Genomic DNA, 110,847 nt, shown 5'->3' with positions numbered 1-110,847 from the left:
TTCTAAGTGGTGCATTGAAATGCATTTATCAACAGCAAGTAAAAATAAAAAAAGAAGGGACTGAGGGAGTTTGTTAGTGTTGGAAAACTGAGTTTGACAGATGCACAAGTTAGACTGAGAATAAGCACAGTGTCATCTGCAGTATCTACATTCTTTATTTATTGTATCATGTGCGTACAAGTGTCAAGCCCACATTAACTTATTAGACACCAAAAATAACGTGGTGAAAACCATATGACCAGGTAATTTGTTCCTACCGTTAAATGTGACCCACAAGAGCACCCTTAAAATAAGCATCCCTGCTGCTGGCAGGAGATCAAACCGCTCTAATGTCTGAGTGTAATAGTTGCAGATTTAAAATACATTGTTATTATTATAGTTTGCTTCAGTTTAGGCAACAAAACAACTTGTTTAAGGTTAGGAGAGGAGTACATGGTTATAGATAGTTATAGATAGTTAAAAAAGTAAAATAAAGGGATGTAACTACCAGAAGTGAGGTAGATATAGGTGATGTAAAGCACTACATAAAGGTGATATATCTGTGCACAGGCTTCACAGGGAAGATAAATAATGTAAGATCTTCAGGTGAAAGTCCTGTGTTTGCATGACGCACCAACCTTAGTGGATCTTGTCATTCTTCAGTTTTTGCTTTTAAACTCTACACTCTTACAATCCTCCATCGTTTTTTGGGGGAGGACAGTTCAGTGAAACATAACTTCTTACATATGAAATTACACTCTAAACAAAGACCTCCCTCTTTTCTCCCAAGTTCAACAAATAAAATCGGCCACATGAAAAGGGTCCCTTACTGTCTTTTATGTGATCTATTTGTCTCTCCAGAGGAACTCATCATTAACGATACTTAAAGCCCTTAAATAATCATAAAGAGACCTTATTTTTAGCTAATACTAATCTCAGCAAACAAAAATATTTGACTTTTTGTCTCATTCTGCTTCTTTACATAAGGCTCCATGAGTTGTTTTTCTATTAAACAATTTGTTCCTAATTTTGGTTTGTAACCAAACATCAACACTCATCATGAGCATCATGAATATGACACTATTATTGTTACAAATGATAACAAAAAAAAAGATTTCGACTCAGTTATCCAAAATATCCCTGGGCAAAATGTTTCAGTTGAAGATCTTAATAATGAGTATCGCTTCAGACATATTAACAAATCTCTTCCAAATTAAAATCACGTCACATTAATGTCTGATTATATGTTTTACTTTGTGCTGAAATGTAAATAATGTTGACATTATGCAAGAGAAAAATAATGATAATGTTCTACTGTTGATTACACTTTGTGTAGGGAAGTGGCTGTTAAAAAAAGCTTCAGTTGAATAATATCTCTACATTTCTGTAAGTCAGCAAAAGCAACATATAATATCAGTCTGTAGCAGCACTTCAGCACTTGATGCTCTCCTCAAAGGCACTGACTGAGTCACAGATGCTCGGATTAAGATTCCTCACAGAGATGAGTCCGTCTGCCCGACATTTGATTGATCTGAGCGTCCAGTGAGTGCGCCATGAGCAGAGCTTCTTTTGTCTCTCACTTTATCAGCTCTCTCAAGGTCATAAAAGATTCATGTGCTGTGGCTTCCAGTGTTTTTTATTTACTTTAAGTAGAGCATTGCAGACAGACACCAAGAGAGGACAGTGGTGTGTTGATTTTTATAAATATTTTCTAAGCACCCAAAGAAAGTTCTGTTTAACCAGAGAACACAATGAAAGAAAGCTGGCTGATGAGCGAAGAAAACAAACACTTTAAAACCAAAGCATCCGAGAAGCAGTCTCTCTTTCTTTAAATGTTTAAACGTAAATATACTTCCACATCTTCTGCTCTTACTGCAAACAAGCTCACTAGTTGTGAAGTTGACTGTATTCCTCAGCATCTCTCGGGCTCGTACCTGTGCAAGTCAGCATAGACATTCTTCTACAGTCTGTGGCCTAGATGTTAGGAATCGGGCTTGTAACTGGAGAGTCTCCAGTTCGAATCCCAGTACTGACAGGTCAAGGACTGAAGTGCCCTTGAGCAAGGCACATAACCCCCTTTGCTAAAAGCTGAGATTCAAATGTACACCACTACATTACTACTTCGAACAGCCAATCAAAAGCCGTGAAAGAAACAGGGTCAGCCAGTAACAACACAACAAGCTAAAGATGCTAACTACACTTTCATGTACCATTCTGATATTACTGCTGGTCCCTTTTTTGGTGTGAACTAGATTCCTCCTCTCAGTCTGGGTCAGAGATTTTTCCTTTAATGGTGAAAATACACCAAACAGTACCACTCAGCAGGCAACTTGCACTGCTCTTTCACCAGTCAACCTAGCATGTGACCAGCAGTGAGGGGCAGAAAGACGTGTCATTTGCACAGCAGCTAATTACCACCCACGTTTATGTTTGAAGTTAGCTGCGCCCTCTAGTGGACGTAGTGATTATGAATGGCAGCAAGGAGAACGTTTGTGAAGGCAAAAGCAGGAAGCGAGGAAAAGGAGTACAAGGCACAAAAAGGTCTACTTATGGAGGGTCAGAGGGGTGATACTTTACTTACCTAAGCTAAGAAACTACCGCACTTCTGTCAGTTAAATACATTTATTTTACTTTTTATATATATATATATATATATATAATTTTCACCAACATTGGAGAAGTAGTTTCATTGCCTAAAGCTAATGAAAAAGCAACCGGTATGTTAACGTGGATGTGTTGATAACCTTTATAAGGTAAGGGCGCTAAATTTGGAAACGTCCCTCTGGGTGGTATTTTACGGTAGGAACAAACAACATATGAGGTTGTGTGGTTTGGAGGACTTGTTGGCCGGATCCAGAAATCCTTACTTAAGCTAACATTAATATGAATTCTTGCTTTTGTGTTGAAAACATGAAGACTTTACCCAAAAAACAACTTCTGTTATTTGTTACTTTGATATTTCTGTGGCAATTACCATAGAGCTGCTCATTTTTAAAGAGGTTATAGAACTGCTGAAGCAGGCAGCTCCTCCTGACAGCCAAATGAAAGCTCAGCTTTTTCAGTTGCAATCCATCACGGAGCAAAAGCGTGCTTTGACAAATTTGAGTCTGTGCACTTTTCACCGGATGCATAAGTTGTATCATCCTCATTTTCACCGAAAAGGAAACCTGTCGTGACTTGTTATGAGAGCTGATCTCAAGTCAGCAACGGCAACCTGTGTCGTCTTACCTCAGCACTAAATCAAAATATATAATAATCTGAGGAGCAGAGTGGGGGGGTCTGCACATTGACACAGCTGCAGTTCTGCTGATAATCCCAAGGTGATACTTTGGTAATGGAGGTAGGTGGTGCAGCTGGTTGGTAGGAGGATAACTACAGCCCATGGCTCATTGTCACCAGGCACCACCCTCCCACACACACCAGTCGATACACACCAGGGACCTGGGCGATTAACTGCATTTTCATGGTAAACAGAGCCAAAGACTCACACAGCTACTTCAATCAGTCATATATATAGAACTTTTTTCCTCTAGTGCGTCTAGAGCAGAAGGGAAAAGGTAGCTATTCATGGAAAAGGTTTTCCTTCCCAGTTTAAAGGGGAACCTCACCAATTAAAATAAAATAAAAAAAACCTACTAAATACATTACATAAAGCCCTCTGTGGCTCCAGAGGGAGTTCTGTAAAGCCTGATAAATTGCCTCAAGTGATGTCATGTCAGCTTCAGTTAAGGATGAAGTCTACAAGTCTGAAAATGAAAAGAAATCTGTTGCATGGAGTTAAAAAGAAGTGACTTTACCTGACCTCTGTAGCTTGCTCCTCATCTCTGCTGGAGGCTACTAACGCCGCTAGCATAACTCACCCGAATCACAGACAGAACTCTCTGATTGAGTTGCAATGTGCAGCATACTGACCTTTTTTTTTTAACTGTCTGTTGTGAGTCTGATGATGGTACAGTGGTGCAATGCCACATTTGTTTTGATTGTTCTAAAGTATTTATATCTGGTTCAACACTTTGGGCAAAAATCTCACAGTGCAAATTTGACATATTTAGACCACATTGAAAAATCATGCTTTTATCAATAGTCAAAGAAACATTCTGTCATGATGTTTATTTAATGTTAAAGCGGGCTGTTGCCTAGGTAACTTTTGGGGTCTGATATATGTTTAAGATAAAATAATTGTAACTTTTTTTTCAAACTTTTACTATAAGTGAACAAAACACTGCCACTCACTCCCACAGACTGCTGTGATGCTATTTAACATCAAGTATTCAGTTTCTCATAAAACTCCGGGCCAAATAATAAAGACAGCTGATTAATTTATAATTGCACTATTTTTCTGGCACAGGTACCAATTCTCTAGCAGTGAGCAAACAGTCAGTGCTCACATATTTCTCTACCAATGGCTGCCCGTGTCTTTACCTCCTACAGACGAGAGGTCAAAAGACAGTGAAAGGTAAGGAGGAGTCAAAATACATTGGAGAGAATAGCAGAGTACTGAGGAGAGCACTGCCATTGTTACAGCTATGCACACATTGAGGAAGATATATTAAAGAATTTAAATAGAAATGGTTTCAGGACAGAATAAGCTTTTCAGACGGCTGACATTAAAAATCTACAGTTCCCACATTGTGCTCATATTCGGTGCACTGTATCTTTCTGGTGTCTCAAATGGCCCTTTACAGTTATTTACTGTTAAATTCTTGGAAATGGGAATTTTCAACAGAGAATCATTTGGGAGAAAATTAAACAGCTTGTTGAAAACAAAGCAAAAGGAGACGAACACATCACATTCATCGTGGTATATTACATCACATGTCATTTAGCTGACGCTTTTGTCCAAAGAGACTTACAATAAGTACATTAAACCTGAAGGTACTAGCCTTAGACCACACACTGCAAAAAAGCCAACTTGTATTATTTGGCCTAAAACAGTGATTTAATTTGGTAAAACTTGGAAATATAAATTACTGACATTTAGGGCAATAATGTAAGTTAGCACAACAAAGGAAGCCAGTTATATGCTCAAAAACAAGTTTGTGAGTTGTTGTTACTCAAATCTTTAAGTTGGGGTTCAAAACAAGGGACAATAGTTCTGCTAACTCTTATTTCTTTGTTGTGAAATTCGGTCATTAGCGAAAGCTAGTGGCTAACTGATGCTAGCCGTTAACTGATGCTAGCGGCGCTGCTTGTTACAGCTACAAGAGTAGCCATTAGCGTATCAATGCTAACTCAAAATTGTGGTCACAACATTAGCTGACATTTCATAGCGGCGTTACAATCGTGCCAGAGAAATTCAGAGTTGAGCAAACTCAAAAACAAAACTTAAAATATTTAGTTTAATTGTCCAACCTAAAATTTTATCGAAGTTTGTTACCTTGAAATTTTGAGTTCACCCAACTTTTCTTTTTTTGCAGTGCAGGAATCAAGTAAGTACATAGCCATCTGTAGTCGCTACAGGAGTGCTTCACGTTGAAGAAGAAGAAGAAGAAGATTTTTTTTTTTTAAGGTTATTCAACCGAGGTATTGTTGGAAGAGGTCCTTCTTCAGCCTGTGGCGGAAGGTGTACAGGCTGTCTGAGGTCCTGATGTCGGTGGGGAGCTCGTTCCACCATTTGGGTGCCAGGACAGAGAAAAGTCTGGAGGTGGATTTGAGGAGAGTTGACCCACGCAGGGTGGGAGTCGCCAGCTGTTTGGCTGATGTAGAGCAGAGAGGACGGGCAGGGGTGTAGGGTTCGACAAGGTCCTGGATGTCCTGATGTTTGGCAGACCTGCCAAATTCCCATGTAAATGTCTTAGAGGGGTGTAAAATATGACCAATATGCCTTTCCCCTCCATTATCTTTGTCTTTCCTTTTAAAACTTAGTGAGAAGACCATTTCCTATAATATGAGAGTAGGAACGGATGAATTTGAGTGAAAAAGAAGAGCAGCTTTATGGAGCTTCTTATGGGATAATAGAAATTATGCAAATGAGGCCCAGACATTAAAAACATTAACACAGGGAGAAGTCGTGAAAATTACAAAAGTTCTTGATACCAGATAAATTATAGTTTAATTTATCTCCACAGCTTTTCTCTTTTACTGCAGTGATTTTTTTTTGGAGTAGCTCAACTGAAACTTTTTCACAGGAGACTGAGGACATGGTGCTTCTTTTCTGAGAGGAACAAGTGGTTGCCTTCATGAATGTCAATCACGTTACTATGGCTGCTGCTGCTGCTGCTGTGGCAATACTTTGACAAAGAAATAAGAGTGAAGGCCATGACAATGGAGGATAAGGACCCAAAAGACAGCCTTTCAAGTGAAAGATGTTTTTGTGGAGACGCAGATAATTTTATTCTATTAATTAAGACAGTGATGATGGTGATTTATTGTTTTGTTTTTCTCCTCTTGAAGCAGACATAAAAATGGACCAAGTTACATAGAAGAAGCCATCCCAAGCTGCTCTTACTTTAAGTATTTTTAATTGTTAATGCTAAGAGAAGGCAGCATTGCACTGGTGGCAATGAATGTGAACATGCTGATGTTTACCGGTTATATTGTTTACTGTGTTCACCGTCTTAGTTTAGAGTGTCAGCATGCTAATAATTGCTAATTAGCAGCACGGGGCAGCAGAGGGCGACACCAGTGGTGACAAAAAGAAGTCAGATTGTAAAGAAAGCTATGTGAAAATGACCCTACTTCTTACTTGATTTATTACCTCAGCAAACATTTTTCTTTTTTTTTTCTTATTGTCTTCATTACTAGTTCCAAGTCTTCTTTAATACAGCATGATGTTCATTTCGTAAATTATGGTCCCATTTTGAGTAAAATGATAAAGCAGGGTATGCTTTAGGGCTTTTGATAGGTTTAACACGTTTGTCACCTAAAATTGTTTTGCTAAGCATTGTTCATTGTTCATGTTGTTCCTTTTGAAAAATATATCCTACCTGCTAATTAAGGTAGCTGCTGTAGCTCACACTAGCGTGAGCTGGTAACTTGGTGCCCTCCTCTCCAGCTTCACCCTTTGTATGGCTGTTTCTGGTTACAAAAAGGTGAAGAAGGCCAAAATGCCAGACTCCAGGATTCAATAGCAGTCTACCAACCATAGGGGTATGTCACAGTGGCTCAATCCACTTCTTTCACACAGTATGATAAACACTTACCATGAAGTACAGATGAGGCTGATAGGAATAAAATTCGTTTTTCAGTATATGGTCAAAATAGCGGAAATAATGAAACTTTGACCTGTTGGTGACACTTGAATCATTACAGTTCAAACTGAGGTGAACATGTGAGTGTCAGTAAATTCCATAGTTGTCCGATGAGATGAGACTGATGGTGATAGAGTAAAGCGGATCACATATTATCACTAGTTAATGAGTGGATAAGTGGTTGGTGGAGCTTAAAGAAAAGTCAGAGGATCAGAAAAGTAATTAGGAATCATCCATCTAGTAGAAATTTTCTGATACACCATCCAACAGTTGTTGAGATATAACATAAACCTTGTGGTGGCGCTAATGGAAAAGAAAGAAAGAAATCGGCTTCAGCTTTTCTTTTCTTTTCTTTTCTTTTTTTTTTAATACAAAATTTCATGGCAATCCATTAAATAAATAATGAGACATCTCAGTCTGAACCAAAGAGGTGGACCGACTGATCCACTGACATTCATAGCGCCTTGGTGTAACTTACAGAAGCTGCAGAAACCACTTGCTCTGTGAAAATATGCTCCATCGGTTGCAACTGAGACTCTTTGCCTAATTCCAGCATACTGTACAGATTATCAGATCTGTGTCAAATGCTCCTCCACCTCATTATAAACATGAGGACACTGCTGCAGATTAGCACTTGGCAAATATGTAATTATACATCATCCACCGTGTTGAAATATGATTAGGCACAAACAGGGACGTTCTGTGTGAATGTGTGTGAGAGAGATGGATCTAGTGAGAGCGTGTAAGTGTGTTCAGTCTGTATGTATGACTGTATGTGGAAACTAAATACCAGGAAAGATGTTCTTTCTCTGATCAACACTCCTAATGTTCTCATATATCTCAGCTGCAGCAAACTAAGAAGATTTGGATCTGAAAGTATCCCTTGTTATGTGAACTAGATCTCACATTGATAATATAAAGGAATCTCATGCTCCGGCAGATGAAACAGAAGCACTGACTCCAAAGATAGAGATCAATCTGAGCTTCTTTTTATTTATTTTTTTAAGCCTGAATATTATTTTTCATGCGGTTTGTATTGAAATTTGAATGCCGGGGGGGGAAAAATAGAGCTAGCAGGTGACAGGAAGGGAGAGGCTGAAGAGCAGAGAGTCTGCACAGTAACATCTGACTGCTCTAGTTGAGCAGAATGGAGAGGCCTCATTAAATTTTAATTGCAGCGCGATGCTGAGTGCATTGCCATCTACATCAAGATGCATGTGACCTTCTTTTTTCCCTCTTTTTTACTTCCACCAAATGCGAGTGTGTACAGTCTCGCCTGTCCTCTTGTCAGCTTAACAGCCTTGAGATTAAATAAAAGGATGTTGGGGAAAACACGGACTCAGTTAATTTCCACCATTTAGATTTTTTAAATGATAAACAGAAGACCACTCAAAGCTATTCAGTATCCAACAAGAATAATTTGCATTTGTGGAAGAGGGCTTCTTTTGCATGATGGTGGTAACTGTTACACGTTAGGCTTGAGATAAATCTGCTTAAAGCATTGCAGAAAGCTAGAAAATTTAACAAAATACCTGCTTGAGATATAAAAAAGAAGTCACGTAACTCGATTAATATGTGAAACTCTTCATCCAAAAGCCTCATAAAGGGGTTAATAGGTTTAATAGAGTTAAAGACACACAATAAACACAATGAGGCTATAACAATACAAATCACACTCCAGCATTCAAAACCTGAGTCACACCGATCTTCACAGGTTGATGTGAGAAGACGGAGTCACGTGAGCAGGAAGCAGCCTGTTCACTTTGCGTGCTGGAGGAGATTAGTGTGTGTTTATCGTCTTCCTGTCCTGGATGGGTGTTGCATTACAAGGTATTGTCTCCAAACTGCCAGAATCAATTAATATGAATAATGAATGCAGACTGACGCTGCTGGTTGTGAGTGCTCATTTTGTTCCACCTCCCATTGTTCTCACACATGCAGAGCGGTTTAATTTTGCAGGAGGTACAAGTAGATAATTCTTTAGCGGATAAAAGTAAAATGTTCTTTATCAAGTTAAAGGCACCGCATGTGTTCAACGAGCCTCACAAGTCATGCTCTCCACAGCACCACCATGGCAAAATATGAACTATTCTGCCTCTTAAAAAGGTGAAGGAAAGGCAATCTCATCCTCATGTATGAACTGACACCACTGAGTGAAATCAAGGGCCATCGATGGCATTACTCACCCTACTCAGATCACTTTACACACTTCAGCAGCCACAGCTGGAGGAGTCACACATATTAGCTGGGTCAACAGGCACCAAGCAGTGGTCACTGAGCACCAGCAGACACTTTGTACAGCTCGCTTCAAAATGCGGATTTCCTGCTCAGTGTACACTAAGACCACAAATATAAAATATCTAAAATGCTTTTCCAATCTATTATTTACAATGATTCAGTAAGTAATCAAAGTAACTAAATTAAACTAGTTTAAGGTGTAAGTAGAAAAATAACTGCATCAAAAGATTCCAAGGTTTTCACAGAAAATTATTTTATGTAAAAGTTAAGAAAAAAAAGAAAATAATATATAACCTCCCAGTCTGACAATTTTCAGCCAATATGGAAGTGTCTTAAACCTGCATTCCTCCTCATGACCAGCAGGGGACAACTCCACCGGCTGCAAAAAGAAGTCAGATTGTACAGTTTATGCAAAAATCACCCTTATTCTCACTTGGTTTATTACCTCAGTAAACATTTTCCTAATGTGTTTATGGTCTCAGTCACTAGTTTCAAGTCTTCTTTACTACAGCATGATGTTCATTTTGTAAATGATGGTCCCACTTCAAATAGACAGAAAAGCAGGTTATGCTTTAGGGTGGAGCTACCTTGAAGTTGCTAACACGGCGTATTTTCGACCAAGAAAGAGACATAGCAATGTATAATCATGGCATTCCTAAATATCTGTGAAATAGTTTTTGGCTTGCTAACTTTGTTAGCAGCGACTTTGCAGAGTGTAGCCAGGAGCCAGGGGCAGTCAGGTTGCAGGTATTGGTGGGGTCCTTGAACTTTCTTTGCACAGTGTTTTATTCAGTTTATTAAATTTAATTTTAACACTTTGGTTGACTAACAATGTCTTATTTGGGGATCAGCTCGGCTAAAATACACTCAAAGGAGTCAGCTGTCATGTTGAATCGTGGATACACCTTGCTAACCATGCTAGCTAGCCAGCGTTAGCTGGTAATTTAGCGTCCTCCTCTTCAGCTCCAACGCCTCATCCACATACGGTCACATCTGGTTCCAAAACAGGGTACAAAACAGATGTCCACAAACTGATGGGTGATATCACGCCAATTTCACCACTTCCTTATATACAGTCTATGGGCACATGCTGCTTTGAGCTAATTGCTAATGTCAGAATACTAACATGCTCACAACGACAATAATATTTGTATAATATAATATATATAATATTTGCTGTGTAAGCTTGGTGTGTTAGCATGCTAACATTTGCTAAATATCACCAAATACAAAGTACAGCTGAGGCTGTTTTGATCATTAATTTTTCAGGTCATTAACCAAAGTATTTGACATGTAAAATCTTTGACCTGATGATGTCACTGGAGGAAAAGTCAGGAGAGAATCAAAGTCTTGAGGATTTATTACCTGGAAACCACCAAATTGTGGTTTTCTGACTATATATTTTATATTAAAATGTTATTGTATTTTATTATCTATGTTTGACTTTTCGAATATTCTTGTGTGTTTTGCTGTAGGCTGTTTGTTTGTATAATACATTTTCTTTAGGATAGTATATCTATCTATAGTGATCACCTAAGTAACAGGGAAGCATCAATGTTGTATGTATCGCACTCTCCTGAAGTCGAGGAAGAGGTTATAAAGAATTCATAGTGACTGATATTAGCTGCCAGTGTTATTGTTCTGTTGTGAATAATTGATAGTAAAGGTGTCGAACCCTGACCCTGTGAGGAATCTGAAAAGTAAGAGGGCATGTTTGATTTTAGCAAAAGCATTTTGGAGGGAAATGCAATAAAATCTTGACAGCAATTATTCTCATCAAATGTTTCTATATTTTCAAACAAAGAGAAAATGTGCAACACATTCTTAAAACACAGATTTTCAGATGCAAATAAATGACAGAAAGAAAAATATGTAATGTTTGCCCTTTGACTAAAAAGGGTTGATATGGATTTTTTTCCTCCAAATTAAAGTGTGTATAAAATGTGACCTGCACTGTTACATTTGAATTCATTAGTTGGGGTTTCGTTTATGCAGCTCTGCAGGTTATTGCTAAATCGATCTGTTAGCATTTCCATTATTGACTTTTATCTCAATGAGCAATTAACAAGTTGGTGATTAATTGTACCCTACAGCGGGCTAAAACAGGAGCTCCAGATAGTATATTTATATTTATAAGTGCATAAAATGTTATCATCGAGATGGTAATGCTCTCAGAACATCTAAAAAGAAAAAGAAGCTCACCTAAAGATCAAAGCCAGATCTAAAAGCCAAACAAATCTTCTCTTATGTAAGAAAACATCTGAATTAAATTTGACTAAATGGGAAACAATCTGTTTTTGTATATGGAACATTTTCCACAGCAAAAGTACATTTTTCTCTCATTATTGCAACATCAATGCGTTGTTTTCCTATCTCTATGTCCTGGTGCAGTGTTGTTTGAGCACTATAAGGATTTCTTGTGCTTCATTTATGTAAGTTTGTCGCTACAGTGCAGCTGCTGTTTTAATTGTGCACAGTATATAAGCACACCTGCCTGAATTCTGCATCTTAAAACCTGGTTGCTGCCCAGGAAAGCTGCCAAATTATTCCAAACTCCAACAGAGGAAAACCGTTACTCTAATCAAGTCTGTTCAAGGTTTTTTTCTTTTTAATTTTCAGGCAGCTGCTGGTGGGAGATGAGTTAATTAGAACTGACAACTAAGTAACATTATGAGAAAGATTTAATGCAAAGTGTGCCGTGTGCGAGCACTTAGGTTGGGGGGTTACCACAGGCATAAAGTGCTGCCATGTGGAGAAAAGTGGAACAGCTTGATTATTTCTGCAGTAACTGTTCCTCCCTGCCATCACTGTGCCATGAAAACAATGTGTTCACTTTTAACCTGCCTTGTTAAATCATTAAGTAATGCATTTTTAAAAAGCTGTGAAGTTTTTGTGGTTATGCAAAGATTACTGAGGGCGTTGAAAAGCTCTTAACGGTGAAATAAAAATAGATTTTAATACATAATTTTCTTTAAACATGTGCTTTAGCTTTTTAGGTTTTTTTATCAGCAGGTTTTGTTAAAGTTGAATGCACAATGTTAAACATATTAACAACAAATATAATCTGTCTCTATTGTTTCCAAAAGCTGCTCAACAAGGCTGTTGATTCCATCTCTTCTTATCAAACATCTCCCTCTGGTGGTGCATTAACTCCTTCACAAGCACTTTTTCAACAAGCCTTCAGTGCTGTTTTCTTCAGATCACCCTTCATTTCTGTCACATATGATACACACAATTTACTATTGTTGGCCTTATTATATTTCTGTGTAACAGAGCCAAACACATTGTAAGAATAAGAACTTTCATCAATATAATACAACCATTGTAAATTCTCTGGGACCGCAGATTGTAAAAATTAAGCAAAGTAAGTTAAAAAAAAAACTTTTGCTTGACAATCAACTTTTGGTCCGTTATTTTTATCTCTAAATGGTTGCAATTACGTAGCGTCTTACCACATGCGTGCACTTGTGTCTGAATGTGAGGGGTGGTGCTTTTTGTATTTGTTTATTGCTGTTGTTGTATCTCTTCTCCATGTGTTTACCTAAATTGTCCTTGTTTAATAACCTAACACATAAGAGTAAACATGATCTGTACTATCCACACAGCAGACACATGCAGCATGATCCAAACCTCAGTATCAAACATCAAATCTCTGGAAACACAAAAAAATCCTAATTGAAAATTTTCATCTAAATCACAGGCTTTTTTCACCAGTTATCATGCCATAAGTGTGGGTGAGTAGGGGCCTCCTCCACCTTCTAGTAGGTACAGCAGGTCGTTATCAGCTCATTCAACAGGCTGCTGTATTAACATGTATTGTTTAAGGCTGTGGTGACACCACAGTAATCATGAATGACACCACTTCGGAAGTGACAAGTCTGAAAACAAAGGTGGATTTTATTATAAAGAATGAAAAGGTGCTCTCAGGGCAGAGGAGGGTAGGAGATCCGGGTTTGTGTCCTGTATGAAACCAAGCGGAAAGTCACCTGAAGTAATGCCACATACAGGTGCATCTCAAAAAATTACAATATCATAGAAAAGTTTATTCATTTCAATGTTATTACCAGAGTAAAATTAAGAGACTTAAGTTCCTTTTGCAACCAGCAAATCCTCCGTAAAGCTGAGTGCATTTTAGCCTCCCCGAGCCATGCCCTTGCGGGTGAATTCTCTCTGTTACCTTCAGGGCGCCGTTATGCCCTTCTTAGGTGTAAAACAAATCGCTTCTCCAAATCATTCGTCCCCCTTGCACTAAGACTTTTTAATTCTTCATAGGGTTTTTATTTTATTTTTATCTATTTATTTATTTTCCAATGTGTCCATTCTAAGCTCCATGTTGTCTGATGTGTGTTGTGTCGACTGTTTATGTATTGACTATTTGTTGCTGGCCATGTGGGCCGTATGAACCACGACAACCTGCTGCTCAAAATGAATTGCCCCTTGTGGGATTAATAAAGTTGTTTTGAATTTGAATTAATTCAATTCAAAAAGTGGAAATAGCACATTATATAGATCCATTAAACACAGAATGAAACATTTCATGTCTTAATTTATTTAATTTCTTCTAATTATAATCATTATGGCTTACATTTAATGAAAAAACGAAAATTCGGTGTCTCAAAAAAAAAAAATGTTTACAAAAGACCAATTTTGAAAAGTATGTTTAATATTAACATAGGCCTCTAAAAAGTATGTCCATCTATATGCACTCAATACTTGGTTGGGGCTATTTGATTTGAACTACTGGAAATGGACTTTTCCATGATATTCTAATGTATTGAGATGCACCTGTAAGTGTGTCATATTTTAACATATCCAACATAACTATGTAACCTCCAGTATTAACGTTGTCCTTGTAACCACTATACTTTTGGCATCAATGTGTATTTATTAAACTTTTAAGCTATCTTTTACAACATCTAAAGAGGAACCTTTTAGCCCTGACCTTAGAGAAGAAGTTTCTAGCCTAAAATGAAAGAAACTGCCGCATTTTTTTTGTGCCTAAACCTAATAAAACTGAAAGTAAAATGTAACGAAACAATGAGCGGCAACTGAATGGCCTGAAAACAACCTACTAGGTATAACCTAACCTACTAAGGCTGAGTGGGCCCCTACTTAAGGGATGATAAGCAGTGATAAACACCAATTCAATAGTGTGACAATGTCCGGATTTGGTGAATAAAGTTAATATCAGAGGGCCACGAGTAGAAACAGCCACTGTGGCAGGTTTAAAAACATGATTGGATAAAGCAGATGCCACAGTAGAATTTGCTCGAAAGTTTTAAGAGAAATTATTTCCTATGCCAGCATTTCCTGAAAATACTCATTGACATAGTCTCAAGATTCTGCTTTAAACAAGTTGTTTTGATACATGAAGATCTAAATTCAAAGTGTCAGCTGAGAATCTTTGAGGGAGACCGCCTGCTTAGAAAATCAGAAGATTCCTCTCAAAGAGAATTATAAAAACATGAAGACTGTATGTGCAGCGTTACTTTGAGTGTCATTCGTTGAATACTTTTGGGATTATTTGGATTCAGATGAGCCACATATTTTGCAAACAGTGAGCTCCTGTGACAATGAACAGCTCTAGGCAAATTAAACCATTTTTGAAAAAATATTTCACAAACCCATCCAATACAAACACAGAAATCTGACATCAGTAGATTTCTGTTATGTGTCCAGGAGTAACGAGGTTAAAGAAGCATTTCTAATGTTCCAGTATTCAAGATAAGTGACTTAGTTTAAACCAGACCACCCTAATGTGTGTCTTAACTCTGGGCAGCATGATGAGGAAATACACATAAAAGACATCTCATATCATGGTTATATTTCTGGCAAGTTAACCAAGATTGATACAAACAATCCTGTGTTTGTTTTTCATCCAATTGAGTGAACAAACTCTAGCCAGAAAACTCTGCAGCTCTCTGCCAAGTGAAACAAGCAACTGATCTCAAAAGTTATTCACACCATCTCCTCATTAAACAGGGCAGGGAAACAAACAGCAATCACACACATGTCTGTCTTTTACTCAAGGTGCAAATGAGCACACCTGGTTGACAAGCAGCACCGGCGATTATTAAACAACTTGTTCAGACGGCTGGTTTCTTCTTCATCTACGTCCAAAACTATCTCAGCTGTTATGATGCTGGAAGATAATTAATTAATGTGAGTTAAGGTTCAGTGAAAGTTCAGTGTTGGGAGGATTACTTAAAACTAATTCCAACATAGATTACTGAATATGTGCCTTAAAATGCAATTTCTACCATATTCACAGTAAATAACTCAAATTAAATTCTGTTTTCTAAATACTGTATACTAAATAGTCTTTGGGTCTTATATTTCCACGCTTAACAACCACAAACTGTATATAAAGATGCTCCCTAAAAGTGAAGCCAAAACATCCTGATCGCCCCCTGGCTGCAGTAAAGGTCATAAACCCACTCCATGTAAGCGGATGAGACACGAGTCAAACATAACACTCAAAGTAGAGGTCAAATAAATGTTTCTCAAAGATAGTTCCTGTAATTTTAGGTAGTTCTTATCACGCTGATGTTTGTTCAAGTGTTCATTTTACGGATAAATATGGTTTTAATTTGTTATTTGATGCTGTAAAACGGGGATGTGACGTTAATGCAGGACTCAAAGCAAACCCATGGCACATACTCATGTTGTTTTCTAACTAGATCTTTGCTTTGGTTTGTATGAACCCTCAAATATACATTGCTTTGGAAAAAAAGTGTCCGCTAAATGGAATTGTACCATTATAACACTGTTGTAACAATTAAAGGTATAAAAGTAGAAGACCCCCTAAACATAGATTAAAACAACTGAGATAAAGTTATTGTTGCTAAATGGCTGCACAATGCAATAGAGGGATAACTTCTTTGTTTGTTTTTAATTAATTTCAGTAATTTCAATAAGGTGCCTTAAATCTGTCACTAATGCACTGACAGATGCTGGACTACAGGTAGTTTTTGTCTCCTCTGCATTTACCCTCGCTGAAGAAAAGTATTGCCAAGCAGCACAATCAACCAGAAGGATTAGTTTAACTCTGAACTTGAAGCTTTCATTTTCCAAGGAGGTTCTTCAGTGACTGAATTAAAGAAGCAGCTTGAACTGGTGGAAACAGGAACACAGAGATGCCATCATTTTACAGCTAAATCCTTCATGTATTATGGTCATGTATTGTGGATTTCAACATGAAATCCACAACAACTGACTGAGAATCAACACTGATCTGGCACTACTTTTTGTTTGTGGAAACATTATACAAAATTTGTTTCAGGGATAATGTAAGCTTACAAATACATCATACTGCTTCACTTTATGCCTCATTTAGTACTGACAATGCCTACAGTTTAAAGCTATTCATGAGGTTCTGGAAATTCAAGAGGCTCAGAGTCATGTTTGGCTCAGTCAATTTCTAAAGTGCTTGAAATCTTTATTTATTTTTTTATTTTTTTTATTTGACCTTTTTTAATACTTTATTGCAAGGCTTCTTACTTTCACAAACATAATCAGTCATTTCGTTTTCTTTACAATATTGTACCTTGCATTTTCCCCCCTTTTTTTTCAAGGTATATATGAAGTATAAGTATAAGTAAATAACAAAACATAGGGTAAACAGACAAACATATATACAAGGCAAACTGGTATTCCCCAAATGAGGATCTCCAAGAAAAGGAATAAACAACAAACTAATGACACAAAAAAAAGGAATAAAAAATACTAAGATATACTAAAATAGACTAATGACAAAATAAGGGGTGGTGCATGTTTGCGTGTTCATGAATCTGTGTGTGTGTGTGTGTATGCATGTGAGTGTTCGTGTTGGGGAGGGGACCATTTAGTTCATCTCCTTAATTTGATTAAATATTTCCACTGTTTTTACCAGCCTTTCTTTACAGTATAACTTATTCCAAATATGTATTTGTTCCCTATTTCTAAAAGTTAGTGGTTGAAAATCTTGATGGTGTAAAGCACAGTGTCTCCCTCTGGTGGTCGTGTTCCTACCCTAACCTCTTCATCCCAACTATCCTCAATGGTGTGCCAGTTAGTTAAAAAAATGTATGCTGAGCAGCCAGACTCGGTTCAACTCCACAGAGATTACTTTTAAATCCTTTGCAGTTGCAAAAACACAAAAAAAAGTATGTTAAAAAATAATGCACAAGACATCCAGAATATTAAAATTTGTCTCTGTGATATTGGTGATGACACAGACACAGACTGCTACATTAATCAAATTCTCATTGAGGCAAAAGGCTAATTTATAAAGCTCCTGCTCCTTTAATATCAGTCAGAATGTTCTGATAATAGAAATGACAATACTAAAACACATTTGGAAGGGGGGAAAAGTTTATCAAGGCTAATTTTAATTAAAAAGTCCATTAAGTGCATAATTTGATATGATTATTTCTGTAATTACCCCATGAGACGGTCAATGTTTTTCTGTATATTAATAAAAATATATCATATCCACCCTCCCTTTAAAAAAGGGGGACATTTTTTAATAAATGGGTGGCATTTATTTAAAAAAAATCTCCCTTTTTTAAACTATTATTTTCAATGTTGCTTTTATTTATTTTGTTTGTTAGACCTGCTGATGTTTGTTGTTTGTGTATTAATCAGAATGCACCTGTTGGATATTGAATTTTGGTCTGTTTTAGTGTGGATATATTGTTGTGTTTTGGGTTAAATGCTTGTTTTTTGGTGACTTATGTCATGTTCCTTCATTACATGTAGGACAAAAAAACAAAAATAAATAAAAACATGGCAACTTTGAATGAGGAGACCTTTTATTTATGAGGCTGTCAAAACGACTGAAAACACAACATTTACAGCCTTAATGCTATTGTAAAAAGTAATTGATTTTTTAGAGAAATGGTTTGAATTCTCTGTCTTGGTCTGAATTCAGTATTCAAAACTTATATTCTAATATAATTTATTGTCTTGGTGAAACAGACATTTAGCAGTTCTTCTGTATTTATTATCAATCAACAATGATTTGTTTTGTTTTTTTTCAATTTTAAATGGAAAAGTCAGCCTCATTAAGCTTGATGCATGTGTGCTGTCTTTATAAAGCGGCCTGTTTGACACTAATGGAGTAAAGCAGGGAGTTGATGTGTAGAATAAGCTGCTGTGTGAAGCGAAGGGAACTGATTGGCAGATTGCCTCGCAGGCTGGTGAGAACGACGTAGGCAGCAACGCCGTTATTGGCAGTTTGTCTCCTTATCATGCACATTCACATTATTTATCACACTAATAAAGTTACATGCACAAGAAGAGACACTCCTCCCTCTTGATAACCATTGGCATGTGTTTATTTTCTTGTGGCTTCATTAGAGAAGTCAATGTGCTATTCAATATTAGAACCCCTTGGAGCTTTATTTATGCTTTTTTTCTACTTGTATCAAGAGTTCAAGTGTCAATATGAATTTAAACACCCTACTTATCTGGTATGATGGTGACTGGCTCCAGACTAGTTGCTCTGCTTCCCCCTTGTGGAGAAACTCTTTATAGCCTCAGACTGAGCTCTGCTGCCTGCTGATACTGGAGGAGAGAAACTGGCAGTTTACATTATGAGGAGGCCCCTCAGAGTAGGAATCACTGACTGTCTGAAAAAAAAGTTATTTTACTTTTCAGCATACATAAAGGCTTTAGAAGCTATAGATTTATTATTCAAATAAACCCAAATGCATATAACAATCAAATTAAAACACACACATTTGAACATGTAATTTACCATTTTATTGCATTTCAATATTTAATTTAAAAAAAATGATTTTTGCTTGCCCCCAGCTCCCAACCAGAAGTCCCCCAAATGGATTAAAAAATCAATAATGTTTTATGTTATTGGTTGTAATGTTCAAATGTCTTGGTTTAACCAAATATTTACCCAATGTGACAGTTAATTTTTGTGTGTGTGTGTGTGTGTGTGTGTATAAAATTGGGTATATGAAAAAAAAAAAAAAAGAATAAAATTTGTATATGTAATGGCTTCAAAAATGTAATGTACTTATTACACAATTGACATGATTTTCATTAAAGCTATGTTATGTTTGGATATGTTGGTGTTGAAAGCTTGAACCATTGTAAACATATGCCACTACTACTATCTAGAGTCTAGAGTAAATTAAATGTCTTTAGTTATTAAATACAATATATCATAATTGATTTTGATTCTATAGTGTTAAATGCTACACAGCTACCAACCTTTCTCCACAAAAATAAAAAAAAGCTAAATCTGTATTTTATTATTTTCCTGTGTTATGCTTTTGTAGACACATTGTTTTGTTACATACTTAAAAAAATATTTTTTTCCTATTGCTGTCTATGTTTCATGTGGGATTTAAAATCTCTCTCTCTTTGTTTCTGTCAAACGCTATATCGTTTGTTTTTTGTATGTTGGGACAACTATATCGTGGATTTACTATTATAATAATTAACTTGATATAGCACCTTTCATAACCTTCAAAGGAAGCTGAGGGGCTTTACAATGGGAAATAAAAAACAATAAGTATTAAAAAAGGGGCAGTAAATATGTAATAATAGAAACTTAATAAAATAAAATAATAATAAAATAAAAAAAACAAGCTGATAATGGTAAAAAAAATATATATCTAAACCATTTAATAAGTATGCAAGATATGAAAAAAATCTACAAGTATTATATTTAAAGCAAGATTTAAAAAAATAAGTTTTGGGCTTTTCCTAAAATAAAATAAAATGAATAAAAAAAGAATAAAATCAAACAAAACACATGATCTCCCCATATTTGGGCCAGCTTTAAACAAGGCTTCACGTGTGCTTGACGTTTACTGTTGACCAATATGTGCTGACAAACATGTGGCATCTCTCTCCGGTGGCGTGTATTCAGTGTAAAACATTAAAGCACCACATTATCCATGTAAACTTAAGTTAACAAACAACCAAACTTCGACAACAAAACCCCACCCAGTTTTATAAGGGGGTCCTCATTGGCCCGCGCGTCTGTAAATCCGTTCCCTCTCTATTTGGCTCCTGCCATTGGTCGGCGGTGACGACAATCGCGAGACGTGCACCCGCCCACCGAGCGGATCAAGTTTGAATGAACAACAGCAGTCTGTTCTGGAGGTGGTAGTTGCATTTGCAGTAATTATTTAAAAAAAAGTGTGTTATCATATCGCGGGCGCGCTGATCCGAGGATGGACATGAAGAAAAGAATTCATCTAGAGTTGCGGAACCGCACTCCGTCAGATGTAAGTCGGCCTCAACATCTCGCTGGTTTAAAATGTTTCACTCTCAGCTTAATGGAGAATCTTTTCGTGTGATGTCTTGGCGTGGGGATACAAAGTTTCCTGCAAGTTAAAAAAGATGATGGAGGCGTCGGGTCACATTGTTGCTTTTGCAGAACATGTTTACAGTCGGCAGGTGCTGCAGGGACGCTGGTTGAACTTTTGTGCACGTCTTTGATGTGCAGTTTGAGAATGCAGCACAGCTTTTTTTTATGCCAGCGGTATAAACAAGGCAAGCAGTATGAGGAGCCATATTTGTAACTTTTGATCTACGAACGCGCCCCTTTCTTTCTTTCTAAACCTCCCCCGTGTTGTTGCATTTGCTTTGATGTGCTATCTGCATGCTTTGCATTCACATAAACATTTTTAAGCTGTGCACTTGGCGCGTTAAGGATGCGGATACTCAAAGTCATGACATTATCAATGATGCATAAAGATCACAGCCTCGTATTATCGCCTTACAACTGCATCCTGCACCTCAAACAGTCCACTTGAACTCGTTTATTCTTGCCGGAAAGCAGTGCAGCGGTACGGTGGAGAGAGCCTGCAGCCCACCGTGCATGCAGCCGACAACCGGAGACTCAGTGCGCACAGATGGCCGAGAGAAAGCGCTGTTAGCCCGGACTGTTATGAGCCAGCAGGCTGGATGAAAACACGGCAGAGATGCGCACATTATAAACACGCCCGCACTGTTATTAACTACCAGGCGCTCAATCAGCTGTTTGGTGTTTTTTCGAGCAGCCACAATGAAAACAAATGGTCGAGCCGCGTTGTTGCTCTAGTTTTCCAGAACTAGGACAAGCCGCCATTTTACCGAGAAACAAAGGCAATCCGAAATACACCGAATATCCCGTTCACTCGACACAAACGACGGACGGTTCATCATACCTTCTTATTAACAGAAGTACATAACACGCCTTCAATCCAATCGGCAAACTGTTTAGCACAAGCAACAATGAAACGTTTTGCCTGGCAGCTATCTAATCTGCCTCAGCTGCCCCTCCTACTCACAAATGACCCTGTGCACGACTCGTAGGTCTGTTTCTGCCTCCGACTTGTTTTCGCTCTGAACCATTCATCTCTTATTGCGTTTTCACTCGGTTTTTAACGTAGATAAACGCCTCGCGGTGTCTGTTTCTGGTGGAAAAGTATTAAAATGTGATATTTACGTAATGCACGGAGAGCCAATGCATCGCGATAACTATGAAATGTATCTACGGATTATTGATGGACTGTATTTTTTTATTTATTTTTTTATAGTTCCGCTCCTCAGTGCTGATTGGCTGAGTCACGTTCATGGCCGCGGTAAAATATCCGATAACAGCACACCTGTGACCGCATATCGGTCTATTTAAATATCAATGCGCAGAGCCAAAACCAACTCACACTGTACAGTAGTATATAATATAGGTCTGTTTGTCAAGGACACGTTGTTATCTGTTAGGCCTGCATGATTTGGATTATATTATTAGTTAAAATGATATTCGAGGGAATTGTCATTTTTGCGTTATTTATATATTATTATAACAATTATTTATTATTTAAAAAAATATTAAATTTTTTAAATTTGTTTTGAGAGGATCTACATCAAAGAATAGGGTTTGTGGGTTACATCTTGCAACATTTAATCAGATTAAAATTTGACTGATATTGCAATATATGATGTTGGAGGGAATGATCATTTGCCTTATGTTTCAAATTCTTATTGGAAAATATTAAAACAATCATGTTGTGAATTGATTTAAATTAAAAAAAATGTTTATTATTATTATTATTATTATTTTTTTGCAAGGTACTATACCAAAGAGTATGGTTTGTAGGTTTGGGCGTCTTGCAGAACCACAATAATTAATACAGCACGGTTTTTTTACACATATTTTGCCTCCGATGATTTGAATATTGCACTAGTCCATGTAGCAATTTTAATGAAATTTTGATTACTTGTTCATCCTGATTATCTGTTTAACAGTACTTTGCTTTTGTTTTTAATTATTTCTATTTAACGTGGGATGTAATCAGTTAAAGCTTCAATTATTACTATTAAAATGTACAAAAAGTAAAAATATATACAGAAAAGGCCACTTCAGGAAAATATATAATTTGCTTATATTTATTGATGTATTAATGTGTAGGTTATAAAGGTGAAGCTTCTGCTGGGTGACATAACCTAAAATATTGCATCATAATTTATTAGATGATCATTTATTAGAGGATTATATTCTGTTGAATATTTGCCTCCCAAATGTTGTGAATTCAGATATAAAGTAACCTTTTTATTGTAAATGTTTTAACCTTGAAATATCTTAAACTTAATATTCAACTTCTGTCCAGACAGAAAGCAAATGCATACTTAACACATTTTCTGCACTCTGTATTTGACCTTTTTATAAATATTGAAAGAAATTAAATAAATGCTGACCGGATGTTTTTGTTTGTTCTCAAGGTCAAAGAACTGGTTCTAGACAACTGTCGCTCGAACGAAGGAAAGATCGAGGGTCTAACAGACGAGTTTGAGGAGCTGGAGTTTCTAAGCACAATCAACGTTGGACTGACGACGGTTGCCCACTTGCCGAAGCTAAATAAACTCAAAAAGGTGGGTGTTTTTCCTGCACAAAACAAGTCTGTGACGTAAGGCTTTTTAGAGGTTTCATATTTTGATGTGTTTCATTTTTCAACAGCTTGAACTCAGCGATAACAGGATCTCAGGAGGGTTGGAAGTTCTGGCAGCGAAATGCCCCAACCTCACACATCTCAACCTCAGTGGCAACAAGATTAAAGACCTCAGCACAATAGAACCGTTGGTAAGTGAGGCACGGGATAAAAAAATATAGAGAAAAAAAGAGCTCATTATACAAATCAGTATTGATATACAAACTTTTGATTTTTCTTTTGACAGAAAGAATTGGGGACCCTGAAAAGTCTAGATCTGTTCAACTGTGAAGTGACAAACCTGAACGAATACAGAGACAACGTGTTCAAGCTACTACCCCAGCTCACGTACCTGGACGGCTACGACAAAGACGACAAAGAGGCGCCGGATTCTGACGCCGAGGTCTACGCAGAGGGCCTGGATGATGACGAGGAAGATGAAGACGGTGAGTTTGTCACCTCATGTGCCCTTTTATAGCATCTGTTAAAGTTTGAACATTTGGCTAATAAGTGGTTTTATCCAGATGTAGACGAAGAAGAGTACGATGAAGATGCAGCGCCAGGAGACGAGGAGGAGGAAGAAGGAGAGGAAGATGAAGAGGAGAATGAAGAAGAGGAAGAGGAGGACCTCAGTGGAGAGGTGAGAATAAATAAGATGTTATAATGGTTAAAAATACTCTGCCTGACTTAATTTTGACTAACTTTGTCTTTTCTGCTATTTCTTAAAAAGGAGGAAGAGGAGGAAGATTTGAATGACAGGGAGGTCGACGATGAGGATGATGAAGGTGAGTAACATAGTCGCTGACTGACTTATAAAGTAACCGTTTAGATGCTCGTTATGTTTATCCAAAGAATACATATTCATACATTTGAACCAATGTTTTTGAGGCTGTGATGAGCTGCTGGTTGACATAGAAATGGCACGCATTGACGGGTAGAAAGGGGCTAAAAGCTCTAAACTTAAAAACCAGAAGAATAAATACAGTGGTATTAAAACCGCAGGAGGAAAAAACAGGCAGAGCAGCATTATGTGAATAATGAACAGAAATTATACCGACAACGTGCGCCGTGCAGAGGCGACTTGAGATTGACACGTTTATGTTAAACTTAAAACAGCATTTTGTTTTTTCGTCTTCTGAAATGTTCTGAAGCAGCACTGAAGCTCTTCTATTCCCTTTATCGGTGCTTTTTGGTAGAAAAGAATCTTTGGATACTCAAACATTCAAGTTGTCAAGTTAAGATATCACTTAATTTAGTCAGTTTTCCACACTTCATGCACAAAACCTGCTTAGAGTTGGTACATAGTATATATATATTTAGGACTCGGGTGATTCAGAAAACTTTATTGTTCGTCACAAAGGGATGTAAATGTGTCACGTTGCGTACAGTTTGAGCCAGCATCGCTGTCGTCATGTCGCAAAAAACCTGAAAGAGAAGTTTTTAAGAGGAAACAATGATTTGCTTCATGTGTCTTTTAAATGTTATTTTGTAGAAGAAGAGCGAGGCCAGAAGAGAAAAAGGGAACTTGACGAAGAAGGGGAGGAGGATGAAGACGATTGAGAGTCCTCTTGAAGCTAAGTCGTGAACTGTTTTAAACTTGTATCTCCCAGTCACTTCCCAACAACCCCATGTATTATTCCCCCAGTTTCATATTGCAGTAGGAGTGGTTTTTGTTATTGGCCAGTCAGGTAGACGGGGTTGTCTGGAGAAATAAGTTAAATTTATGTACCTTTGATGCTCCCGTGTTCCAGTCTTACGGTCCACTTTTAACTGCTCTGTGGACACCGATTTTGTAATATCGAATAATAGCAAAGATAAACCTTTTTAAGAAATGTTTTTTCTTTTCTCACTGTTTGTGTAAGACCAGTTTCTGATGACTTATGTATTTTAAGACCTTCCCCCCCCTTCAAAAGAAAAAAAAACAAAATGATACAAAAAAAGAGTGCATGTCTAATACATTTTAAAGTCAACTACTGGATTTCATGTATGGCTGTCTTCTCCTCGTCTTATTTTTGCATTGTACTTTTTCTTTTCTTTCTTTTTTTTTTAATGTAAGTTATGTATTTGTAGTGTCACCAGTATGCCAATACTCTCTGCTGTCCTGGTGTGAAACTTGTGTCTGAACATGCACAGTGTGACCCTCACAGGGCATATTTTTAAATCATAGCAAAATAATGTCTGCCCTTGTCAAAGCCGCTCCTCCTCCTTAAACCCTCAGCTTTGATAGTTCGGAAATTACGTGTTCTTGTAAATAATGACCAAATCTATTTTTTTGTATTCTCTTTGATGACGGCAGACATTGAACAGACATCTGAGGTGAAACTATGAATTGTAATAAGATATTAAATATGTATGCTGCTTTATCTAAAATACGCAGTGTGAAATTTCTTGAATTTGAACATAACTTTGTATGCATAATCTTTCCATGAAGAGAAATGTTCAACATCAGAACTCATTTATCGCTTTTATCCATGTTCTTTTCTGTGACACACAGGTGGCAATGTTTGAATTTGTGGTGGTAGAGTAGAGAAGTACTTGATATAAAATGGAGGGTACAACCGCAACTTATGTGCATTGAAAATTTATTGTTTCAAAGTGTAAACTCTGGAAAACGGTCAGTTATTTGGACTTTGTTTTCACTATTATACGTACTGGTCAAATTGGCCTACCTCAGTGAGTTTTCACTCTATGTTAAATCCACTGTCATCAGCCAAATTGTTTTCTTTTTCCCTCCCATTCACTTCAATAAATCCCTTTTATATATGTTTTGAAGTTTGTGGTCCTTGTGCAACACATTTAAACCAAATAGTGACAGGATTCCTGATCTAGATCATCAAGTATCGATGATGGAAAACTGATCTAGGATGCTTTTTTTCTCCAGACTGAGATGTAATACTGTTTACTCTATACTGAACAAGACTTACAGAACCCTCAAAAGACCAAACTCTCAACTTTAAACCGGGTTTACTTGTTGAAAAGGTCAGTGCCAAGCAAATTCAGAGAAACTTGTCCGAGCCAAAATGCCCTTCAACAACTGTACACACGAAGAACATTTGTCACATTAAAAACCTTTCTGTCCTGCTAGCCTACGTTTTCAAAGATTGACCACTTAAAGGCACAGTTCACCCCCAAATCAAATATGTTTCCTCTTAGCCACAGTGCTTTTTATCAGCCTAGATTGTGTTTGTGCGAGTTGTAGAGTGTTGGAGACATCAGCTGTAGAGATGTCTGCCTTCCCTTGAACATAAGGGAACGATACAGCACTTTACTTGTGGTGTCAAAACCCCCAAAAAACTAAAGCAATGCCTCTTCCCAAAAATCATGAACTGGTTTCTCAAGACAACCCACGGAGCTTGCACTAAAGTTTCATGTAGGAACTCTATCTGAAATAAAATAGTTCCTACATGAAACTGTTCAATACACATTTTGTGGATTATCTTGAGTAACCAGGTCAAGATTTCTGGAAAGAGACATTGCTGTTGAGTTAAATTAAATGTATTTCCCTGCACTTTGAGCATCAAGTGAAGCGTCATCTAGTTCCCTTATATTCACGTGAAGGCAGACATCTCTACTGCTGATATCTCCAATCATCTTCAACTCATCACTACAGGTATGAGAAATAATGTGTATTTTTGATTTTGGGGTTGAACTGTCCTACTAAGTCCTTAGTGCACCTACACAAGAAACCCTGAAACAACACAACTCCAGCCCAACTTCACCTGTCTCCACTGTAGCTGATTCATCTCTGGCAGATCTTTTTCCCACTGTCTACTTTCACTGTTATTTTTCCTGCAAGAAACATTCACATTTACTATCAACATGTCAACAGTTCAAGTCTACATAAAAGTGGTTCTCTCTCTTTTTTGATTGTTTTAACTGAAGCTATAAAGCTTTGGACCCTTTATGTCCCCACTACAATGTGATCAGTACAAGACTTACATTTTATTCATTCTGTGTATAAAGTCCATTCAAATGCATTCAGCCAAACTTGTTTTTTCTTTTCTCAGTCCATAAGGAGCAGAATCAGTAATAAGGTGAGGCTGAATGTGATTGTTTATCAGAATCTTTTGTAACTGCTTGAACCTCATTGGTCTAATTGAGCCAATCGACTGTTATTCATGTGCCCACTTCTCTTCAGGGTGTTTTTGACACTTAAAATTACAGTTTGTATATTAATTACACACGGAGCTCCCTTCAATTCTTCAACTGAAACATTGACGAATACATAAACAGAGAAAATTCTTGATGAATTAAAGAAATTTGAGGCCACATTTAACAACAGCAAAATTACACCAAAGCATCCATTTCTAACTCTCACACAACTTGTCTCGTATATCCAGTCCTATGCTCACTACTTTGCATATTTTTAACACTTGTCTATGGCTTGCAAAGGCGCACTGCGAGTCCTTGACAGTCCAGGTGAGTATATGTGTTTTAAATGTTAAGATTTAAGTGAAAATAGGTTTTTCGGAAGTACTGAGCCTATGACTGGAAAACAAGACTTGGATTATTCTGCACGAGCTGTGTTGGAGATTATAAATGGATGTTTTAACAATGTTTTGCTGCTGTTAAAGCTGGCCTCTGCTTACTTCAACTCATTAAGGATTTACTAAATTTTCAGCTGTTTTGGGAGTCTCCATTCACCATGATGGCATGTAAGAAAACATGTTTTTTAAGAATTCAAGGTAAAATGTGATGAGTAATTGATACGCAAATGGACATTTTAAGGGCAAATTATTCCTTAAAATTTTCCGGATAAATGTTATAATTGAGGCATTTAAACTGCGTATGTTGATGGTACAAGTGGAGGAGAGGCAGATGACCGGGAGTCTCTGGAGCAAAAGTACATATCTACAGTTAAACACATCTCACTAATAGTGATATACATAGTTTAGATGTAAAAGGATGGTTACTATTACAGTTCTCTGCACTGTTAGGAAGATTATATTTTTTCTACCTTATCTGAAGTTATGTTGTTGGAGTCAAAGAACTAATACCATATAATGTACAGTTTCACACTTGCACCATTTCAACCGGAAACATTCAGCAAAATCTATCAAGCATCACAATCATTACTTGCGCAGCCACATCGTACAAAAACAATGGGATTAACAAATATACATGTTATTAGCCTAAAAGGTAAAATGTGACAAATAAATAGAAGCAAATATACATTACCCCCCTCATCCTCTAAATTAGCCCTAAAAACCAAAAACAGCCAGCAAAGCTTCCCTTGAGACTATATTTGAGTTATGCAAGTCCACCACCTCTGGATCCATGTCCCCCTGCTGCTTTCCCACTATTTATATAAAGAATAAAATACTAAAAGTGAGTGAAGTATCCACTCTCCTTGAGAAGAAAGACTGCATGTGGGAAGATATTTGTGATGTCAACTTATAGCCAGCAACATCTGTGGGTGAGAAAAGAAGTTACGGGGTAAGCAGCTCTGTGAAAAACATGATCCATGTCTGCAAAAAGCTCGTCTCATCTGTCAGGTGCAAAAGTACTTCACATGTCAGCCATTTTGAGATGATGCTGCAGCTCGCTGCAAACCGTTTCTGCAGCAGGGTGTAAGGCCTTGAGGAAAGGAAAACAGGAGCCTGTGACAGTCTTTTTATCCTCCAGTTTTGCCTCGGCAAATAACAGAATTAGATGGTGGTTTGGTCATTACAGGAGGACGAGTGTGGGGGCTTTGTTCAAGGTTTTGCCACGTGAATGATAGGGTAGGCACAGTGAGACAAACACTCAGGAGGTCTGGCAGAAAATATGCAATAACTGATCAGACACTTGAGTGTGCTAGATCATTAATAAGTTGTAAAAACAGATAATACCTTAACGGATTGGGTCTCAAACCTTTCCTATCACCAATTTCATGTTAAGGTGGCAATCCATGAACACTTCCATTACTTATCATTGTTACCATATTCCAGTAATTGCACCAGTTAAGATATTATCCAACACTTATATTATTGTGCACTAAGCAGGGCAGCAGGAATGAAGTTAATATATCAAAAAAGAGGCGTAGGAGGGCTCAGAAGCTTGTCGGAGGTCAGAATATTTGGGGGCAAAGGGAGCAGCTTTGCCAGTCCAGGAGGCAGAGAGGTCAAACGTTGTTGGGGCTAACGTTCTTCAGGTTGTTGAGCTCCAGCTCCAGCTGGCGTATCCGCACGTCTTTTGTGGTCAGCTCCTCTTTCAGCCGCCGCAGCTCATCCTGCTGCCGGAAGAACATCCGCAGGAGCTACGTAAAGAAAAACAATAGCTAATGTATGTGAAAACGACGCTGTTACATACAAGTATGAAAAACTGATGCTAGTACAGGAAATTGGGGGAATTTACAGTGATGGGAAACATTTTGAAGTCACTTACTTAAGTTATTTTACTTCACACATTATTCATACATCATAACAGCCCCACACCCACTGAAGAGGTAAATTTATTCTGTATTTTTAAAAAAACATAATCTTTTATTTATTATTATTATTATTATTGTTATTATTATTAACAATTTATTTGTGATATAATCCAAAGCTTCTCCATGGACCCCGAGGTGAGACTGTTTGTCAATTACTGTTTCAAAGGTACAAAATAATTTTGAATCAAGTTCAACTCATTCGATTTTTCCACGACTCATTTATTCTTTCATACTTATGCTCAATCAGTCTTTATGCATTTCCCTGTCAAATGAATAGGCAACATCAACCAATCTGTTTATTATTTAATTTGGATCCCTCTAATCTGTAAAAGCTCCTCTCTGTTGGGGCCATGGGTAAAAAAACAACAGACCAAGAAACAGAACAAATATATACAAATATGCACTACACTCAGAAAGAATCAAAGAAACACTCAAAAACAAGAACTACATCACTAAATTTGAAGCTGGAGTTTGTTCGCTGCACAATAGGTTTTAATGACCTGAGTCTTTAAAAATGTTTCTATTTCTCTTTTCTAATAGAGGAACAGCAGAGTAGTGATACCTCGTTCTCTGTCCTGGGTGGTACGTTCTCCAGCAGGTCGATCCCATTCACCACCACGCTCTTCTTTTCCTTCACTGGGGCCTTGAACACTAACTGGTTTGGCCGATGATAACCGTCCTTCAAGGACATCAAGACCGGGTCTGTTTGCACAAAGTGAGAAAAAATGTGAAAACCAACACACAAATGGTGGCAGATAATCTATTATGGCTCTGTGTTGGATTCAGCTCAGGGTGTGTCTAACTGACACCCCTATGTGACAGTTATCTTCTAACTGGTCTCTATAATCTGTATTTTTTCTCATCACATGCTTCCTCTTCAGAAGTTTTATAAGAGTTAAATGATTTCTCCACAGGTCACATAAGACAAGGCTGTTGGCCTTTCTTATGATGTTTACCAATGTTGAGAGCAGACAGACCATCAAGAATAGAGGAGATGAAAAGGAAAAAACAAGCCAGAATTTGCGATACGTGTCACCATGTATGTGTGCATGCGTCAATGCGTTCATGCATTCGTAACCAAAAACCAACACTTCCATGCTGAGTCTCAGCCTCCTAGGGCTAAGGTGGCAACATATTTGAGAAATGACCAACAGAGCAAATACATAAATGTTTGTATTTGATTAAGATCTTTGCCTTTTACATTTAAAAGGTTGGTCCGTATATGACCAAGGAGCATCAACTGATACCGAGTGTGTGTTTAGGTGCTGTTTACCTCTATTAATGCCGCTCAGCCATTCACTGGCGGACAGTGCAGGTTCTGTTCCTGCTGTCATGGGGTAGATGTCCTCCTGGTATGTGTCTGACTGTAAACCAGAAAACACCACATTCATTCTGATTTTACTGTTTAGATTTGATTAGATCTGCAAAAAAGGTCATGTTAAGGTCTCTTGAACAGGATTTCTTTGTCTCAAACCATAAAATGTAACCTCTCTGCATGGTCTTGCAAGGATTCTTTATCCACACTAATGCCTAGGCGAGCACTTACTGGCCTCTTCTCTCTGCTCTGCTACTAACCATCAACACATTTGTTCTCACGTCAAAAGAAAAATGATCCTTTTGCATTCAGATCAATTACCTCTGTCCTTGTTTGCTCTCAGCTCTGATTAGCTTACTCGCTGTGTGTTTCTGCTCATTATTTGCCTTGAATACTTTACTTCTAATAGAGGTTGATTAAAGTCAAATAACAACGTAATGGCTCTTTAACCCATTATGTGCTGGATACATGTGACACATTGCAGAAAATTATTACTAATGAGAGAACAGGGTAGACTCAGTTCATTCCCACTCACCCTTCTTGGCACAATCATTGAAATGGGCTCGATCAAACCCTTTAGGGTGACGAGTTTGTAGAAGCGGAACACCTCACAGGCTCCCACATCCAGCCCGTGCTTTGGCATCACACCTGCAGACAAGAACAAGAAGCGCATTACACAATCGCTTTCACCTCAATTCCCAGAATTCCTGGCCAATTAAGAGTAACAGCAACAAGAAAAAGGTAAACCTGCTGCAAAAGGACAGCAAGTTAGTGAAGCACACAAAGCTCCACCTAAATTAATCTGTTTCTTTTTTCCTTCAATGAATTCCATCCTGTTAGCTATGCATCACCACTTTTAGCACAGTAAATCCCTCCTCCCATCCCTAAAGACTGCTAATGAAGTGGGTAGCCTTTCTGCTCTCAGCAGGAGAGATCATACATTTCTGTGCAACAAATGACTTACCGAGTCCTTTCTGCGGGGCAGGAGACCGGAACTCCATTAGGTATTGTAAGTACGGCTTCTCTGTGGTGATCTCAAAGTAACGGATGTTGCCATCCCCCTGTCAGGGCACCAGAATGTGGTTATTACACTACAGTTCAAGAAGCAGCTCCTCAATGTTTCGACCGTGTCACGTTTCTTACATTTGGCTTCCTAATGTTTGAAATACAGCCTCATTATATGGTGCTATGCTCTGATTCCAAGAAATAACTGTGCTGTTAAGATTTAAATGTACCTAAAATGTTTTGCATACAATTTAAAATCACTGTGAAGATTATGTAAAAAAATGTATCTATTGTAGAGCAACCATCTAACTACAACAAGTTCATGTGTAAATAAACAGAAATCTGTCGTATTTGTCATTACGACAGGTATCATTTGCTTTAAACCTTCCTGTTGTCCTCCCGGTTCCATTTTTTTTTTTATGTCAGACATTTTGGTGTTTTTCACCACAACATAATGTGGATGAAATTCAAATGGAACTGTATAACATATTTAACAACATGTATTGTACGTTTTTGTTTATTGTTTATTTGTGTCGTTTTCTTGAATTTCAGTTTATTCTGTGTTTAACTGTTTGTCTTTTTTCTATTTAAGTACCTCTGTTTAACTGGAGTAAAATTCCTGGTATGTCGCACACATAATTTACTCCTGTTCCTATACAGTTTTTGTTAATGGTTTGCAACATGGCCACATTTTTAATGATTTATTACTGCAAATAATATATGTATGTTCTTATAACTTAAAAAGGGCATCATTAACCATTGTAGCTTAATAATGTGTATAATATGTATGTATATATGTAATAAAGTTTGTTTTTTGCAATATGAAATTTAGTGAAATAATGAAGTGTCTCTCCTCGACCTCTCCAACATACTTGCTATCATCAGAACAAATAATGGGTTAAATCTGACATATATTACAGCCGGAAAAAATTATTAATTTGTTGTGATCCGTAGAGGACGATCGCTGACCTTGCCTGCCAGGTACAACATGTGTGTGTCAGGATCATAGAAGGGAAACAACAGTCCCGAGAGGCCGTCTATGTCCTCTTCCACAATTGGCATGGACAAATCCTCCTGGGAGAAGAAACACACACAGGGAATTAAAAACACACACACACACACTCGTTTGCTCCACCCACTCTGGCATCACATGCATGAGCCATATGCAGGCGTTGTCTGACCTGATCCCAGAGAGCGATCTGCCGGGTGTTCCAGCGTGAAACCCCTGTGGTGAGAAGCCGCTTCATGTTGCCCAGGAACACCACTCGGTTTACGCGGTGGTTCTTACAACTGGCTTGCTGGTAAAGCCAAACACAAAGATGAAGATTTAATGACATAAGCACCTGCTATGAAAGCTCCTTCTCTTATACATTACTCAGTTGCTACTTTTTGTGAGCATAATTTGACAATGCAGAGAAAGGATAGAAATACATTTAAATGATTATTTTGAGCAGGAGACTTTATAAAGGGGAACCCTTTTATGCTGTTTTTTTTTTTACAGTTATTCTACAAGTTATGCATACCAGAATGTGTAAATCTGTATCTGTGAGAGTAAATCTGTAATTTAGGTACAGAATATTTTCATAATTTGCCCTGTTTCTCTTCTCTATTCCTGCCTGTTCTACTCCTGCTGCTGCCTGGCCTTGATCACCTCTTCCTGGTGCAGTAGGGGTCCAATCAGAAACAATTTCATGGTCATCAGGCTGCAAGATCACCAAGGTCAAACATTATGTAGTTGAGAAGTGGTGTGGACAAGTAGAAGCATTTTTTTAATGCAAATAATATTTTTAAAGTAAACTTCTGGTCCTACACATTAATTAAAAGGTATAACATGCAACATATTCCTATAATTTGCTTTAGACTGTGAAGGCAAAAAAAGTTTGATTGCTCGGATTCACTGCTTTGTTCTCACTAACGTTGTTCCCTCTCTTCATTCACCGTCTAGCTTGCTCGACCACCGGTGCTCTTTTTCTCTCTCGGAGGGGTCAACTTTGAATGTGTTTATAAACACCAACTGACAACTGTTTCAAAAATACAATGGCTTCAAAAATAGGAGAGAATAAGAATAAGGACAGTAGCATCAGTCGTAGTAAAGTAACATAAACAGCTGTTCCCTCAGTAAAAAGGATCTGACCTGAAGGACCGCCCCCGAGCGCGGCTCAATGATACGCATCTTCTTGTCTTTGCAGCTGGTGGCCAGCAGGCTGCCGTCTGTGTTGAAGGACATGCTGATGATGACATCAGTGTGGCAGTCGATCATTTTCACCGGCTCTCCGATCTCCAGGTTCCAGATCAGGATCTGACACAGTGGGGAGGGATTGTTTGAGTGGAGCTGTTAAGGGGCTGTGGTTCTTAAATCAGTGATGTGATTATGTCCCATCACTAACATATCAGACAGAAGTTTCTGCTGATATTAAAAGTGACTAAAGAAGTCTCACGGTTACAGCAAATTACTAAATTAGTTGTACAGGCATGTTACATAGGGCTGCAGAAAATTATTAATAAATTACATTTTATCAACTTACAAATTGTTTTTATTAATTTTCGAACAAATCCAACACAATTCCATCAATTCCTGAAATTAGCTAAATAACACAAATTGCCAATATTGAACAGTATTTGAGTATTTAAAGGAGCAGTGTGTAGGATTTAGTGGCATCAAGTAGTGCTCCTTTAAGAGGGGATATTTACTTTAATCTGTGTTTAATGTTAAATGCTGTCTGTGTACACTGTTGGTGGTTACTTGACAACTTGTGGTACCTTGTAGTCGTAGCCAGCGCTAAAAAGAATGGCGCTGCTGGTGGGGTGCCATTCGATCACACCCACCCGCCTGCTGTGGCCGTAAAGCTCCAGCACCGCCTCCGTCATGTTGCGCCTCAGACCGCCCTCTGGGATCTCCCATACTCGCACCTGCCACGTTCACATACACACAGCAAATATGAAAGAATATACTGTGCATCATCACAAAGCACACAAACACCTACAAACACAGTATTATGTTATGTATCTTCATATTGTTCCACTATGACATCACCTATTGGTTTGTGGACTATTGTTTAGAAGCCTTGAGAGACATTTTGGAGCCAGAACTGGCCATATTTAGACAAGAGGGTGGATCTGACTGAGAACCTGAAGACATAACCACCTATAGCTACAACATGACTGCACCTGGCCTCTGGAGATGCTGTGTAAAGTCGCTGCTAGCAAAGTTAGCTTACATAATCTGAGATAAACTAGAAAACAAATTCACAGATATTTAAATGTACACAGTGCCATGAATACACACAGCCTCCATACCTAATGCCCCCTCTATCCTGATTGTCAGGTCGCTGTGGTAGGGACTCATCACATGGTAGCCACGCCCTAAAAGCGTACCCTGCGTTATCGTCGATTTTACTTTAAATGAGACCATGATTTACAAAATGAACACCATACTGTATTAAAGAGGACTTTAAATAAGAGATCTTAAACTCCGGTTATAAATAAAGTGGGAAGTAGGATAATTTTCTCATAAATTTATATACAATCAGACTTCTGTTTGCAGCCAGTGGAGTCGCCCTCTGCTGGCCATTCGAAAGAATGCAGGCTTCGTATTTGTCATACACGGAGGTTATGTCCCCCTTTTTTTATACATTCTATTCATTTTTTTCAGATGAGCACTAATCTACAATCAGTGTATGACAGCCAGAGATCCGTCTGATCAAAAATAGCACACAGTATCAATGCAGGGCATTGCATTAGGATTAGAGTGGATTACAGCAATGGCTCGAGGCTCTGTGTTTGATGAGAGGAGATTATCTTTCAACAAGTGAGAGTACTATACAGGACAGAGTGCTGCCATGGCTTTACCGTGTTCAGTACAGTACTGTAACAGGTGCATTTACTCTAAGAACCTGTTGGCCTTTTTTCCCCCGACATAACGGATGTAACATCTGAGACAACAACCAGACCAGCTGCTGGCTACAACCCGATCACAAACCGGCATCCAGTAGATACTCTCTGAATCACCCTCTGGCCATAATGACTAGCTGACCTCTTTGCCTTCAGAGCCATTGGCTGTCAATCTCAGCATCTAACAAACTCATGATACCACAGATAGAGTCGTATGTTTTTCACATCTTCAGAGGCTTACAGTTATACAGTACTATTACCCTCTATAATAATAATAATAATACCACGTTCTTCAAAAGAAAAACATACAAATGATAAAGCAAAGATAATGAAAAACGTGTTGGACAATAAAAGCAAAAAGACAGTCAGGAAAGGACCCAAAAGAAACACAGAAGAAATAAGCACAAAACTGATAATCATCCTGAGCCAACTTCTTTGGTAAAAAGCATGCATTAAAAGGGAAAGAATGTGCATCACTTACTGAGGTGTCCTCCGAACACGATGCTATGATGTTTTCAAAGAAGGGATTCCACTTGATATCCAGCACATTGCCTTGGTGGCCACACACTTTTGGCTGATGAGAGTCCAGACGGCCAGACTGAAACAGAAGAACAGAAGCACGTCATTTTTCAATTTCAGTTTGTAGGTGACAGGAATGAAATTATGAGCATATAATAGAGAAGTTCTGAATTGTTCTTCAGCATTACAAAAATATACTGGGGACGCCCTTTGCAATAATTTGACGTAGCCTATTTTTAAACTGCTATTGTCTTAGTTATTTAAAAGAACAACATAAGAGAAGTGCATTAGAAAGATATCAGACATATATTAAAATATGTGCTCCATCTCAACACAAAATACCAATAAAACAATGCAACTGACATCAATTCAATTAGCTGCAAGTAATATTTTACCTAAACAAAAAATATTAAAGGCAAATCAAGAGAAAGGGGCTAATTCGAAGTGTATGTACAATGTGTTACAATATGATCTCTGGACTATTTTAGAAAAAAGTTGTTGAACAACCTTTTGTTAAAAAAAAGGGAAATGAGTCACTTTGATAATCACCGACATTGTACATTGCCATGCTACAAACAGAAGATTATAAAATAGTGTTAGTGGGAGTTCAACTGAGTTAAACGCATGATGATGCATACAGAGATATATGTTAGCATGTTTTTCCAAGAACAACTTAATATTAATACAAATGACAAGAAAAACAAATACATTTAATTAAATTTGCTTCTGGACACAAGTAATGAATCTGTATTCATCTATTAATAAAATTACAGACCAGAACTATTCTTCTCTGTTATTGATGTGAACATGAAAGAGTCACATAATGTAATAAAAGTGAAATCACATCAGTGAGATGATTTGATAAAGCCTGAGCAAAAACAAAACAGACCTGGTTATTGTACGGGGACGTCTGAGGCACTTTTCATTGTTATTGCAATAACGCGCAGAGTCCACAGAGGGGCAGTGGCTCATAACAACCGACCACAGAGTCACTCTTAATGTCGGTCATGTTGTCATGAATGTTTGATGTCACTTCAATCCACTGACCTCTTTTTTTATTTCCTCAGAGATTTGTTTAGGAGCGTCGGGTCATGCCTCAGTGAAATCCTGTGTGTGTGTGTGTGTGTGTGTGTGTGTGTGTATTCACTGTCCTCATTGAACCCTGGAGATTCACTACAGATGCGTTAAAAAAAATATTATTTGGAACTATAATAGCACTACAATAAAAAAGGTTTTTAGCAGCATATCTGTACCATAACCCTAAAATAGAGAAGAAAAAATATGCATTACAGATAAAAACCCATTTTATTTTATGACAGTAGAAGGTAAAATGATGAAATACAATAATGGTGAAATACAATAATATGATGCTATATGATATCTATTTTTTAAAATAAATTATATTTTTAATTGATAAACAATTATTTAATTACTTATTTTTTAAATTCAATTAATTAAATAAAATGAAAATTATATTATAATTATAATATAATTATAATTATAAAATATAAAATGATTTAATATTACTGAAACTGGTTTTGCTTTTATCCATTTTAAGAATTTCTTTTATCTGATATATCTCAGTATAGTGTATTTATACCTCATTTTGAAGGTATAAGTACACTTTCAGAAAGAAAGCAGATAAAGAAATACTTTTTGAATTCCACATTCAGTTTACCCACTAAAAAGCAGCAGGCAGGAAGTCTGCCCACAGAAAAATGCTTCAGATTTGCCAAAGACACTGAATTATCCGCTAACACGATAAGGAACACATGCCAAAACCAATAGAGACCAGCGTCTGCCAAAACTTGACAACAGCGAAGTAGGACATCAATTCAGTCAATAAAAGAGGACAGGAGGAAATGAGAGAGTGTGACTAAGCATAGAGAAAGATTCATAAACATAAGTAACTCAAGTTAGCATTGAAGGACACAAGACTCTCTCTACACTCATGCTGACTCTAATCTGCTCCTATGTGTTCATGTAAAGATGTAAATTTCAGGAAAGTCAGAAAAAGGGAAAAATGTTAAAAAAAAAAAAAAAAAAAAAGACAAGCAATGACAAGCATTTCTATAAATGTTACAGTGACTGGGAGGTTTTAACATGGCCTCAAAATAATTAATAAAGTTGGGATCTAAGGGACTTCTTATTAGGGTGGAACTAATTAACTGCAAAGAAATAATGTCCGTTGGGATCCATAAGGTTCAGGAGGTTCATGAGGTAAAATGAGGAAATCAGAAATTATAATGGAACATGATATAAATAAAAGAGTGCTCTCTACCTTTCTCTAACACAATAATGAATAAAAATTAAATATATTGATGAAAATAGTGCTGCTAATGTTTATCTGACAGGAAAAAGACAGATCTACATTAGCCTTTATTGTCTTTCTGCAGCTCATTTCCCCTGCTGGTGACGTCCAGCTGTGCAGACCAGGTACCAACAGCTCCAGCACACCAGAGGCTCCACACTGTGATCGCTAACAACTCTTATTGATCTGTAATTCCCAATAAATCCTTATTAACGAGGTGTACCACTGCTGTTCTGTGGTTACAGTGTGAGTACAGTGCATCCTGTTCTCACAGCAGTAGTTTATGACTTCTCCGGCTATAATATGCAATAACGTGAATGAATGAGTTACAGAGCAGCAGGCAATTAACAGCTAATGTGGATTCAACAACACAAGGTTACGATTATTAGCTGTTTCTATTCTATCCGGCTGTCCTCGTCAATTCACTGTTGCTGCAGTTGCACATCAGTGTTGCTGCATGCAGACTATAAATCTGAGCGGAGGAAAACGAACCTGCTGAGTCATGCTTATGAAGTTGAATTGATATTCTGATGCTGTGGTTTATCACATGTTTATGGTCCAGAGCACGCTATTGGTGCTTTCATACTGTAGCACCAGCAGTCTGCAGTGTGGTCACTGGATCACTGGTGGCCAGTGTTGAAAGTACATTTACACAAGTACTATACTAAAGTCCATATCTGAGGTACTTTTTACTTGAATATTTTCTTCTCACGCCACTTTATACTTCTACTCCACTACATTTCAGAGGGAAATACCTTAGTTTTTACTCAACAACATTTATCTGACAGCTTTACTTACTTTCTAAAAATGTACAAAAGCAGCTAAGACAACTATTTTTGTTGTTGTTTTACATGCAAAATGCCATATATTTGAGGGGTCCAGGGGCCTTTTCCATAAAGCAAATTTATCAAATAAGCCAGGCTTATTTCCAGGCAAATTTTCCATTGATCCTCTTCCATACAGAAAATGATAAGTATGCATTTCCATGTTAACTGAGCTTGAACTATATGGAATTTGCTTTATGGAACCGGCTTATTTGGTAAACTCGATTAATGGAACAGCTATCCGGCTTCTTTTATTTGCAGCTTTCCATTTTTAATTATCTTAATTTAATGAATTAATAATATTGAGGTTTGGACAGTTTGTTGCATAACAAACATTACAAAGGTGTCACTTTAGGCTCTGGGTTATTGTGACACGATTTCTTACAATTTTCTTGACAAACAAATCAATAAATAGAAAAAATAATCATTAGTCAAAAGCTCAAAATTAGCTGCAAAAGTAGTAAAATCCAGTAAAATCATCTTTAACATTAATTAAAACCCTCCTTTTTCATTAAGTGAGTGAGTAAGCACTTAAGGATAATGAATGAATAATAATAGATATGATAGATGATATGACAGCATAACAGTCAGAGCAGACATTTTTCTGCTTTGAGTACTTTTAATACTAATGACTTTACTCACATACTTTTACTAAAGTAACATGTTCAACAGGTCTTTTACTTGTAAAAGAGTATTTTTACAGTGTGGTATTAGTACTATTATCCAAGTAAATGATCTAAATACGTCCTTCAAGACATTATCATGAGTTTGACTCATGATAGTTATTTATAATGACTTCTGTAAAGTAGAGTTGTTTATGATGACCTCACAGTGATAATCTAATTTAATGGTCATTATTTACTGTAGCAAAACAACATATTTAATCATGAATATGTGCATTATGCTTTTTTTTTTAGAAATCCCCTTTCCTATAAATGCCATTAAAACATGTATACAGGAAATTCCTCTTCAAAGATGACGTTACAGCATGCATTAATAAATATGTCAAAAAATAAATTACATTAAGTCAAACCAAACATGCCGCTACAATAAACTGCAGTTGGTTTATTGATGGTAAAAGACATTAGCTGGCAGCTGCCAATTTTCATTGTTGATGAATCTGATGATTTAAAAAAGGATTGGTTGTTTGGTCTATAAAATGTCAGAGCATAGTGAAAAATGCTCATCACAATATTATAGAACCCAAGGTGACATCTACACATTACTATTATTCATTATATTATTTAATTATTATATTGGTATTAGCTATATTATCATACATCATTTTTCTTACCAGGAGTTCAAAATATAAAGATACACAAGACAAAAAAGCAGGAAATCCTCACATTTGAGAAACTGGAACCAAATATATCTTGGCATTTTAAGTGGAAAGATTACTTTAATAATTATCATATATCAAAAACTGTATCATCCATGATAATAGTGGCAGTTATAGTAGTAGTACTATAGTGTGAGGTGGAACAGTGGTTGTAGTAGTGGCCACACCCACTGCACTCTTTCTTTGTCTGAGGTGATGAAGAGGTGTTTGTGACCTTATGCGTCAATTTCTGTGTGTATGTGCGTGTGTGTGTGCCAGGTGGTGCCAGCGGTAGTCGTTACACACGCTCATGGTGTTGTCTGGGTGCGACCATATGGCTGTCTCGCCGGCTGTCATCGTAATATGTCTGCTGTGCTCGCACCTCGTCATTAGCCAAACCCACCACTGATGAGTTTGTTTTTCTAATGGAGGAGGTAACGGTGTAACGGTTCCTTGTGTAAAGGGTTATGATAACGTTAAGTGCTTTTGTTTGAAAATCTGCAAATCCTACACTTTTTTTGGTCATTTTTACACCTGTTGTGAGTGAGTTCATATACATGGACTCCACAGACCGCTCCTTTTGACGACATCTGCTACACTGGGGGGACAGCTATTGATTCTGATTAGGTGTGACTGATAAATATCATACCTCCTAAATGACCCGTTTGATGATTCTGCGCTTACTACTACTTTTCACTCCACATCTGTAGTCACACGTGTTGCATTTAACAGAATGAGCATGTTATTCAGTACATGAACAAATCAGCTCTAATTGTATGCCATTATATTTCCGTGCATTTGCAGGTGAATAAAAGAAGTGGTCACTTCGCAATAAAGATGACCAAACAATCATCTTTAACACAAACAGTAACACACCTCCTCTTCTGTATTCTGATATAAACGATGCAACCTGCAACCCGAGCATGCTGCATGAAACAACAGCCATCATCCCACAGATGCTATCTGTGCTGCTGCTGCGGCTAAATATGAGAAACGCCATTTCTGAACACACCAACTCAGCAGAAACCAGAGGAAACGCTTAAGTGCAGTACTCTGACGAGGAGGAAATCAATCAAGTTATGGTCTTGAGATGGGTCATGGATGGAGTCATTGCACAGCATGTAAAATATGGGTTTCACTCCAAAAAATTACAAGTTACTATAGGTATTATTTTACTTTATAATCAAAATATGCCATAAACACATGTGAGGACCACTTGAAAATAAGATTGACCACTTATTTAGTGCAAATTAGTTCGCCTGCACCAGCATGAGAAGTTAGTGGCTGGAGTGTATTAAATGATAAGATTTTAGCAAAATGCATGTGTTTGGGATGTACTGAGCATCCAACTGGATAGACTAGACTTGGATTATACTGCATGAGTCGTGTGAGGGATTGTAAACGGATGTTTTGATGTAGTTTGCTGTTGTTAAACACACCCCCCACTTACTTTAATTCATCAAGGTTTTACTCCATTTTTGGCTTCTTGGTTCATCATGGAGGCAAATGAGAAAAAGGTTTTCTTTAAGAATTAAGAAAGAAGTATCACAGGGTGACTAATTAAAATGCAAAGGGTCATTTAAGGGGGAAGTATTCTTTTAATTGCTCATAAAGTTGAAATAAATTTGTTTTCAGACTCAATCCTTTTAATTGTGGTTTCATTTTAATGGTGATATATTTGGAAGAGATTTATTAATAGATTTGTATTAGAAGATACACACTTTATCGGTCAAGAATAAATCACATTGTCTCAATGGAAAAGAGGGAAAAAAAAATTATATTCCAACTTTATGGGTGACCGTGTATCAACAAATAATGGCATAAATAAAACTACTAATATCAGCCCTTTTCTTGATTTTCACTGGATGTGAATTTTCTGACTCATAAGACTTTCTAAGACTGAATTGAATGAAATCACCTCTGTTCCTCTGGACATCTTGTCCTTGACTCATACCATCTAATATCATGTGTGTCTCAGTGAATCCTGTATATTTAACTTATATAACACTTAAACAATATTATATTGGAGTTACAAGTCAGTCACCTACAAGTCCCATGTAAAACCAGCCAATATAACCTTCTCTTTCCAACTTCGCAAATGAAGCATTACTTGGATTATGTGACACGATGCAGCTCCTCTTGTTATTCAAAATCTTAAAACAAAGTGAATTTCATGAACAACAAGCTCTGCATCTAAACTAGAGATGTCTGAGTATTACCTGCAGCCTCTCCAATTTTAAAATCCACTAAGTGAAGTAAGCAGTGAAGGTGACACATGCAAGTCAACAGTGGACAGAGTTTGCTGATGTGACACTGTTAGTTTATGACTTCTGATCTAAAGAAAATAATAAAAAAGCCACCATCTTTGCAGCACTTCAAACCAACCATATAATCACCTAAATGCAGAGCCAGTCGGCTGTCTGTTTCCCTGACTGAACACCATATAGCTCATGATGATGTAAAGTTAAATGTAGCTGAGGTCTCCCTCCTCGCCACAGCAGAACTGCTCTGCTTACTGAATACTTCTTCTGCCTGAAACAGCTTGACTCGACCCTGCTTGGCAGCCGAGAGCTTTTCAAGTACCTTGGCAGAGTCACTCTTAAAGAGACAAAGCAGTTTCTCAGACCTACACTGAGAAGTGAGTGTGAGGCAAACTACATCACAGCCTTGTGGAAAAATAACACTTATATCTGTACTGCACGGTTCATAAAACAGTGATACAACACCTACATTTAAAATTATCCTACATATATCTCTCCATATCAAACCAAATATCACCAACACATAAAACCATCTGCATTTCTTGTAATAAAATACTTCACAGTTAATACTTCCAACAATTCAACACTTTACTATTAGCATAATCCCTCTAAAATGTGTGAATGTAAAGCTTATCTTTCATATCATAATCTGAAATACTGTTGTGTAATAAATAATCCAGCAAAGGCAGAACAGCACAGTGTATTTGCTGGATGTGAAGAGAATTCTCAGTAAAAAAAGAAACTAATTCCCTTTTCCTATAATAAGAAAAAGAATTTCACTCAGTCCATCACAACAGTGCCCTTTTGTCTTGTTTATGGGAAACCAGAATACCAGAATGCCTTTACGTGATCCAATCAGCAACTCTACGTTGTTACAACTTTGGCTTTCAATTCTGGCCTGAGAATTAAAGGCTGGCATGCTCCGCAACAGCAAGAAGGGAGTAACTGTGTGAGTTACTGTGCTGAATTAGTTTGAGAACTTGAGATCGTACATTGCTGGAAAGTAACTGAAACCAAAGTAATCTGATATATCTAGAGAGTAGAGATGTAACGATATGAAAATTTCATATCACGGTTATTATGACCAAAATTATCATGGTTATCAATATTATCACATTATTGTTAAATGTGTTCAAAATGTAAAAATCTTTTAACCAAGTTTATTTAAAATAGGAATACTTTTCATTACATTCACTGCTCAAGACTAGATCTGGTCTTACAGATTGAAAAACTGGTACAGAGAGAAAACTCACTGTTTTATGTACCTTAAGTAGAAATCAAATGTGCATATGAAAGCAAAACTACCATTTTAAACAAAGCAATGTGGCAGAAACAATTATAATAATACCATAAATAAATAAAAAATAAATGTGAAAATTGTGCAAGATTGCACCTTGTGCCCATAAGAGGTAACAGTTGTTGTGCAGCTGCTGAACAGTGAGGAAATGAAACAGAGAAACTCAGAGTTTGTTGAAGAAAACCTACTCGCGACCAGGTTGTGTTCTCCGAGTCAGTTACCGCGGCAATTCAGCCAGAGCTGAAGTTACCTATCTTTCTGGAACGGGAAACTCAGTGATTCCCTCATTTCAGCATTAACATACTCAGATTTTTCAGATCTGGAACAGGCCCAAGCGCTGGTACCTTCAGCTATGTTTTCATAGGACAGACGAGTGCTGTTCAGATGCTGCTGCTTCTCCAGGAAAATGAGCAGTATCATCGTGAGTTTTGGGTAATCGGTTGTGGAAATCGATCACGGTTTTAACGATAATTAAAATTTGAAACGGTCGCACTAACCTTCAGGAATATTACCGCGGTTTATCATCATACCAGTAATCGTTACATCCCTATTAGAGAGTCTAAACCCTAAACACATATAAAGTTTGATGCGTCTCAACATCATTCACTGTTCGTAGTTATACTTAGGAAAAATAATGCACTAGTATTTGTCAATAAAAATCATGTAATTGTGAGCCAGCTAGTGCAGCTTATTATGAGCAGTATGTTTGTCGTCAGACGGTACCGGTAGTAGCTTTGCGTATTGATGGGAGGAAAAGAGGAAGTGAGGTAACGTATTATAAAGACCAAGAGAGGCCGTATAGGGCGGCTGGGAGGGATGGTGAAAGGACCAAACAAACAGGACTTTAATCTGGGAGACCAGTGTTCATGTCCCATTAACTTTGTTTTTTTAATTTAACTTGTAAGCTTCTGTACATAATTATGTCACATTGTACGTCACATCTACATCACCTATTTAGTAAAGCAAGGAAGTAGCTAGCTACTTCTAGTAGTAGCTAGCTAGCTAGCTTTAAACCTAAACCCTGGCATTTTTACCTAACCTTTACAGAGGAGTGTTGTTCCAGTGGTTCCATCCATGGCTCTGGCATTCCACATGTCCAAGTATCTCTGGACAAGATACTGAATCCCAAATTGCTCCTGATGCTGTGTGTGCACTGTGTATGTGAATGTATAATATGTCTATGTTTATGCCTCGGCCAGCAGTGTAAGAAAGTGTATGTAAATGGGTGAATGCTAAATTTAATTAAAAATTGGTTGTTGCCAAGACTAGAAAACTGTCATTCAAGTCCGTTTACCATTTCACAAAATCAAATAGAACGGTCATATTTGGTGAGATATGACAACAAACAGCAAGAGATGAGTGTGGCAGTGCCAGTTACCTGGGATACAGGTATAACAATGAAAGATCCCCCGCCAGAACTCTCGGTGACAACCGCCAGGAACTTGGAGTTGACGGCACAGAAGTGGTTGTCATGGACATTCTTGGTGATGGGGATACCGTCGAAGCAGTGCTCCCGGTTGCCAACTTTTCCGTATACATTTCGAAACTTGGAGCTTCGGTAGGTTGGACGCCATGACATCTGAGGAGAACAAATACATACACACATTAGTTTTGTTATGCAACATCTTTCAGAAGCCCTGAAAGAACAACAACACACAATCCATTTTCTAATCTGATCTATATTGTTTTCTCTCCTGTTTTTCCTGACTTAATAAGAAGTGAAAAAAGGTTTTGCTGGGATGATCTTTCTAAATTCCTAAAAAAATTGTTAATCTGTGAGATAGGTAGGTCTGGATCAGGTGGTTGTTGTAATATTAATTTCAACAAGATCCTTGACTGGGTCGATGGATTTTTAAGGTCATAATTAAATTCAAACTTTTTCTTCCACTGCTGACAGCCAAGCCATTGTTTTGACCTGGAACTTTTTAGGATTAAACATTTTGAACATTTAATTTACTGTGGTTCTTATTAGTCTGTGTGTCCAGTGAAACAAATATAGTGGCACTTTTAGCTTTGTGTGTAAAAGATTATTTAGCCACTGTGGTACTATAACATTATAAAAATAAAATACACTGTAAGGAAAAGTTATCTTTATCCTTTCAGCATCGTTTTGAACTTGACAAGATGATAATAATGGAATCAGCATCATTTAACCTAATGTCAAATTTCTATCTACTAAACCCACAGTTGCAGGGTGTGCTGTCCCATCTGTGCAGACGTGATAACTGTCACACATACAGTTGTGGGAAATTGTCCAGATTGGTCATGGCTGTGAGACTCTGAGGGGGGAAAGCTGTTTTGACACCATTTCATGTTGCCTTAGAGCAGGTGAAAAAATGTGTAAAGAGGGAAAAGCAATGGTAAAGACGTTTCTTCCAAATAACTTAATCATCAAAAAAGACATATTACAGTCAGTCCTGTTGTTCATCACTCTATTTTGACTTGCATAGCTCTTATACAGCAGAAAAGCAGCCTTTGTTTGCAGCCACTACACACACAAGAAAAGACAAGAGGCTACGTTTGACTCAAGATGCTTCTTTTGTTTGTTGCTCCACCACAAGAACACACTGATGAGCTCTTGATTTTTTTGGTGTGCGCTGACTCTGCATCAGGACTCAAAGGTTGTCCCAGTCACAGGAAGTGGAAGGCAAATGCCCTTTGTCTCAAAAGGAAAAAAGTTGGTGTTATTTATTGCTAATTAATGTGACAAATCTTCTGAAGCCTGATCTGTTTTTATGAGAATGCATTTTGGTGCAATGCTACTGACGGGCTGCGAACGGTTCAGAACAGGAACTGGCGTGAGAGGGATTACGACTGTTGTCAGATCAGTAGCAGAAATGTTGGATGACATCAGGCAATCCTCTATTCAGCATTGTTCTTGGGATGTGGAGGGGAACTGGTGGGAGTGGTGTACACATGCAAATAGAAACATGCTCAGACCGTGCGGCTGCCATTGTCTCTGCCCGTCCCTTTCTGTCTTAAACCAGACTGGAGAAATGGCATCCAGTAGGCTACAATAGTGTGGGTGATCACTTTGTCCTCACTTCAGCTCTGAGATGTAGCGGCTTTAGAGAGCCTGCAGCTGAATTATAGTGCTATTACAGTGTATGTAGACGAATATTACAACAGCTTTTTGAATTTTATAATTAACAATTTTCTGCTATTTCAAATATAGATGCTTTACTTTAACTCTGTATTTCTGACAGCTACTTAAGACTTACCTTTTCAGATTAAGATTTCATATGGATTTATAAAATGTCATGCATTCTAATAGATTTAACTCTCTGTAGTGGCTATATGTCCACAATCAAAATCAAACAAACTTTAAACCAACGGACGAGTGATGCACCATATGAATAAAATGCATGCATAAAAAGATGTCTATTGGTAATACAGATGTTTCTGTTTTCTTGTGGTTTGTTTATCCTTAGCAAGTAAACAAAGAAATCATGGCTCCTCCTGCCTCCCTCGCTCTGGTAAAAAACCATAGACCCTCCAAGGTGCTGGTCCAATACCTGCCAATCTGTATTGTCCTGAGGTGTCTGTAGAGCTGCCAAATTCTTGGAAAATAATGTAAAAATGTCAATGTCAGTTATTTGTATAATTAGTCATTTTGGTCTTAGTCAATTTCTCTAGTCTATTAGTAATTTTATTGTTGTTTTGTTTACCGCTGAAAGATTTATTTCCAAGAAAGTTATGAGCAATTCTCTGCTAAACACAAGATATAAAGTGGTGCTTTTGTATGATTCATTGTGGAGGAACTCATTTTTATAGATCTGTCGAGTAAATCAACTAATCAAATAGTATGCAAAATCTTAAGTGTTCAGAAAGAAAAAATAAAGGTGTGTTAGTTGACTAAGACTTTCTTTAATGGCGGACAGTCACAAAGCATTGTAAGTGTAACTTGTTCATATCACCATACAAATGATTGTAAAAAAAAGTATTAGTGTAAGAATTAACCAATTATATAACAACACAAATAGCCATTCTGTAAAACAATTTTACTTTTACATTTAAGTATTTCTACTTATAAGTGAACTAAGTACTTTTTCCACCAGTGCTTAAATATGACAAATTCCTGCTTAACTCTGTTGTACAGGTCATACAAACAAGTCAAGTTACAGCCGATCATACACAATCCTACTGTGAGCTCGTCATATCCATTGTAAACATCTCACCCTCATCCCATCCGTCTGCTCTGACGCCATGTCTGCATGAGTAGCATAATAACAGCTTGTTAAAGAATTAATGTCGAACAGAGGAGCGGCAGAAAGTGGCCTGAGGGACAGTTGGAGGACAGGGAAAGAGAGGAGACTCGCCTGCTTTGAGCTCTCTTTACAAGGATGCTCATTCATTGGTCACCGGGGTATGGCACAGAGAGGATATCTGTGTGTGTTTGTGTCTTTCTTATCTCACGAGGGGTTTGCAGCAGAAGAACACATGCACACACACACACAAACTGAACCATGTGCTGAGAGAAGACAACTCAGAGAAGAAAGTGACTTTGTATCCATCAATGCCGATCACAAGACTTGAGCGATGTGAGCGTGATTCCCTCTCGGGCCTTCTTAACTTTGCAGACAGTTGTTTTTGCATATTTTTACTATCAAAATGTTTTTCTGCAAAGTTGGATTTAAGTAAACCCCCACTGTATCTTACACTCATTCTCATAAAGACACAGAAAATGCCACCTTACCTTACCAGTGTCCATACAGTGGCACTTCAGTCACAGTGCTGCTGTGGCCTTCTCACACTGCAAACATCCACCCTTCTGTCTAAGCGAGCCGCCAGGATCTCCTCTCTTCCTTCCTTTCCCTTCAAATCCAAGCAGGCAGCCTGTGTCTGCTCTACCTCCTTCTCTCTCATGTTTTTCCTCCCCCCCTCCCCTTTAAACTCTCTCTCCTCCTCCTCCTACTGGTACTGATAGCTGGAGGGCGAGCACTCCCCCCTTTCCTCCTCTTACCCGTCTCTCCCATCCTGCCACTCAGTCAGCCCTCTGTCTCTGTCGGTCTCCAGCACAGTTCAAGCTCCAGCCCAGCCAGTAGTAGCCATTCATCGTCTTTCCTCTCCCACCCACTGCTTGTTTGGAATCACAAGGCCCATCTGGGCCGATTACCAGCAGCTTTTCAATCCTTCCATCCTTCACTCTTTTAATCTCCTATTTCTACTGTAATCTTTTACTCCACAGGTATGAAACCTGCCCAATTTCTGGAAAGACAGGTAGACCCCAGAAGGAACGTCTGCAACTGTGGATCTTGTTAGTAACTGCAGGAGTGCCAAAGGCAACGTGATAACATTTTTGGAAACAGTACAACACAATAAGACTGTATGACTGTTTCTTATTGAAAACTTAAAACATTTAAAGAGATAGAAAATAGAGGACATCTTACTGATAGGGAGGTGTAATATCTTGTCTTTGAGAAAAGAGTTTTTTCATTTTTGGTGCTATGTAACTGAAATAGTGAGTTACTATGAAAATGTATGAATCCTCCGATCCTGTGAACAATAGTATAAAAGTAGGCAGGTAACACTTTCTATATTGTATATAGTCACATCTCAAGTTAGCTAGTGTTAGCAAAATGCTAGCTAACTAGCTAGCTAATGTCGGCCTAAAGTCAGCTCACCAACCTCAGCCAAGTTTGCGTCCTCTTTATTTCTGTGATAATGTGATATAAGAGATTTGGTAAAGGAAAGACAGGTTGGTTGCCAATATATTTTATGATGATATTAATTATGTTTAATTTAGAGAAGATCACAGTGTAGTGGTTAGCACTTTCGCCTCACAGCAAGAGGAACCTGGGTTTGAATCCGGACCGTGGAGTTTGAATGTTCTGGGGCTAACCCCGGGTCCTCCAGCTTCCCCCCACAGTGAATATCTTGTCTGTCTCTATGTGTCAGCCCTGTGAGTCTGGTGACATGTCCAGGGTGTACCCCGCCTCTCGCCCAATGTCAAAGCTGGGAACGGTTCCAGCTGTACACAACCCAAATGAGGACAAGCAGATAGATAGTATGATAGATCAAGGCTAAAATTCCTTTGTTTATACAGTAAATCTCTATCAAAACTTTGTGCCATCCCACAGTCAAGTATTCCAGTGGGAGAAGTACTGTAGCCTTGCTGTCTGCTTCTTGAAGCTATATATAAGCTAACAAACTAATACACACTGTGGCACCCGGCTAAATGGATCTGGCATCACCACCTCGCACAGTCAACCTTGTCCGACTTAGCAACAGTAACTAAGGGGGCGGAACCTTGGATCATAACCTTCATACAAGGTGATTTGATACTTGCATTCATAGGGAGGGCAAGGGTTTTATATTCTGTGTTTTGTTTTTAAACCTTTACATTTTGCTCAAAAAAGATTTTTTTTTTCATTAAATAAAAAAAACAAAAAACAGCTGTGATTTCATGTGTAACCATTACTAATAACGCTTTTCAACCATGTATAAAAATGTTAAATTGATCATTACAAGTATGTGAAAGTCTTTATGAATGAGTCATTCAGTGTCAAAGTCTGCTTTAGCTACTTGTATTGTTATAGTTATTATAACATGTTGGTAATACGTGAGTCAAAGATCTTATTTATTACTTTAAATACATAGTACATTGGTCACATAGCTCCATCATTATGTTACCATGATCTGACATTCATCAACAAGGTGGAAGCAACACTCGAAATAACTGAAGTTAATTTGAGCATCAGTGTTTGTTCCTATTTGACTACATGACTACATAGGAACAATAATTACATTTTATTAAAAGAACACTGACTAAACCGCTTTGCCAGGAATATGTGATTTTCTTTCCAGCGACAAAATAAAATTATGGAACTTATCCTAAAATTCTCTCTTGCATCCTATTCAAATGCATATTTATAGCTTAACTAGAACTGGTGCTTAGTGACTCCTGCTCCTAAATCACTGTCTGTTTATCACTGACGAACCCTGAAGTCTCTTTGTGCTCTTTCACTACAAACTGCTTGTGAAACAACCCCTGGTCAGATCGATACACTGAGGCAGGTGTTACAGTGAAAATTGCATCCCTTGATGGTTGTCTGTGTGTTTTAAATGTGGGTGGAGCCCTGCAGGTTCACTGTGAAGGAGCTTTGCCTTTGGCCTCTTGATTTAGTGTGTGTGTGTGTGTGTGGTTGTGTGTGGTTGTGTGTGTGTGTGTGTGTGTGTGTGTGTGTGTGTTATACTTGTCTTTATTATATGTTGTACATGTGTGTTCGTTTATGTGCCTGCGTCCACCTCTGACCATGTGTTGTCTGTTTGCAGCAGTATACATTTACTGTAGTGCTCGTGGCTGCAAGGCAGACCACTCCAGAGAGTAGAGTGGGTTTATTGAGTTTTTTTATGTCTTGCTTCAAAACACTGCTGCTGCTGCTCTGTGCACACTCAATCTTCCCCTTTCCTCCTCGCTCTTTCAGGTTTTAACCCTTTTTTCCAATATCCTAACAGCAGCAAATACTTTTGTCTACGTTAAAACGATCATCAAACTATAAAACTAGCTGTCGGTTTGTAACAACCACAAAATAAAATAGTTATTTTCATAAGAGTAGCAGCATAATTTGGCTGTGCTTTTCCGTCATCCCAGCTGCAGTCCAACATCCACTCTCTTCTCGAACTATACACAGTCAATGGCCCATACTGACTCATTATGAGCCATAAAAGGCCATTCAAACACCACCAAATCAAATTAAACTATTCCAATAGAGATTTTCTCAATGCTGGTGCCAAATAAGGAAGTAGGGCCATCTGAGCTCACATTGAATAGATACAAAAGGGAAATCCACAGGGCTACTGCATGTCTCGTCACTCAGACACAGTGAAATCCTGTCAAGCCACCATGTCATGTTCTGTCTTCTGCTCCTCTCACTTGGCAGCGACACTGTACAGTCATTTACGCTGACTTCCCATCTCTGCGAGGAATAAATATCACAAAAAGCGAGACATCCTATTGGTTCTTTTGACCAAATTTTCTCTCGGCGTGAAGTGGGATCTTACACAGGAAGTGTCACAGCTTGGCCGAAAGGGCTGGAATATTTTCTGCACTGCTATGGCAATGCCTGACAGAACTACTGTGGTCATACAAAGGCTTTTGTGTGTTGTGAAGCTGCAGATTATATGAACAAAGTACTTGCATTTTAATATCCATCATTGGTCGGTGTTAATCATCTTCAAAGCAACATTATCTGATGCAGATAAGTCACACTTTCATTTTATAAGTGGAGTTTATTAGCCTGGTGAAAGCATCCTATCATGTGAGCTCAACATTTCTGTTGGCTCTACGTGAAAGTCTGGCCTTTCCTCCATTCCACATCATTTCAAGAAATGAAAGCGTATCCAGGCCGATCAGGGGCTGCGCCAGAGGCTGCAATGTAACTGGGCAATCAGTTACACCCAGAAATGTTGTGTTTTTGTCTGAGAAATAATTAAGGAATCTTTCATTCTGTTAAAAGAAAAAAATTCAGGAAATTGTATCGAATTGTGAGTTGTGGTGTATCGTTACATCCCTTGAGAATACGGAAAGATAATCGCAGTAACATGCAGCATTTGTCCAGAAAGACAGGTGAAAGAAAAGCTGAATTAGAGATTGCATTGAAGTCAGTAGATCAGAGGCTCGGCTGGAGGTGTTGTCATGACTCTATAAGCAAGGCATTAAGCAAAATCAAGTTAAAACCTACAGTTGACAAAATTGACTGGAAGCTGTAGTAAAATAGGAGCAGTCAACACAGGAGATGTTGGCACCCCACTGCAAGGCACACTTAGAAGTTTCCATGAAACAGGAGACCATGAGCCGACTATGGAGCAAATCTCACTCCACAAGAATCAGCTGAAACTGATGCATAATGCCTGATGCAGACAGCCATGCATGAATTGTTTCCATACAGCAACACATACACACAAAAGTGAACGAAAGCCACATCCAACTCTGCAGGCGATAGCAGCTGTGACCAAGTGGCAAATGGAATAAAATAAAACGGAACAGAATAGATTTAACACACCTGCTCCAGCAGCTCAGAGTGAATCAGTCCATCTGGATTTTTGTTGGATTTTCCAGATGGCCAGTTCAGGAATGTTGGAAAGGTAATCTTTTATTTGAGCCTGCATTCATTTCAATCAGTTGAAAAGAGAGGTCACAGGAGCTCCTGGAACTCACTCAGTCCCCCATTATCTGGCCCATTAGTGTCTATTATATCATTTCTGGAGTTTCTCAAACAATTAGGAAGACACACAAACACACCAAAAAGGCTCTACTGTAATTCATCCCATTAGAGTGAACAGTAGGGTTAGGTGAAAGGGCAAAACTTTCCTATTATTCATGTCCGTCCCCTCAACCTACCAAAGTTCATGAGCTCAATTGGCAGGTTGAGGGCTGGGGTGGGATGGGGGGGCTACGTGAACTCCACGTCACATCTGCATAACTACTGTATGCTGTGCAGGGCCAGCCACAACCATAGTCTGACAAATATTTATATGTCAGATTTTCTTTATTTTATTATGTGGTTAAAAGTAGCATAAAGCATAATTGGTGATTGGTAATTGGTGGTTTAACTTGCACAGGGTGGCTGTGGCTCAGTTGGTAGATGGGTCGCCATGATCCGTGACCATGGCAGCCTACATGTCAAAGTATGTTTGGGCAAGATACTGAACCCAAAAATTGCTCCCAATGCTGCGTTCATCGGTGTGTGAATGAATTCCCTATGGTGGCATGTGGCACCGTTTAGGGTAGTCTCTGCCACCAGTATGAATGTTTGTGTGAATGGGTGAATGAGCACAGTCTGTAGTGTAAAGTGCTTTGAGTGGTCACAAAGCCTAGAAAAGCACTATATAAGGGCAGGTCCATTTACAGTAGCTGGATTCCTGCCATATAACAAGATTGCAAATCTAGTACATAAATAAATTTGTTCTAAACAACGACTGCTGAAGTGTTTAGCGTAGATGCTGTAATATCAAAAGTAATATCAAACTGGACAGTACTTTCTAATTAAGAACAGCAACAGAGAACAGTGAAGGTCTTTGCCCATCTCTTGGCTGGTTTCAGCACAGACGTAGTGTCACGGTGATGGTTCATCCAATCACCTGCCAGGTATCTGTGTGCCCGCCCTTTTCCAAACAGTTTCCAATGACTGCTACTCAAATGGCTCACTTCACTTTTACACTGTGGTCTGTAGTTGCTATGTTTGTTTTTTTAACCGTTTTTTGCTGCTGAGTCACTTTGACATCATGGACATATCCATCAAACATATTAGACCCTTCTGTCTGCGTCTCCCTGAAATGGCTTTGTTGTTTTCCCATGGATCAGACTATACTTCTTCAGAGAGTGCAGTTAGTGACAGTGTGGGCTCCATGATCACTCTGACAGCTTGACAGACTCGCATCAGCTAACAACAAAGAGGCAGGACTTAGTGAATGGTCAATTATGGACAGGGGGATGAAATTTTCCATATGGGCCTCATCCACACCTACTCCAACACCAAGGACCTTTGCATGGGTCTCCTGGGCCTTGGGTCGGGGTCATATGCACCCTTTAAACCCCTGACAGCAGGCTTGATGGGGAAGCTTTGCGTAGTAACGACAATGAACAAAGTAGACTAAGTTATATTTAGGATTACTACTTTTACAGTCTTTGTACCATGGATATGGGCCTGGAAAAACACCAGCCAATGCTGTTTGAGTTCTGGAGTGTGTGTTCATGATGATAGGGTATTACTCTGCGATAATGACAGGAGATGCAGAAGCTCAGCTAATGGCATCTCTTGGGCTGAAAGCCAGCCCCATTAAGCAGCGGTAATGGTGCAAAGAGCACACTAGCCAAGGACAGGAAACCCAGGAACCCAGCTGAAGGGCACTTATCAGAGCGCAAGTACACAGAGGAGTGGGTGTCCTGGAATCCATCCATTTCCCCCTGACTGTAAAACAAGGTTGTTGACAGCAGTGTTATCATCCAGGTAATGTAATTACTATGAATGTAAACCATGGTATTTTAATTCCAGACATTCTGATATGCTCACAAGTACCAGTCTCTTCTTCATCTTCATCTTGCTCACAAATACAATCTGTTACATTAAAATACAAACAGACAATTTTTTTCCAATTCCAATAAAAAGGTCAGCCATTGAAAACCTAAGAGAAACGTCTAAATTAATAATCTCCCCTGTGCTTTCCTTTCCTTTCCCCCCAGGAGTTTCTGCCACGTGCTATTTGGAGCATAATGATGTGAGCTGCGCCTCACACCCCAAATGAGAGAGGGGGGGTTGCAGTCTCAAGGTGAAGGAAAAGTCCAGTGGAAAGACAAAAAAACAAAAGAGGACGTGAGAGGCACAGGGACAAAAGACTAACAGAGATAAATGGAGGCGGACACTGCCTAAAAGACAGACGAAGGGACTCAAGGTGAAAGAGAAGACAAGATAAGAAAAGAAAATAAGTGAATGCAGAGGGAGGAGCAACAAAGGATGATGAAATATTTAAAGAAACAAAGAAAAAAGCAGACAGAGAGGAGGAGCACAGGAGGCTTTTAGTAGACAGAGATTAACGCCCCTCTGTCAGACCACCTGCCTGCAGAGCGCTCACAAACACACACACACACACACACACACACACACACACACACATACACACTGAGTAAATGAAAACAGTCTAGAGATAAATACTGATATTTTCCGAATCTAAAAACTTGCAACTGAAGCATCATGATATTAAAAAAAATCCAAGAGGCATTTTGGCTTCATCTTTAATCTTTCTTTTGTCTTTATCCTAACGCTAACACCTCAGATGACTAATGTCTTGCCAGTGAGCTGTCATTTTATACATCCTCATACCTATGTGTTTATATCTAATAAATCGGCTACAGCTGAAAGCATTTAATCTGTCGCAGTTTTAAGAGACGAACTGAACCAAAGTTTGAATTCTTTTTCTCTTTCAACAAAGATCATTTGTAAAGATAATTGAAATTGTGCTTTAGGAGAAAGATTATTGAAGGGACACTAAAGACAGCTGATTTATGTCATAGTACACAAATCTCATCAGCTCTGAAATGAAACCCCTCTGGCGCCGGTTCAAATTGAGAAAGCCAAATGGCACGCAGCCCAAGACGTAGGAGCGGGAGATGAAGAAGCACTTTCATCAGTTTATTGAAATTCATCATTGAAGTAAGAATACAGAAACAGCTCTCTGGAAGATTAATCATCCAGTCAGTTTTCACTTCTGTTAAGATATTGTATTTCATAGCCTCAAGGTGATTGCTGACAGAGCACGTCCAGTTGTCTGATCGTTGGTCATTTAACCCAGAACCTGTAGACTGCCCGGAGACTGGCATCACAATTACCTTCTATGAGTAAAAGACAAACAAATGCTCTGTCTGATGGGCAGGTTAACACTTCAGACGTATTATGCATCTTAGGAAACTGTAGGTGGCTGAGCTGTTCTTCACAAGAGATTTCAAGTGTGTTGAAGTGTGCTTGTGTCTGTGCTGTCTGCGGTAGAATTGTGTGTTCCACTGTATGTACAAAGACAAAGAGATGATCCTAGTGCCTGTTCTCTGTGTTTGCCAAAGTTTATATTAGAAGTTAATCAATGCAAAACTCTGCAGTAGACTGGTGCATAATCAGCCATTGCAATGACATTTTGATATGAACAGTATGAAAAGCACAGGTGTGAATAACAAAATTGAATAGTCAGGAGTTTCTGAGACCTTGCCCATTTCCCAGTTTGTACATCCCCGATTCCTTGCCTCACCTCCTCTCCTCGTCTCTTAGTCCCTCCCACCTGAGATACATGCGGAGGAGGTGAGGAAGAGACGTGAGGAGAGAGAAGTCCAGGCAACAAGCATTTTGCTAAATGAGCCAGCTTTGCTTCAGAGTGTTTCATTTTAAAGCTACACCAATAAAATATGATATGTGGCACAGCTGCATCATCTGTCCATTGTCACACCTCTTTTATACGTCAGGGGGTTCTCTGTTCACAATTCTATTTGACAAATTACTAATTATACTAATATCAGTATACAATAATTATTTTGACCAAACTTTGTATTCCAAATTCTTAAGCAAAAAGACAAACTTTTCAGAGCTGACTGTCCAAATAAAACAATACATTTCCCCCAAACAAAAAAAGCTGTTGAATAGGCTATAGCCACAATAAGATTTGCAATATAATTATTTAAATGATTTTATTTTATATCTTTCTAATTACAACCTTTAGTCCACATGGCATATTTGTAGACTCAAGTTGTATAGACAAGAGTTTAAACTCAGTAACTCTAAATAAAGTAAAAAAAAAACAAACATACAAAAAGCCCCTAAAATGTCATGGTTGCCGAAATCACTTCAGCAAGCCTCCTTGCTCCTCGAGATGCTTTTAGGAATTGGGACGTCCTTCATAATGGTGCAATGAGATCAATTCCCGGGTTAATAGCCTGAGGATCAACAAATGAAATTCACCGTTGCTGGTTCATCATCATGGCTTACTGAGACACTTGAATAGAACAGAACCATCATTAAGGTTATTAGTAACACCTGAGCTTTTCCTACTGTGACATTTCAAATTGCCTGCTGTGAAAAATGGCTAATTACACATCCTAACATTTCAAAGAGAAAGCCAAACCAGATGAAACAACATGGAACAGTCAAAAGAAAATTTGCAGCAACTGTTTTTCTTCTTCCCTAGGACAATAAATCAAACCATTTACTGGTTGAAATATTAGTCTGACATTGCCTGATCTTTTCTTTTTAGAATATATATGACTCAATATTTTTACTCGTCTGGGAAAAGCTACTTGTTCATCCAAACTGAATCAGACACAAAGCTTTGAAGTCCAGACCAGCAGAGAGTCAGTATGCCAGGCGATTCCACACTGTGTCAGCAACCAGATGGACTGAACATCCTTCTGGTATCTCTACTCCTCAATCTATCACTTGTCTCTTCTCTCTTTCTGCTGTGTCCTCTCACTATCTCTTTCTCTCACTCTGTCTCTCTTCGCAGGACTGGATGGTTGAGGGCGTGAAAAAGCGAACCGAGACAGAGAACGTGGCCAAGCCAAGTGCCAGACCATCTGCCTGGCCAAGGACTTCTCCATTCCAGACAGTGGCCGTCTCAACCTTGGCAACAAGGATTTGTGCTGCTCGAATACTGATCTTCCTGTCATTTATGTGATACTGTTTGGAATGACATGGAAGGATATGATAATAAATCCCAAAGGGAACAGTAGCAGGAAGATCTGATATTCATCAACACAATTTCCAATAGAAAACAAAAGTTCATCTTCTTGGTACGATAACACATATTTTTATAAAGCAGCCAATATTTTTTTTTTTCGACACAGTACTTTGATTATAAAACGATGAGACAATATACCTGCATACAACATAGGCCAGAAAATACTAATCTTTAAGACAAGCAAGTTGGAAGATACAATCACTTTGAATTGCAACAAAAGGAACTCTAGAAATAACACAAAAATAATAAAGCCTGATTTCCACCGGGCGCGTTACCGCAGCGTCACGTCAGTGTCGCATACGCCGTTGCAAATAGGTAACACTCTAATCAATGAGAGCATTTCCACCGGGCGCGCTGCGTAACACTACAGCAGCGTCACGTCAGCGTCTCTACGCGAGCATTAGGTAGGACTTCTATTTCTCCGCGAGACGCTGCCAAATCGCGTGAATCTCAACAGAGCAGATCGCACCAGACAGGAAGTCCGACTCAGAATCAGCGTAAAACACTTCCGCCCCTTTCAAAATAAAACACAATACGCAGTTCATGCAGCCTAAAACTACTTCACATCAGCATTATGTTATGACCGGGGCACCAGATCAGCAATCAATCAATCAAAGGGTCTCAGAGGATCGGCGACACGGACGACAAGAGACTGATTGTTGAAGTGGAACATCATACAATCATTTATGACATAACATATTGTTTTTATAAGGATAGATGGTCAGATCAACATATCTTTCACGTCAGAGAAGCAAAGTAAGTTGGTTGTTGTTGTTGTTGTCTATTTTATACACACAGTTTATCCATAGACTGTATAAATAGAGTTTAGAGTTAATCACGGATCTTGCGGTCTTCCGTATGGTCAGGATTATCGCGTGATCTCGTTATCTCGCGTGTATACGACCGGCTCGCTAAACTGACGTGACGCTGCTGTAACGCGCCCGGTGTGAATTGACGCTGGGCAGAAGACGCAACAAAACCGCGGTGGAGACGTGCTGCTGCTGGAACGCAGCAACTCAGGCAACTCAGGAAATTTCACAAATAAGAAAAGCAATATAGGTGCATTTCCATCAATTGGAACTGGAGCATAGTTTTCAAAGTTTGCACGAAAGGCTGTGCAGGATTTAATCCACCAGTAAACAGAGCAGAAGAAACGGAGGTTGCGTACCTGGAACAAAACAAGTTGCCCTGGCCATCTAATCCATCTATGATAGAAAAATGGAGAGAGCTCTTCAGAAAAAAAAGTCACAGTTTTTTTCATGTCAATTAGTAACCGGCATGTTTTATGCTGTCCAGAGACAAAAATGAGCTAATATAATATCAAGGAAGATGCCGATGTTCGCTAGATCAGAACTTCAGAACTGTTCAATAAAGGTGTTTCCATTTCCCATTTAGAAAATCAACTATTTTTAACAAAACCAAAACCACCTCAAGCAAGCGTTAGAACTTCTTTGTGCAACTGAGGAGGTTTTATGCCGTTTCTATTGAGGGTTTCAGATACAATACTTCTAAATGCACATTAAAAAAGTTAATGAGTGGTGGAGGATCAAATTATATGCTGTCAGTTTTATATTGTTAGGGCCTTACCACTGGGAATAAAAATGTAAAGTTACTTCTTGTGCTTTCACTCTTTGTGAACAGCAAAAGTAACGCCAATCACCTATTAGATTATGATATATATTATACTGTGTTGACAATTTGTGGTAATTACAAGACAGGTTTGAAATTAAATTGAGTATCCAGCACTGAAGGAATTCTCGCTCTGGGGAGTGTGTTTGTGTAAATTTCATGCTCTAGCTGCTCTCTAGATTTTTATTTTTCAAGGCCATTTTGGCCAAATATTGGTGCAACACAAAAAGTCACACAAGAGTCAGCAGGAACTCAGAATCATCTTAGAGTGACCTTGAATTTTCACAGCAAATTTCTTACCAGCCTGTCCGGTAGTGGTTGAGATATCTCATTATAAACTGCACGTATTGATTTACTGACGAACAGAAGGTACCGGATACCAGCAGGGAGAGGATATTACAGAGCCATTTGTCTGATACAGTTACCCAGGGCAATGAGATAACCAATGTCCTTGCACAGGAACCTCATACACATCAATATCATATTAGTGTACCAGGTCAGTTCTCTGTAATCTCTTTATGGTTACTCACAGTTTAATGGACTAGGTGATTGCCACTGAAGATGGGTATACGGTTTAACTACAGGTTCCATGAAACGCAGCATGTGAACTTGTACTATGACTCTGTATTATAAGCTGATCATGTCAAAATGAAAAATTTTGACAAGATCAGCTGTTGTTTGTTGAGGTGAGGAAAAAAAGAAGTACATTTTAATATAGAGCTTCTTCCTGATGTTATTAAGAGGGCTTATTAGGCCAAAAAAAATGTGTTTGCCTTTTGTTGGTTCCATAACACACATAATGTGACATGATGTGTCAAAGTCTATTATCATGGGCACGATACAAAGAACAGTAAATCTGTGTGAGATAAACAGATTGGAGCAGTTCTGGCACCTTTGCCAGCTTTTAAGTGGGGGCAGGGAAACTCCAGATGTTCCTGTTTATTCAGAGCAGCAGTCATGAGGAAAGGCTCCTAATGGGTTTTTCTAATGTGGTAAGCAGGTTAAACCACAACTGTGGTCTTTAAATCAAGCCAGTGAAGATTATAAGTAGCGATGGTGACTGTGCACTGCTCAAAATCTGACAGGTGAGATAAAAAAAAAAAGGAATAGTGGTCGTCACCTCATGCACTCCTGCACATCTGGGATAGTTTCTCCAATGTCTCTTCAATGATGTGTTTCTCAGCTTTTTGTTTCGATCAAGAAAAAAGACTGCGCCTTTCTCCATTTCTAAAATATGCGCAACCAGAAAGAGAGGAAGAAACAGGCGATAGTAATTGCCTTTGCACACATGTGCGAGCTTGTTAAGCCACATTTGAAATGACAGTATTCCCGTTTGTGGGTGAAGGTTAATGTGTTGTGAATTTGACCTATTTCAGAGAAGCTGCTCTGTTGATGAGATCACCCAGAGAAATATAACCACAGGACTACAATACTAATGCTGCTGTCATTCTACATCATCCTGTGCCTCCATATGCTTATTATAATTCTTTCCATTGGTTTATTATAAAGTTTATATAAGAGCAAATCAGATGGCAGGATAGTCTTTGGCTAGCTAGCAATGAAATATCCATCATATGGTCACTCATGCACATCTTTCCAGTCTGTTGCATTGATCTGTTTGTTGCCAGCCTGTCAATTGGACCTCTGCAGTATAGTAGATCTACGTATGTGTCCCAGTTAAACTGCCAGCTGCAAAACACAGACCTCATTTCACAATCCTCTATGGGGACAAATATTTAATTTTGGCTGTTATTCCAGCAGGGATTCTTTATTGGCACCATCTACTCCCTGCTGGATCTGCTCACTTCCCCGACTTCTTCATCACTCTCGTTTCAGTGTATCCTAATTTTTTTGTGCACGAGTGTGTGTAGTACAGTGTTTTCATTGGATTAGGCAATGATCTTGTCGAATGGAACATAAATGATGAATATTTAGAGTGCACATTTAGACCTTCATGATCATGCATTGTGGATTTCTCCCTGAAACTAGTATTTTCCAGTGATATTCAAGATAATAATGCTATATTTTAGGTATACATACTTTCTCAAAACTTCTTGCTAACTAAAGCCTTTGACTCTGTATGAATTGAGGCATAAAGTTTAAAGTAAATTTTAATAAAATTCCTTGTATTTCATCAAATGCAATCTTTCCTTCTTTCTGCTGCAATTGTTGCACAACAATTTCCCTCGGGATTAACACAGTTTTTTTCTTATCTTACTTCAACTGATTAACAGTAGTATGGCATGGGGAAAACATTTAAAGAATCCAAGTGAGACAGATCCTCCTAAACAGCAATGTTAGATAGTATAACACATGCCAGCAGGCACTGCTTGAAAGCAGGGTTAATCTTTTTGATATGAAGTTCTGTCGGACACCAAACCGCATATTAAATTGTTTTCAAAGGATTATATTAAGACTTATCAAAATTAATATCTATAAACACATTGCACACATGCATGGCTATTTTAATCTCCTGAATATAAAATATAATATATTCTGCTTTAAAAAGATTCCTATATACTTGAACATACAACAATAATTATCACTGTCGTCAAATTTACATTTAGGGGGTTAACATGATATCAGACAACATCAATACAAGTTTCAAATACAGGACTGACATACCCCTCCTTTCTATGGGCCCAAAAATAACTTACTTAGTTACTCAGTAAAATCAGTACTGATTATACTCCACAACCTAAAAATCCAAAATAAAAATCCGTACAATCAACTAGACATCTGCGCAGGTTGCAAAAACAACAGCAACAACAAAACACAGCCGCATAGATCTCTTGACAACTAATATATTTCAGGAAAATTAGTTAAAATGCCTGGCAGACTCTGTCCATAGGCCTGCCATCAATTTATATTCTAAAATTCAGCTGCTGTACCTAGTAGGGTAGCTAATATCCTTAACAATTCTGTTCAACATGCTAACTCTCTTGGCTGCTTCATTCCAATGACCTTGATATCTTTCTGTGGTTTCCTTGGTGTGAAGACACACTGGCTCCCTTTTACATTTTTTTCTAGCCCAGATATATCTACAGTTTTCCAGTGGCATCATCATCAAAATAATAATAATACATTTCATTTATATAGCGCTTTTCTAAACACTCAAAGATGCTTAACAGGCAATAAATAAACTTCGGATGGAGAAGCGGCAAACAAGCAGCGTCAGCGTCCTCTCTCATCCGGGAAAGAGATACAGCATAACATGAGGAGAGGGTTAGAGGCATAAGGTTACTAATGAAGGGATGCCAACTTCTCCAAGCAAATTCATTGCATTTCTCTGGAGCAGCAATAAAATAGTGGTTGTGTGGCAGGGCGGTGTTGGATCAGAGATATCTGCAGACTTAAAATAAAGATTAACATTCAAGCTTCTCATGCTATCCTTCCGTTGACAGGACCTGATATATTTCTGCATACCTTTCTCTGCTGCTACCCTCAGCACCTTTCCACTCCAAACCACAACGCCTTTTTCCCCTGACAATGTGGAAAAATGTCTATTAGCCTTTTTTACCCCAAGCTTGGGAGTCCACAGCTCCCATTCTTCATTGTCAGGAGAAGACGGTCCTTACCTTGTGCGACACAGGGAATGCAGAGACTTACAGGAAAATAACTTAAATACCTGTCTAGCAGTTTGTTCAATGATTCTACATGGTTGGAGTTCATTTAAAAAGGCCAAATGTATGGAAGAAAAAAATGTATTTAGATTATCTTGCACATCAACATAATTTGGCCTCCTACTGTATGACTGTGACGGAGGTGATGTTGTGTGCCTGGTTTCTTGAAATTTTGTAAATTAAATTATTTCCTAAAAGATACATACATCACCTGACCACAGAAGAAGGGAGACAGCAGAGGTTTGGGTGTAGGGTGGTGGATAGGTATTTATCTTTACATGCAACCCGAGTTCAATTCCTACAGCAAATCAGACCAAACACATTTCTACTGAAAAACAAACAAACAGCAAGTCTTTAAATATGCATACAATAAAAATAAAGTCTGCAGGTCTTACAGCTGATGATTTGGCAAATAACTGCATATTTATAAATCTAGCAGCAACAGAACAACTTGGGTACTTTAGAATATACTTTCTCATCACGAGACAAATAATGTTTTATCCATGACTTCATCAGTCAACTGATAAGAAAACAATATCTCCATCTCTTTGTGGTCCTAAATCTTTGGCTTATTCTCACCAGCCAAACGTCAAATTAAAACAACGAGCTAAAAGCTGCAAAGAGCTCAGAATGAGGTGTCGACTCTCAGTGGGATCAGTAGTACTAACAGTCCTCATGACAAGGAGTTGTTTTATTCAACTTTAATGAAAGAAAAGTTGTGCATAAATAGACTCATTTATCTAAGCCCAACACTAATAAAAAAGTTGTTTGAATGGCCTTTAGGCACATTTTCCATGAGTGAATTAAAAAAATAAAAGACAGAACATTCACATCTTTCTGTTGTCACGTTATTCATTTTATTGTTGAAAAATGTAATGAATCTGACAGTTTAAGTATTTAAGCACTGTTAAACTTTAATTACCCATGTTTTATTGGCAGTTCTTCTATGTGAGCCAAATCCTGATCAAGTCATGTTTTCCTGACTTTCCTTTTTCCTTCTACTCCATCTCTTTCCACGAACCATATACATAAATAAATGAACCTGGCACCTCAGCACAGATCCAGCAAACCCTCTCAGCTGTAGTCGGCACCCACGGAGAAAAACCAAGGGCTGGAATGCAGACACAGCTTGCTCTCAGCTGGTGAATCCGTCCAGTAAAGAATAACACACAGGGAAAATGCATACAGTAGGTCTATATACAAAAAAGTGGTATCTACAGTGTCTGGAAGTTTTACTTTTCCATAACAATCTAAACATGGCAAAAACTAGATGGTTGCAGTAGCTTTATAATCAAACTAGAGAGAGGAATGTGCAGGTGCAGGACAATGTCCTAGTAAAGTTGCCTCAAGCATGCTAATTCATCTATTATAGAATTCTAGATAAATGGGCAATTCATCAATATGTTTTATTAATGTCCTAAAATAATGTAGTAAAAGTGCTATGAATAGTAATACCAAATGTCAATAATTCGCCAAGTAGCAGAGAATACAGTTCATGTTTGACATGACGGGTGAAGTATGAATTCTAATGTCCAATAATTTGTGAAGGCTCTTTGTTTGTCGCCTCTGTTTTTTAACAGACATGCCCATTGTGTTACCATAGTGACAGCAATGGAAATCCACACAGCTGGAATTAAGAACAGATTCTCAGAAAATATGGACTGAATGACATTTATACTGACGTTTCTCATAAAAAGTATCCGCCAAGAACTCTGAGGGAAAAATCAGATAGCAGTTCTGTGAAATGAATTCCAGTATAAATCAAACCTGTTATGTAACGTCATGTCGCTGCCTACACAAGGTCTGCGAAACAAAAATAAAGTACTTTTCAAATCATACAATCAATATATAAACATGTAGTATGGTTGTTTTCAGAACACTGATTTAACTTTTTTTTTTCATTTCCTGCATCCTTTTTTTTTTACTGGTTACACTATCCGCCCCGGATCACACTCACTCTGTAAGACAACCTTCACTAACGCACCACTAGGAGTCACTAGTGCAGTTAGAACATAGACTTTAAAAAGAAGGGGACAAAGTCACCGTGATGTCACCCATTGGTTTGTAGACTGCTGTTGAAGCCTTGGGTTTGGCAATTTGGCCGTCGCCATCATGGTTTTGCAACGTAAAGTAAGATAAGGTAAGGTAATCATTATTGTCCCAGAGGTGCAAGATGTGGCACATCTAGCCACCCATACCGGGAACCTGACTGCACCTGGCTCCTGATTATGCCCTGCTAAGTTGCTGCTAAAAATGTTAACAAACTTCAAGGTAAACCAAAAACTAGTTTACGGGTAATTAAATGTACACAGTGCATAGATGCACATTCATATGCCCCCATCTTGTGGGACTTGTCATCACAAAAGCCACACCCTGAAGCATAGCCTGCTTTGCCGTCTATTTTACTCTAAATGGGACCATAACTTAGAAAAAAAACCATCATGCTGGATTTAAAAAAGACTTGAAACAACGGATTGAGACCATAAACTCAACAGGAAAATGTTTACTAAGAAATCATAGAGAAGCAGGGTCATTTTCTCGTACACTTTCATCCAATCTTACTTCTTTTTCAAAAGCAGCATAGTCGCCCTCTGCTGGCCATTTTAAAAAATGCAGGTTTAAGGCACTTCTTCATTGGCTTGTCTTTTCAGACCCAGAAAGTGTATCCATTTCTTTTATACAGTCTATATGTGAGAGCCGAGTCAGAAGGACCTCTGTAATGAACCCAGGTTTCTGCAGCACCAATAGCTTTTCCCGTGCACCAAGTGACGTCAAACAGCAATTGAACTTGACCCTTGCTTATAAGCCTGATTGCTCTGGCCAAACTCATTTGAACAAACTGCTGACACTAGGCTTTATCTGTGGCTCAGAGCTGACACTTTCACCACATACTGTAGCGTTTATAAGAGGCTTATGTATTTATGTTTCATGTGATCTCCTCATGGCTCATCAGTTAGTTCAGTCAACCACCGTAACTAACTACCTTTAAAACGTTTTTTTAATACTTTATGTGCATCTCAAATTGCACCCATTGTAGAATGGTAATAAGATTAAACTAAATATAAAGACAGGGAATAGCAGAGACATGTAGAGAGAAGAAAAGCACACGAGCAAAGGAAATGAAAAAAAGTATTTTGTGCTGCAGAGAGACTAATATCTATATTTACACTGTTATCAGTGCCCATAGGCGAAATACAGAGCTGAATTTGACCCTCATGAACTCCAATGCGGATGTGTGTTTGTGTGTGTATGAGAGTGTGTGGGTGGTACTATCATCCACCATGGATGTGCTCTCACTCATTGCCCCACTCCCCACTCATTGCTCTCTTATGTTCACTCAACTGTCTCATTCAGTGTAGAAAACAGTCCTACCTGCAGTATAAAGCATAAAAAGATAAAAGTCATAGTCAGTTAAAATGTGGTAAGTCTCATGTTTGAACCCGTGCTTTACCAGCATAAGACATCACACTACACAATGCCTGACCGCCGTACCACGTGTGAGAAATAAACAGATCACAAAGCATTATGCGTCGGCACTGATGATAGAACATATCTCAAATGTGAGGTGACGTTGCACAAGCATGCCAGAAATGAACACACAGCACAGTATACAGCAATGCTTTTGTCAGCCTCATGCCTGGGAATGTGATGTGGGATAAAATTACGTAAGTAGATTCCATGACACTTCATCAAGCCCTCCAAGCCCAGCAGCTTTCAGTGAGAGTGGACCCTGATTGTCACTGCAGTGGCACTGCATAGTTAACATGTACTGACCACAACTACAGCTTCACCAGTGCAACTGTAGAGATACTCAGAAGAAATAAAGAGTTAATTCCTTAACCGCTAAACTGTAGGTAGGTATTTTTGGGTATTTATTTTAAAGGTATTTTAATGAGAAGACCTCTGTATATGACTTTATTTTACTTGCTTATACTATACTTATACTTATTTTACTTGTTACTATTACAGGAACAAACTGGTTTCCTGGGATGATTCCATTTTAATACAACTTGGGTCTTATGGTCATTATTCCTAATAGTTATAAATTTCCTTGACAGCGAGTCTCGACAGATTAGCTTCCACTTTGTTTGGTGGTAAACATAAACGTCGTGGCCAAACAGCAAGTGTGGCTCTGACTATTGCGCTGCATTGGGCGATCTCTGTCCACACCGAACAACAAATGAACGAATCATGTACCAATCAGCTGTGAGCTCAAGATCTGGCCAAAGATATAACCACTTAAAAGATGGCTGATTAGCCAACTTGTCAACTTAACAGAAAACACACGTCCTATATTGTGATTTTTTTTTTACTGAAACTTACATACAAAGACAACAGAGAGTAGGTTGTTCAGGTCCCTGGTGGTCTCTTTCCATCCAGCATTATTTAAGTTTTTTTTATTGAAATAAAGAAGTATCGGACACACAACTCTTCATTTCAGCTTTTTGATTAGCCCTTCCTCGTCCACTGCAGCGCTTTTAATGCAAGCAACAGGGATAAATAGAAAAAGACAAAAGTTCAGCTCAAAACGTTGTTCCGCATCATGCTGCTGCGGTGCTCTCAGCCAGTTAGGACATTGCAACAGAAAATCATGCAATTAAGCTGACTTGACAGTAAATGCTGGTCTGACTAGGAAATAAGACCACTAAAATTGTGATAAGTAAGCACTAAAAACACACAAGAGGATAAGGAATATTAGATCGCCATTACTTATTTCTATTGAGTATTTTGATATAAATTACATCTTTACTGCTGCTGCAAGCCATTCATTCTGTTTCAATGCAGCAGAGCCTCTCAGACAAGAGAGCCTTTTGTGTCACTACAACTCTGCTGTAATGGCCACAGGAGTTTTAGGACAAGAGGGAGAAAAAGAGGGAAAGACCGGTAAAAAAACAAAACAAAGATAGACAAATAGCTAGACATAAAAAGGCCATTAGGACACTTGCAAGAGGAGAGAAGAGACAAAAACAAATTGTAAATATCATGCTGGCATGTAAAGCATGAGTGGAGACCGCTTCACTAATGATTTACATGCCAGCAAAAAAAGATGAATATGAGAAAGGAGCATTGTTCAGAGAGAAACCCACAATAGATTTGGGGGTTTGAATCGGTCTAGGTATTGAGAATAACTCTGTAAAACGTCACAGCAAGTTAATTATATCTAACATTAAGTCGTTCTATCATTCATTCATTCATTATCCTTAACCGCTTATCCGCACTCGGGTCGCAGGGGTCTTTCTGTTCAGTTTCTTCCAAATGCATTTTCTTAAATGGAAATCACCTTTCTACACCATTTTCAAAGAAACTGAAGCTTTTTTTTAACTCAAGTAATTACCTCATCTTACTCACACTAAAGTATAATACCAAACTATGTGCATTTCACAGTGTACACAAACAATTTCACTACACATCCTCCCCTTACACACAGTCATACACAAAGTAAAACACCCAGCTGTCTTAGTGCACTTATTGCTTTGTCCCCAGGCCCACAAACAGGACGCACATCCTATGTCCTGATTGTACAGACTGCACACACACACACACACACACCCTTGCACTTATATCTTTGTGAGGACCCTCTCTAAAATAATGCATTCCCTAGCCTAATGCTAACGTTAACCAACCAAATGCCTAACTCTTACCCATATGAATTGTAACCTTAACCATAAAATAAAGTCTTTGAAGAAGCGAGGACAGGCCGTAATGTCCTCACTCTGTTGGTTAACAACTCACTCTGGTCATCACTATGTGGGAAGTACGAGCGTGCACACACACACACACGCACAGATTGCATGGGATGTGCACTTAATCTCAGCTGGAGGGGAAAGGGTTGATGGAAATGGTCACTCTCTCCTGGATCTTTGTTTCCGCTGGAGGATATTCACAAATAATTTCACATTATTCCGTCCTCTTTTATATCAGTGACCTCCCAAAGGGAAATCCAAAAATGAACACTCTTATCCGCCAAAAGCCACAACAAAGCTTTCTGCTGTGCACTTATTGCAATGAATTTGAGTCATACTTTGGTGACCTGCAGTATTATATGTGAGTCTGGATCGAGTGAATGCATTTGCCGTGAAGGAATGATTTATGCAGTGACACAGGGAATGAATAGTTTCCCAAGTCTTTTTGGAAATACACTACAGGCTTTTCACACAGATTTGAAAAGTACAGTTTTTACAGACAGTCACACACACACACACACACACACACACACACACACACACACACATTGAGCAGGGTAAGGAAGCTTTTTGACAGGCAATGAGCTCATGAGATCTGAATGTCTTCCTGTGGTGAATGCTTTTCTGTGGCTTTCTCACAACTATTTCCCCTTTTTCCTCTTTTTCTCACACTTTTTGTCTGCCCCCCGCCTCTTCACAAACACACACACAACTTGCTCTCCCCCATGTTAAATCTTTTATCTGCTCCATTTAGACTGAATATAAGAAACAAAAAAGCCTAATTCTGGATTTAGGTTTCTTAATCTGCTAAACTGTTGTGTATTTTTCCAACTCCAAGAATAGCAGGTTTTGGGTTGCTAGGTTGGAGATTTAACTCTCAGTTTAATGTGTGTCAGTGTGTGTGAGAGAGTGTGCGGGTAAACATTAAACTTGACAAATGGCCAGTGGTCTAAATCAGACTCAATTAAGATTTACGGTGGGCGAGGTGCCCCGAGTAAAGAATTTAAGACAGTTTGAAAGTGGATGTGCTTGGATTTGAATGTGCTTGCAGCCTTTCTCCAAAAACGTTTTCTTGTTTTTTTGTGTGATTGGGACAATAAACTCACTATAAAATAACACAGTCACTGATATTTGTCAGAGATTTCATATCTTGAAACATATCTTGAATTGTTTAATGCTACGAGAGTCTTAACAGAATTACAGTTAACAGCAGAAGCTGAACCATAAACACTCTGAAAATGGCTTTCAGACGTCTTTCCGACCACATGTGTGTGCCTGACATCGGAGCAGAGCGGGCCTCCTTCATAATTGGAGTGTTTGCAGATATGTAATTGCAAACACACTTAACACAGCTGGAATGCTACTTTGAATTATATAGAATTCACGTCAGCATGGTTAAATATAAAGCTTTTGCTACAGAGAAACAAGCATGTACATGTGTGTTCTTGTGCTTTTATCTTTGTGAGGTGTAAGACCTACAGTACAGAATCAAAACTTTTTGAAAAACTGAGTATATAGACAGTGCACATCAAGACTTAAGAATCATCAAATGTGCAAAAGAGCAAACTTCAGTGCCATGAAGCCTAAACGATTCAAACTTAAGTTTGTCTCTTGTGCAAAATATTTCCCTGAGTTCAGGGATTCATTTAAGGTTGTTGCAATTGAGTCTCTTGGCTTGTCTCCTCAACTAAATGTTCAGGCTTTCATGGCAGTTATTGTCAGAAAGCAGCATCTGTGCACTTCAGTTACCATGATTACGCTTCATTACATCATCATCCTTTAATGTTTATTGACAGCCTAATTATCAGTGTTAGCCATCTCCTCCAAAATGGACAACAAAGAGAATACAAAAGGAAAAAGAAAGCCAAGCCGGACAGAAGATGAGAATGCTGTTCATCTTAAAGAATAAGCACATAATCAGTAAAATAAAGTCAATTTAACCATGCCATAACAAAACAAAAGATATGGCAAGAAGTAACTGACAAAATCAAAGTGAGAAACTAAGGTATGAAACGCACCGTAGGTGCAGAAATTAATAAATATGTAAATGTTAATGTGTCAGCAAGGACAAAGCCAAACATTGACAGGGGTCATCAAATACTGCTAAGTTTCAATGAAACAGTTCAGCTAACAATAATATATGAGGCATGTTGATATTTGGCAGAGAGCTGCAAAGTTGTGAGTGCAAACATGAATAATACAAAGTTGGCAATAACTATAACAGCTGTAAACACTGGTGTTGCAGGAGGAGGGTCAGCTCTGCCAAAGACCATAAATGCATCCACTGTCTTATGTTTCACAAATTATTTCACTTTTAAGTGATTGGTATGGGTCCTTTGGAAGAAAATACTAAAGTATTCCCTTACGCTAGCAATGCATAATGAATACAACATCTTGAGTATTATTCCAAGTCATCCTGAGATGAAGTGGTTTGATGTAACCACCAGGCACTCACATGTGGAGGAGCAGGAGTTTTGATAAAAAGCCAAACAACAACTAAACAAACAAAAAAACGACAGTTTTAAACTTAGCAAGTCTTCATCAGGATTCATATATTCATATTTATATTTATAAAGTTTGACCTTTTTACGCATTCATTCAGGGGTGTGTTTTAATTGGGTAAAAGCATTTGTAAAATCTAATTTGAAGGCTAGGCCTTTAGTTTGAAAGTTAAAATAGGATTAGGGCGAGTCTGCAGTGCAGATGCTTGAGGTTAGAGTCATGAACCAAATAATGAATAAAGTCATAAAGGGTCCTCTCAAGTATAGTAATACACACATAAGTATGTGTGTGTGGCTCTGTCCTCTGGGAACAGACAATCATTTATCACCAACTGGACTCCCTTTAGTGTCAGCTGGGGAGCATTTCTGCTGGTGTCTAAAGGAACAAAAAGGGCTACTCCAAAGGCTAGTCCTCCCCCTCCTCATCTCGGTCACTCCTCTCCTCCCTCAGCGTCCTTCTGTCCCTCTCCCCACCCCCCACCCCTCCCCAGCCCTGGCACACTGCTCTTTCTGTGGTATCCAACCAAAAACAACTGGACCATTTTAGGGGTTGCCGTGCGAATCGCAGCTTTCTAATCAGAGGGGGTATTCAGAAGAACAGTCCAAATGGTCTGTGCAGCTTCTTCTATGCCAGCAGCTTGCCTTTATGCTTTATGGCACAGTTTAATAGATTTTTAGATGCTCAGAAATTGGTTTGGATATGAAACAGAGTTCAGTCCTTCTGTGCTTTTATTTCCCAACGTCTCCGTTTGGCAGACAGAGGGTCGAGTGACCTCAGCCTTCTGGAGAGGTCAGTTTCTCGCACAGGGAAATCCCGCTGTGGCCATTATGCCTCTCCCTTGAGCCCTGTGGACTGAGACCAAACTAAAACTGACAGGAAGGTAACTCAGGGCAACAATCAATGCTAGAGCTAGCCTCTGATGCCCCCTGTGCTGTTGGAGGACACAAGTGGTCTTTTATTGAACAAACTGAAGGCTGACTAGTTTTACTGTATGAGTTTGTTCTTCATACTTTCGTGTTATGTAAGGGAGCAGTTGTGATCTGCAGGGTTTCATCAAGCTTCTTTGACATGAACTTGAGCAGCGTTGAGGATGTTAAAACACACATTAACACACTTTCAGGTCAAAAGACAGCAGATAATCAGGTTTTTCCTTTTGCTGATATCACAAGATCTCTAATACTCGATTTAGTAGTAGAAATGGAAGTTATCCACCCACCTACACATGATGTGTCTGCCAACTCACATTGGTGCCTTCCCACCCACGTCCACACACTCACGCACACACAGACATACACACAACCACAAAGCAAATGAGAACAGAGTGTGCAGTTGTAGTATTAATAATCCCATGCTGTGCCCTGATGTGCCAGTTGTGTTAGCAGTTTTCGGCTACACTACCGAGAGCAGCATACTGTATGCAGTACGAAGCATCTCCCTGAAGAGAAACCTTATTCCCTTTTCAATTCATTCAATTGTATTCATTTTCATAACACAACCACATTATTTAGAGTAAGAATATTCTGAAGAAGTTTCAACAACTGTATCTGCAAGATGAGTTTCAATAAAAAAATGTATGGATGCATTGACTATGTAAAAGGTGCACGTAGCCTCCAGGTTTGATAAGTAAAGCCAGTGCTGAAGTGCCGTAAACCTGCAATCTTTGTAATGTCTTGCAGGGGATGAGTCCACTGGCAGCAAAAATTTGGACTGTATAGGCGTCTATGAGAAAATAACCCTATTTCTCACTTAATTTATTACCTCAGTAAACATTTTTCTAATGAGTTTATGGTCTCAGTCACTAGCTTCAAACGTTCTTCAATACAGCATGACATTCATTTGGTAGATTATGGTCGCATTTAGTAAAATAGACAATAAAGCAGGCGATGCTTTAGGAGATGGCTTCCACCACAGTGACCTCAATCAGGAAAGAGGCATATCAACACTCTTGCTTGGTTGGAACAAAAACCTGCAGCCACATGGCCCTTTCATGGATTAGTTTGACACCTTGTGACATATTTAGGTGACCAACATGTTACAACTAACTGTAATGACATGACAACAGGAGTCGGCTGTTCATTTTTTCCATAAAGTACATTTTCATCTGGCTTTACTAGCAAAAATATGCATCGCAATTTTTATCACAGTTAACATGACACAATGCACCTCGCTAACTAAGCTGGCCATCTATTTCTCTCCCAAATGTCCAACCTCTGGTCCAAACAGGGTCATTCTGGCTACAAAAAATAAGACTGGCCACGGCCAAAATGCCAAACTAAAGGCTTAAAAATCTTATTCCACAACCCAGTGAGTGCTGTCACAGTGGTTACGTCCACTTCTTATAGTCTGTCAGTGAAACATGCAAAACACCACTTTGACCTTTAATTAAAAACAGGTCAAACATGGTTTTCTGTTGACTGTGACAAGATTTTGCAGGACGGGATTCAGCTTACAAACACCAGATATGTTCAGTCAGAATAAGCATTATTAGGATGCCATGGAGAGTTGGAGAATCACATACCATGTTACTGCTATATTTCTGAGTCAATGGCCTGTGTTGCACCTTATACCCATTTCTTTCTCAATGTTTCCTCTCTGTGGTACTTTCAAGCAAACAAAGGCAAAGCTGTTGGGAAAATGAATAAATACTCCCCAAAACATTTTTTTTTTTACTTTGCAGTAGTATCTATTCATGAAAGCTCTATTAAGTAGTGCATCATTCGGTGGCAGCATTTAGGGAATGCATTACCCTCAGGTATTTTACGAATCATATTATGATGGTCAGTTTGAGGTATTATGATATTTGGTAGCAATATGTTGGATAAACCTCCAAAAGAAATGATTGCCAGTAGCCTAAAGTGTCCCTGCTAAAAAGCTAAAGAGCTTATGGCCCGTCTCACAGAGGACTCAGTTCAGTAAGACCATGTTTGAAAGCAAAGGCCATGGATTTAAACGTGCAGTGACCTATTTCCACTGTCAGCATTTTGTAAGAGGAGTGAATGATTCTCTCTCTTGGTTTGTCGTCTGTCTCTCACAGTTGGTAACAAAATGCACACACTGTGAGTCTCAGTGACATCTCAGGACTCACAATATCTTCCACTAGAGGTTACCAAACCTTTTTAGACCACTTGAATCAATGGAGTGAATCAGTAGGAAGTGAGTATGACAAGACAACAAGTACTGGCAACATCTACAATCTACATATGCCCATATGGCTTACATTCATCATCATGTGATAATAAGCTGGTAATATTTGCGCAGCAGTATGTCTTAGGAGAAATAGGGCTGGATGTCCGGCATGGACAATAAGCAATGCATACATAAACTAGATACAGTATCTTGATACATGTGTAAATACAGATGTATCATGGTGGAAGGCAGAGAAAGAAACCTTATCAGAACAGTTACATTAGAAGTGATTTAAGACTGTGAAAGTGGTAGAATTGTTTTGTAAGTGTTTTACTTCGTGTAAAATCAGGAACACAACAGCTTTCTTGACCACAACCAATGTGAAGTTTTGCACATGCATGTTTTATACATGCTTACACCCTAGATAAATTCCCTATAGAGAGCAGGGTGGCATATTATTACTCTTATCACTTACTTATTTTGTTCAGCAGGAAAAACTTTACCTTCCATTCTTACACCACTTTGAAAGTATAAATGCAATTGCCTGAAGTAAAAAACTACAGTTGGGCTGTAAACGAACCACACCATGACATCAGCATTACCAACACCGAGCTGACAATGATGTTTAATGTCTACGACAACCCCGTGGTCTAATTTAGCCATTTAGCAACATTTCAAAGATAAAGACAAAAATCGAATGGTATAATTATTGCCATATTTATGTAGCATTAAAATCAGGAAAACATTAAAATCTTGACGGCTTGTGTTAACCACAGACCTTATGTCAGGCATCTCACCAAAAACACATTCAAATCCATTGATTTCAAGATGAGTGTACAGGAAGTGCACAAATGCTAACTCATTTTTGAGTTTTAGGATTAATTCTTGCAACTCTCTATTTAGTAGCATTTCATGAGAGAATATCACTTGATTGTGTATCAGCAGACTGATTTTGTAATTCCTTCCTCCCTAATTTGCGAGCCTGCCGTTTGCTATTCTGCTATAAACTACACACAGTGATATGTGAACATGCAATATTTTAAACCTGGTTGTGCATCAACAATATATTTCACCTTTCGTCTTACTTAATTAGTTGTTGGTGGAGCATCTTATAACTTACTAACAGAGATCACAGACATTACACTTATTTAACACCTACTGAGCTTTTAATTGAGCTTTTGATTTATCAGGTACGCAGATGTGCTAATGAGTCTCAGGAGATAATCGAAGCGGCTACACTCCTACTATAAATGCACTAATGTGTTTAATTCGGTGCTGTTTAGTTAATGTAAGCCAACTCAACATAAACACTACATACATAAAGAGATGACATTTCACACTTAATGCTACATTAGTAAATGTCTATGTCCTCATTGCAAATCATTGTAAATCTATGCTAAAATACTAAGAGGTCATGCCAGACCATACAAATCTTAATCTGATACTAAGTAGCCATTGCAGTGACTGTCTCTCCTGAATATTGTCAGTCTGTATTGTGTGCTGTGGGGTAAAAGGCTTTTTAGCCCCGTCAGCACAGAAGCTCTTGTCCTGTATCCCTCCCAAGGTGACTTCTCTGCTGTTGGCAGGCAAAGCCATGAAAACAGCTCCCTAGACTCTCTCTCTCTCTGCTTCTCCCACACACCCATCATCTGTTAGATACCACTGGGTAATGTGCTTTCATACCTTTTTTTTTTTTTTACAGAAATGTCAAAGCACGTTTTTCTCTTTCCTTTTTTTCCCCTCACTTCCTCCTCCTCACCTCATTTCCATAATTGCAGGTAGGAAGTCAAAATGCAAGCAAAGACAAAAAAAATCATGTGCGTATTCATTAAATTTCCTCAGTGCCTTTGGCCTTGTCTACAGTCAGATTTGGGCTTTGGCTCAGCGCCAACACACAAACACCTGACCTTTCCCTCTTTTCAGTTCTCGTAGTGGAGAACGTCCACCTACGCAGCAGCACACACACCTCCCACACAATCTCTCTCACACACGGGCAGGGAAATTGTACTTTGAGAGCAATCGTCTGTGAATTTGTGTTAGAGATTGCACGCAGGAAACACTAACTACGACATTCTGTATCAACAGAACTTTTGAGTGGAACTCGCAGGTGTTTGACCATAAGTGTGAGTAAATAGGCCATTGTCCTGTGTCTACAGTAGGTCATCTATTTTGGTCCAGGTTAATTCTCTACATGGGAGTAGGTGTGCTAATTTCCGCTTTGTGTGTCTCTTCCCGTTTTCCTCTCTCTCTCTCTCTCTCTCTCTCTCACTTGCTCTCTCTGTTAATTGATTAAGAGGATTTAACCGGCTGCTGCAGCGTTAAGCACAGACTGCGACCACCAACACACACTTGGGCGCACACAAACAGTCAACTAAGCAGGCTGACACACCTATTTTAAGGTCAGCTTGAGACTGCTGCACACACATAAACACACATGTTTACTGCTGTCACTTGAGAGGACTGTGCATTGACTTATATCTAGCCCCAGAAGACTTACCATAATTTTAACCATATTGCTATATGCCAGACATTAACCAAAAACCAACCTAAAATTTAGTGGTTTGCCTTGTTGGAGCCTGATTTACTTCCCCTCATGGGTGCTGAGTCCCTGTAATGTGACTATTTTTACATTTATTCATTTGACACTTTTGTCCAAAGCAATATAAAGCTACAGTAATTCAAGGAAAAGCCAAAACACCACTGCTGAAATCCTCAAGTTGTGTTTTCATGTGAAGTACTGTGATGAAATGTAGTGGGCCAGAATTTGCATATCATAATGACAATCTTTCTGTTAATTAGCATTTTTAAATCACTATTTGTCAAAGCCATCATCTGGCTTTTCCTCCTGCAGCAGCTAGCAAAACACTAAACCCTCTTTCCATCTCTCATATTGTTATTGATAGAAATTAACAATACACCATCCAAACCTGCTGAAAATGATCACTAACACTACATCTGTCAACAACCCTGCATGGACAGTATAACTGAGTTTGAAAGGGAGTCTTGTACAACATTTCAGCAGCTAACAGTTAATTCTTCAACTGCCAGGCCTGATATTGCATTTCTTTTGTCTCTTTTAAATAAAGTTTATATAGCTCCAACAGAGATTAAAAAAAAAGAACCTCAGAGTGTTTCCATCCTGTTATACGCTGCAGATTACAGAATGTAATCACAGAATGTGATTTGGGTCTTATCAAAACCGGACTGCATTTCTAATGGGAACACACATTTACACTCATCCTCAGGCAGCAGCATCCTGATAACCTTGCATTACCTGGTAACTCCAACACTATTCAAAAACTCATCAGACAAAAACACACACACATATGAATAACACCTTAAATAACCTTCACAGTCCAATCTAACCCTGAGCCCAAATCACCGGTGACATCATAAAAGTTGTCTCCCATCCACAGCGGTCTTACCTTTGTGACAGTCATGCAGAATCAGTGGGTGAGGAGCAGGCCAGTGTCCCCTTCAAGCAGAGAGCAACGCCGCAGGAGTGGCAGAGTGATGAGGAGGAGAGGAGGGCAGCTCTGCTGAATATGCAGAGAGAGGGAGAGAGAAAAGAGGAGGGGACAGACAGGTTAGTGTGTCTGGCTCACTAAATACGAAAGAGCTGATTGCTGCTGCAGTGAAGTAATGGCTGGCAGCCGGCGTGCGGTTGGTTACTACAACAGGGAAAAGCTCCCCGCCAGGATACACCCCTCCCTCCTCCCTTCCCAACTGCACACACACACTGAGGATGCACACAAAGTCTGGCTGCCCTACTCTCTCACTCTCCGTCTCTCGCAATATGATTAGTGATGGGCTAATACAGCTTATTGATGAGCGGTCAGGCAGGGCTGCAGGAGGAGGCGGGAGCAGTACTGCCTGGGACAGGAGAGGAGAGGACTGCAGAAACAGAGAGAGGGAGGGAGAGAGGGAGGGAGTTGGAAGCTGTGTCGCAGTCTGCTACTCAGGCATGGAGCTAGCTGCACGTCATCCGGTGTCTATAAATGTGTATGTGTGACTCTGTGTGTGAGTGACACAGGAATTGATGGGTGGAGACAAGAACAGTTTAGATATTTTGCACCAAGTGAAGTTCAAACTACACTGGATCTACTTATTTCTGTATGTGAAACATTACAGTGACATGGGCACATACACATGGATAAAGTTGTAAAGCTGTATTTATGAGGACACTCTTTTACTATGTACTATTTCTATATCCCTGAAATTGCGATGATATGATCATAATGTGATTTTTTTTTGTATCCACATTCTGCTGTTTAAATCTATTAGTGGAACACAATGAATCACAATGACCATAAGTTATATATATATATATATATATATATATATCTTACTAATGTCATATTACCAGTGGTCGTAAGTAATTAAGTACAATTACTCAAATACTGTAATTAAGTAAACTTCTGAGGAAATTTCACTGTACATTTTACTTTACTTTGTACTTTTACCCACATTTCAGAGGGAAATATTGTATTGGATATATTGTTTTTCCTTAATTCAAAGCTTTAGTTGTTCATAGTTGCTCACCCCTGCATGATAGCAATTTTAACCCCAGAAACACTGATAAACTAGATGTAAATGACACTGTAATTGTGCAATACAGAAACTTTACCTTCTATTCAAATGTATATATATATCTTAAATCCAAATGAATTTCTCAAATGTGAATCAGTATGATATATTCACTTTGGAATACTAAGGGTTTTTTTTCTTTGTAGGGAAGGAAGGTATATTTTATTAGTCTTGCAAAGGGAAAGGACACAAGCATAGAAGCACAAAGGCGCCCACCAGCTCTCACAGTGTAACACATCTTCGTCATACTAATTGTGTAAATAGAGGGATGCTAGAGACAGGCCAAGATTCCAGCTCAGTTACCATGGCTTAACATCCCATCGCTGTGTGAGAGTCCTCTCGAGTGGCTGCAACCCACAATACTGGCTTTGTTTCGTGCAACTACATGTACGCTCTTGTGTGTGTTTGTGTGTGTGTACTGTAAGTGTCTGCACATGCTGGAGTAAAGGTCACAAAATCAGACAAAGAGAGAATGGATCCGCATCGACTGACACGATAGAAATCCTCCAGGTCATGCAGGTAGGTCATTATGGTCTTATTGCGGTTTTATTGCACTCACCCACATTGTGACTCAGCTCAGTCTCAGTCATCTGAGGCCCCCCTCTCAGCATTTCCTGTCTGGAACAATAGCATTTCCTGTGTCTGTGTGCACATTATGGACGGAGGCAGAGGGTCTGCAAAAAAACCTGGATTACAACACTGTCACTAAAGTTTTGATACTTGTTATTACTTGGCAAAGCTTAAATAGTAATATTTTAGGTGTTACTTCATTATAACAATCACATACTATGGTGGATTAAAGCTTTTTTTTGCAAATAAGTTTATTAAAAAGCATTTTCATGGTAGTATTAGTAAGTTGGTAATTTCTATATCCTTTATGAGTATGATCATAGTGTGATACTTACATACTGTGCCATAGCACCAAACCATTGAAGTTACATTTTTCAGGGTGTTGGAAGTACGTAATCTTTCCATTTTACATCATAAAAGAGGTTTGGAAGGAACAGACTTGCTTGATATTGCTTGAGGTGGTAAATCCAGGGACCTGCAGACCAGACAGAGCCACATGATCTTTCAAAGAAAACAGAGGTGGGAAGAGAGAACTTTAAAAAAATATTAATATGGACATACATGGATGTCAACAACATTCATTTTGATAAATTGAATAATATACAAGAGTGGTCACTCTCTGGCTCGACTGTATGCTTTAAATCCATGATTCTATTATGTTACAGTGAATAATGACAGATCTGTTTTGCATTAGGAATTTCATTTCCTTGTTGTTGACTTTTCTGACTCTGACAGCTTTGTAACCCGGGGCAATCCTCCATATTTGACAGTTTGCTGCCATCGTGTGGTGAAGTCATATTATTACCTGCAAGTAGTTTGGCTCAGATATTGGCCTTTTATTTCAAGATTTTTTGGATGACTTATTTTTCACACAAGACTTGCAAAGCCAAGGGCTTCAAATCTCTCTAGTTAAAGTATTACTCACTAATGAGCTGTTGGTTTCTATTTGATAGAATTAAAAGATTGCACAAAATCACCCCTTATTTGAAATATTAGTAGTATAAATGCCATGATTATCTTTCAGGTGTTGTACAGTGAAATAATCAGTTTTAAATTAAACAACATAATATAGTTTGGATTAATGTAAGGGATGCAGTATATGTATGTTACATTTTACTGCTGTAGATGTTTCAAATTCGTATATCGTATATATACTGTTTTTATATTCTAAATTATTAAACCAGGTTTGGCATAATTGAAACCATATTTCACCCACTTTGCATGGTACATTCAAGAATACAATGCAGTTATATAACACCTGATACCATATAGCGTCTTTTGACTCCTTGATTTAATAATATCACAATGGCATAAAATTTAAGTGTCGAAAAAAAAAAAGTTGAAAACTAAATTGAATAGTGCTCTGAAGCTCGAAAGTCTATTTGAACAGTGTATTTGGAAAATTGCAACCCTATTAATTAGGCCTACATTCCACCAGGCAAATTGCCTAAAGTGTCACTGCACAGGTACAATAATAACAATTACCTGATGTACTCTAATAGCTGATTGAACTTTAACCCTGTAGAGTCCATGAAAGCACCGACACATGACTTCTTCATGACGTGAAGACATAAAAATGAAGCAACGTTAAGCCTTGCCATCAGCTGCCCTCTAAAGTTCTGGCTTGAAACTCCATGCCAGATTTTTAATAATATTTTTTATAATTTTGTATTATATTCGGCCAAGTAAAACCGGAGATAATGTCAAATATATTTAGTATAAAATATAGAACTAGAGATTATCCTCATCTTACCTGTTAAATGTAATATTTGCAACCTGTATTCATATTTGCAACATTTAAAATTATTTGTATTGAAATATAATATTTTTAAGATCAGATTTTGTTTTCCTTTGTTTCTTTTGGGTTCAACATTTTTATCAAGTAAGTCAAAGTTAAACATTTATTTTATAATTATCAGGACATATAGGTGAGGTGACACTGAAAAAACTGATACCAACATGGCATGGTAAAGATTTTTTTAACAGATATTTAAGGGACATAATAGCCAAAGATTTCAGAGGGTTAATAATAGGCTACTTCTGTGACACGGATTCAGAAGGAGACAAAAAATCTAATGGGCCGATAATAAGTAGCCTAACGTTAGCTTAAATACGAGGCAAAACCTTTCTCTTCCGCAAATACCCGTGTACGCCTGTATCCCAACACATTAAATACTTGGTTTTAACCTGATAACAGTAGGCTACATGTTCATATCCTGGCGGGAGTGTCTGGGTTTACGGCTTACCCATTTTATACAGTCTATGGGCTTACCTCCTTCTCTTTTACACGTTTTTCTTCTCTGTAAATACAGTGAAATGACAACAAAGACGACGGCCGGAAGTGACGGTGGTTGCAACCATGGTGATGACAAAAGTCTAGATTTTGGGTAACGGAGAGTATTACCAATGTTTGGTTGCTTTGTTTGTTTTGTTCTAGCTGGATGGAAGAGTCTTCGAACGATCTTGAAACATCTTAAAACAAAGGTAAATATTGTCAAAAGACAATGCCAAACACCCCAAAAAGTAATATGGGAAGCACAAACTACGGCTAAGCTGGGAAAACATTAAGTAACATTAACATTAACATTAATGATTTTTTCTCCTGTATTGTTTAACATTTTACCAACCAGACTTTTCACTAATTAAGCTAGCTAGCTCACAAGCTATTGTTTGAGTTTATAAACTAAGCTATCAACAATGTAAACTCGTACTTGGCCAAATATTATACCGAAACCTCTTCTGATTTCACATCACTCAATCATTAATGTGAGTGTGTGATTAAAATATCATACAACAATTTTATAAATTAGGCCACAGAAAGACTGTTATTTTTTATTCCCCATTGAATCTGGGATAATCACATTGTGTATATCGGCTACAGTCATGGAAAATATTAGACCACCCTTGTTTTCTTAAGTTAATTGTTCATTTCAATTCCTTGTACAACTAAAGGTAGATTTGTTTGGACAAATATAATGATAACAACAAAAATAGCTCATAAGAGTTTAATTTAAGGGCTGATAGCTAGCCATTTTCCATGATTTTCTTGATAATGATTTTGGTTATTATCAAGAAGAACAAATTTACCATTAGTTGTACCATGCATTAAAATGAACGAGACATTGAAGAAATAGGGTGGTCTAATAATTTTTTTCCATGACTGTATCAAATGTGATGGGACAAACAACCCCCAAGTCATCAGGTCAATTAATATAGGTTCAATGCAGGCTTAGCTAGATGTTGAACTATTGATTTGTCATCTGAGCCAATCCATATTTACACATTTATGAAGATTATGTCTAATTATCGCTCACCTCTCAGATTGGTTTTACAACCTTTCCCAAACAAGCAAGGGTCCAAAGGCTACAACTGAAAGCCTAAAATTCTCTGTGTATAATGGGTGTCAAACATCGCAGACTCTGTTTAGATGATTTACCGGCTACAAGACTTTGATAAGTGAAAAACACAAGTGTTGTGTCTATGGAGATGTATGCTTCACATCATAATTCAGCATTTTACTGTGTTGTGTTCAACAGATGGAAGCCACTTCGTATCAACTCCCTCCAAATGTGTAGCTACACAGAGGAATACTTTCTTTTAAAGTGGTGCTGTAGATGAATCTATAGGCTGTACCACTGATAATGCATCTTTGCAAACTTTAAAAACAGATCTATCTTGCTCTTAATGCTTCAGAAGTATTCTTTTTATTTCTTCACTCACTGGTAGGCAGCTTGTGAGCTCCTAAAAGCTGATAAAATCCTGTAATTGCAGCACTTCAGGAAACAATTGGAAGCAATAAATTGTGCAGTTGGATATCTAGTCACCTGAGCCTCTGCCAGCAGTCATTCTCTAGTATATTTGTTCATGGATTCCCTTCATTGTTTTATTAATCCCATTGATGCACATCAGTGCTCAGTAGAATCCCCCAATGATTCATTCTCAATATGAGGCAGAACATTTTGTAAGTAATTATTTGTGTTATATCAATCCATACAGAATGCACTGGCTCAGCAGATGACTGTTACAAAAGACAAAACAGATGAATATGATGTAACCAACCACCGTTCCACAGACTCAAGCAGATTACCTCGCATTGAAACCTGGCAAAGATCGGCAATTCATTAGAAAAATCGGAAAGCTCCCATCAGGATCCCTGCCCTTCGGCCCCTCAGCTGACTCAGAAACCACATGAAACTAACAGTCAATGCGATGACTAATCTTGCAGACTAAAGGCTGCTTGCATAGACAGCTTAAAAACTGCAATGTAAAAACAATTTCATGCTTGAGGTGAAGCTAACATATAGGGTTCAAACATCTAATGCAGCATCTCAGAAACTGAACTGTACCACGAAAGGTTTGCTGTCCGGGCCCCTCAGCTGTGGGTCTTTCTGCCTGAGGATATTTATTAGGATGAGGATATTATTATACATTTATCATGTTTGTATATATATATATATATATATATATATATATATATATATTTATTATTATTATTTTTATTATTATGCAATGGGTATTTCAGTTTACCTTGGCTACAAATGTCTCACCTTAAACACCATAAACCAGCACAAAAATAAGTATTAGCTTCATTTATTGCCCTAATTTGACAAATGCTGAATCAAGCAGAAGATATGTATACACACATGGCTGCTGTTTGTATATTTTTTTGTCACTGAATACTTTCCTTAGCTGCCTTTATGGGCTGAGGTAAACCCCGAGTACAAATCTGTTCGTTAACTAGAAATGAGCATTGCAACAAATTCACAGCACACAACGTCCACAACAAGCCCTCAGCTGCTATTAAAACACAGAGCTTCGCAATGAATTAAAATTAAACACAACAAAATGTGTCCTGGCTCGAATCCTAACCACAGGTGGCGCTGTGTTTCGGTGCCTTGAAATGCAAACATACACTGTACACAGATTGCTGTTTTGCTTTGTAACGAATCCCTGTATTATTATTTTTTAAATTTTTCTGCATTGGTGGCCTGCTGACAGCAGAGGGAGGGAGAGTGATAAGAATGATGGAGGAGGATTCAATGTGATGAAGATATGTGGTCAGATTTTAATCCAGATCTACAGTCTATGGCGTGCAATGAAACCAACTCAACCACCAGAATGGTGAAATTCTTATTTGGAGTCACGAATCAGAGTCATTACCCCCTGCTCTCTCTCTCTCTCTCTCTCTCTCTCTCTCTCTCTCTCTCTCTCTCTCTCTCTCTCTCTCTCTCTCTCTCTCTCTCTCTCTCCTTCCTACCCTGACTGAACCACCCCCCTGTTCGGATCCTTTAACACTGCCCCACCGCATGATTTCCCCTCATAGAAATTGTTGCTCTAGTGGAACATTTAATGCACAGGGGCTCAAATTTCGGCTTCCCCAGTGCACAGCACTGTGTTCCAGCCAGCCACAGTCTGCACACAAACCACTTCCTCTATCTGAAGCAAAGTGAAGACGAAGAAGAAGAAGAAGAAAAAGAGGGTAGGGGGACGAGTAGGACCATGAAGGAATGGAGAGATGCAAGCAAAGCAGCTGATAGATGTTGATGGAAATAGGAAGCAAGTGGGAGTGATTGAGGGTCTAATCAATCAGTGTTGTGTATTTCTTAATGCACACTGCAGAGTCCTCATCATGTAGGTGATGCATAGCTCAACCATGAGTAGGCAATTCCACAGTTTATTCACTCAATGCACCGACGTATCGCCTTCTCTTTAAGTCATTTTCCACCGGTTTTTAATTCATCCAAGTCTGCTCTCCAGCTACATTTCCCTTCCACAAGCCTCTCATTTGCTCTATTTTTTCACCTGCCGGTCATTGGAGCAAATTTACGGAGACCTCTGATGGAAAAAGCCCCCATCCCTCCCAAACCCTCACTAGACCATGATTCATGTCAGTGTCAACAAGAGATGCTTCTGAACTTAATGCTGTTATAATAATAGAATTTTTAAAACACTGCATACCCTCCCTTTCTGTTTTTTAAAAAGGCCTTGGTAACCCTGTTGTTGGGGTATAAATGTAATATACAATGCAATTAAGTTGTTTTAAGGAGGGAGATACATCAGTGATATAGGGTTTAGTGTTGTTCCCTGTCTTGGAAAAAGACACAAACTGAGGAACCAGACCCACATATACATTCTTTCTTTATTTCCCTCTCTTTGTCACTGTGTATCTGTATCTTTTCTTCTCTCTCGTACACATTCACCACACACAGAGTCTGGAAAACAACACATTCACATTAAGTCAATGACAGCAGTACAAAGGCTTAACATATGGTAGCAGTTAAGCAGACCTTTGCAATCAAATAGACCTAAAGTAAAGGAGAAGAAAATACACGAAACACAGCACACGTCTTGTCAAATATATGTATGACAGAAAAAAAGAGATAACTTTTGCCCCAAGTGCTTCATTAAAGTCTGATAAAATGTTCAAAAAAATGCTACCATAATCTACTTCACCCATTATCTCTTTGTAATAGCCAAAGCCTTTATATTAGGCTCTCATAAAAGTCAGTAAGCAAGAGGAAAACACTTTCAAAACGTATAATTCTCAGGGGATCATTCAGTGAACTGATTGAATGAGTCAGTTTGGCAAACACTGTACATTTCAATATTCCTTTGGTCAGCTCTGTTCCGACCAATGAATATGAAGTGGCTTTTATGCTCATTTGGTTTCCATTTGGGGCCAACGAGAAGGGTACCACACTGGCATTTGACAGATTTCTGACGTGTTTCTTTATATTTTATGGCTTTGCTGTTTCATAAAGGTGCTGAAGCGGGTCAACACATTCTCACTCACCAGATACAGACTCTTGGTTAGTGCCTCTTGGCATCTGATACAGAAGCTTTCAGTGCCTGCATAGCTGCAGTTTTCAAGTGTCTGGACGCCTTATTAGTTTCTGCCTTGTTACATGCATCGTCACTTTTCAAAATAAACTCCTGTGTGCACAGGAAGCGATCAAGTTAAGGCAACAAAAGTACTTACTTAAAGTTGTTTTGTTTTTTTTAAAGTTCAGGGTTGGAGAATAAAAAATATATATATTTCTGTACTTAGAGCCATGGAAAAAATTATTAGACCATTGTTTTCTTCAATTTCTTGTTCATTTTAATGCCTGGTACAACTAAACGTAGACTTGTTTGGACAAATATAATGATAACAACAAAAATAGCTCATAAGAGTTTAATTTAAAAGTATATATCTAGCCATTTTCCATGGTTTTCTTGATAATGATTTTTGGATGATTTGATTTCGATTTGTTCAATGAACAAGAAATTGGAGAAAACAATGGTGTTCTAATAATTTTTTCCATGACTGTATTTACCGGACACTGTTACATTGGTGATGTAGATGATGTTAAATGAGACTTATCTACATAAGGAAATGAATGTACGGGCTAATTTAAAATAACAACCTGTGAACAGGTTTGGAAAGGAATATATATTCCACAGATAATTCAGACATTAAGCAAATCTCAGACAAAAAAAAAATATTTTTTAATATCCCTCAAGATGTATGGGTCAATTGAAATGTAATCCTTTTCTATGGTGTCTTAAGTAAATAAATCCCTTTTGCCAGCTTTTTTGAGAGACAAAAACAGAAGTGTGTGGATGTGGTTGTGTGGTCTTCCTATCTCAAAAGCAACAAGGACAGACAGGCTAGCTCCTAGTCTAGAGCTAAGTCCAACGTTCTTTCTTCAATTAGTGCAGCTCCCTTCATTGCTTACACAGCTTGTTGGCCAGCCTGAAGTTTTCACTCCCAGGCTTAGCACTAACAGGCTACGGCTTATCATAAAAGCAGTGGAATGCTCTTGAACCTTCTGTAGAAGTCTGCATCCCTTCCAGTGAACTGGCAAAAGTGAAAACAACGACTCTCAAATAATTTTCGCACTTGAGGGTCAGAAAGTCGGGTCAGCTTCTTGAAAGCTCAAAAATGTCCAAAGAAATGGCATTACTTGCCAATTATTGACAGAATAAGAACTACTTCTGGGTGGTTCAGGAATCAAAATTGCCCTGTGATCTTTAAAAACTGAGGGATTTGTTACAGTTTGTAAATTTCAGTTTGCTCTTTGACTCCCTGTGTTTTCTGGTCTGTTGTTGCGTTGTTTATAGCTGACAAATGGCTTGAATCCTAACTGCAAGGGATTGATTGCATTCCAACTTTCCTCCTGATTGTGTTTGATTGAGCTGGTAATCAAACTTGGAAAGCATGCAAAGTCTGATTAGTGCCAGCTGCCTGAAACCAGTGGCATACTGTATTTCTGCCACATGGAACAAGTGACACAGTGTTGTTCAGTCTAGGCATTTGCCTTGATTCAATATGACATAAAGCAATTAAGATGCAATTTCAGCTCGACAGTGATTTTGGATCATAATAAAAAACTCTCAGGAAGACTCAAGGATATTACAAAGATATCAAAATGTTGCTCTAGGCAGTGAACTCCTCAAATACTTTATTCTTTGTTATGTGCATTTATATTCATGCTGATGTTATATTTTCCAGAGAATTTTTTTTTTTTTTTCAAAATGCAAGATTCTGTGAGTTTTTTCAAAAAGGTTCTAGGCTTGCTTTAGATTGACATATGAGAATATGAGGCAGTTTGAGAGAACCCATAAAAGAGAGTGTATTGTCATTATGACCAAAATAGTCTATATGCAATCTGCTTAACTTATGAGGGTTCAGAAATCCCTCTCTAATGCTTCATCATGTCACAGCTAATAGCTCATATGCTCTGTCACATCTGTGTGGAAACAGCTGGTGCTCAGGAGAAGTATTTGAAGCTCCGAAAGACAATACAAACACACTCATTAGGTGAAAGGCCATAAGTTCTTTTTGGGTTAAAGACCAAAAACAATAATTTAATTGTTTAAATCTGTGCTGTCTGGGTCTGTAAAGGGTTTGACACTGACTCATTTTGCATCCAAGTTCTGTTTCTCTGATCAGACAGGGATATAGACTAATAAACTGTAAAGGATGAGAAAAGTGATATGATCTTAAGGCAAGCGACTAGTGATTTAAAAGCAGAAGGAGCACTTCATAAATACCAAAGACATGTTTGTAACCAGAAGTCTTAAAGTACAAAATAGACCCAGTGCTCATAAATGGTGTAATTGAACGGGGAGTTCCAGCTGTCAACATCTACGGGGGGCATATTTACCTGTGCCTGTGCAGAGGAAAGACGCTCAGCATGCAGGGACCCTGTGCAGCTCTGGACCCTGCTCCTGGATTCATGCCATCTTCTTACTGTAAATCACAGAGCAGTAGGGGTCGTTGACAAAGTTTAAAAGTCTGAGTTGGTATTTCCAGCTAAACATCTCATTCCTGGACACCAGTTGTTTGGCAGAGTAAAGATGGGGCACTGACCAGCTATATATCTCGGTGGTTTTTCAGTAATCGTAGCTGTGCATTTTTTTTTCCATGGCTCATTTTTCGGACTTTGTTGTGGACGGTATGTGATGTTTATGATATCTTTAATGTAGTATGATTGCTATGATTGGCAAGGCTGGGGTGTGTATGCATGTGTGAGTCTGTATGAACTGTGTCTATGGAGCCCAGTAAACGTTATATAGTCCAGGTACTCCCAAGTGGCCTTAAAAGTGAGGCCTATGCAAAAGTGCCTCAAAACCTGCATTCACTCTAATAGCCAGGAAAAGAAAAGAAAGCTTGATTGTATAGAATTCTATGAGAAAATGACCCTGCTTCCATGGCAATGATAGAAGCTACTCCATGATCCCTTTCAGCTTTTTACAGAAACACGAGATTGTTACATTTGGGTATGCAGTTGCTATTGGTGAAAAATATTTTGAATACTTCAATGATTTATTGTAAATACACCTAAACTTTTCCATTTTCATCCCATAATTAGGTGCAAGTACTGATAGTTTGTCATTTAAGACAAACACAAGGTCTTTGGAGACCCCCTCCACAGCACCTTAACCCTTTGTTGCTCAACATATAAACACCTTCTAATCCACAACATGGGTCAAAAATGACCCTCATTCATTTCCCATGTTATTTCATGCTGGCTGTGTGTTTGAATATATTTTTCTTTTATTACAACAGATCATTATATCCATTTTTCCTTTCATACTTTATGAAGAAAATACGTTTTTTTTATTATTACATCAAGTTGACACACATGGGTCAAAAATGACCTTGTGCATTAGAAGCGTAGTGATACAAAAAGTGATACACTAAATTAACAATTTGAGTATATGTGTAACTATATTTGTCTTATTTTTAAGGTTTAACTTTAAAAAGTTATTAGAACCACCAGATTACATTGGAAAATCAAATATTTTAACATTTGAGACGTATTAGAGCCACCAAATAATAATTTCCATTGGAAAAACACCAATTTAACAAAATAGGATGGTTAATATTTGTGTCTTCTTTGTCAGGTTTTAAATTGGTGATTGGTGACAACATATAAACACCTTCTAATGCACAACATGGGTCAAAAATGACCCTGTGCATTAGAAGCATAGTGATAAAAAAGGGGTTTTATTCAAAAAGTAAGAAATGAAAACAAAAAAATAGGATTTATGATGATCCAAAACAAGTTATTTGAGGAAAACCTGCAATACTGTATGATGAAATTAATTTATTGCAAAGATATAGAATATAAAAACTTAGTCGGGTCACTTTAGACCCATGTTGTGCATCAAAGGGTTAAACCTATCCAAATCCAAATCTGACCTATGTCATTTTAATTTAAACCATAATCCATTAAGCTTAATACACCACAAGAACATTAGACATTAATATGTCTTCTTTGAGTCAGCACACATACTAATCAATGTACCCTCACCCTCATCAGCCCATCATGCTTGTACACACACGATCGTTCCTTTAATCTCTCATTCAGTACAACAGCCATCAGCTCATCAAAGTTCTAAGTGGAAAGTAGCCTGCATTTGATTCAGTCGGGGCTTTGTGCACATGTAATGTTTTAATAGTTGATGCTAAAATGAGTTCTCACATGTGGTGACCAGAGACACCAATAACTTTCCTGAATTATTACCTCCACAAGGATGTGATGTTTTCAGTTCAGCCTGTTTGTTTGTCTGTTTGTAAGCAAGAGTATGGAAAAACTATTGGCACACTGTCTATGAAGCTTGTTTTAAGGGTGTTGCATGTACCAAAGGAGAACCTATGAAATTTTTATTGATCTCAATTACGGGACAGATACACAAATTGTTTTTCACATTCGTTAACATTGTGTGATAAGACATGGTCTCGCAGAGGTCTGCGCATTCCAAGTGCCTTTCTAGTTACACATGCTATCATTTATTCCACTGACACTTTTTAACCTAACACAAGCTTCCCAGTACAACCACAGTCTGATGTATTTGTGGCAAGGACTCAGTACTCAGTGGTGGTAATGAGAAAGGGGCAAACACCAATCTTTTTCTTTCCCCACACAGATTTATTCAACCAGTCTGGGGACCCAGCAACCTTCCGGTCACAGGGCCGCTACTCTTACCTTTAGGCCATTGCTTTCCCCATTCACTAATTCATATTTAAATTTCAAATTTCCCCCTAGTGTCTATGGGCATCTGACTAGACCTAAGGCCAAGCCCCTGGTGGTGAGAGGCCTCTATAACAGACCTAAAGGCTTAGACAGCTATCGATTGTCTAATGGCACATACCACAAATTTCAATTTCATACAAAATAATTTTGGTTAAGACTTGGTTTTTGAGTACAAAATACTACACACCTTTCACTCCTGCCCCTTATTGTTGTTGAACTACTATTAAACTAGGGAATCTTGGGAATAAATGTTTACCCAGAAGATACACTGCTATATACTGTGATGTGGTATTTTTCATGATCATTGAACCATTTATAATATAATATCAACCAATATACTTACTCCAGTTTCTATTTATGTATGAAGAAAAGTTAAATTCATGCTAAGATAAATACATTTTCATTTTGTTCTTAAAATCTCAACCTGAGTAATGAATGCAGGTTGTGCTCCCTGAGAGGCCCGCACTCATTCTTGGCAGCAGCTTTTAAACACAATGTACAGCACAAACTATAACGGGATTAGAACCCATTCAGGGCAGACACCTTCTGCTTGCCAAATTAAATAGTTCTTTGAAAAATACAAACATAGTTAGAGAAACTGAATCTGTCCTTTGCTGAGAAAACCAACTGCCAAGACTGGTACGATAATAAACAGATGGTTTAAACTCTCCTTGGAACAGTAGCTGCCAGGGTGTAAAACAACATAAAATACCATCACACATAGACTTTCCCTTTGGAAACACCGAAACACCACACCACAAGATGTATTGCATTAACCATTGATGTGTTGTCATAAGGATTGCATTTAAAACGTCTGTGAGAGGGACTTAACTTGGTGTTTGAGTGGTAAACCTGCAACAGACAATTGCGTATAAGCCTCCTGAAACCTAATAATTACAAGCAGAAAATTGTAGACAGCTTGGTTTTCCATTGAGATCCAAATGGAGAAAAAAAGCCCAGTACAATTTTTCCATCTGTCTCACAATGAATGTAAATGCAAACGCAATGAAACAGGAGTGTGTGTTCTCCCATGATGAAGACATGACGGAGGCAGAAGTTTATGGGAGACCACAGAGCGTTATGACCTAAGTCTCAGTATGAGGACTTTTGAGTTGTGAATTGCTTGATTGGATATAGAAATGTGGTGAGTGACCGTAATTCATTTTTTATATTTTTTTTGCCCTGGAAAGTAAAACGACTTAAAGAATGTAGTTTGTATAAGAGCCCATGTATATATACACAGTATGTCTATGGTTGTCTCACACTCAGCACTATATTGTATTGATTATTAGGAAGCAGACTGGGGGGAAAAAATCCTTTCTGACATATAGCACATTACTACGTCCATGGAATAATTTCATGGGCAGCAAGGCTTTGTGTTTAAGCTGGGTGTCGAGAGACATGGCTTTGCCCCGAATCTGGATGTGTGAGCTTTGCGGCGTTCCTTTGTCGTCCATCTTGTGGCGTGTGGCTTTAGTTTCCACATTAGTATATTTCCCACTATTGCTACTGGCACAACTCAACCTGCACAATGCTCTGCCAGAGATCTGGAAAAGTTAGAATGACTCACTTGAGCTCAGACAGAAACATTTACTTTCTCTCATTTTCTGTATGTGGCTCTTTAATATGTTCATTTTTAATAAACAGTATATATTGGGGCATTATAGGCATTGAATTAATAATGAGATTGTGTCAGTTACTAAGCAATTGTTTCATTCTTTATGAAGTAACAATCAAACAGAGCTGAATATTGTGCTAAGGAGGCAAACTAAATTGACTTTTGGCTAAAAACCATTTCTTTGAACCATCAGTAGATTCATGGTTCCTGTGAAGCTTGTGCTAAATTGATTTGGACCTCCACGGTGGAGCCAGCAGCAGGACATGACTGAAGTACAGTCGCATGCCAAATCTTAGAAATGCTGAGTACAGGTCCTTTGAGACTGGATTTACATCCCCGGACAAACTATTAAGTGTATAATAACACGCTGATGTAGATACTTCAACCAAAGTTTTTGTTCTTCAGCTGTGGTGTCAACAGGATAAGTACTGTGGTGACATTTGTGTTTTAATGTCAAATTGAGGAGAAAAATAAAGTGCTAGCCAACAAGTCAAGATTCATTACATTATGTTCCTGAAGAAGACTGTGTAGTTGGGTGAATATTGACAGCAGGAAAGTTAAAAGTTCAGCAAGCCACACAAAGATATTATAGCTAAGATGTTATACATATTCATTCATTCATTCATTATCCTAAACTGCTTATCCACAATCGGGTCGCGGGGGGCTGGAGCCGATCCCAGCTGACATTGGGCGAGAGGCGGGGTACACCCTGGACAGGTCGCCAGACTATCACAGGGCTGACACATAGAGACAGACAATCACGCTGTCATTCACCCCTACGGGCAATTTAGAGTCACCAATTAAATCTAAGTACATGTTTTTGGACTGTGGGAGGAAGCTGGAGTACCTGGAGAGAACCCACGCTGACACAGGGTGAACATGCAAACTCCACACAGAAGTCGAACCGCCGATCCTCTTGCTGTGAGGCAAGAATGCTAACCACTACACCACCGTGTAGCCATGTTGTACATATTGACACACAAAATATGAATTAGTTGGGCCTAAAGTTGCTTTTATTTATTTGTGGCATTATCACCAGCTTGTAAAGTTGTAATGGGTTAGGTATAGCAAACATTGTAGGGGGGTACTATTGTAAAATTTTTCACTTTTTACTCTTTTACTCAGATAATTTTTTCCCCATATTATTATTATTTTCAGGCAAACAACCTTCATATGTCTGCTTTCACAAACACCTTCAAGTTTTTCAATTGAGAAAACAACAACATTGTTAGGAATTAAAGCAAAAATGGACGCTGCCCGGTCTTACAATTCCATCCCATGTGAGTCTCAATTGTAACAGGGTGAGCTACGGTTATAACACGGCCAAAAAACACCAGCAAAGTCAATCAACAGCTTATTGTTGCTCTTTTAGTGAAAACATTCTGTCCAGTTTATTTGGCATGTCTCAGGCCACTGGAAATCTATCCAAAGTGGAGGGGGCCAGAGCAAATAAAACATCAGCTTGCAAATTAGTTTGGTAACCATAAAATGATGGGGGGGAGACCCTTAAGTTCTCTACAAAGTTCACAATACGAAAGTTGGTATATTTTATGAGATTATAATTACCCAAATATGTATATCTGATTGCTCCGAGACATTGCCCAAAGCCATGAATTGTGCCTGCTGATCTGTGCCAGGCCTGTTTGACTTGTTTGTGGTGTTTTGCTGTGTTTTCCCGAATGCATTGGGACAGGCTTCAGCTCTCCATGACCCTAAAAGGAATAATTAGGCAAAGAAAATGAATGATGGGAGAAGAGAACAGTTGGATGTCTATTTTCCAGCCAGCCCTGCTTATTTACCCCCAAATTAACAGAAGCTCAGCGTATAACTCTGCATTTCCGATTTGCAGTTCCCAAAGATACCACAGTGACTATAGCACATGATGATATGTTGGATGTATTACGTATTTCCACTTCAGCTTAGCTGTGGGTGGACAGTATTTGAAGCTTAAAACCAGAGATCTCAGGTTGAGTTTACTTGTATGGTATACTGTTTATTCTAAATGCCATCATTAGAAAACATCCACAGAACAAATACAGCTGAAGAAAAGACCGTTTCAGTTCAACACACAGAGAAAGAGTTTGTTTATTTACCCATCAAAGTATAATCTTGCTTATAGGTGGAGTATACACATGCACTTTCCGACAAGATAGGAATCTTCTAAAGACACATGCAGTCTCATAACATACAGTAACAGCAAGAAAGGCTTCACGAGACACTTTAACTCCAAGAAATACTTAAAAAACACAGTGTGCACTCTGTAAAGTAACAGGATTTGTGCATGGCAGCCTAAAAACCACTGAATTCCTCCCAGCCTTCCTTCTGTCACTCAAGTTCTCCACATCCAAATGTGCTCCCATTGCTTTGATTTGTGCTTTTGAGCTTCCATGGGTTGACCGTCTCCTCTCATTCCTGAAAGATGATTTAATACATTTAGTGAATAAAAAGACCCAGGTTTAAATCTTTAACCATAATAAATGTTATCAAGGATAGAGTTTGACACCGACTGGCTTTTCATTTTTCAGACGAAATGTTTATTTAACATTTGCATCAGTGGAAAAGAGCAAGGTAGATTTGCTAAAATACATGATTTTAAGTAATCTTGAAGATATTCATTTAAGTAAATGTCTTTTAAGTAACTACCACTGAATGAAGTAACACGATGGCATTTGAGCCTGTGAGCCACTGATGAAAGCCTTTTCATTTGCAGTATTACGAACAGGGTGGGGGGGTGAGTTGCTCGTTAACTCATTTGCATGGGAACCAGTGTACTGTACTGTCAACAATTACTATGGTTGAAAGAATAAATGAGTAATGACTACAGACAAAGGCACGAAACAAACAAATGCACCCATTGGCCATACAGGTTATGGTCATAGGTGCCGCCAAAGTCACCAAAATGGAGATGTTTGAGACTGTAACTTAAAGTACATATTTGAGTTACTTGAGTTGTTCAACTTTATATTTACTTTACTACTCAAAGATGTTAAAAATTGCTTCACTTGTGCCATCTATAACATTAAAGTACAGCTTTCTAATCCGGTTAATAATAATAAGTAACACACAGAAAGTTCCCATTTGCCATAATGATTATTCTAAGTGCTCAAGATTGATGTATTCTTTTAAGTTGTATTTTGAAAGCAAGACTTTTACTTGTAATATAATAGTTTGTTATGTTTGCTGAAGTAACACATCCTCTTCCATCCTACCTACTCCATCTCTGAGCGTTTTTCCAGTGGCGTTATTTTCATATTGATGAGTGAAAAATATATATGTACATCCGAATACAGAAATGTTAACCTGTAATTTTAATCTGTCAGACCATTCCATTTTGGATAATAGATGGAGTCTTGCTTGGTTCATGTATTCTACAGCACATAATGCTTGACAAAGAGTTTCCTGCAGATGACCTCCCAACACTTTCTCCAGGTTAATGCTTTAAGCAGGGCTACTTGCTGGAACTGTGCAGTAATATCTCCCTGCTGTCCTCACAGTGGAGGATACGGGGCCAAAAACAAGCCGCTGGAACAGAAGCATGTTTCAAAAAGCTCCTTGGAGGACTTTGAGTGTGTGCTCTATTGCTTTAAAACCATTCATTGTTTCATCCTGCCCCTGCCTTACTTGGCTGTGATTTGTGGAAAGTAACATCTCCGAGGGCAATAAGATTCAGCATGTATAGTTGAATGTTTAAAGAACAATTTCCAAGAAAAATCTTAGCCAGTCTGAGAACTGGAGATGACTTCTGACAACAGGATATGAGTATATCCATACTATATGGACCTTCCAGTGTCAGTAGATGGTAGAGGCTACACACCCAGATCTGAGATTCTGGATCTTTCCTCCCAGTTGGTTTATCTTATTGAATCAAAGGATGAACACTCCCTTTCATTGTTTTAGTGCTTTAGATCCCATGTACTTTTGGGGAAGTCCATCCTTGGAGACAGAGAGAGAAATGAAATAGAAGCAGTGAAGATGCTTTTCTCAGTTCACAACAGAACAGAAAAGCCTTTGTGCCCCCTTGGCTTTAAATTCAAAGTCCTACTGCAAAGCATTGATTATTGGCAGGTTTAGGGTCAGGGAAAGTACTGTCTGTAGCTCTAAGGGGTGTTCATAGAAGATGCTATTTGTATTTGTGTCTGTTTCAAGAAAAATCTTTCTTTTTCTATGTATGAAACTGGAGGTGTGTTTGTTTATTGTGTGGTTGTTTGGATATTAATGCATACTTACTGTACATGAACAAAGGGGCTGTGAAATTGACTTTTTTTTCTTCCCAGAACCCAGTTATGCCTTACTGACAGTGGGCTCTACTGTATATCTGCATGGCAATTTCGGCTGGCAGTAAAGCATTGGGGAGAATTGTAAATTTGCAGAGTATTTGTTTTTCCTGCCCCCAAGTGGCAAGAAATCAAGTAATGCAGCCATAAAGATAGAACGAGCTTCATTTCAGTGAAGAATTGTGTGTCCCGAACTGTCAAAGTGCAACTTGAGAGGCTTTTTCCACACTGAATAAAATTGCAGAAACTCAAACTGGAAAAAACTTGTAAAAACAGTCAGATTTAAATATAGCTTTCAGAGTTGGCATGACTATCTGAATTGGCATGGCCATCCAAAAGCCTGCATCATTCATCTCTTACCTTGGCTGTTGAAGTAATGCTTAAATAATGATGCTTCGGAAATAAGCAATGCAGAAGCAGTTGAATAAAACCCTAAGAGACCGGGCTTGGAGGTCTCAAACAAGACAACATTCTGATAGATGCTGAGTTTCAACACGCATCCAGTCTGAACTCTGAAGAAGTTTTGCTATTTGCTTTTTGTGTCTGATCCCAGAGGACTTGTCCTGTGTCTGGCTAAAGCTCCCGTTCTAGCCTGAGGAGACAGTCCATATATCGCACACAAACAGATAATCCTGGGGTGATTGAGGTAATTGCTTGCAGTTGTGGTTTGGTGCTGGAGAGGGCCCTGAAAAGGTGAGGTAAGTGCAGCTCCTGTTCAGTGTTGATTTCAGACTGCACTTCACAGTGGGACTCTGTGTGGCTTATATGGGCTAAAGGACGGAAAAAGAATACAATTTCAAAACCCAATTTTTCACACTCCACTTAGATCACCTCTAACCCCAGCCCTCCCTTACCGACAGTGAGCTAAGTATCTACATGGCAATTTAGGTTTCTTCAGCAAAGCATTGGGGAGAATTGCCCACCACCCCCTTCTGGTCTGAAACCCTGACAAATAGAGCCCAGCTCCTTGTCTGCACTGGCACACTGCCTTCATTCAGAGCACCAGATCTTAATTGTAGGTTCCTCTCCGATATATCATTTGTCTTACAAGCTGACAGTGGGAGATTCTTGAGCTATGAGTTTGTACCCACAATACTGGATGAAACAATCCTTGTTATGAAACTTTTCATGTTTATGGAGAACTTTATGATGAATGCCAAACCCCCTATAACTTAATTTCCCCTCCAATTTGGGAATGATTTATTCCGATAGAGTTTGATGGGCAGGAATGCTGCTTTTTAAAACATTTCTTTGTTGCATTGTCTTGTGAGTCTGCCTGAAATCACGGTGTGCTTGTGATGTAACCTAGTAAACCCTGTAGATTTGCTCTTGCTTTAAAATAATATAATGTCAGCAGGAAGCACAACATAATGTCAATGTCATATTGATGTTTTTATAGTGGAAGACAGATGAAAAGGCCTAATGCCAAAGGCAGACATGTGTAATGTATCCAGCCGTTGAGTATCACTTACTTTCGCACACCTAATGCAGTAACTCATTTCAAGAACCCTGCCCATTGATATTTACATCCACAGTGCTATGTGGATATTTTCAGGCACCAGCAGTCGGCACAGGGCTTAATTTCCTGACTTGAAAGAAACAAGCGGGGCAGCAGTCGACTGAGAAGAACTGATGGTGAAGGGAAAAAAATCAATGAGTTTTTAAGCACTTTTCATGAACACATGTCTTAATTCTTACTCGGTTTGCCTACGTCATTTAAGTACAAACACTGGCTTGGTTTGTGAGAACAGTGGTTGCTCTGCGTTGAAGAGAAGAAAAACAGGTTGTGATTGCAAAGATGTATATTTATCAGTTTGACAGATTTTCAGATAGACAGCTGCTCACAGGATGGATATCAGATTTGGATGTGTGACATGGATTAACCTCCATGATGAGTTTCACAGGCAGTTCACAACCTCGTATGGGCTGTTTGACTGCCTGTCTGCTCAGGATACTGTATGTGTGGTACTCATGGAAACATGTACAGGGTCCTTAAAGAGACAGGCGGTACAAGAGTGAATAGAGAGCAGCCATGGGCAGTATGGGAGTTTCTTTTTAAATTAAAGCATGTCAAATATTCTACACGGTTGCCCATAAAGTTGGAATAATTTTGTTTTCAGACAGATTCCTCTGTTAATTGTGGTTTCATTTTCATTGTGATATGTTTGGAAGAGATTGATTAATAAGCTATTGAGAAGATATACACTTTATCTGTCAATAATAAAGCACATTGTCACAATCATTTCATGGAAATAGGTTTTAAAAAATGTGTATTAGAAAGCCAAAATAAAATTACGAACCTGAAAATTGGCATAATAGGTCCCCTTTAATTAAAATGAATGTAAAAAATAATGTGTATGTGCCATCAACATTTCTGTCCAGCGCTACTGTGTAAGTTGTTTGTTATTCAGGTGTATTTTAGTCAAAGATAGTCAAGATATTTCTTGCAAATGTAAAAGCCATTTTCCAAACCCAGATGAAAATGAGGCCTGTGTTAAGAAAAGATGTGCATTTATGTGACATACAGTGGTTAAGTAGTGAATTGGAGATCTACCAGGTGACCACAAATGGATTTCAGGAGAGCTAATGTACACAAACTATGTCTTATTACGTAAGTGGTCATTATACATTCTGTAGTTAGGGCTGGATGGTTCAACTGCGAGGGTATGAGGTAACATACAAACCCCACATTTGCGTTCCACTTTTAATACACTGGTTAGTTTGTGGTTGTGCCATGATGATAGCATTTGTGGTGCATAGCTTGAGTCTGACAGAAGACGTTTTAGGTGTATGATGAGAAATACTGATCTGATCACTTTAGACTCACTTGTTGAAATATCTTTGGAAATGTTTATTTATATTTCATTCTCTATCAAGAGAATTGGCCAGGCTGTAATTAAGTAAATATCATATCTTTCCATGAAGTGACTTAATATTTTTTTTCAGGAAATCAGTGTACATGTACAACTCCAAGTGAGCTCTAACTCACCAATTTTTTATTGTAATTGTTTTTTTTAACCTTTCAGTGAAAAGAAGGTCCTTCACACCAAACAATTCAAATCTTCATCCCCTTAAAATGCATGTCATTAAAACATATCCAGACATACTTTTTACTTGAGTATTTAACTTAAAAGTAGTAAAAGTAGTCATTATGCAGAAGGGCTCCTTTCATTGTGTCTATATAATTAAAGAAAAGAAAAAAAATTATATTGTTCTGTTTGTTTTATTTCATATGCATGTAAGAGCATTTCAGTGAGGTAATTCATCAATGTAGAGCCAATTTGAGATACTTTGATTCATACATAGATCGTATAAAATAAGTGAACGTAATCGTGATGGTGTCACACATTGGTTTGTGGATTACGGTTTTGAATCATTGAGTTTGGCATTTTGCCCATTGCCATCTTGGTGAAAGAGGGAAAATGGAGAGGAGAATGCTAAGTTATTAACTAACACTAGCGCTAGCTAGCTAGGTAACTTGGTTAGCAAGGTTGATCCGTAACTGAAAATGAAGAGATGACTCCTTACTGGGGATTTCCACCGGACGCGTTACTGCAGCAGCACGTCTCCACAGCGTTTTTGCTGCGTCTTGTCAATTCACACCGGACGCGTTACTGCAGCAGCACGTCAGTTTAGCGAGCCGGCCGTATACACGCGAGATAACGAGATCACGCGATAATCCTGACCATATGGGAGACCGCAAGCTCCCGTGATAAACTTTAAACTCTATTTATACAGTCTATGGATAAACTGTGTGTATAAAGTAAACAACAACAACAAAAACCAACTTACTTTGCTTCTCTGAGGTGAAAGATATGTTGATCTGACCATCTATCCTTATAAAAACAATATGTTATGTCATAAATGATTGTATGATGTTCCACTTCAACAATTAGTCTCTTGTCTTCCGTGTCGCCGATCCTCTGAGACCCTTTGATTGATTGATTGCCGATCTGGTGCCCCGGTCATAACATAATGTTGATGTGAAGTAGTTTTAGGCTGCATGAACTGCGTATTGTGTTTTATTTTGAAAGGGGCGGAAGTGTTTTACGCTGAATCTGAGTCGGACTTCCTGTCTGGTGCGATCTGCTCTGTTGAGATTCACGCGAGTTGGCAGTGTCTCGCGGAGAAATAGAAGTCCTACCTAATGCTCGCGTAGAGACGATGACGCGACGCTGCAGTAACGTTACGCTACGCGCCCGGTGGAAATGCTCTCATTGATTAGAGTGTTACCTATTTGCAACGTCATACGCGACGCTGACGTTACGCTGCAGTAACGCGCCCGGTGGAAATCAGGCTTTAGGCTGTCTCTTAGGAGAAACTAATAGTGAACAATAATTAGGCAACCAAAACATTACAATTAACTTCTTCGAATAGGAAAACAAAGTGAGCCATGGTAGCCACGATCTACCTGTTGATCGATAGGTCAACTCTGCTTTACATCCTTTATTTCACCCTAAATGCTCTAGATAAATGAACATCATGCTGTACTGAAGAAGACGTAAAAACTTTTGCTCACTGACTTCGATACAATTGCAGTTCTTCTGGCCACCAATGGAGTCGCCCCCTACTGACCGTTAGAAAGAATGCAGGTTATGGTTTAGACCCAGAGATTGCTGCTTGATATCATATAAGCAGATCATGATGTTTTTTTAATGTAAAGGTTAAAGTAGTAACTGTAAGTGCCACATAAATGTATTTTAGGAAAAACTACAACACTCTACTATAATATGTAGTGAGGTTGAAGCAGAAAGTAGCATAAAATAGAAATATTCAATTAAAGTACAAGTATGTAAAAATTGTAGAACAGTACAGTTCTTTGGGAATGTCCTTGGTTACACTGCACCGCAGACGTGTCCACTACAAAAAAAAAAACTTGAGCCATTTGAGAGTATTCACCCAGTCAAACTGAGTTGAATCAGTGTGTGAGAGACTGAGTATCCCTGCCTGCTGTGTCACAGTGGACCTCCTTCTTCTTCTACTTCAGTCCCCTCCTACTTCCCAAGATATAGGCAGCGCTTTAACTTAGAGTCAATCAGAGTGGGATCTTTAACAGTGCCCGCCACTGGGTCTCTTTGCCTCAGCCCACCACATACACACTCACAGCAGTCATCACTCATACACACACACACGCACACACACACATGCACACATGCACGCTTGCACCGGCAAACATATGGAGTACTACTGCTTCCTCCTGCTCTGGATCTGCTGCCAGCAGTTAGGTGAGTGAAAGGTGTTTATGTATGTGTGTTATTGTTTCAGTGTCTGTACTGTATCTTCACATGCTTGCGTTGTGCTGATGTATGAAGCAGACCTTTTCATTTCTTCATGTAGCTTTGCAGTATAATAATGGCTCTCTAATTGTTAGTTATACTTTGACCCGTTCCAACAGCAACTGGAAAGTTTGAGACTGTTGCTTTTAAAGGGTTTTTTTTGTGCACACATATATTCTGTGCTTGAAAGAACAGTAATATCTGAATGAATGGCTGCCTGTGTAAGTGACATCATAAACTGACATCTTGACCTAGTATCATGGTAAGAGACAGGAGGGGCAGAGCTTGGTGGCTTTACTGAAAGATAAGTTGTCCCCCTCAGGTCTACAGAGTGTGTCTCATTGGAAGTAGTTATGTTCTCGCAAATGAAAGTTGATGCTATCTTTTCATAGTCAAGTTTCCAGACTGGAGAGTTTTTGGTGCTCTGCCAGAAGTGTGGTCAATTACCATTGAAATCACTATACCAGTTACATCTAGACATAAGGAGAGAGCGAGAGAGAGAATAAAAGGCTAAAATATATAGATATGTTTTTCTGTAACTAATCAAACCTACTTCACTCTTTAAATTTATTGCAGAACCTGAAGCAACGGATGCAGCGCTACAGTAGAGACCTCCATCTGGTTAGGTTTTGAGCTCAGCATACTGTGGACTGTAACCACATTGTTTAAACACACTGTGTGTTGGCCAATGTTTCCATAGAATACTGTGCATATTGTCACCATAGCTATACATGAACAGTGTTTCTCAACAATGAAGTATTATTCAGTTATTTTGCTGTTGTGCTGCATCACCCGGAGGTAAATACTGAAGTCTACAAGACTGGAATTTTTGAAGAAGAAGACATTAATTAATCTGTGATTTAGACATTCGATTTGGTAAATAGCACAAAACTAAGAAGTGGAGGAAAGGAAATCTCTATTGTAAATATTTGGTTTGATTTCGGAATTTGTTGGAAACAAGTTTTGGACCGATGCCACAGCGAGGGAGACACTGACCTTGTAGCTGGAGTCTGCGGAGAAAGACTCGATGCTGGCTGTGGTGGGAGATGTTTTGGCAGGCACATGAGAAGCAGGCTGCATTTCACTCTGCTGTTTGTGGAATCCTGGGACTCTTAATCCCATCCAGATCACTTTGAGTCGGGGCCCATCTCATATAGACGTAAATGACATATCTAAACTGCGTGTGCTGTCATGAAGAACTCCCGCTATGACTTCCATATTGATGTAGAAGATGGAGCGTGTACTGGAAATTACAATGACAATGATAAATAGAATGACACCCAGAGAGTGCAGACCTCCGCCAAGACCAATGGTAAATTCATGTGTTTCTCAGATGGTCCAATTTCCCACGTTGGGTAGTTGATCATCAGGAAATCCATTTTCCAATTATTCTAACACCATATTAATTCAGCACAGATGCCCTACCTCGCATTAGTAACAAATGTGAAGATTAAGTTGTGTATTTGTGTATTAGGATCCGCTTCAAACTTTAATCGGTTCTTCCTTGGCCCATGGCCCATACGTCCTTATCAAGTTTCATGAAAATCAGAACAGCAATTTTTCCGTAATCCTGCTGCGAGGAAAACAGACAAACAGAAATAGTTAGTTGAAAATATAACCTTTAGTGGTGGTGATAGTAATTAACTACTGCCATGAAAAAAGCTATTACTTGAGGACCTGCAAAATATAAAATTAATGTTCCGTTCAAGCAAAAAGTACAGTGTGCCAGATTCTGACTGGATTGAGTAAACCAATACGCCATAAGGTGTCCTGATAATAAATGAAGTAGAAGCCAAGTCCATTATTTTGGGGCAAACCTCAAAGTGCATGGAAACAATTATATCATGGCCACTTCCCAAAGGAAATTCAGGAGGCTGTCCTTGCATCATCATCCATTTATATCATTTTTTGTTGTCAGTATTACCCAACCATAGCTCCAACAGTTAGTGATCTGCTTTGTTTTGATCAAACCCCCAAGAAGAGCGCGGGCTCTAAAGCCAATTTGACATAGTGGCTAAACCATGTTATTATAACTACCAGGTCCGTCACATAATGCCACTAAATACTTTTATTGTGAATGACACATACAGGTTCTTTCTGATCTGACACCCATCAATGATAATGTCATTTATCTACATTTAAAAAATTTTTATAAATCATTTTACAGAAATTGTCTGTCATTAGAAATATATACAGTAAATTATTAATTAATTAACAATCTCCAGTGTCAGAGGTGTTATTGCCACCTCCAACCACCTGATCTCTTTCCTATGAAGATATTAATGTCAGCCAGTGTCCTCCTTTGTTATGAATGTACAATTTGTATAGTTCCTACAACCAAATGAGAGCTTTTCCACGTTAACAATGTTAAGAATGTTTTTTGTGACATATCCTGAAACAACTGATGTTGTAGTTTGTCTTATGTTGTTAATTAGAGTGCTGACACTGAACCAAAGTGTACATTTATCTATAACTAAACCACTGGCTGAAACAGCTCAAAAATCATTGGAGTTGGATGATCATTTTTGATTGGTTTCTGCAACCCCCATCACAATACACATAGATTTATGAAAAAAAACAAAAACAGTTGATTCATGTGTTAAACACTTGACCCAAGCTTTGCCTAAAGAGTCCTGTTGCAGGATTTTAATGGACACATTTAAAATAAAAGTAATTCCACGGTCATGGTAAAAAATCAATTATATGTAATTGTCCTATTTACAAGAACCAATTTCTTCCTAGTTTGAAAACCCTCCTGGGAGCTCCAGCAATCCTAGGTATTTACTGGTCCTTTGCCAACAAATTTGGGAGGAGGATGTGTTTCACAGATCTTTGTTGTTTTCTTTGTATAATATCTTGATTGATTACAGTTGGTCCAAGAATCAGATGATTATAATTTAGTGGTGTAGTTTGGTGAGGGAGTCATTCCTTCATGCTATGTCGATTGCCTTTTGGATCTGTCTGTGTCCAGATCATATTTTCAAAAGTGAATGTGCTGTCCACTGGCATTTATTGAAACTTAATATGTTGGTAGCTACAGATATCCTGGTGGTAGTTAATATTAAAAAGTCTCGTCAAAATGAATTATTATTGCAATTGATTGAATTAATATCAGAACATTAAGGAAATACCTGCTCATTAATCAGTATTAGTAGTTTCACACAATTTATAGCCTGTTGAAGTTAGGTAATGTTCCATTTGCCAAAAACAATCAATCCTCTCCCTCTGAATGAATGCACATTATGTTATTTCTGTAGGTGCGTTGTGTGATATCTTGGTTTGAATCCCTGGAGGATGTTTTTCTGGCTCACAGGGTTAACAGCTTGTTAATTAGTGCCCAGTTGGCTGTTGCATTTTGGGAACATCTGGTTTTAGATACCCCATGCCTCCCAGAGTATTTACGTTGGCGTGGGATAAGTGTGCTGTTAGGTGCCAAAATCTTTGGAAGTATATTGTGTATAGTGTGAAGTATCTTTCCAGAGAAAACCATTGTAATGGAAACCCACAATGGATTAATGAAAAAACAGTACATTCTGTTGCTTTTGAGATATATCTCTCTGTTCTCAGATTTGTAAAAATGCTACTGGCCCCATAACACCAGTCAGATATAGTCATAATGCAGTGTCTATACACTCACATATACATACCAGAATTGATAAGGTACCTTGGGTTGTTGTTTTTTTTACTTGTCTGGTTGGACGAGTGGGTCAGAAATCTATTCGCCCCAAAGTAAAAAAAATTCTTGTCACTATACAAATTGTTTCGTTTATGATTACCGGTTATCAAATAAACACAAGGCAGCCATGCAATCGAGTCACTGTTGCCTCTTGTATGGCACTCTTGCTTTCAAAGTTGCGACAAACTCACAATACATACTTTGTATGTTTTAATCTTCAAACTTGAGTTTCGCCCACATAATCTCAAACCATCCAACTAAACTCATGTTTCTAGAATAATTTAAATCCTTGGTTGCACTTCAGCTCATAAATTTAGTTTTTTTTTCTTCCAGTACACTTCTGGAGAAAATGATGTGTTTAATTCTTTTTGACCACTAGCCCATGCAAGAGAGTTGCTAGCTTTACTTGCCAATGTGGCAATTTTTTCGTGCCTGGGGCTATCAGGTAATCCTCATTGTTGAGCCCTTATATTACTCTGTGTCAAGTTATGAAAGAACTACATCATGCCTGTCTGATATGAGAATGACTTTGAGCCAACAGTTTGCGCAACGTAACCCTCATGCCTGCTCTTTGTCAGAAGGTCTGTGGTGGAGCTCCTGCAGCTTGGTGTTTGGCCAAAGGCAGCAGCGGACTAATGTGGGTCACACCGGCAGCCACCGGCCTGAGGTTTATTTATCTGGGCATGGAAGTCGGTACACAGGAAACCCAGCAGGAGTCCGACCTTGCGTTAGAAGCTGCTGATATTACTGGGAATATTAAATCGCTCTGCCACATTAGTAGTTTGAAATGGAAACTGGATCACCTCCATTCTCATGCTTTCACCCTGACACTTCCCTTGTTTTAGCTTTCACTCATTTCTTGGTCAGGCTTCAAACTTTCTGTGATTGCATCTTTGGGAATTTATTTTAGTGCTTAAGAGTCATCCTAGCATTAAATCAGCTACCAGAAGTGTTAACATGTTTGTGCTCCAGTTGAACAAAGATGGAGAGACTTCAAAATGACACAGCCTAGTGGCGTTTATTTGCAAAAATGATTTATGCTGCAGCCACACTGTCAAGAGTTACCTACTGATTTGTATTTATTTTTCATACACCTATCTGTTCCCAGCAATCTATTTTCAGTCACCCCTTTCATGTTTCATATAAACAGAAACTTTAGGAGGATGTTTGGGGGTAGGATCAAACACCAGCTGAACATGTGAACCATTCATACTACAGGAAATGAGCAATGTGGAGAACGTGTCAATATTTACATGAAGACTCTGTGTGGCAGAGATGGCCATTTATTTTAATGGAGGTTTTCACGAAAGTGAACAAATGGTCTATAGTTGTGCCAATCAAGGTGTGATAAACTCCTGGTCACTTGACAGACTTGAGAAATGAATGACTTATTCACTCTGTGGCTGTCACTCCGCTCACATAATGTCCTGTGGTAAAATTGTGGTTGTGCTGGTTTTTACACTACCTGCAGTCCCAAAAACCTTCAATTTCAGGCCCAAGATTACTGATACTCACTAAGGAACAGTGGGAGTAGATATTTGTGTTGCTATTTGTTTAGACAACCTATTAGCACTCCTAAGTACTCCGTATCTAAGGAATGCAGACAACATCTTTGTTGAAGGACCATTTTTCTTCAAGGAATACAGCTGCTCAATATCACCTCTGCATTTCAAAGTGCAAACAAATGCTCACCCAAACAAATAAATCTTGTTTGCTGTGGAACAAACAGCTGTGTTGAGTTACAGCTGTTCACCATATTACTACAGAACTAAATTTTAAAACTTGGACATTTGGATTTTTTTAACAAAAGGTAATGTCATGTTTATAATGCAAAAATACTGATAGGAGTTATTTTTGATTCAATTTGAGCTACAGATGCAGAAAACCTCATTTAACTGCAATTGAAATAAACATATAATATAGCCCCATTATTTACCCAAACAGAGAGAAGAGTCCTCTCACCCTTTATAGGGTCGGATTGGATTTCTTGTTCTGAAGTCATAATAAAAGTTGTCTTTTAAGTGGAGAGGGAGAACCAGAAGCTTGAGTTTTAGGGTAAAGTGCAGTTGAGTTTCAACTTCATGGCAGTCTAACATGCTATTAAGATGGAAATTATCCCACAGTTTGCCCAAAAAACTGTGCAATCAGTCAGATAACAGAAAAGCTCTACCTTTAGTAATTGGCTTTCTATTTTCAACTGCTAAATGTGTTTTCAGATGGAGCAGAAAGTGAATTTTAGAGCCAGCACATCAATTTAAGACCGGCTTAGAAATGACTTTGCTCAGGCCAACTCAAATTGATGAGAGAGCTTTGTGAAACAGCTTTACACATGTACAAAGATGAGAGGAAAAACGAGAGAAAGGAGGGAAATAACAGAAAGAACCTGAGTTCCTGGTAAGTTATGACAACAGTCAGAGGTTGAGCTGAACAAATACACACAGGCATGGACTAGTCATTTTAATGCTAGAAAAGAATTAGTCTGTGCAACGTGTTGAAGCCAAAAGTATTTATAGCTTTTCCAAATGACCATAGTCAAAGGCGGGATGTAATGATGATGATGCCATTACAGAGAGGAGGAAGATGCAATGATCATCTAATTGAGGGAATAAAATGAAAGGCATTCTCATTGTTTTTCTTGGTGTTTTTCAAATGAAAAGTTACAGAAATGGGTTTTTGGAAAGTTACAGAATTGTCAGATGCACCCCATTTGAAGTCACAAACCAGGTGACGTGGTTCTGAAGCCATTGGACCATCTGAAGAGCAGTTCTGATGAAGTATACTGGCACCTTAAGGGGGCTCCAAAGCTAAATCTTGCTGAGAGTTGGAGTCAATTCACAAACCACACATCCAAACTGCACTGACAATCAACTAAAATAAGTCTGTAATTTCTTGAAACTATTTAACTATTTTTTGCAAAACGTCATTGATCAAAGTGTCTGATTTTTTTCAAGAAAAACAAGCGTCTTCTGTGAGGTCTGTTTAAAAAACCAATCGATAGTTTTCCTAATGGCAGACACACACACATTGGTATGTCTGAAGGTTTTGGGACATAAAGTCCTTGACATCAACTAGACAGTTATGTAATGTGGGCAACTTGGGCTTCTCGATTTATCTTGGCAATACAGATGAGTATCTTTGGGATACAAGTGAAAACAGATGCTATACTCCCATTAATTGGGTCAGAAGTAACATAGCAACAGTTATCAACAGTAATCATGTTAAGACACTAAAAATGTTTGTTACAGTGAGTAATAGCTTAATTCTGTTTATTGATATATATTTTTATCTAAAGTTATAACTTGCACAATGATTTAGTTCATTTAGAATGTAATCAGTTTAATAACTGCCAATGAAAACCAATTAAAAAAAATATAAAGTTTCACTTCTGATTGACATCATAACAAGAGAATTCTGGGTACAGCTGTCTTGAATTGGACCCCAGCTGTCAGTTGTTGTGGGTTAATTTGAATTTTACATGTTTTCCAACTTTGTTGAGCATTCCTTCACCTTGTTGTTTACATTTAATTGAATTTCCCCTTGCAGGGGAAAAAAAAGGCTCACTTAACTTGACGTGACCCCAGAGCCTCACAGATGGGGAGTGAGCTGGCTGAGAGTAGAGTCATTTAGCGTGAGGGTGAGGGATTGAATAAGCCCAACAGTGTGTAGACAAGAGCCACAGAGATGTAAGAAGTGGGGGAGTTTGTGGTGGTTTAAAGCAGAGGCCTTTGTGCTTTCAGCTCAGCTGTGCAGCTTAAACTGTGAGAAAAAGCTTTATTTTGAAGCAGTAACCTTCAGCTCCCGCAAAACAAAACCCTGTGTCTCATCAAGCATAAAGTCTGCTTAACTTATCCTCCTAAGTTGTTTTATTCATGCATTTTTTAGCTCTCCGATGTTGTCGTTCACAATGTAACTTGGTTTATTTATAAATTGTGAGTATCATTGAGCTCTAGTGTAAAGGTCAACATGGTCCTTGACCTTACAGTAGCTGAAACATCAATGGAGCCACACTAATCAACACACACACTTACAATGAGTCTGGCAACTTGTGAGGCAGAGATCAA

At 38.4% G+C, this 110,847-nt stretch overlaps 2 protein-coding genes across 5 annotated transcripts; one reads left to right on the top strand and one right to left on the bottom strand.

Annotated features, from left to right (window-relative positions):
- Positions 1 to 20,438: 20,438 nt before the first annotated feature.
- On the top strand, positions 20,439 to 26,089 carry anp32a (acidic (leucine-rich) nuclear phosphoprotein 32 family, member A). Its single transcript, XM_059347104.1, has 7 exons — positions 20,439 to 20,641; positions 23,121 to 23,270; positions 23,356 to 23,478; positions 23,574 to 23,772; positions 23,851 to 23,966; positions 24,057 to 24,111; positions 24,819 to 26,089. Exons 1-7 carry the CDS (start codon positions 20,588 to 20,590, stop codon positions 24,884 to 24,886), a joined length of 765 nt encoding a protein of 254 aa, XP_059203087.1. The 5' UTR covers positions 20,439 to 20,587; the 3' UTR covers positions 24,887 to 26,089.
- On the bottom strand, positions 24,650 to 82,710 carry coro2ba (coronin, actin binding protein, 2Ba). Of its 4 annotated transcripts, none has more exons than XM_059347047.1 (15): positions 82,690 to 82,710; positions 80,753 to 80,918; positions 80,407 to 80,521; positions 78,686 to 78,799; positions 45,858 to 46,058; positions 36,431 to 36,547; positions 34,819 to 34,968; positions 34,193 to 34,357; positions 33,240 to 33,356; positions 33,028 to 33,132; positions 32,018 to 32,114; positions 31,589 to 31,701; positions 31,012 to 31,102; positions 30,301 to 30,440; positions 24,650 to 29,564 (listed from the first exon to the last, which is right to left on the bottom strand). In XM_059347047.1, the coding sequence occupies exons 4-15, from the start codon at positions 78,698 to 78,700 to the stop codon at positions 29,430 to 29,432; spliced, it is 1,446 nt and encodes a 481-aa protein (XP_059203030.1). In that variant the 5' UTR covers positions 78,701 to 78,799; positions 80,407 to 80,521; positions 80,753 to 80,918; positions 82,690 to 82,710; the 3' UTR covers positions 24,650 to 29,429. The 4 variants fall into 4 exon arrangements, with proteins under 4 accessions (XP_059203030.1, XP_059203031.1, XP_059203032.1 ...); XM_059347048.1 differs by having other exon boundaries at positions 78,686 to 78,796; XM_059347049.1 differs by lacking the exons at positions 78,686 to 78,799; positions 80,407 to 80,521; positions 80,753 to 80,918; positions 82,690 to 82,710 and adding an exon at positions 49,176 to 49,305.
- Positions 82,711 to 110,847: the final 28,137 nt, after the last annotated feature.

Source organism: Centropristis striata, chromosome 2 (genome assembly GCF_030273125.1).
Source record: "Centropristis striata isolate RG_2023a ecotype Rhode Island chromosome 2, C.striata_1.0, whole genome shotgun sequence".
Taxonomy (NCBI): domain Eukaryota; kingdom Metazoa; phylum Chordata; class Actinopteri; order Perciformes; family Serranidae; genus Centropristis; species Centropristis striata.
The sequence above is the reverse complement of the archived record's forward strand: the minus strand, read 5'-3'. Positions and strand labels throughout refer to the sequence as shown.

Excerpts from the sequence above, each read along its gene's own strand:
- coro2ba (XM_059347047.1), bottom strand. Across the intron at positions 33,357-34,192 it reads GCTCGGGGGCGGTCCTTCAG|CAAGCCAGTTGTAAGAACCA; the intron begins GTCAGATCCTTT and ends TGGCTTTACCAG. Across the intron at positions 29,565-30,300 it reads CACCCAGGACAGAGAACGAG|CTCCTGCGGATGTTCTTCCG; the intron begins GTATCACTACTC and ends TTCTTTACGTAG.
- anp32a (XM_059347104.1), top strand. The coding sequence starts at position 20,588 with ATGGACATGAAGAAAAGAATTCATCTAGAGTTGCGGAACCGCACTCCG. Across the intron at positions 20,642-23,120 it reads GGAACCGCACTCCGTCAGAT|GTCAAAGAACTGGTTCTAGA; the intron begins GTAAGTCGGCCT and ends TTTGTTCTCAAG. Across the intron at positions 23,773-23,850 it reads TGACGAGGAAGATGAAGACG|ATGTAGACGAAGAAGAGTAC; the intron begins GTGAGTTTGTCA and ends GGTTTTATCCAG.